The sequence below is a fragment of the Bubalus kerabau genome, chromosome 14 (assembly GCF_029407905.1).
Source record: "Bubalus kerabau isolate K-KA32 ecotype Philippines breed swamp buffalo chromosome 14, PCC_UOA_SB_1v2, whole genome shotgun sequence".
Classification (NCBI taxonomy): Eukaryota; Metazoa; Chordata; class Mammalia; order Artiodactyla; family Bovidae; genus Bubalus; species Bubalus kerabau.
The window spans coordinates 66,365,241-66,477,204 of NC_073637.1; the positions used below are offsets into that span (position 1 = coordinate 66,365,241).

Below are 111,964 nucleotides of genomic sequence, written 5' to 3' on the forward strand. Positions count from 1 at the left end.
TTAACTTGTAAGAGATCCTACTCTGGCAACATTAGGTTATGAAATTACAGTCAGTTAAATTCAAGCTAATAATTGTAGCAAAACACTTTGTATTACAACCTCTATAATATACATAGATGGTTTTTGTTTTCCTGTTACATAGTTAATACGTCATGAAAGTAACATGTATGAATACGTTGACTGCCTTCTTGACATTTCATAAAAAACTAAAGATTAAATGGAAAGCTAAAGGATCTCAGGAGGGATACGGCAACAGCGGTGCCGCGTCAGGAGGCCTGTGTGTGCCGCTCGCCCCGTCCCCTCCTGGTTGTACCCAACCAGTACCACCTCAGTTTCACTTTAAAAATGGTCTAAACCTTTCAGTTGACTTCAGAAGTTCCTTCAAACTTGGGTTAATTAAGGACCAAATCAGATTCCTGTGGAGCTCAACCTTGGGCTACCATAGCATGAGAGAATACTCCAGAATTAAGACAGGCCTTAACTCATCACCTCCAGTATTCTTGCCTGGAGAATTCCATGGATAGAGGACCCTGGTGGGCTACAGTCAATGGGGTCATAAAGAGTGGGACACGACTGAGTGACTAATACTTTCAGTTTTTCACTTAATTCATTAGACTCTTTTAAAGACCCTTTATACTTCACTTTCTTTAAAGTCTGTGGGGAAGATCACATCGTAGTGAGAGAATACCCTGATTATGATCATAAACCCTACTGGTCATTGTCTGTGCTACCAGTTTACCTGAATTCTCTTACATGTACAAATTAGCTTTTTATATTAAATTTACACAATTCATTCTTTTGCTAGAAATGAGGTTAATTTGTAAATATGAAAGATTTTCCATAGCATATTCTCTAGTTAAATATAAATTTTGGAAAGGTTCGTCATGGTGATGGAGAAGATAGACTCCGAGCTCACCTCCTCCCACAGGTACCCCACAATTACAATTGTTTACAGAGTAACTATCTATGGCAACCACCCAAAGACTAGCAGAAAAGAGTCTCGACAGCTAAAGATACAAAGAAGGAGCCACAACAAGATGCATAGGAGGGGGAGAGACTGGTATAGTCCAGACTCACACCCCCAAGTCCTTGACCCCAAGTGGGAAGAATATCACACATGCAGAGGTCTCCCCAAGGAGCGAGGGGGGCCTGAGCCCATGGTGGGCTCCTAGTCTGGGAGTTCTGCACTGGAAAGATGAGCGCCCAGGACATCTGGTCAGGGATTTAAAAACAGTCTAAAAAACTGAGCTTACCTTTCTGAAAAACTGGGCTTACCTTTGAGAGCTGGGGGGGTGGGGTGGGACGGGGTGCTCCTACAGGGCACATGCAAAATCTCAGCATGCTCCAAGTCCCAGAGCAGAGGGAGAAATTCTAAAGGAGCCCGGTCAAACCCACTCGCTTTTGCACAGTGAACGAAATCATCTGCCATGTGAAAAGGCAGCCTACTGAATGTCAAATACCAAATCAGATTTCTTACCAATATAAAAAAAATCCCATTTAAAAGATTGGCAGAGGACCTGAATGAACATTTTTCCAGAAAACACATACCGATGGCCAAAAAGAAAAGATGCTTAATGTCACTAATAATTAAGGAAATGCAAATTAAAAACAGACGGAGATACCACCTCACACCTATCAGAATGGTTGTTATCAGAAAACAAGTATTGGCAAGGATGTGGATAAAAGGGAACCTTCCTGTACTGTTGGTAAGGATATAAATTGGTAGAACCGCAATGGAAAACAATGGAGGCCCCTCAAAAAATTGGAAATGTAATTACCAGATGATCCAGCAATTCCACTTCTGGGTATTTTTCTGAAGAAACGAAAAACCCTTTTCAGATGTATGCACCCCTGTGTTCATAGCAGCAGCATTTACAATAGCCAAGATGTGGAAGCAACCTAAGTGTCCATTAGTAGGAAAATGGATAGAGAAGAGGTGATATGTGGACATGTGTCCGTGCATATTTTGGTATAGATACCTATATATATGTGTGTGTGTGTGTGTGTGTGTATGGAATATTAGCCATAAAAATGAAATTGTGCCATTTGCAACAACTTGATATACAGAGTATTATGCTAAGTGAAATAAGTCAAAGACAAGTACGATCTCATTTGTATGTGAAAACTAAGAAAACAGACCATCGATACAGAGAACAAATGGGTGGTTGCCAGATTTGGAGGAAGAAGGGTGCTTTGGGCAAAACCGGTGATGAGGATTAAGAGAGACAAACTTCCAGTTGTAAAATAAATAAACCCCAGAGATGTAATATACATCATAAAGAATATGGTCAATACTATTAGAATAACTATGGAGAGAGGTCGTTACTAGGTTCATCATAGTGATGACTTTGTAGTGTATGTAAATGTCAAATCACTGTACAATACACCTGAAACAATACTGTATGTAGATTATATTTCAATTAGAAAATTTTTAAAAAACTTAGATTACCAAAGGATAAGATATATGTTGAAAACCATCAGAACTATTAATTCATACATAACATGAGCAAAATACCTAAACTACTACTATCATTTTGCCAATTTTAGAGCCAGTTAAGATGATCAGAGTTACGTTTTATATGGCTCTTTTAATGGACTTGTTTCATTTATTTCCCTTAATTAAGTATAAAGCCATTATTTACATATTGGTTGTTTCTGGAAGCCCAAAATAGTATTCTAAATCTGGGGAGAGTTATAGTACTTCAGTAGCCATCATTTAGCAGATAAATAGTGAAGGGGAGTTTGCAGTTTATACATTTAGTTCAAATTGAGTCACGACATTTCCTATGCCAGTCAGAATGTTTGTGACTTCAATTTATTTATTCATTCAACGAAGAAAGTAACTCTGGAGATACAGCATTATACCAAATAACCATATTCTCTGATTTCAGCAAGCTTACAGTCAGGAGAGTGGCATAAATAATAAACATATACACATACATTAAAATATTGTCAGATAATGGATGTTATGAAAATACGAAGTTGGGGAAAAGTGACTGGAAGTATTGGGCATGCCATTTTATACAGGGCAAATTGGAAAGAAGTGGTCTTCGGTGACACTGGTGCAAAGATTTTTTTAAAAATGAGGGACAGACTATGAAGACAGACCTATTGGATGAGCATTCTAGAAAGAAATCTTTCCCCGCCGTGAGTTAATGGACAATTTAGACATCAGTGTTGGAATCTGTTTGATATCTGGAAATACGTTAGCCACCTTGTTTTCCTTGGAGAGTGCCTTGACTGTTTTTAGCACTTTGCTAAGCCACTTCAGTCGTGTCCGACTCTGTGTGACCCTATAGATGGCAGCCCACCAGGCTCCCCCATCCCTGGGATTCTCCAGGCAAGAACACTGGAGTGGGCTGCCATTTCCTTCTCCAATGCATGAAAGTGAAAAGTGAAAGTGAAGTCTCTCAGTCGTGTCCGACTCTTAGCGACTGCAGCCTAACGGGCTCCTCCGTCCATGGGATTTTCCAAGCAAGAGTACTGGAGTGGGGTGCCATTGCCTTCTCTGTTTTAGCACTTTACATTTCCATAAACATTTCAGAATAAGCATGTTGCATTCTACTAGTTTTGTTTGGGATTGCACTGAATCTATAATTATCCCTCTAGAGATCTTTCACATCTTTTCTTAAATCTTATCCCCAGGTACTTAATTTTTTTAGATACCATATTCTGTTTGTTTCAGTTCAGTTCAGTCACAGTCATGTCCAACACTTTGCAACCCCATAGACTGCAGCACACCAGGCTTCCCTGTCCATCACCAACTCCCAGAGCCTACTCAAACTCATGTCCATCACATCGGTGATGCCATCCAACCATCTCAGCCTCTCTTGTCCCTTTCTCCTCCCGCCTTCAATCTTTCCCAGCATCAGGGTCTTTTCCAATGAGTCAGTTCTCCTCATCAGGTGGCCAAAGTATTGGAGTTTCAGCTTCAGCATCAGTCCTTCCAGTGAATATCCAGGACTGATTTCCTTTAGGATTGACTGGTTGGATCTCCTTGCAGTCTGTTAGTGTATAGAACCACAACTAATTTTTATGTAATGGTTTTGCTTCTTTTATCTCTAGAGTCTTTATCTGTGAATTTTTTTTTTATTTGAAAAACACTTTTACAGTGCTTTAAAGTGTCAAACAGTTTCTATGTACTTCTAAAATATTCTTCCTTACTCTTTGGAACAACCCTGTGAAGGAGATGTTAATTATCCCCATTTTACAGAAGAGGAAACTGAGATACAGGGTTATTAAATGCTTTGCGCAGAATTACATAGCTTGTAAGTGGCAGAACAAGGATTCAGATCTTTCTCTTTGATCATCACATCATATATTTCTCTTTCTGGCCATCTCAAAGGGAACCTCTTCAATATTTCAATCATTATGATATTTATGTTTCAGTAACATTTGTAAATATATAGATATATATATTATAGATATATAAATATCTATAATATCTATTACAGATACCTATTATAGATATTATAGATATCATTGATCAAATTTATTAAATTCTTCCTTAACTCTTAGTTGCCAAGAGTTTTTACCTTGGGAAATATGTTATTGGCTGCTATTTTGGGGGGAGAGCCACCTATCATATAATTGTGCTTTATTCCTTTAATGTTTTTAACATAGTGAATTTGACTCCAAGTATTTAACTTCCTGGGATAAACTTCAATATCAGAGTATGTAAGACTGAAATTCTGTCTTCTGTGAATGTTTGGTAGAAATTACTATTAAACCTGGCTGGACCTTCTGAGTTGTTTTTCAATACCATGGAGACCCATGGTATGTTTTTAGGGTTAGTAAGCAGTTCCTTGGAGAAGGCAATGGCACCCCACTCCAGCACTCTTGCCTGGAAAATCCCATGGGCAGAGGACCCTGGTAGGCTGCACTACATGGGGTCGCAAAGAGTCAGGCACGACTGAGCGACTTCACTTTCACTTTTCACTTTCATGCATTGGACAAAGAAATGGCAACCCACTCCAGTGTTCTTGCCTGGAGAATCCCAGGGATGGGGGAGCCTGATGGGCTGCCGTCTATGGGGTCGCACAGAGTGGGACACGACTGAAGTGACTTAGCAGCAGCAGCAGCAGCAGCAAGCAGTTCCTTTTCATTTATATATGAGCAGCATGGCATGGCATGGCATGTTCGTTCCTCTTTGAGAGTTTACTAATCCTGGAGCATGCAGATTAGCAGTTGTCTGGTGCCAATGTAGTCCTTATTTTATTGTTTTTCTTCCTACTTCTTGCCTAATAATACTGGGGCACCTGTTTCTGCTACCTTTTATCCTGCATAGAGAAGGTAAAACTTAGATATTTCACAACCCCATGTGTACCAGGTGCCTCCAAATTCTGAATTCAGGATACTAAGGAAACAGAAACCTTTAAAAGAAAGAAACTGTAGGCTCTCGAGGGCAAGAATCCTGTCTTTACTTTTTCCTATGTGTACTTAGTAAGTACTCCATCTATGAAGAGGGCATTGAGGCTGCTACAACGGGACAGAACAGCAGTAAAGGCATGAGAGTGTGGACCGAAACCTCAGAGTTGGTGGCTCACTTCATGAAGTTGACCACTAGAGTAAATTTTGAAACAAGACAGTGGCAGTCACTTTTAACAAGGTTAACCAAAGAGGTTCATGGGGTTCTCAAGGCAACAAAGGTCTGTATAGTCAAAGCTATGGTTTTTCCAGCAGTCTTGTCATGGATGTGAGAATTGGGCCATCAAGAAGGCTGAGTGCCAAAGAATTGATGCTTTCAAATTGTGGTGCTGGAGAACACTCTTGAGAGTCCCTTGGACTGCAAGGAGATCAAACTAGTCAATGCTAAAGGAATTCAACCGTAAATATTCATTGGAAGTACTGATGCTGAAGCTGAAGCTCCAGTACTTTGGCCACTTGATGAGAAGAGCTGACTCATTATGAAAGACCCTGATGCTGGGAAAGATTGGGAGCAGGAGGACAAGGGGGTGACAGAGCATGAGATGGTTGGATGGCATCACTGACTCAATGGGCGTGAGTTTGAGCAAACTCCGAGAGGTTGTGAAAGACAGGGAAGCCTGTTGTGCTGCAGTCCATGGGGTCGCAAAGAGTTGGACACAGCTTAGTGACTGAACAACCACCACCCCCACCAAATAGGTTAATTAATAAAAATTCTAGGATGTATGGCATCTAGAAAATCTTTTCTCAGGGTCAGTATAAACTGTATAAAAGTTAGTCACTTAGTCGTGTCCGACTCTTTGTGACCCCATGAACTGTACCCACCAGGCTCCCCTGTCCATGGAATTCTCCAGGCAAGAATACTGGAGTGGGTTGCCATTCCCTTCTCCCGGGACTCTTCACAACCCAGGGATTGAACCCAGGTCTCCCGCATTGCAGGCAGACTCTTTACCAATTGAGCCACCAGGGTCAGTATAGCCCAGACATTTTTATTTTCAGGGGCCTTTTGTTTTTCCGTTTAAGAAAAATGCAATACATTCAGCTAAATAAAGAGACCATTGTTGCTTTAGAGGTAAGGTGTGAACTGATGTTTTAGAGACAAGTGCTATTGAGAGTTTTGGGGTTTCCCACGTGGCACTAAGTGGTAAAGAGTCTGCCTGCCAATGCTGAAGATGCAAGATCCTCAGGTTCAATCCCTGGGTTGGAGAGATCGGTTGAAGAAGGAAATGGTAACCCACTCCGGTATTCTTGCTTGGAAAATTCCACGGGCAGAGAAGCCTGGCAGGCTACAATCCATGGGGTCCTAAAGAGTTGAAATAAAATATGCACAGAAGATTTTCTTTCCCCTTCTTCCCTTTTTCCCTTCTTTCTTTTTTCTTTCTCCCTCTTTGTCTTCTCTGCCCCTCTTCCCACATTACCTTTCACATCACCACTTCAATGACCAAATTATGTGTGATAGCATAGCTTTATCCACATTTATATAATCTCATATAGTGCATATATCTATGGATTATTGTGATTTTTCTCAGTATCTTATAGAAATCAGTCCAAGTCAAGGGGTAAAGCTCCAGCTCCTCCTTTCTGACGGCTTCATATTCATGGGTATTCACTGTGTGTCTCTTTTGTTTTCCTCTCTGCAAGAATCAGCCTCATCCATAAGCCCTTGTTTCCTGGTACTTTGGAATATGCAGATGGATTCATAGAAATCAAATAGCTATGTTAAAGGTATATGTATTTTTAATTTTAATAGGATTATCAGACTGCCTTCCCCAGAAGGCCATCACAATTTCCAGTTCCACTAACAATACATGAATCCCCTTTCTGCTGTATTTCACAATAGATATTAGGAGCTTCATGGTTTTGCAAGGATGTTTGGTATAAAGTAGTATCTATTACTTGGTTTTTCATATCCCTGACTATGAGTGAATTTGTACATCTTCTTATGTGTCCTTCTTTTTACTAGGGGAGGGGAATAGTGGTATTAAATTTGCTGCTGCTGCTGCTGCTATGTCTCTTCAGTCGTGTCCGACTCTGTGCGACCCCATAGATGGCAGCCCACCAGGCTCCCCCCTCCCTGGGATTCTCCAGTCAAGAACACTGGAGTGGGTTGCCATTTACTTCTCCAATGCATGAAAGGAAAGTGAAAGTGAAGTCGCTCAGTCGTGTCCGATCCTCAGCGACCCCATGGACTGCAGCCTTCCAGGCTCCTCCATCCATGGGATTTTCCAGGCAAGAGTATTAGAGTGGGGTGCCATTGCCTTCTCCGGGTATTAAATTGGTGGTTATCTAAACTTTAATGTTTTTTTGCCTTTTTTTGAGTTGTTTTCTCATTGTCAGTTTGAAAGATATCTTTATTGCAATAAAGATATATATATTATAGTTATCATAATAGCTATATATTACATATTGTAGCTATTAAGTTATATTTTTATTACATTTTTTTCCAATGCTAGTATTTGATTATTGACTTTAAATTTTCTTGCTGTGCATTTTTATTCTGAAATTTTATCTGGAATATTTTGAAAGTTACAGAAAAGTTGTAAAGATAACTCTTTACTCATATATATATATATATATATATATAAATATATTTGCCATATGATAGCTCTATTTTAAAATATGTCTAATAGTATATATTTCAGGCCTCTAGTTATGGGTAAGGTCTTCCCCTCCTCCTAAACGATACTTCAGTTCAATTCGGTCGCTCAGTCGTGTCGCTCTTTGCAACCCCATGGACTGCAGCATGCCAGGCCTCCCTGTCCATCACCAACCTCATGTCCATTGAGTCGCTGATGCCTCCAACCCTCTCGTCCTCTGTCATCCCCTTCTCCTCCCGCCTTCTAGCTTTCCCAGCATCAGAGTCTTTTCAAATGAGTCAGTTCTTCACATCAGGTGGCCAAAGTATTGGAGTTTCAGCTTCAGCATCAGTCCTTCCAAAAAATATTCAGGACTGATTTCCTTTAGGATGGACTGGTTGGATCTCCTTGCAGTCCAAAGGACTCTCAAGAGCCTCCTCCACAGTTCAAGAGCATCAATTCTTTGGTGCTCAGCTTTCTTACAGTCCTAATTTCTTGTGAGATTATTTAATTTTTAAAATTTTCTGTAATCACTGTTATTAATATATAGTCTATTGTTTCCTAGTGATCTGAATACTGTTTTTATGATGGAATTTCTAGATTTCCACCAAAAAGTCTGCTGGGATTTTTATTGTGATTCCATTGAATCTGTAGGTCAATTGGGGGGAAATTAGTATCTTAATGATATTGACTATTCTTACCCATGAACAACACATTTTATCTCTCCATTTATTTAGTTTTTAAAATTTCTTTAAACAGTGCTTTTTAGTTTTTAGAGTGATCTTTTTAAAAAAATCTCAATTTCTAGTTATTCTTTAATAATATATAGACATACTTTGTTTTATTGCACTTTGCTTTGTTGTGCTTTGAAGATATGGTGTTTTTACAACTTAGAAGTTTTGCGGCAGATAATGGTTAGCATCTTTTTTTTTGCAATGAAGTATTTTTCAAATTTATTTTTAATTGAAGGATAATTGCTTTACAGTATTGCATTGGTTTCTACCAGACATCAACATGAATCAGCCATAGGTATACACATGTCCCCTCCCACTTGAACATTCCCCCACCTCCCTTCCCATACCACCCCTCTGGGTTATTACCAAGCCCCAGTTTGAGTTCCCTGAGTCATATAGCAAATTCCCATTGGCTATCTATTTTACATATGGATGAAGTATTTTTTAATTAAGATATGTACACTTTTTTAAACATAATGATACCGCATACTTACTAGACTACAGTATATTATAAATGTAACTTTTGAGCAAACTCAGGGATATAGTGAGGACAGGGCAGCCTGGTGTGCTGCAGTTCATGGGGCACAAAGAGCTGGACATGACTGAGCAACTGAACAGCAACAACTTTCATATGCACTGAGAAACCCAAAAATTCATATAACTCACTTTATTATGATACTCACTTTATTGAAGTGGTCTGGAACAAAACCAACAATATCTCCAAAGTTGCTTGTATAGAATACAATAGATTTTTGTAGATTAATCTTGAATCCTACAAATTTGTAAGTCATTTGTTAATTCTAATAACTTTTTGGCAGATTCTGTAGGATTTTTCTACATAGATAATCATGTCTACAAATAAAGACAGTTTTATTTCTTCCTTGCCTCTTTTCCAATCTGGAAGCCTTTAGTAACTTTTATTTTTTGCCTTATTTCACTGGCTTCCACCTCAAATACAACATTAAATGGGAATGGTTAGGAGTAGACATCCTTACATTGTTTCCAGTTGCAGCACAGAAGTATGAAGTCTTTCACTTATCCTTAGCTTTCAGTCCTTCTGGTAAATTCTTTTTTTTTTTTAATTTATTTATTAATTTTAATTGGAGGCTAGTTACTTTACAATATTGTAGTGGTTTTTGCCATACACTGACATGAACCAGCCATGGGTGTACATGTGTCCCCCATCCTGAGCCTCCCTCCCACCTCCCTCCCCATCCCATCCCTCAGAGTCATCCCAGTGCATCAGCCCTGAGCACCCTGCCTCGTTCATCGAACCTGGACTGGCGACCTATTTCACATATGGTAATAGACATATTTCAATGCTATTCTCTCAAATCATCCCACCCTCACCTTCTCCCACAGAGTCCAAAAGTCTTTTCTTTACATCTGTGTCTCTTTTGCTGTCTTGCATATAGGGTCATCATTATCATCTTTCTAAACTCCATATATATGCATTAATATACTGTATTGCTGTTTTTCTTTTTGACTTACTTAACTCTAATAGACTCCAGTTTCATCCACCTCATTAGAACTAATTCAAATGCATTCTTTTTAACAGCTGAGTAATATTCCATTGTGTACATGTACTGTAGCTTTCTTATCCATTCATCTGCTGATGGACATCTAGGTTGCTTCCATGTCCTGGCTATTGTAAACAGTGCTGTGATGAACATTGGGGTACACGTGTCTTTTTCAATTCTGGTTTCCTTGGTGTGTATGCCCAGCAGTGGGATTGCTGGGTCATATGACAGTTCTATTTTCAGTTTTTTAAGGAATCTCCACACTGTTCTCCATAGTGGTTGTACTCATTTGCATTCCCACCAACAGTGTAAGAGGGTTCCCTTTTCTCCACACCCTCTCCAGCATTTATTACTTGTAGACTTTTGGATAGCAGCCATTCTGACTGGCTTGAGATGGTACCTCATTGTGGTTTTAATTTGCATTTCTCTGATAATGAGTGATGTTGAGCATCTTTTCATGTGTTTGTTAGTCATCTGTATGTCTTCTTTGAAGAAATGTCTGTTTAGTTCTTTTGGCCCACTTTTTGATTGGGTCGTTTGTTTTTCTGGAATTGAGCTGCATGAGCTGCTTTTATATTTTTAAGATTAATTCTTTGTCAGTTGCTTCGTTTGGTATTATTTTCTCCCATTCTGAAGGCTGTCTTTTCACCTTGCTTATAGTTTCCTTTGTTGTGTGAAAGCTTTGAAGTTTAAATAGATCCCATTTGTTTATTTTTGCTTTTATTTCCATTACCCTGGGAGGTGGGTCATAGAGGATCCTGCTATGATTTATGTCAGAGAGTGTTTTGCCCATGTTTTCCTCTAGGAGTTTTATAGTTTCTGGTCTTACATTTAGATCTTTAATCCATTTTGAGTTTGTTTTTGTGTATGGTGTTAGCTGGTAAATTCTTGATATGCTTAAAGGGGTGAGCTTAGTAAGTTAGTGTCTGAATTGGACGGTTTGTGCTCCCCCGCCCTCAATTTTTAAAATTGAGATATAGTTAGTTCACATATGAAATGGAAAAAATAGCAAACCAAATCAATTTGGTTTGTGTGTCTCCTGTCTGGTTCAGCCCACTATGCTGTGAAGCATGCCTGCAGTGGTCAAGTTTCTGTTTCCAGTGCCCTGTGCTTTGGGGACTTACAGTAAAGTAATTCAGTCAGACTGAGCTCTTCCTTCTCATCAACCCAATTCAATATGAAAACACAGCTTAGACTTGACCTCTTACTGAAAATGTTCTTGATTAACTTTGGCCCATTTAATAACTTTGACAGTGACTTGAACATTTTATCAATGCCTTTTTTTTTTTCCCTACCAGAGCCTCTTGAACTTGGTTTTATTTTCCGTTTCTTCCAAATTAGTCATAATCTCATTAAAAGCAGGAGCTATCATTTTTATGTAGCCCCTACAATACTTTATTCTGAGGGTCACAAGTAGTTTAGTTCACTCACAATGCTTATGTATCTCATATTAACTAGTTATAACACACTTGGCTTCTAGGACAGTGGGTAAATATTTCAACTTGCTGAGAATGACAAGAAATACTTTTAAATTTAGATTCCCAACCCCTTGAACTCTAAGATTCTGAAGCAAATATTCCAAGAACTCCTGTTTGAGGAATATTTAGAGTGTCATCATAAACTTCTCAGTAACAGGAGCTTCTCTAATCTGAATTTTGGAAACCAGGGCACCTTAAAACTCTGGGAGTAAACTCCAGGAGTTGGTGATAGACAGGGAGGCCAGGATGCTGCAGTCCATGGGGTCGCAACGAGTTGGACACAACTGAGCGACTGAACTGAACTGCGGGCACCTTTTAGGGCAGCATCTTCTAGGTTCATTCATTCAACATTTGCTAAGCTCCCACCAGCCTGTGCCAGACTCTGAATATCTATCAGTGTTGGCTCACTCTCAAAACAGTAAAGGTTAGAAAAGGCATGTGCTATTACAAATAGGTTGTTAACCTCAATCTGTGGAGTAATCTCTTGGCTGTTGTGACATGACTGATTTCCAGCAGACGGCACCAGACCGCTTCTCTGACTATCCTGTCTCTTTTGGCTGAGTCTTAATGTGTGTGACTTATCCAGTGAGTAAACAAAATGTGGTCTGTAAATATTTGAAAAGAGCTTTATTATCCTTTTCTAACAACATAGGTGAGATCATAATACTTATGGGAAGAAAGAAATTACACCATGAAAGGTAAGAGCAGGAACTGGTGAAGTAACACCGGGCATTTTACAAGAACTTTGTAATCCTACAGCTCCGAGTGGTCGGAAGGTATCCGTCCGCGTTTTTTGCACATGAGGAATCTAAAGTCTTCCTGAGGCCTTCTCAGCCTCTGTGTACAGGGAGAAGTCTGCGTGGAGGGCTGTGTGCCTGCTCCTGCATATTCTGGCCCGGAAGTGATGGACTGCTTCTACCCCTACCCTGTTGGCAGAAGTGGTCACCTGGCTCTAACCCGTTACACAGAGGCTGAACAGTACAGTGTTGTGTGTGCCCAGAGCAGGGAAGAAAACCAGGTACTGGTTAAGAGTGGTAATGCCTGACTAGGGAAGGAACTATTTGTATAATTAAAACTCTGGTATTTCTAACATTTCAAGTGCAGCTTCCTGCTGTATCCAGCTATCATTCCTTCAGGCTTATCACACAAAGCTTGTGCTCCACCGATACTAAGATGAGACGCAGTTCCCCGAGCAGGCTCAGTTAGTCCACCTTTTCATTCAACACACACCTTCAACATGCATCTTAAGGCCGTTGTGTCTCCTCTTTCCTCCGCCTGGTACATCGTTTTCTCTCATTCAAATGGGCAAACTTGAGCTGCAACATCAACTCCTTGAAACCTTTCCTAACCCTCTCACAGGCAGGCCTGGGCATTCCACTTGCTCTGAGTAGCCACCCTAAATACCTCAACTTGGGTACTGAAGTTGCTAATTTACATTCCTCTGCCTCCTCTAAGCTGTAACTCATAAAGGCCGGGTACCATACTCATTATTCTAGTCATATATTTAATACTTTCCATTACACAGCACAGTGCAAATGAATTCAAAAGAAAGCCTGTCCAGGTTTGAATCTTAGACTGTTTGCTACATTTGTAGTCCTTGTTAATTTACAAAGATTTAACTTAAATTTTCTGTCTTTAATTTTCTGTGTCGTGGTTTAGTCTGTAACACAGTTGTTATAAATATTAAACTAGACAACACGTGATAAACTAGGCACGGTGTCTGGCCAAAAAGTGAAGCTAAAAATAAATATATGCAATTATTTTTAATTGAAAATATATTTGGCATGTAACTGTATACATTTATACAATGTTACTTGATACATTTATATACTACAGTATGATGCCATTGTACTGCTAGTTCACACCTTTATTACATCACATCATTATCATTTCTCCTTTGTGGTAGGGCTAATTAAGCTCTGCTGCTGCTAAGTCACTTCAGTCGTGTCCGACTCTGTGCGACCCCATAGACGGCAGCCCACCAGGCTCCCCCGTCCCTGGGATTCTCCAGGCAAGAACACTGGAGTGGGTTGCCATTTCCTTCTCCAATGCATGAAAGTGAAAAAGTGAAAGTGAAGTTGCTCAGTCGTGTCCGACTCTTAGCAACCCCATGGACTGCAGCCTACCAGGCTCCTCCGTCCATGGGATTTTCCAGGCAAGAGTACTGGAGTGGGGTGCCATTGCCTTCTCCGAATTAAGCTCTAGCCTCTTAGCAAGTTTCATGTTTATAATATTGTTATCTAAAGTCACTATGCTGTGTTAGATCCAGGACTTATTTATCTACTAGTTGTTACCTAGTACCCTAAACAGCATGTCTTCTATTCCCCACCCCTAGTCCCCGGATATGCACCAATCTACACTGCTTTTATGAATTCAGCTTTAAGATTCCACACATAAGTGATATCATACAGTATGTCTCTGACTTATGTCACTTGGTATTTTAGAATACCCTAAGGTCCATCCATGTTGTTACAAATGGCAGAATAATATTCCTTTGTGTATGTATGTATGTATATATATATATATATATATATTCCATATCTTCTTTATCCATTCATCAGTTGATGAGCACTTTAAGAGTATCAGGTCTTATAAGCTTTTGATCTATTTTGAGTTAATTTTTCTGAGTGGAATAAGTGAAGTCTAATTTCTTTTTTCTGCATTTGTTTGTTCAGTTCTCCCAATACCCTTTGTTGAATAGCCTACCCTTTCCCCATTGGGTGTTTTTGGTTTCCTTGTCTAATATCAGTTGGCATATATGTAGAGGTTTAATTCTGGGGTCTGTATTCTATTCCAGTGGTCTATGTGTCTATTTTTATGCCAATACCATGCTGTTTTAATTACTATGGTTTATGGTATAGTTCGAAATCAAAAAGTACAATGCCTCAGTGCCGGGAGCCAGCACGGGAGTTCCCACCCATGACAAAGGTCATGTGGAGAGGCCTGATATGCAAAGGCGAGACAGGGCTCAAGGGGCCCCCCTGGACCTGCCCGAGCATCTACCCCAAAACCAAAATCTGTCTGTTTTACTATTTCACAACTTTCACTAACTCTTCTGACATTAATGGGGGGCTATCCCCGACCACCTTTCTTTGTAAGAAAATCAACATAAAACTCTAGTTAATAAGTCTCCTAGGCATAATAGGTGTGTTTCAATTCAAACCCCTCTGATGACTTTCTAGCTTGCCTGACAGGTTTGTTTGGACTCCTGCAGCTATGCATGTGATTGTTCACAGCCTCCCAACCACGAGAGGCACGGGAAGCTTAAGATATTCTAACAATGCAGAGCTTCTCAGAGAGTTAAAATTGTTAGAAGTAGTAGAGGATTTCTTTGTTGAGCTAATGCTTGCTGCCAAGTTTCCATATCCCTTATCTACTGTGTCCCTGGGAGTGTATTGATTAATATAGTTGGTATATAGAAATGTAAGTAGTAGCTTTAATGTTTATAACCTTGGACCCTTGAGTTAATTCTTTTCTTGTTATAGCCCACCACACTTTTGCCCTATAGGAATGCAACTTTATCTAATGCTTTCGGAGGGTGGCACCGGACTTTAGAATAATCACCTTTAGAGAAAAATAAGTTTTCTGAAGAAAGGGTCATAAAATGTTAACAGGCCTCCTGGCCAGAAGATGATGTAAATCACCTAAAGCTTTTGCATATGATAAGTTTGCAGAAAAAAAGCCTGGCTTCGATAAGGATCAAGGACTGCTGACCTTGCATGACTCTACCCCCCTCCACATTATCCTCTATGCACAACTTAAGGTATAAAAACTACTTTGGAAAATAAAGCGTGGGCCTTGCTCACCGAAGCTTGGTCTCCCCATGTCGTTCTTTCTCTTTCCTTTTCCTTTTCAGGCTGATTCCCTGGAGCGCAGGGGCCCTCTGTGTTCACTTTCCTGCCTGGGCTTCTAAGACCCACTCGAGAAGGTGCCCAGGGTGGGGCATCTTCTGTGATTCGAGAGGGAGCCTGCGGCCTACATGAACAGAGCAAGTCCCGTGCTGGGGCTTTATTGGCTTTCCTGCGTAAACCAAGGAATATCAGCCTCTTTTCTCTCCTCTCTTTTCTCAACTGCAAAATTCTTTCCTTATCTTTCTCCTTTTATCTATCCTTTTGCCGACGCTGTCCTCCAGAGGGAATCCCTGCATCCAACTGGGACTGGACCCTGCGGCACCTCAGCTTTCTCTTTTCTCTTGTAATTGTTTTAATTGTTGGGGCCTTTAGTGGTTCTAAACAAATTTGGGGCATTTTTTTTTCTATTTCTGTGAAAAATGCCATTTGAATTTTGATAAAGATTGCACTGAATCCCAGAAAGATGGCTTTGGGTAATATGGACATTTTAACACTATTAATTCTTCCAATTCATGAGTGAGAGGATATCTTCCCATTTGTTTGTGTCATCTTTGATTTTTTTCAACAAAGTCTTGTAGTTTTATATAGATCTTTCATTAAACTTATTTCTGGTATTTTGCTTTTGATGCTATTGTGCATGCATGTACATGCTCAGTCGTGTCTGGCTCTTTGTGACCCCATGGACTGTAGCCCACCAGGCTCCTCTGTCCATGGCATTCTCCAGGCAAGAATACTGGAGTGGGTTGCCATGCGTTCCTCTAGGGGATCTTCCCCACCCAGGGATCAAACCCACATCTCTCTTGTCTCCTGCATTAGCAGGCAGGTTACTATTAGCACCACCTGTGAAGCCCATTGTGAGTGGGATAGTTTTATTTTTCAGGTGTTTAATTATTAGTGTATAGAAATGCAACTGGTTTCTATAAGATGAGTTTGTATCCTGCAACTTTACTAAATTTGTTGATTAGTTCTAACGACATTATTGGTTGAGACTTTGGGATTTTCTAAACTGTCATCCCTTGGTGTCTATGGGGGACTGATTTCTGGAATCCCCACCAATACCAAAATTCATGGATGCATAAGTCCCTTATTAAAAAAAAAGGGTGTAGTACAGTTGGCCCTTTCATGGATTCTGAATCTGTAGATCCAGTCAACCCCAGATGTCAATCCATGGATAGCGAGGGCCAACTGGATAGACAATCATATCATCTATCTGCAAATAATGAAAATTTTACTCCTTTATTTCCAATTTGGATGCCTTTTCTTTCATTGTCTTGCCTAATTGCTCTAGTGAGGATTCCCAATACTAATATTGAATAAGAACAATTGTCTTGTTCCTAATCTCAGAGGAAGACTTTCAATTTTTTACCCTTGAGTATGTTTGCTGTGAGCTTGTCACATATGGCTTGTATTATTTTGAGGTATGTTTCTTCTGTATTTAATCTGTTGCAAGTTTTTATCACAAAGGGATGTTGCATTTTGTTATATGCTTTTTTCTGTACCTATTGAGATGATTGTGGGATTTTTTTTTTATTCTATTAATATGGTGGATAACATTTATTAGCTTGCATATGTTGAACCATTCTTGTAGCCCAAGGATAAATCCCACTTAGTCATATATTTAGATGCTCCCATGTTGAGTGCATATCCCCATCTGTATGATTGTTATATCTTCTTGCTTATTGACTCCTTTTATTATTACATAATGACTCTCTTCACTTTTTATTGTTTTTGGCTTAAGGTCTATTTTGTCTGATACAAGTTTGCTATCCCAGTTTTTGTGGTTTACACCTGTATTGGAATATCTTCTTCCATCCCTTCATTTTGGGTCTGTGTCTTTAAAGTTGAAGTGAAGGAACTTCCTTCTCTTGAAGGAAGCATATAGTTGGGTCTTGTTTTTTGTTTTTTGTTTTTGTTGGGGGGAGATGGGTCTTGTTTTTTAATCAATCCAGCCACTCTTTTTAATTGATGAACACATATGTAAGGACTTTCTATCTTACTGTTTTCTGGTGGTTTTTATTTCCATTGTTTCTTTTCCCTCTGCTTCTTTTTTCCGTTTCTTTTTCATTCATTTTCATCTTTGTAAAGTGGTTTTCCATGACAGTATGCTATTATCCTTTTTAAAAATCTTTCATGAATCTACTCTAGATTTTTGCTTTGTTGATTACCACAAGGCTTACCTAAAACAGCTCATAGATGACAGTCCATTTTACTGATAGCATCTTCATTTCCCCATGAAATTTCCACCCTCACTCCCCTCCCTTTTATATTTTTGATGTCACAGTTATCTTTTTATGTTGTATATTTGTTAACAAATTATAATAGCTATAGTTATTTTTAATACTCTTTTCCTTTAACCATTATCTATAATTAAAGTGGCTAATCCTATTATAGAATTTTCTAAATTTGAGTACATAGTTTTCATCTTTATAGGTATAAAGGTGTTTTCATGTCACTGATGAGCCTCTTTTCATTTCAGCTTGAAGAACTCCTTTTAACATTTCTTGCAAGGCAGGTCTAATGGTGATAAACTCCCTCAGCTTTTGTTTGTCTGAGAAGGTATTTTTCCTTCGTATTTGAAGAATAACTTTGCTATATGGAGTATTCTTGGTTGGCATTTTTTACCCTTCAACACTTTGAATATGTAATTCTGCTGTCTCCTAGACTGTTTTGGTGAGAAACCTATTGCTAGTCTAATGGATGTACCTTTGTAGGTTATACTCATACTCCGTCGCTCAGTTGTGTCCAACTCTTTGTGACCCATGGACTGTAGCCTGCCAGGCTTCTCTGTCCATGGGATTTTCTAGGCTAGAATACTCGAGTGGGTTACCATTTCCTTCTCCATTGTAGGTTACACTTTTTTTTAATCCCCTGGCTGCCTTTAAGATGTTTTGATTTTTAGTAATTTCATTACAGTGTGTCTTGAAGAAGGCATTTTCACATTTAGATAGTAGGGTGATCTATTAGCTTTGTGAATTTGGGTGTCCAAGACTCCCCAGGTTTGGGAAGTTTTCAGCTAATATTTAAGTAAATGTTATGTCCCCTTCCCCGTCTGGATTCCCAATTCTCCTAGCATATATCTTCTCTCAGATCCCATAGATCATACATGCTTTCTTTGCTTTTTAAATTGTGATTTATTTAAAAATTCTCATCCCCTAAGTCATTTACTGTTGGAAGAAATGCACTACTGCAGAGGCTCTCCAGTGCATTCTTTATCTCATGCACTGAAATTTTCAGCTCCAGAGTTTAATTCTTTTTGTGTGATTTTTTGGCAAAGAGTTAATTTTGTTCATGTATTTTCATTCTTATTATCATTAAGCTATCTTTGAGTTTTCCTGTAGCTTTCTTCAAAACAGCTATTTTGAAATTTTTATCAGCTACATCAGAGTATTTTGAGGCTTTGAGCTCAGTTGTTGCAGAATTATTGGTATCTTTTGGGGGTGATATATTTTCTTGATTTTTCATGTTCCTTGTATCTTTGTGTTGCTGTTTCTGTATTTGAAGTAGCAGACCTCTCCTTAAGTCTTTACTAGTTGCCTTTAGACGGTACTGGTACTGATCGCTGGTGTTGCTATATGAGGGGTTTCCTCGATTTCTGAATGGGTGGACCTCCTCCACTCTTCTTGTTCAGGCTTGTAGAGGAACTCTGGTGTTTCTTCTTGTTCCTAGAGTTCACCAGAGTGGCTGCTGGAAATCTCTCTTTTGTTTTCTAGAAGGTAGTATTATATACAGCTCCAACTGCAATTTCTCTCTTACCTGCACCCCCTGGTCCACTCTTCTGCGAATCCTCCAACTACTGGGCTTGCTCTCACTGCCTGCATGCTCAGGGGCATGCCACAGAATGGGAGGGGGTGTGGGGTTAGCACTTGGGGATGCCCACAGACCCAGCAGAGAGATCCCTGAGTGGTACTCCCAGAGACTCGTGGGCAGACTTCCTGCTGAAGTTCTGAAGCAGTCTGCAGAAACTGTGCTCCTTTCATGCCCTTGATATTCTTGCCTGCTTCCTTCACCTCCTCTTCCCTTCCTTCCGTCATGGAAGTCCCGCCTCTGGACTGCTGGTGCTGCTGCAGAGAAACAAGTGTCTCCAGGTGTGACCCCAACAGTTGGGACGGCCCACTGCTTCCCACGCCTCCATGTGGGAGGCTGTCCCCTGCAGCCAGTACTCGGTATGTACCTGTTTCCTTTTTATGTTTCTACTATACAGTTACTAACACGCTCCCTCATTTGCTTATACAAAAAAACTATCATGCAAAAGGAGAAAACTATTTTTTTTTCCTTGAAGACTAAATACCCATCACAGTAGATTTTCATTTATGAACTTAGGAAAGAATAGTTTAAAAAAATTGGGGGGTGGGCGCTTCCCTGGTGGCTCAGTGGTAAAGAATCTGCCCGCCCAATGCACAAGACGTGGATTGGATCCCTGGTCTGGGAAGATCCCATGTGCCAAGGAGCAACCAAGCCCATGTGCCACAAGTACTGAGCCGATGTTCTAAAGCCTGGGAGCCACAACTACTGAAGCCCGCATGCCCTACAGCCCCTGCTCCACAACAAGAGAAGCCACTGCAAGCTGAAGCCTGTGCACCTCAACTAGAGAAAAGCCCGCCCAGCAGTGAAGACCCAGCACAGCCGTAAATAAATAAACATTTTAAGGAAAAATGGCAGTTTGAAACCATTTCCCCACAACACTTTAAATATTCTTTAATTATTAAATATTAGATAAAATAATAATGGGTATGGTAATAATGAATGTGATAGTCTTCTTTCATCTGCTCTTCTGAAGAACAAGAAAATGCTCCAGAAAAAGAGAACTGACCAAAGACTGCAGGAATAAATGGCAGCACACTGAGAGACCTGAAGTTTTATTGTAAGAAACACCTTTACTTTGACCCAAGTAACAAGCCAGCTCTCAATACAAAGAGTTCTTCGTTTTCCCTTTTGCACTAAGGGAATAAATATGATCATGCTTAAAGGAGGAGGAGACAAAGGAGGCAGAAGTAATTTAAAATGTTTGGGGGAAATGTGCGAGTGACAATTCAAATAGAAATGCAGGCTTGGTTGATTTAATACAGTGCTGGTTCTGTTATTGCTTATATAAACAACACATAAGGGAAACCAGCCTTTAAAAATCTAGTAATAGAATTTTTGGCAATTTCTGCTCTTAATTAGTAGGCAATACTTCCATATGAGAAAAAAATAGGTTCCTCTTATAGCTCTAAATAACCACAGTTTATTTAATAATCATTTCATATTATAGACTTAAATGTTGTGTTTCATCTTAGAGGCCTGTCACCCACAAGTAATGTAAAATGGGATTTATATGTATCTTAGCAGAAAATAAGGGTGATGTAATTATCACCGTTAATGATTTTCACTTTTAAAAATGAACTATAAAGAAATGACATTTCTATCAAACTTAAGAGGACTGCTTCATAGCGCAAAGAAGTAGAATTTAACTCAAAACTTTAACAAGTCATTAAGAGAAAATGTATAATATAAATTAAAATGCATCTTAACAAGTTCCAAATATACTTATTATTAAATATAAAGATGTTAGTTCTGGTACATAAGAAAATATTTACAACTAATAAAAAGCAGATTGTAGAATATACGTGTTCTGTGTATAAAAATAAGTAAAATATTTTACAGTCCAGACCAAGGGATCTTTTCTAAGCCAGGTTTTATCCATGCAGCTCTATTACAATACCATCTCACTGGCATTACCGGAACACATACATACATGGAAGAAATCTAACCATTATCTTGATTTAAAGATCATAGTGCCTTTTGAGGGCCTGTACATCTTCTAAAGTAAAATGTTTGTTTGGTGCATCTGAGAGGTCATCAAAGAGCTGCTTAATCTGCTCCTTTTGGCCTTTGCTAATTAGTGTCAACATCATCTGCAATAAGGGAAAAAATTATATCAGCTTATAAATGAACATTTTAAAGTTATAAGAACCCTAAAAGAATCTATCTCCACGAATGAGATATTTTTGCCACTTACCTTAAACCGTTCTGCTTTGCTCAGATATAAAAGATGCTGATACACCAAGGAGGGATCTTTATCAATAAGATGACTTTTCAGAGACTGAAGGAGGAGGAGGAATGTGTCCCCTTCAAGTTTGTTACTTAACAACACTGGCAAATCTTTCGGTTCAGTGATGGCTAGCAGGTGTGCGCAGGCTCCTTGATCTTTTCTTGTGCTGATGGCGTTTATAACCTGACCAAATTCGTAGGCATTGTTAGGCTTGGAGATCAGCAGTTTCTCATAGAGCTCTTGTGGCCCGTTGCTGGTGTCCCCCTTCTCAGAAGCAAGGCCATCCATGGGGACCTCCTTCGAGGTCCTCTCAGGCTCTTCCTGATGGCCTTCACTCACCTGCAGGAGGAGAAGAATTACACCGTGACCCAGACAGCAGCGCGTGCACACACCCCCAGGTTACTTTCATTAAAACAGGAAGGAACTGAAAAACACCATGGGCTGTATTTTAGTCAAGTTCTAAGTGAAAAACATATAACTTGGAATAAATCATAAAATCTACTTATTTTTTAGGAAGAGAAGTTTTAAAGTCTAAGCATCCATTCATAAAAGTATTCTTTTTTTAAGGTTTAAAATTTTTTTTGACATTGAGAATATGACCATGAAATTTTTATAATTTTCCATGAGTAAAAGCTGCTGTGCAAAAGAAGACCTATAACAACTTTATATCTCTTCTTCATGACAGATTTTATATTTACTTATTTCCTTATATTTGATAGGGACGTGAACTTACATTTTTCAGTTCTCTTAAAAACAGTTTTTTTCTTCCCTCCTTAGTGGGGGAAAAACTCCCTTGCTTCTTTCAGATATTAGCCTCCTACTCTTAGTGGAAATGTAAGATGATAGACAGGTTGATATGAGCATTCATGAATACACAGGGATCCATGAGCTGCCATTCTTCACTAAAGACTACAACACAAGGCTCTGGGTTATCTGAAATCACAAAGGCAGGTTTGGTTCTAGGGTGGTCCAGGACCCCTGATGAGGCTGATCTTGTTTACAAATACTAAGAAAGGTCTGAACTGATCAGGAACCTCTCTGGGTGTGGTGTGCAGGACGCTGAAACTGAATCAGTCCTCTAGGGTTCTTCAGGTCAATCAGGAAGCAAAGCTCAGTGGTCACAGGCTCACAGGGCAACCTGGATGGAAGCAATAAAACCACAGGCCAGGTGGCATGGAGGGAGGGGAGCACAGAAAGAAAGAATGCAGACACCCAACAGGTTCTTAAATCCAAGGTGGAAATGCAATGGCCAGTTACCACAACAAAAGAAAAATTTTGTCATTATAATCTGTTAAAATGTCTTCCTTGATTACCAAGATAAAAACACAGAATTTTAAAAATTCATAGGAATATGACCTCAAAATCCCATATGAGTATAGGATCTCCAAAAGAGTACTTTCAGAGATAATCAAATACACGTACCTCTTGAATCTCAATTTTCCTTCTCTCCTTTTCTTTGTTGAATGATGCTGTATTATCCTTAATATTAAGGATTCTGGTTACCTCTTCCAGTTCCATTTTTGCCTCAACAATACTTGGGTCTAGTAGGAGAACTTTATTGAGATCGTTTAAACTTTTCTGATAATTCTGAAAGCAGGAGGGCAGAGAAAAGAATTCTCATAAATAAAAGGAGAAGGGGCACAGATGAGCCTGAAAGGAAGACTGGTGAGATAAGCACACAGAGCATGCGCAGTAGGTTCCCATTAGTACCACAGTAATAAAGTCAGGCCTATGAGCTAAGTCTTGGGCTACGATACTATAATCCATAACACAACAGGGGCTTCCCAGATGGCTCAGTGATAAAGAATTCACCTGCCAATTCACGAGACTCAAGTTTGATCCCTGGGTCGGCAAGATGCCCTGGAGGAGGGCATGGCAACCCACTCCAGTCTTCTTGCCTGGAGAATCCCATGGACAGAGGAGCCTGGTGGGCTACAGTCCACAGGGTGGCAAAGAGTCAGACACAACTGAGCAACTGAGCACGCGCACACACATAACACCGAAGAGTGAGCACAGAATCTGGAGTCAGAAGTTAAATTCTGTATCACCACAGCTTTCACTGTCCCTGACACACAGGCATTGTCTGCTAAATGAATGAATGAAAGAAGCAACAGCCTCGTATCAGCACCTACTAGCAGCAAAAACTTGAGCTAGACCCCACATCACCTTTCTGAGCTTCAGTTTTCTCATCTTTAAAATAGGAATAACAAAAGATTCTTTATTCTAGTTTTCACAGGGCTGTGCCAAGTAATAAATGAATTAATAAAACGTGAGTGGCTTACACCTACAAAGAGCTGGACAAATCTTAGTTGTTACCATAATATCCTATTCCATAAACTGTCCAGACAGGCTAGAGTCAATATTTATTCTCCCATAAAGAGTCAGGCAATACCTTGGAGAGGTGGAAGGACATGAAAAGTGTTGTGTTTAACCAAACACTGCACAGAATATGGTGACAGAGGACACCACAAAATCAGCCCGCTGGTGAGAGGCCATATTCGAGAACTATAGACCAGACTCATGTTCTGATTAAGCCAAAAGTAATTCTGTGAGGAGGTGAAGAATCCCAATGATGTGTAACCTCTCAAGTATTCGTGACATATAATAATAGCATGCACTGGACACGAAGCACAGGTAAAATGAGTTAGTGGTTATGTGACATTCCTGGGGGACTAGCTGTAAGGACACAGCCCTTCCCACTCCACCCAGCAATAGACCAGAGCAAGAGTGATGTGCTTAAAGGGATAGCCTTAAACTGCTCTAACTTATTGTTTAAAAAAGGTGAATTATTTACGAACTATATAGTACATCGGGCTTCCCTGGTGGCTCAGAGGGTGAAGCGTCTGCCTGCAGGTTCGATCCCTGGGTCAGGAAGATCCCCTGGAGAAGGAAATGGCAACCCACTCCAGTACTCTTGCCTGGAAAATCCCATGGACAGAGAAGCCTGGTAGACAACAGTCCATGGGATCACAAAGAGTCGGACACGACTGAGCGACTTCACTTATATAGTATATCGGTACTATTGACAACCCATCTGCACACAGCAATGTGTCACCAGAGCACAGTCAGAACCTGCTGCAAGAAAACAAGTGGCCCTGTGTCTCCATCCCGGGTGTTCAGGCAGGGAGGGAACCATGCGGAAAAGCACGGGGGTGGGGCGGCAGGGCAGGCGGAAGGGGGACTAGTCTTCCTTCTCCGCATTTTATTCCCACAACCACCGGATAAATACTAACTTTTACTGTCCCCATTTAAAGACGAGGAAACCAAGGCACAGAAAGATGATCTTTGAGATGATCAAGGCAGCAATGAGCAGAAGGCGGGTGTGAGGACGGTTGTGGAGCTCAAGGGAGAGGCCTGAAAATGGAGTCTTGGAAATGGAGGGTCACCACCGAGGTGTGGATGTGACTCTTTTTCCATCCATTCCAGGAAAGCTTGTGCCTAAAGAACCAATCTGTTTGGTTAGAAGAAAACCTAAGAAAGCAAGAAATACACTTTGATAAATGATAAACAGAGGCAGGTAGTGTGAAGAGAGGGCCAGAGAGCAGGAAGGGCCGGACGGCCATGGGGTGGGGGGTGCAGAGGAGGCCGCCGGGTCAACACAGCGTCAGACCAGACGGGTCACCGGTGCTCCGTGTGCTGTGGGCTGGGACACGGTGGCGGAGCAGACAGCGGGGCCTGGGCCCTCATGGAAAGTCATGTCTTATGAGGGAAAACAATAATAAGACGAGGGAATAGACGAATAAATAAAGTAAGCGTGCGTGCACCATCATTTACGCAAGTAAGAAAAGCAAGGGTTGAGATAGATACTAACAAGGGGCAGGAGTCTCCTTTGATACTGCCTGTCAGAACAAAGGAGACTGGAAGGGAAGCAAGCCCTTGGAGTGAAGGGCAGAGCTCACACACAGAGGAAAGTGGCTCCAGCAAAAAAGGAGTACAGGAAGAGATGCTAATGACCTTGCTGCTGCTGCTGCTGCTAAGTCGCTTCAGTCGTGTCCAACTCTGTGCGACCCCAGAGACGGCAGCCCACCAGGCTCCCCCGTCCCTGGGATTCTCCAGGCAAGAACACTGGAGTGAGTTGCCATTGCCTTCTCCAATGCATGAAAGTGAAAAGTGAAAGGGAAGTCGCTCAGTCGTGTCAGACCTTAGTAGGCCTTAAAAAAAAAAGATAAATCACATATGTTTGTGACAACATTTACTATTAATAAATGGGCTTAAACTACAATAACAACAATTACTTTAGATGATGTTACTGTTTTTGATACTTTGGGCCTGCTGGCGTCCCCGGATGGCTGTCAATTTCCAAGGGCAGGCTACATGTCTCACCACCTCTATGCTCCCACAGCCCAGCACACGTGTGGCACTTGAGAGAGTAAACAAACTGTAACTAAACCCAAGATGCTCAGTTATCTTTTCTTATGAAGAACAGCTGAACAGTAAGAAAAGCCCTGGGCTTCCCTGGTGGCCCAGTGGTTAAGAATCCGCCTGCCAATGCAAGGGACATGGGTTTGATCCCTGGTCCAGGAAGATCCCACATGTCATGAGGCGACTGAGCCCATTTGCCAATTACCAGGCCCGCGTGCCCTAAAGCCTGTGCTCTGCAACAAGAGAAGCCACAGGAGTGAGAAGCCAACGCACCACAATTAGAGAGAAGCCCCCGCTTTCTGCAATTAGAGAAAGCCAGCATATAGCAATGAAGACCCAGTGCAGCCAAAAATAAAACTATATAGGAAAAAAAAGAAGGAAAACTCCATAGTTTTCAAACCTGGCACACAAGGAAAAAAAATTTTAAGCCAGCTAGAAAACAAATAAAATATTTGAGAAAGCAGAGTTTAGCTCAGAAGCACAGGCAAGGCCCTGCTCCCTGTGGGCCCGTGGGCCACCTCCTTAGCAGTCATACAGAGGAAGCCAGTCCAAGTGTGAGTTCTGATGCATTTTATAAGCAGCCTTTGAAGATACTCAAATTAAATTCACTTGGCACGTAACTCAAACCACAGGGGATATAGATAAAGCTATGAGAGATCAAACCAGAAAAACAAGCTGCCAGTCTCATACTCTACCGGGGTAGGATTACTAAAAGTTGGGATTCTCTTTCTGCATCATAATGTAATTTCCAGAATTCATTCCAAGTAAGTACAAAATTCCAGTCTTTCAAACAGTGAGGCAGCCAGTATGGGATAAACCTGCTCTAAGAGTTTGGAATATTGATATAGAAGCTCATGAGTCACACAGATCATGACTGCCTCATGGACCCAATCCATTAAGTTCAAAAACAATTGAGTAAACTTTCAAGAAGCCTCTTTTAATTCATGGTGCCACACACCCCCTAGGAAATCTTTACGTGAGGTTTACAAATGAGTATGTTGTTAACAAAAAAAGAGGAGTTTGGGGGGTGGGCGTGGTGGTGGTGGTCAGGGGGCCTGGGCACTGGGGATAGGGCAAACACACTGGGAATCCAGGGCTGCTGCGGAGCCGCTGGGCCAGCGAATGGGGCAGTCACATCCTGGAGGGTAACACGGCCCACTTTCATCAGGGCGGAAGCTCCTACACTTGGGACACTTCTGGACCTTGCCCTCTGCACCTCTTCAATTGGCTGTTCATCTGTATCCTTTATAACAAAAGGAAGGGCCGGGGAGGGGAGGGAGGGCAGCAGCATGGCTGAGGGGTCGTGACGGGTCATCCTGCCTCAGTACAGGGGTCACTCCACTGCAACCTGAGGGGATCTAGGCTCTAGAAAAGCCTGAATGCTCAGAGCACACAAGCACACATCCTCATCTGATACAGGACACAAAAAACATGACCACCCTCTTTCAACAAAACCTAGCTTTTATGGAGTTAAAAGAATTCTCTCAAACTCAGTAAGGTCAACACTCTGCCCTCAAACCTCTCCCTCCTGCTGTACACCCTCCCTCATCACACTGCACCACACACATCACAGCCACCCGAGACAGAACACGGGACATGGCCCCAGTATTTATCCGAGGGAAGCAGAAACTCTAATTCAAAAAGACATTCCCATGCTCACTGCAGCATTATTCACAACACTGGTGTATCTACACAATGGAATACTATTCAGCCATTAAAAAGGGAAGTCTTACCATTTGTGACAACATGATGGACTTTGAAGGCATCATGCTAAATAAAATTGGTCATATAGAGAAAGACAATTATCATATGATCTCTTATATGTGGAGTCCAAAAAAAGAAAAAAATGAAAAAATGAAGTCGCTCAGTTGTGTCCGACTCTTTGCAACCCCATGGGCTTGTAGCCTGCAGGCTTCTCCGTTCATGGGATTTTCCAGGCAAGAGTACTGGAGTGGGTTGCCATTTCCTTCTCCAGGGGATCTTCCTGACCCAGGTATCGAACCCAGGTCTCAGGGACCAAACCCTGGTCTTCCACCTTGCAGACAGATGCTTTACCCTCTGAGCCAGTCCCCAGACCTGGCTTAAAAAAAAAAAAAAGTAAACCCAACACTGAAAAACAACCTGAACTCACAGAAACAGAGAACAAAACTAGTGGTTTCCAGAGGAAAGGTGGGGGTTGGGGAGTAGAGGATGGGCAGAATGGTCAAAGATGTTCAGAAGGTATGAAATTTCAGTTACGAAATAAGCCATGGAGATGTAATGTACAGCATGATGACAAGAGGCAATAATAGCATATTGTACATTTGAGAGTCTCTGAGAGAATAAATCTTGAAAGTTCTCATCACAAGAAAAAAATGTGTTAACTGTATGGTGAACTTGGAGAAGGAAATGGCAGCCCGCTCCAGCGTTCTTGCCTGGAGAATCCCATGGATGGAGGAGCCTGGCAGGCTGCACTCCATGGGGTCACTAAGAGTCAGGCACGACTAAGCTACTTTACTTTCACTTTTCACTTTCATGCATTGGAGAAGGAAACGGCAACCCACTCCAGTGTTCTTGCCTGGAGAATCCTAGGGACGGGGGAGCCTGGTGGGCTGCCGTCTATGGGGTCGGACAGGACTGAAGCGACTTAGCAGCAGCAGCAGCTGTATGGTGAACTAAACATACTGTGATCATCTGATCATTTCACAATACATACAAATATCAAATCACTATGCTGTACATCTGATACTAATATAAAATGTCAATTATATCTCGATTAAAAAAAAACTTTAAAGAAGAAAGAAAAGTCAATGACCTGTACACTTACAATGTGTGAACTTCATTGTATTAAACTTTAATCAGATTCCCTAAAAATACCATTGCAGGAAATGCCATTTCCCAGAATGTTCTGAGTTTTCCTTGTGTTGTTATTTTCTACAAATGAGAATGGTCACTTCGGTTTTCCACACAGAAGCAGCAGCATCAAGAAAAGTGTAATTATATAAACTTTATTTGAAAAGAATGGCGTGGTTTTCTTGGAGAAGAATGCTGTCCTATGGCCTCATAGGGACCACTTGCCAGTTTAAGGCTCAAATCACATGAACCTCCCAGCCTCTGCCGCGTCTCTGCCAGCGTCCATGGGTGAACAACCTCTTCTGTTCGGTTCCTTCCTCCCTGCCCCGCCACAGACAACCCCAGCCCTCTGCCCGAGGAATCCAGCAGCATTGCCAGTGGCCTTCAGTAACTCAGCCAACATTCCTGTCCCTTAAAGTGGACCTATTCTAACGAACGACACTCCTTAGAAAATCAGGAAGTAAATCATCATTCTTGAACTGGAAGGAATCTTAGACATCTGCGGCATCTTCCTAGATTTCAGGATTGGTGAGTACGGAACCAGGCTTAAACCCCAGGATACTGCCACACCCATTCCTCAAGCCCACAATTTATGTTCATCAAAAGCACGTGATTTGTTCAGAGATGACCCTGACATATGAAAACGAAGGTTTCCTCACCTTGAGCCCTTTGTGAGCAAGGGCTCGTCTATAGCAAGCTTTCACATTCCCGTGATCCATCTGAAGGGCCTGGTCACAGTCCTGCTTTGCCTCTTCAAATTGGCCCAGCTTCAAGTAACAGAGGGCTCTGGTGTAATGAAATGCAACTCAGCATTATCAAAGGTAAAAACAACATATCCATAAATTGGGGCAGCTAATAGAAATCAGAAAATAACTAAATAAGTCTGTTTCTATACCACAGCTGCTGCAATTGAAACCTAACATTTTTTTCTCCAGCGATGGCATTTTCTGGCAATACTTGGAATCAGGGACCCTGGGGATACCACTGCAATCAAAACAGTCCAGGCCCTCAAGGAGGCTGCAGTCCAGGGGAAGAGACAGTCTATCAAAAGAAGCAAATGCAATGAAATCTGTAAAGGATGCTCTGGGAACACAGAGCTGAGAATCTCTTCAGACTTGGTGAAGCTTAAGTGAAAAGATAGTCAGGGAAGACTTCCCAGAAGAAGGGACATTCAAGTGAAGCCCGGAGTAGTGCGCAGCGAGTATTATCCAATGGGAAGGCGCTGGGCTGAGACTTAAGATGGAGGGAGGGCGCAAAGCCGCGCAGAGTTCAACAGTGAGGGAGAACGTGGCGCTCCTGGCGCTACGGCGGGAGTGTAGGAGAGGTTTGGGGAAGGGGAGGCCAGACAGGAAGGGCCTGGCAGGAGGCTGAGCTTTATCCAGCACTTAATGGAGTCTGGTGATGGGTTTTTAAGGTTTTCCCAGGTGGTGCTAGTGGTAAAGAACCCACCTGCCAATGCAGGAGACGTGAGAGACACAGGTTCGATCCCTGGGTCAGGAAGATCCCCTGCAGGAGAGCATGGCCACCCACTCCAGTATTCTTGCCCGGAGAATCCCATGGACAGAGGAGCCTGGCGGGCTACAGTCCATGCAGTCTGAAGCGACTTAGTACGCAGGATGGGTTTTTAAACAGAGGCGGACCCATTCACTGTGTTTGGGGAAGGTCACTCTAGCTGCCAAGTGGAGAATCAGAGGGGACGAAGCTGTGCAGGCGGACACCGGGAGGGTGTGGCAGACGGTGAGGGGGAGTTGGTGACAGCCAGAGCGGGACTGATGGGGAGGGGGACAGAAAGGAGTTTAGAAGTCCTAGAAGAGTTTAGAAGTCAGGATACCTGTGCTGCATGGACTGACGAGGGAGGCGTGGGTCAGGGGTGAGAACCCATCATGAGCACAGAAGGCAGGGTGGCGGCGCTCAGGTCCAGGACTCAGAGACAGAGATCAGTCAGTTCAGTCGCTCAGTCGTGTCCGACTCTTTGTGACCCCATGTACTGCAGCTCGCCAGGCCTCCCTGTCCATCACCAACTCCCAGAGCTTGCTCAAACTCATGTCCACAGAGATGTGGAGCTCAGAACTGGAAGGTGGTAAATGGAGCTGGGGAGAATATGAAATGGGCCAGAGGATATTCGAGCGAAAAAGAGATCTACACCTTTAGAAACCCAAGAACAGCAGGGAAAGAAAAGCCTAAAAAAAAAAAAAAAAGAAAAACCTTAGAGAGGGAGCAGAGGAGTGCCAGGCACCCGAGCAGTCTGCAGGAGAGGGGAGGCAGTCTCTGGGGAAAATTAAGAGGCCACTGACGCCCAAGACCACAAAGGCCGAACAGGAGACGGGCAGAAAAATACCTGCTTGTTTAGTACGAGAACTTTTCACAAAAGAAGGTCGCCAAAAAGAGGAAAACATGGCCAAAACAAAACAGTGACAACTTAAGTTTAAAACATTTTCTGAAACAGCTACAAAACCCCACGCCGAGTCACTATTCTTTAGAAACCATACCTTATTCGTCCTTGTCACTGAAGACTCTCTACTACCTAAAAAATCCCCAATTACTGTATTCCAGGTAACTACCTTTTTCACCATAACGTGAGCAGCGTTCTGGAACACTCGGCTCATCCCGACTACACTCAAGAAGACACGGACCCTGCCCTCAGTACTTCAAGAGGAAAGGGGCACTGGAGACACTAGCGTGCAAGACAGCTGATTCCGGGTCCCACTCTGGAGGTTGAGGCCTCACACCAGAGAGGGAGGGGGGCAGGGAGGCCTCACACCAGGGAGGGAGGGGCAGGTAGACCTCACAAGGGAGGGGGGGAGGAACAGGGAGGCCTCACACCGGGGCGGGCGGGTGGGGGGGGTGGTGGGGGCAGGGAGGCCTCACACCAGGGAGGGAGGGGCAGCACCAGCCAAGCCAGCCATGGCTGAGCAGGAACCCTAACACAGCCCGTTGTCAGCCCTCCCAGCAACAAGACACCAAGACACCTCAGGCTTTCAATCTCTCCTATGGCCTTACTTCTTAAAAAAAAAAAAAAACAAAACTCACTTAGAACAATTTACTGTATATACCAAATTCTCAGAGTCATGGGAAAAAAATTTGGCAATTAATCAGTCTATAATTTTTTCATCAAAAATATCAACATAAGAAATAGAGCAAGTGGCAGAGAACTTGCCTGTTTGTATAAATGGCACATTCCTTGTTGTTAATCTTCAAGCATTCACTGTATTTACTAAGGGCATCTTTATAGTTTTTGTCTTTTACACATTGATTTCCTTCTTCTTTAAGGGTTTTAAATACTTTTTCATCTATGGGACACACAAAAAAAGTGGAATTATTCATACAAGCACCTCTACAAAACTTTAAGTATACTGTAAACTAAGTGACCACAAACCATACAGAGCTAAAGTCTAAATGGAACAAAATGTTGTATACAAATTAAAAAGATAAACTGGCTACAAGTAAAATTTTGATTACACAATGACGACAGTTTTTTCAAATTAGAAAATAAAATACAAGCGATTGTATCATTTTATCCATATTGGTATGCCTTCTCTCTGCTGGAGACGGTAACTATGTCGTGAAAAATGAATGAACAAACCCATTAAAGCCTTAATTCGACTTCTTCCAACAGTCCAAGTTTCCTTGGAAAAACCACACCTCCTCCCCTCTCTGCTCCTGTGGTTTCAGCAAAGCAAACCCCACCCCAGCCCTACCTTTTGGGGTAATCTGTGCTTTACTATGGAGAAGGAAATGGCAACCCTCTCCAGTGTTCTTGCCTGGAGAATCCCAGGGACGGGGGAGCCTGGTGGGCTGCCGTCTATGGGGTCGCACAGAGTCGGACACGACTGAAGCGACTTAGCAGCAGCAGCAGCAGTGCTTTACTAACCAGCACATTATACTCCCTTGGCCACAGTCAGCTAATTGGTCAGGGAAGGACCTATGAGAGCCAATAAGTGACAATAAGATTTTTGTGGCAGCTTCTGCTAAGGTAATTCTTGCTTTTCCCTGTGGAACATGAGGATAAAAGGCTATTTTGTCATTGTACAATACAAGGGGAGAATCTGTCTGAGAATGGGGTCAACAGAGCAAGAGAGATGCCAAGACAGAGAGCTCAAGAATAACCTCTGAGCCCTGAATCTAGCCGCCTGGGCAGCTATCCTACCTGTGGACTTTTCCACAAGGGGGGAGCCAATGAACAACCTTTTCTGCTTAAGACATTCATTGTTGGGTTTTCTGTTACTGGCAATCAGAGAGTCCTAACTATTACTGTTGCCTATTATCTTGCCGTGAGCATGACCCTCCACTCAGGATCCATTCCCTTCTTCCTAAGGGTACCTCGATATTCACGCAGCTCTTACTCCTCTCCTACTCAGCCCACGTGTCCAGGGGAAACTGACCCCACCAATCAGAACTTGGGTCTAAGTCAATCAGGGCATTTTTTCATCACTGAGGGAGTGGCTCAGGAAAGAGCATATGACTCATTAGAATAAATACCAAGACAGTTTAGCCTACAGAACAACAGGCTAAAAAAAGCTAGATCTTTAGGGCAATGTATTTCCTCATCCTTAAATTAATACCACCAAAAGCAGTGGTGTCTCTCTCTCTCTTTGGACACTGATCTGTGCAGTCATTAAGTCTAAAACTGTTACAGTTCTGTATTTCTGGCCATACCCTGAGCCCTGACAAATCATGCCTGATTTTGGAGCCTGCCCAGGCCCTTTCAGTTACTTTGAGCCAAAACTATCTCCTTACAGTTATAAGTCAACAGATTTTCTGTGACTTGCAACCAAGGTTGTCTACCATACATAAAATATTAAAATTTAAACTTTTAAATCTATGTATTAACTTTATAGAGTATCTAGATATAAAATGAAAATCCATAACTTAAATTTTAAAATATATCTTTAAATTCTGTGATCTAAAGATCCTGATAGATGCACTGAATTTATAGTATAAACTCAGAATATAAATGATAACCTTATTTGTCCCTCTGCACAAATGGCAAGAATATTAATTTTTCATCCCTTATTTCAAATCACAGAATATTTCTGCCTAATGTTTCATGTTTCAAAAAATCTCACACTATGCAGCCAAATGACACTCGCCATAAATCTTGGTGTCTATATAAGCTCTAAAACAGATTATTACAGAGGATTTTTTCCCTCTAATTTGCTGAAAATTTTTCCTCAAGCTTTTCTTCCCACACTGTTTTTAGGAATGTGGAATCCAGTCTCACTAATAAATATGAACAGAAAGAACTGATTATTCTTGTGCTCATGACTTGCTAGCACATATCTACAGCATGGTTAGTTTTTGCACGTTATTAAAAATGAAGAGCTACACTTTACTGACCAAATACTTTGTGCCAGTCCCCACTGATTACAGACTCTAGAAACTAGAGATCTCCACAGCTTCCCCAGGACTGCTGCCCATTTAAAAGCCTTGGCAGAAGTTCCCTGCCTCTTCTTTCTAGGCAAAGAAAAGGGTGAGGGTCTAACACCAGCCTTCGGGACATGCCAGTTCAGGAATCTCAGGGGCTTTGCAAGATGAAGCCCAACAAAGACACACATGGGTCCCTAAGCAGGCAGTAGAAACGGAGCCTCAGCTGGCTTTCAGGCAGAAGGCCAGTGTGAAGTCACACTGACTACACACTCTACACAAAGTGCTGAGGTGGGCACTGTGGGGATGCAGTTGTGGACCTGAATGACTACGATGTAAGGGAGAAGGAGGTCCTGCTAAGATACATGTTATAAGGCTTTATTCTTTCAAAAACATCAATTTCATTACACTAGCCTTGCCACCACATTCATGGTATGATGAGAACCACATGGCTACTTAATTCTTTTTCTTATTATTAATAATACTGCTGACTCAAACTTTATTAGGAGCTTCCCTGGTGGCTCAGTGGTAAAGATTTCACCTGCAATGCAGGAGATACAGGTTCAATGCTCAGATCAGGAAGATCCCCTGGAGGAAGAAGTGGCAAGCCACTCCAGTATTCTTACCTGGGAAATCCCATGGACAGAGGAGCCGGAGCTATAGTCCATGGGGTTGCAAAGAGTCGGACACAACTGAGCGATTAAACAATAACAACCTTTATGAAGAGGTTCAGTCAGTTCAGTTCAGTTCAGTCACTCAGTCATGTCCAACTCTTTGTGACCCCATGGACTGCAGCACGCCAGGCCTCCCTGTCCATCACCAACTTCCGGAGCTGACTCAAACTCATGACCATTGAGTTGGTGATGCCATCCAACCATCTCATCCTCCATTGTCCCCTTCTCCTCCCACCTTCAATCTTTCCCAGCATCAGGGTCTTTTCCAAGGAGTCACTTCTTTGCATCAGGTGGCCAAAGTATTGGAGTTTCAGCTTCAACATCAGTCCTTCCAATGAACATTCAGGACTGATTTCCTTTAGAATGGACTGGTTGGATCTCCTTGCAGTCCAAGGGACTCTCAAGAGTCTTCTCTAACACCACAGTTCAAAAGCATCAATTCTTCAGTGCTCAGCTTTCTTTATAGTCCAACTCTATGAAGAGGTTACTGTGCGCTTACACAGGCAGCACGTTGTACTGAGTATGCTATATGCATATCTCCACTTATTCCTGAGCATAACTCTGTGAGACAGTTACTCACATCTCCCCTTTTCATATACATGAAGACACTGGAGGTGGGCAGCAACTCCTTAAGACTCTGCAGTTAGACAGAGGGAGAGCAGGGTCTTGAACTTAAACCCAGGTCTGAAGCCTGATATCACGCACTTATCCTCCCGCTGTACTGAGAAAATAATACACACAGCTCACAATAACCCTCAGAAGAAATGAGTGCAGGCTTCCCCTACCTGGCATGCCTGGCTGGGGATGGCAACAGGAATCTCCCACTTGGTCTGGGGGCGTCTCTGCCGCAGGCCGCCAAGCCCGCACTTGTGCGGAGGTGGGCACAGCAGGAATGGGCGGCAGCTTCTCCCGCCAGTTTGGGCCATCCAGAGCGATCAAAATCTTTGTTATCCTAAAAAGAAAATCAGTTTTCTCTGTTGATCATGCAGTTTGCTTTTTTATATTGCTGAAGGGCACATTAAGGTAAAACTTACAAATGCTACACAGTTCACGGGGTCACAGAGAGTTGGACACGACTTGGCGACTGAACAACAACATGCATTTGTATACTTCCCTGTAGAAAACACAGCAACTTGAGCTATATGCTGTCCACATAAACTGTCTTTGAAAGGACTTTTAAAAGTTGCTCCAAACTATGTAACTTTAGATCTTTTTTGTATCAAAAAAATGAAGACATTTCTAATTGGTTTAAGAAATTTTTAAATGTATATGCAATAAAATTTTAATTTTTTAAAAAAGTAAAGTATAAAACTAAAATTTAGGAAGCCTAGAAGAAATGTGCCCCACATAACATTTCATATAATTGCTAAAGTGATTATTACTCTTGAGACTTAACAGAAGTACTTTAGAATGTCTATGCCCAAACTGTATACTAAAAATAGGCATACAGGACTGGCTGCTGAAACTGATGAGGGCGTGTACATGTGTGTGCTTAGTTGCTCAGTCATGTCTGACTCTTTGCAACGCCACGGACTGTAGCCCACCAGGCTCCTCTGTCCATGAGATTTCCCAGGCAAGAGTGGGTTGCCATTCCCTTCTCCAGGGGATCTTCCCAATCCAGGAATCGAATCTGTGTCTCCTGCACTGGCAGGATTCTTTACCACTCAGCCACTTGGGAAGCCCAAAACTGATGAGGAGTGGCTGTCAAATGGAATAGTGCTTCTTCTTGAAACATTAACATATGGTTGATACTCTTACCTTGCATTTTTTCATCTCTAAAACGATCCACTCATTGTGTTTTCATATGCATAAAGATGAAAGAATTTGATAATGGAGTCTACTACAAGGACCCTTGTATTAATGACATTTGCTAATGGCTATAAATAATATTCAGATTACCACCCCTGATTATCACTTTCGCATTTTAAACACACAAAGTATCATACTTAGATTTTAAAACAAAACTAAATTATGTCTGGGATAAATCTGGTTTTAAAAAAAGGTGCTCCCCAAGACTGAGAAAGTCACTGGTAATTAGTAGAATGCATTCAAATTAGTTAACTCAGTAGTACTTTTTATGTGAAAAAAATATATTTATATACAGCCAAATATAATACATACATTCTCCCTACAGTTTCATAAACTTAAATTTCAACAGTGATCTTTGGTTATGATAGCCACATCTCATATTTTAGTGCAAAAAAAAATTTTTTTTAAATAACGCATAACCACCCACCATAGCAGAAGAAAAAGACGCTTTAGAAAAAAGAATTTTCAAGCAAAACTTGTATTACCAGCAGAAAGGAAGGAAGAAGCAGCTTAAAAGAGATGATGTGTTGCCAGGGAGTAAATAAGTATATGCAGGGAAATGTAACATATGAGATTCCTGGAGAGGAAAAGAGGAATATGGTTAATGGAAGAAACAAATAAGCATAGATGTTTAAATTTTTTTTTTTCCAAAAAAAAGCTGCTTAGATGGAAAAGCAAGCATAAATATAGGGTTCATGAAAAGGAATAGTGAAATTTTTTAATGACTATTTTACAGAAAATATATATGCCAAAACCAGACAAAGCCTCACCTTCTCATAAAATGATACATAAGCAATTACCATTCCATTAAAAAAAATGAATGAGTCTTAAAAGTCAATCTGTGTAAAAGCACCTTCTTGAGTACATCTAAAAATTACAATACAATTCTCAAAAAACTGAACAGAATTACCGTATGATCCAGCAATTCCATGCCTAGGAATACCCCAAAAGGAACTGAAAACAGGTATGCAAACAAAACCTCGCACATGATGTTCACAGCAGCACTATTCACCATAGCCAAAAGGTGGGAACAGCCGAAACGTCCTTCAGCAGATTAACGGGTGGGACACATCCATACCGTGGAATATTACTCAGTCACAAAAAGAAATGACATCGTCACACATGCCACACCGTGGACCAACCTTGAAAACATAAGCTATGTGAGTCAGGCACAAAAGCTACACACGGCATGTTTCTATTTATATGAACTCTCCAGAATAAGTAAATCCACAGAGACAGAAGGCAAATCGGGGCGTAATGGGGCCCCTTCAGGGGGTGAAGTATTTCGGAACTATTACAGGCGGCAGCTGTCCAATACTGTGAGTGTACGAAAGGCCACTAAATTGTACACTTAAAAATAGTCAATTCAGTTGTTATGTGAATTTTACTTCAATTTTTTTTAAGTGTAAAAAATGTAGAAGGTTCAGAAATATGAGTGATCCCAGTCTCTCAGACATAAATTTCTCCCTTCAGACCCATTCAGTCTATCACTATGAACCCGAGTTCCTAACACACCTCTTCACAGGCCCCTGGTCTCTGGCAGACACTTCAGGTGTCTGCCCACTTTTTTTCACAAGAACTTATAACCCTGGGAGAAGACACTACTTTCCCAACCATCTCGGAGACTCCCAGGCAGAGGATGGGCGAATTAACAGCAGAAACCCACAGCACAGGGTCTGCTGGAGAATGCATTCACTCCACACAGTTTTACTGAGGATGCCTGCTGTACAAGGTACCGCAGCAGCACAGCTGGATAAAACACAACCCTGACTTCCCAGAACTCTTAGTGGAATGAATCTAAAAGAACTTTATGGAAAGAGATAATACGGAAAGAAGGCACAGCTTGGAGGGAGAGGAGCCTGAGGGGCACGTGTGCCAGGGGAGATGGGTGGATCAGGGGACGTCCTCTCCTAAAGGTAAGAAGGGACTTAGCCGGACAAAAGCGGGGAAGAAGAGCCTTCAGGAGCCCATGTGGAGGCAGCAAGTGATGTGCAACCAGGCGGCTGTGCAGCAGCAGAAAAGGCTTGGAGGGCTCCCAGGGACACCCCTGATTTTACAGGATGGAGACCATGCCCTGAATGCCCATGGTTCCATCGGATTCCGCTCTAGATCCAATAACCAGTATCTTTTCTTTTCTTCCCAACAGGTGGGTCCCTAGCGACCACGGAGAAGAGGCACCAGAGAAAAGCTGCCCACTCAACATGCAGATCTTTCCAACAGTTTTCTCCAAAGTGCAGTAGGACCAGGTGGGGAGGTAAGGCAGGACTGTAAGACACAAGTTCTCATCTTCTTCAGCTTTGTTCAAGGTCCCCTCCGTGGTCAATCAATGCCCTTCACTGACCACCTCCAGTGCTCGTTCCCTGAAGCTGCAGCCCACAGACCAGGACAGCCTGACCCCTCTGTGATCCCCCCACTCATCAACTAACATTCCTGCTTGGGGATAACGCATCTTATGTTAAGTTCTTCCCCCCCAGCTACATTCTACTTTGCTTAACAACAGAGACTATGTCATTTTCCCCCTTCCTCTCTTTCTGCGGGGTGAGTGGGACATTGTACACTAGATCAACACAAGGCACAGTGTGACGCACAAAAATCCTTGAAAGAGATTACACTCTGGACAGATGGAATTAGAAAATATCATACATAACTGGAAATGTTAGCCAAGTAGTAACTTTCCAAAGTTCACGAAAGCAGTTTATGACATCTGGACGCTCTTACTTTCCCATTCTCACCTAGGGAGTGAATAGGTCATAACATAAATTGGATCCAAATTCTGTGCTATTTCACCATCCTGTGCTGTGCTTAGTCGCTCAGTCGTGTCTGACTCTTTGTGACCCCATGAACTGTAGCCGGCCAGGCTCCTCCGTCCATAGGGATTCTCCAGGCAAGAATACTGGAGTGGATGGCCATGCCCTCCTCCAGGGGATCTTCCCCACCCAGGGATCAAACCCAGGTCTCCCACTTTGCAGGCAGGCTCTTCACTGACTGAGCCACAAGGGAAGCCATCACCATCCTAGGTGAGTGTCTGTCTAAAGGGCACAGAACACAAACATCTAGCAGGCTCATGAAACATCCACCCTCCTGAGAAGAAAATAAAATATGTTCCCACTGACAGATGTGGTGCCAGTGAACACCTGCAGATCCTGCAGAAGAAGACTCAAATGGCAGGCAGGCTTCGCTGCATTTTTGGATCTCGTCCTGTAATCAGTACTGACGTATGACATCACTGAAAACACCCTTCTAGCCCCACAGATATTAACAAATACTAAAATCAAATTCTGTACATCTTGAGTTGCACAGAAGAGCCATACCCTGTGCTGTTTTTAAAATTAATATATAATATTCACTGAACAGTAATAAGTGGACCAGGAAACAAATATAAAGGTGTCAGAGGACAACTCAAAACATATCACAGGACAGTTAGAAAGTTAGAGTGAGAACCATTTGGTTTGGAAGGGGTGAAAAAAGGCACGCATCCATGTAATGCCAATAAGGAAGAACATGTCCACACCTTGACCTGGTTCTGAAAGGAGGGGAAGAAACGAAATCTCATTCCATTAGAAAACAACTCGCCCTCGGGCAGCGGCCTCGATTAGGTTACCTGTTAATACTGTCATTTGCTATCTGGATTCCACAGTCTATTTGCAACACTGTTTTATAATCCACGTAAGCTTTCTGATACTGCTCTACAGTTTCATAGGCCATTGCTCGTCGAAGAAGAGGCTTGATAGAGAATGGATGAAGTTCCAGGGCCCTAAAGGAGACAGAAATATTACATGTCATTTGTTATGAAGATCACTCCTTAACTTATACTAACCTGACATATCTGTTAGGACTGAACTCTCACATACATGCATATCTGATATTTCACCTTGAGGACCTGGCAACATACCAGAAAGGCAAACCCGGAGCAATCAATCTGTGGTTACTTCCTTTCTTTTAAACCAGTCCCCTTTGGCACTTGCTCTTCCCCAAGTGAGACTGAGCTCCCAGGCAGCAGGCACTGCCTACCCCTCCAAGCCCCCCTCCCAGGGTCGCCCCCCACCCCATGGGCTAACAGAGCCCGCATGGCACCAGCTCAGAGTAGGCTTTGTACCAGGTTCTTGTTACTGACAGATCCAAGGGAAAATTTTATTTGCACCTATGTACTTACTAAGGCACTTAGCACAGGACCACAAAAACCTACAATACCTTTTGAATATCAGACTTCTAAAGCTTAACACAGTTGATTATGATTTACTTGCTGCCGGTCAAAAATAGATGGGATGAAATCGAGGAAGTTAGTATACAATGATTTCTGTAAGTCATGAATTTTCTAGTGTACTTTCTATTCTGTGAAGTACTTCCAGGATCACTAGAGATGTATTTCAAGGTTATGTTCCTTGGTTTTGTTTGAAATAACTGCTTAAGGCTACGTCACTAACTTAATGCACTTCACTATACTCTGAAATAAAGCATACAATCAAAAGATGGTATTTGAGTGAAAACTATTGTACTCTTAGTTTTAACAAAATCAGTTGAAACTGTAAAAGAGTATTATGGGTCGATACCAACATTTATTAATATTCCACGCAGAGATCCCATGAAGAGCCTACTTCTCTGATCCACTAACATGAATCTGCGCCAGACTGTCCACAGTGGGGATAAAGGTTTGCTGGTGATTCTTTACGCACAAGCAGTTTCCATGTATCAGACATTTGACCTGCTTCAGGAAAAGCATGATTTCTTCCCCAGTAGATCTGTTTATCCCTGTCTACACTGATCTGGAAGGAGGAAGCCCTGACAACACCTGCAGGTGTGAGTCACTGCAGATGACAGCTAATGTCACAACAGGCCTGGAAGGTAAATATTCATATGTTCAGGTCACAGATGAGGGAGCAATCTGCCCACATGCCTGATCTTCTGAACTTAAGCCACGGGAGACCAAGGGCATTGCTGGTCTTGATCATTACTATATCCCAGCACCTAGATCACAGAGGGCCACCGGAGGCGCTCAGCAAAGCCCTCCCAAGTGAACCTTCAGGACCCACACTCTTGCCACCACAAGCACAGAGAAAAGCACCACAGATTAAGAAAGCGCAGCCACCTGCCACCCAGAGCCCTTGGTAATTCTTCTCATTGTACGGATACTTAACCGCACGTGTGGGAGTGCTCCTGAGCTGTATACCACTCACTCTGTTCCAGAAATGTCATTAAACCTAATTAGCATCATTTCTTTGAAAAAGAATCATTTTTGCTCTGCCTAGGTACTAGGATTGGGGATGATTTTAACAATTTCTTTTGCATTGTACTGGATTTAAAATTCTTTTTTTCCATAATAGGTATGTGTTACTCTTGTAACCAGTAAAAGTTTTTTTAAAAATAAAAGTCTATTAAAAACACTCAAACACTAGAAAACAGGTTTTTGGGTATCAGGATCTATCACCTGTACCCCTGTCTTAAATCTACCTTAGTTTAATGCTTAGGAGATAGTAACTACATGAACACTCATTATAAATATAGGTCACAGACACAAGACAACCCCCATTTTACCAAAGACTTCCAATGCCCAAGGAGCTATTTATCCACAAGATGGACCTGAGATAGGCGTGGAATCTAAAACTGAATGAGATGATGCATTTAATTTATAGCACTTCCCAGCTGAGTAAATGCAAATTTTTCTTTTTAACCACAATCCTGAAAATGAATGTGAGCTTATGAATGGGAATTCCACTAAAGGAAAAAAAGAAAAGTACATCTATTCATAAACACACAGAGAACTTTTAAATCAGGGTTTACAAGAGCTTAACTATTCAAGTTAACACAGTTAAGAATCTAAAAGAGCCTTCTAATTTCAAGTCCATCAGAAAGAAGCAAAGATGAGCAGAAACAGAATTACGAGACAGCATTCATTTGAGTCTGTCGAAATACTCTCCATGAAAAGTCCAGGAAAGAGTTTTGATGTATTTAGATAACTCAAAAAGGTTCTCTGACAGATTGGGAGCAGTGAAGATGTTTTTTAACATCTTCTGATAAACAATTATGAATTGTTTTATGGTTTTTCCAGTAGTCATGTACCAACATGAAAGTTGGACCATAAAGAAGGCTGAGTGCTGAAGAATTGATGCTTTTGAATTGTGGTGCTGGAGAAGACTCTTGCGAGTCCTTTGGACTGCAAGGAGATCAAATCAGTCAATTCTAAAGGAGACCAACCCTGAATATTCACTGAAAGGACTGATGCTGAAGCTGCAATACTTTGGCTACCAGATGCGAAGAGGTGACTCATTGGAAGAGACCCTGATGTTGGGGAACACTGAAGGCAGGAGGAGAAGGGGATAGCAGAGGATGTGAATTTGAGCAAACTAAATACTTCTAGTGCCCTTCAATTATTATTTTAAAAATAAGCCAAATTAACTGATATTTAATTTGCTTAATTCCTGAAAAACAAGTTAATCTTGTCATGTAGGGAAAAAATAGGGCACAACATAGTAATCGTAGGGGAAAATATTCATGTTAACCTCTGTAACCTGAAAGGATGGAGTTGCGTTTGCTTTCCTGCGCGTGTACTTGGTGCAGACAGGGGCTGGCACGTCACCACTGTCATCCTCAGAGCTCTAACATTTCTGGAACAATCACTGTATGTCTAGTAACTATGCTGAATGCTTCTTTTGCAATATCTGCTTAATGTTTGCCTAAGTTCAGTCAAGATGTGCTAGTGTTCTCTCTCTCTCTCTTTTTCCCCACAAAAATGCATCAAGTTATTTCACAAGTAAATCTATGAAAGTTATTTCATAGGTTCCCCCTTATTTTAAATTTTGCCCCCAGGGAATTTTTCTTTTTCACTGTTTGAAACCTGCTACCACTTGTAATAAAAGTCTGTGCAAACAACTCTCCAAGGAGCAAAGATAATTAACTGAAAAACTAAAACACAGGCTTTCTCTAAAAGGTATGAAACCTTTTGAGGTGAAGAGAAAAGAGTCATATTCCTGCTAATAACTGGTTTTCAATACAGCCATACTTCAACATGTCCCCCGAGTCAAATCATGGTTTCCCTGGCATTAAAATGAGTTTGAGAATCATTGCTTTTGAGTAAAATCACCCCAATCACCGAATCACTTTATGCTGAGACTCATATATCAGGTATCAAAGGAAACATCTAAGTAGGTCGTTTTCTAGAAAGGTCGATACTGACCAGCAGAGCCAGATTCCTTGGCCGAAAACACAGCCCTTCACTAAGGACCCCTCACCTAAACCACCACCCATTTCCCCTCTGCCTCCTCCCTCCCCGGCAGGCAATCCTCCTGCCCTCCTTCAACATAAAACTCCACTCCAGTCTCAACAGTGTCCTCTGTGACTTCCTCCTGGGTCTCCACTGAAACACAACACATTTTAGCAAGAAAATGTCTTACACCATGTCTCACTTACACCATCTCACTTAAGGAGAAAGTAAGTCCACTGTTTTTTAACCCGAGTACTGAACTCACTGAAGGAAGACCTGAGATGTGTCTGAAGGGTAATGTATTTAGGCAACAGACACTTGAACTGAAAGGTTCTCAACTGCAAATCACAAGGTGCCTGATACTATGCAAATCTACTTGGTCTTGTTGTTAGTTATGGGCAGTGGCAAACGTTTGACAGCTGGCTCTCCTGAGAAAAAGACCCAGATTTATGGCATTTGCCAATTTTTATAGTATTAGTAGTACTCCAATCATGTCAGATTTCAACTACCAACTTGACTTCAACCAACTCCCCAAATCCTGAACACGTTGTGAGCTAGCACAACCGTTGATGATGTCGAGACAGACCAAAGTGAATATAAATATTATTTATTTTAAATTTGAATATGTAAAATTGGCAAAAAATACAAGCAGCTCACGGTTTTCTTTTTAAACTGCAGGCATAGATACCAGCAAGTTTTTACCCACATATGTAAACTGATACTGTCAATGAAAAAAAAAATTGTTCACCTTATAATCAAGGTGTCCATGTATGCCACTGTCCAAACTAGGGCTTCTAAGAGTGAAAGGGAGTAATACTAATAATTATACCACACAACGGTGGTAAATCAAGACTGTGAAGGTTACACCAGTACATGCAGCTTCTTATTTTTTAGATGCACTAACAGTAACACATTGATGGCAGAAAGCGAAGAGGAACTAAAGAGCTTTTTGACGAAGGTGGAAGAAGAGAGTGAAAAAGCTGGCTTAAAACTCAACATTCAAAAAAAGTAAGATCATGGCATCTGGCTCCATCACTTCATGGCAAACAGATGGAGAAAAAATGGGAACAGTGACAGATTTCATTTTCTTGGGCTCCAAAATCACTGCGGATAGTGACTGTTGCCATGAAACTAAAAGATGCTTGCTCCTTGGAAGAAACACTATGACAAACCTAGACAACGTATTAAAAAGCAGGGACATCACTTTGCCCACAGAGGTCCATATAGTCAAAGCTATGGTTTTTCCAGTAGTCATGTACGGATGTGACAGCTGGACCATAGAGAAGGCTGAGTGCTGAAGAATTGATGCTTTCAAACTGTGGTGCTAGAGAAGGCTCTTGAGAGGCCCTTGGACAGTACAGACATCAAACCAGTCAATCCTAAAGGAAATCAACCCTGGATATTCACTGGAAGGACTGATGCTGAAGCTCTAATACTTTAGCCACCTGATGCAAAGAGCCAACTCCTGGAAAAGATCCTGATGCTGGGAAAGACTGAGGGCAAGAGGAGAAGGGGGCAACAGAAGATGAAATGACTGGATGACATCATCGACTCAATGGACATGAGTTTGAGCAGACTCTGGGAGATAGTGAAGGACAGGAAAGCCTGGAGTGCTGCAGTTCATGGGGTCTCAAGGAGTCGGACATGACTTAGTGACCGAACAACAATAAATAGTAACTTCTTTCCAAAGGGCTCCTCAAGCAGGCTTAATATTTAATGGTTAAAAAAATTTAAAAAGATACTTTTTATTTATGTAAATATATTCATCCATCTCAGTATGTAACTTGTTGAGTACCATGGGTGACTACTGTGCGTGAGGGATGCACACGCAATTCCTGACCTCAGAGAGTTTAAATTCCTCTGCAGAGGGTGACATAAGTGCCTACAGGTGTGCGAGTGACAGTCAAGTGTTCCAGCCATGCAGAAGACCATGAAGTCTGAGGTGACAAGGAAAGTGGAGAGGAGCGGGGAGCTGAGGAAAGATTCCTGAAGCAAAGTTTGCAGAGGGCATTACACATACAGACCAAGGGACAGCAGAAAGCTTGTTGGGGGGAGGGGGAGGGGCGAGGGGTGCAGTGTCGTGACAAAGTGTTAGTCACTCAGTAGTGTCTGACTCTTTGCGAACCCATGGACTGTAGCCTGCCAGTATATTCTGTCCCTGGAATTCTTCAGGCAAGAATTCTGGAGTGGGTGGCTTTCCCTTCTCCAGGGGATCTTCCCGACTCAGGGATCCAACCCGGGTCTCCTGCATTGCTGGCAGATTCTTCACCACCTGAGCCACCAGGGAAGCAAAGATTATAATGATCTGCAACAGCATACTGGGCAACTGAACACAGGCTGAAACAGTCTGCACAAAATAATGCTTCAGGAAAAGTCATCCTGATGCCACGGTGGATTGGAGGAGGCAGAGACACCAGTCAGAAGGCTTCTCCAAAACTCTGGGATCGATGTGGAAAGAGTATGATTAAGGTGGTAGCTAAGAAATGAAAGAAGTTTGCACAAACATCTTCTACAATTGTCTTCATATATGTACAAGGATGTATGAGCTTTATGTGTTAACCAATTAACGCACCTTCAATGTCTTAAAAAATCAGATTTACGCAGAAATGTTAGAAGGGTATTAAATACTGCATTCATCCCACTGAAATGATAATCTGTTGACAAAGCTGAAAAACGGGCAGTTTACCTGTTACAATCCTGAATACAGCCACTGCAGTTTCCGTCTTTGAGGTAACATGCTGCTCTATTTGAATATAAGATACTTAGATCGGCTGCACTTCCACTTCCTAAAAATCACATTTAATTAAATGGTTACAATCCATTGGCGAATCACAGTTCAGCAGAAAACTGAGGTCTCCGGCGGCACCGCGGTCCTGCACCCGCGGCTAACGCGGCTGCGAGCAGCTGCCCGTGTCCGCGCTGGCCGGAGGCCAAGCCCGTGACCGGCAGCTGCCCACGCGCCCCGCCCCGGGCACACGCGGCGCGCCCCGAGGTTCGGCCGCATCCGCCCTGCCCTCGGTTCCCGGGAAGGGAACGGACGCAGCGGGCGCCTGTCATTCGCAAGGGGCCAGGGAGACCGCCGGGCGCAGCTCACTCACCTGCGGGCTCCAGCTGCGCGATCGCCGCCGAGTACTTGAGCGCCGCCTCGGAGAACTGCCCATTTTGAAAGAGCTCGTTGCCCTGGCTCTTCAGGACGGCGGGACCCATCGGGGCGGCGGGCACCGGCGGGGGCGCGTCGGGTCCCGGGGACGCGCCGGCCGCGGGCTCCCCGGCGCCCCGCCCGCCGCCCGGCTGCCCGTTGGCGCCGCCCGCCGGGGCCGGGGCCCGCAGTCGGTCCCGCTTGTCCGCGCCGGCCCCTGGCGCCCGGCCCCGCCGCGGCGCACCCCTCTCCGGCCGCTTGCCGCCCTCGCTCCTGCGCGTCAGCTTCTTCTGGATGTTGCCCATGGCGCGCGGCTCGGCGGCGCTCCCGGCTCCCGCCGGCTCCGCGGCCTCTGTGGGGAGTGGATGCGGGAAGTGACTGTTTGCATCATCCGGAGCAGCTACCGCCGAGGCCGCGGCAGTGCCGGCGCGGGGGCGGGGTCCCGGGCGAAGCCGGGAGGAGCCGGCCCGCCCCTCGCCGGGAGCCGGGCAGTTCCGGCGCCGCTGGGGGCCGGTCAGCCCCGAGGGTTGAGCGCGAGAGGCAGCGCTCCTGTGGACCCCGGGGGTTTCCCGGGCTGAGGACTCAAGTCAAGCCCGGATTTAACTCTGCGAACGCCGAAGAGCTTGGGATGTGAAAACCGGCATTTCAAACATCATTCCCTTCATCACAGCGTACGTGTCGAGGTAGACCTTACAAAATTTGTACTTTTCTTCCGCTTAACAATTTACAAATGAATGAATGAAGTTACTAAGACTTGAATACAACTGCACTCCCAAGTTAGGGTACCCTTTCCTTCTGTTAAAGAACTGGGAGAAGATAATTTTTTCAAATTATCTATTTCAAATAATCAAAAAATTATCAATTTTTTCAAATTATCAAGTCCAAGTGATTTTTAAGGCATTTAAAAATGATTTTAGCAAAGAACTCACATAAAACAGGCACCTAGTTTTTAAAGTGAACCTTAAAAAGTCAGTAAAATTTCCATTACAATACCTTACTCCAAGTTAAAAATTCATCTGATCTTGATTGAAAGATTTCAAGTATTCATCAGAGCTTTAATAATTGATTATTGAACTGATTTTTAACTATGAAAATAATATAAATATTTCATTGATGGGTGTCTAAATAGTTAAAACAAAGCAATTCATCATTTCAAAGCACTAACTGTAGAGACTTCCCAACTTTCTCTTGTAATAAATTCTCATCTAATTTTTAATGAATGTATTTCCCATTCTGTTTCATGAATGTTAAAGCCAGAATCTGAAGCACAGATGAAATAGAAAGCCACAAGTACATAAATGAAAATCAGTGGATAGATGATGGTCACCTTAAGGCAAGCAATGAGTTTATCAGTTCAGTTCAGTTCATTTGCTCAGTTGTGTCCGACTCTTTGCCACCCCATGAATCGCAGCACGCCAGGCCTCCCTGTCCATCACCAACTCCCGGAGTCTACTCAAACTCATGTCCATGGAGTTGGTGATGCCATCCAGCCGTCTCATAGCATATTGGGCACCTACCAACCTGGGGGGTTCCTCTTTCAGTATCCTATCATTTTGCCTTGTGAGAGGGCATCAGAGGGCAGACACACTGAAACCATAATCACAGAAAGCTAACCAATCTGATCACATGGACCACAGCCTGTCTAACTCAATGAAACTAAGCCATGCCGTGTGGGGCCACCCAGGACGGACGGGTCATGGTGGAGAGGGCTGACAGAATGTGGTCCACTGGAGAAGGGAATGGCACACCACTTCAGTATTCTTGCCTTGAGAACCCCATGAACACTATGAAAAGGCAAAATGAGTGTATAAAAAGCACACTAATTAATAGAGTTTTCTATACAGCAGAATGACATTCAATTTTGGATCACTAACCAAAAGAGGCTTAATTATTAAAACAAAAGATGATCTTGTAATAGTGATAAACCCCTAGATTGAACCCAGTAGAATTATTACAGCAAGGCTCTATTACTCTTCATCTGGTATTTGCTGCTCAGGTTCCACCCAGAATAAAAATGGACGGAAGCATAAATCAGTGTCAGCAGAAATGATGAGCAGCTAGTATTGTTTTCGGTTCCCTTGTGTGTCATCATGTCTGACCAATACTGTTACTAAATAGCTGCTATTTATTTAAAACTTACTATGAGTCAGGACCTTTACTTACATAATCATTCCTCATTATCATTAATCTTCATACCAAGTATTATCCCCACATTACAAATGAAGAAAGAGAGACACAAGGAAAAGACTAAGGAATTCGCTCAAGCATGAAGATCTGGAAACCAACATAACTGGGATTCAGGATCCAGAGGAAATGAAATGAATGCTGTACCTCTTTCCTTAAGATTGAAATGCCCCTGAAATTTTCCTGCACAGGTAAGCAGAGGCCCAAACACGGAAAGACCTGTGAGACCTGGGGGCTATTTAGCTCCCTGGAAGGCATTCCAGAGGAGTCGTTCAGAAGATGGCTCCAAATATAGATCAGAGGAGGCCTTATCTGGAAGACACTGACTTGGGAATTTCGAGCATAAAAACAATCATTGAAGTTTGCTGGGTGTGGAGGGAGTCACTGAGATCTTCCAAAGGATTCCTGAGAAATAAAACACTTAAAAAGATGATCAGAATTGCCAGTGAAAGTGGAGTACCACCTAGAAACGAGAGGAAAAAACCGGGAAGGTGTACTGCTTCAGAAACCAAGAGGAAAGAGCATTTCAGGGACAAGGGAGTCAATGATTAACAACTGTCAAAGGAAGGAATGACCAACAGTTCTCACTGCATAAAGACTGAAGGAAACCATCAGATCTAAAAACCACAAAGACTTCAGTAGCCTCGGGTGGTGTGGTGGTTTAGGGTAGCTGGTAGATACAAAAATTCTTAATGAAATACTAACAAACTGAATCCAATAGCATATTAAAAGCATTATACATCTTGACCAATGGGATTTATCTCAGGAATGGAAGAGTATTTCAACAGTAGAAAAATCAATCTATTCAATACCTGCCATTAATAGAACATGGGGGAAAAACCATATAACCATAGCTGACACTGAAAAGGAACTTGACAAAATCCAATAGTCTTTCATGATTTAAAAAAAAAAAAAACTCAAAAAATGAAGAAGTAAAACTTCCAACATGATTAAGTATATTAAGTACATTTATGAAAAACTCACAGCTAAGATCATATTCAGTAGTGAAACCCTAAAAGCTTTCCCCTGAAGATAGTTTTCACTGTAGCTACTCAACATTATACTGGAAGTTGTAACCTGGTCAGTTGAGACAAGAAAAAGAAAGAAAAGACATCCATACTGGAAAGGAAAAAGTAAAACTATCTCTATTCAAAGATAACATGATTATCTTCAGATAGATTCTTTAGGATTATATATTTACATAATACACGCACACACACAAACCACCAGAGTTAATAAGAAAATTCAGCAATTTCAGGGTACAAGTTGTTGTTCAGTTGCTCAGTAGTGTTTGACTCTTTTTCACCCCATGGGCTACAGCACACCAGGCTTCCCTGTCCTCTATCCCCTGGAGTTTTCTGAATGTTGAGTTTTCTGATCGTTTTCTGAAATGAACCGGAATCGTTTTTTGAATGCTGAGTTTCAAGCCAGCTTTTTCACTCTCCTCTCTCACCTTCATCAAGAGGCTCTTCACTTTCTGCCGTAAGGGTGGTGTCATCTGCATATCTGAGGTTATTATTATTTCTCCAGGCAGTCTTGATTCCACCTTGAGCTTCATCCAGCCCAGCATTTTGCATGATGTACTCGGCATATAAATTACATAAGTAGGGTGACAATATACAGCCTTGTAGTACTCCTTTCCCAATTCTGAAACAAATCCGTTGTTCCATGTCCAGTTCGAACTATTGCTTCTTGACCTGTATACAAGTTTCTCAGGAGACAGGTATTCCCATCTTTTTCAGAATTTTCTACATTTTGTTGTGATCCACATAGTCAAAGGCTTTCGCATAGTCAATGAAGCAGAAGTAGATATTTTGGAATTTCCTTACTTTTTCAATGATCCAACGGATCTTGGCAATTTGATCTCTGGTTCCTCTGCCTTTTCTAAATCCAGCTTGAACATCTGGAAATTCTTGGTTCGCATACTACTAATGCCAAGCTTGAAGGATTTTGAGCATAATATTGCTAGTATGTGAAATGAGCGCAACTGTACAGTAATTTCAACATTCTTTGGCATTGCCTTTCTTTGGGATTGGAATGAAATCTGACCTTTTCCAATCCTGTTGCCACTGCTGAGTTTTCCAAACTTGCTAGCACTTGAGTGCCGCACTTTCACAGCATCATCTTTTAGGATTTGAAAAAGCTCAACTGGAATTCTGTCACCTCCACTAGCTTTATTCATAATAATGCTTCCTAAGGCCCACTTGACTTCACACTCCAGGATGTCTGGCTCTGGGTGTGTGATCACACCATCGTGGTTGTCCAGGTCATTAGAATCTTTTTTTGTACAGTTCTTCTGTGTATTCTTGCCACCTCTTCTTAATATTCTCTGCTTCTGTTAGGTCCATACTGTTTCTGTCCTTTTTTGTGCCCATCTTTGCAAGAAATGTTCCCTTGGTATCTCTAATTTTCTTGAAGAGGTCTCTAGTCTTTCCCATTCTACTGTTTTCCTCTATTTCTTTGCCTTGTTCACTTAAGAAGGCTTTCTTATCTCTTCTTGGATCAACATATAAAAATCTGTGATTTTTATAAACTAGCAATGAAAACTTCTGAAAAGAAATTACAAAAACAATTCCATTTACAATAGTATTCAAAGAAGTAAAATATTAAGGCAATTTTAACCAAGGCAATGGGACTTGTGGGATAAATATTGCTGAAAGACATTAAATGGAAAAATATCTCTTCATCATGGATAGGAAGACTGTCTTTTGTTAAAATATCAATACTATACAAAGCAGTCTACAGATTCAACATAATCCCTATCAAAAATCCATAACTTTTTTGGCACAAATGGAAAAGCTGATCCTTCACTTTGTATGGAATTTCAAGAGGCCTAGAATAGCCAAAACAATCTTGAAAAAGAACAGAATCAAACGACTTACACTTCAGATTTAAAAACTTATGGAAAGCTACAGTAATCAAAACAGTATGATACTGATATAACGATAGACATGTAGATCAATGAAATAGAGAGCTCAGAAATAAGCTCACGTATCTATGGCCAAGTGATTTTTTTTAGGGTAACATATGTTTTAATTTTTATCAAATGGAAATCAATGTGATAGTACAATGAAACCTCTGAAAACCACAGCTTTGGACCACATCAGTCAGTCCATCAATCAGGTGGGGTTTTTTGTTGTTGTTTTTTTGTGTGTGTGGTATAGTTGATTTACAGTATTACATAAGTTTTAGGTATACAAAATAGTGATTCGCAGTTTTTAAAGGTTAGACTCTATAGTTACTATAAAACATTGACTATATTCCCTGTGCTGTATAATAAATCCTTGTATCTTATTTGTTTTATACATAATAGTCTGTACCACTTAATTTGACCCCCCTAGCATGCCCCTCCCCCTCCCTTTCCCCTCTGGTAACCACTAGTTTGTTCTCTGTCTCTTTCTTTTTTGTTGTATCCACTAGCTTATTTTATTTTTTAGATTCCACATATAAGTTTTATCATACAGTATTTGTCTTTCTCTGACTTATTTCACTAAGCATAATCCCCTTCATCCACATGATGCTGCAAATGACAAAATTTCACTCTTTTTTAAGATGGAGTAGTATTCCAGTGTGTGTGTGAATATCATATTTTCTGTAGCCATTCATCTGCCGATGGACACAGGCTGCTGGCATATCTTGGCTATTGTAAATAATGCTGCTATGAACATTGGGGTGCATGCATCTTTTCGAATTAGTGCTTTTGTTTTATTTGAATATATACCCTGGATTAGAGCTGCTGGATCATATGGTAGTTCTACTTTAGTTCATTGAGAAACTGCCATGCTTCGTGCACCAATCTGTTCCCACCAACAGTGCACAAGGGTTACAGTTTCTCCACATCCTTGCCAACATTTGTTATTTGTGGTCTTTTTGATGTTAGCCACTCTGACAGATGTGAGGTGATATCTCACTGTGGTTTTGATTTGTATTTCTCTGATGATTAATGATGTTGAGCATCTTTTCCTGTGCCTGTTGGCTATTTATATATCTTCTTTGGAAAAATGTCTATTCAGATGTTCTGCCCATTTTCTAATTGAGTGGTTTGTTTTGACAGAGCAAGTTAGCACTGTTTATATATGTGGGATATTAATCTCTATTGATCATATCATTTGCAAATATATTCTCCCATTCAGTAGATTGTCTTTTTGTTTTGCTGGTGATTTCCTTTGCTGTACTTTTTAGTTCAATTAGGTCTCATCTGTTTATTTTTGCCTTTGTTTCCTTTGACTTAGGAGACAGATCCCCCTCCCCCCCCCAAATACAACTTATGTCAAAGAATGTTTGTCCTAAGTTTTCTTCAGGAGTTTTATGGTTTCTGGTCCTAGATTTAGGTCTTTAATCCATTTTGAGTTTACTTGTGTATATGGTGGTAGAAAATGTTCTAATTTCATTCTTTTACTTGGAACTGTTTAGTCTTCCCAGTACCACTTATTGGAGAGACTGTTTTTTCTCCATTATATATTCTTGCTTGCTTTGTTGTAGATTAATTGACCATAAGTGTGTGGGTATGGCCAACTAACTTCTGACAAAGATGCCAAGTCCATTCAATAAGGAAAGAATAGTTTTGTTTTTTTAACAAATGATGTTAGGATAACTAGATTTCTACATGTCAAACAATAACAAAAAACCCAAAAAACCAAAGCTAAGTTGGACTCCTTCTTATATGAATTAATCAAAATAAGTCAATGACCTAAAAATAAGAGGTAAAACCCTAGAACTCTTAGAAGAAAACATAGGAGTAAATCTACATGACCTTGGATTTAACAGTTGATTTTTGTATACGACACCAAACTTTTGTGCCTCAACTGATATTATCAAGAAAGTTTAAAAACCTGTGGAATGGAAGAAATATGCTAATCAAGTATCTGATAAGGGTCTAGTATTCAGAATATATAAATAACACTTAAAGTGAAACAATAACAATACAACCTTCAAAATGGGCAAATGACTCGAATAAACATTTCTCCAAAGAAGACACACAAATGGCTAATAAACACAAGGAAAATGATCAACATAATAAGTCAATGTTGTTGTTATTCAGTTGCTAAGTCATGTCCAACTCTTTTTGGCTCCTTGGACCACAGCATGCCAGGCTTCCCTGTCTTTCACTATCTCCTAGAGTTTGCTCAAACTCATGTCCACTGAGTCAGTGATGCCATCCGACCATCTCATCCTCTGTCGCCTCCTTCTCCTCCTGCCCTCAATCTTTTCCAGCATCAAGGTCTTTTCCAATGAGTTGGCTCTTCCCATCAGGTGGCCAAAGTATTGGAGCTTCAGCTTCAGCATCAGTCTTTGCAATGAATATTCAGGGTTGATTTTCTTTTGAATTGACTGGTTTGATCTCCACGCTGTCCAAGAGCATGTCCATGTCAAAAGTTTTCTCCAGCACCACAGTTGGAAAGCATCAATTCTTTGGCGCTTAGCCTTCTTTATGGTCCAACTCTCACATCTGTACATGACTACTGGAAAAACCGTGGCTTTAAGTATACAGACCATGGTCAGCAAAGTGATATCTCTGCTTTTTAATACTCTGTCTAGGTTTGTCATAACTTTTCTTCCAAGGAGCAGGTGTCTTTTAATTTCATGGCTGCAGTCACTGTCCACAGTGATTCTGGAGCCCCCCCCCCCAAAATAGTATCTGTCACTGTTTCCACTTTTTCCCCATCTATTTGCCATGAAGTGATGGGATGATGTCATGATCTTAGCTTTTTTGAGGGAAATCCAAATCAAAACCATAAGGAATTAACACTTTACACCCCTTGGGATGGTTATACTGAAAGTGGTGAACTATAACAAGTGTTTGAAAGAATGTGGAGGAATTGGAATCTTTATATACTGCACTCCAGTTCTCTTGCCTGGAAAATCCCATGGATGGAGGAGCCTAGTAGGGGTCTCCATAGGGTCGCTAAGAGTCAGACACGACTGAGAGACTTCACTTTCACTTTTCACCTTCATGCATTGGAGAAGGAAATGGCAACCCACTCCAGTGTTCTTGCCTGGAGAATCCCAGGGATGGGGAAGCCTGGTGGGCTGCCATCTATGGGGTTGCACAGAGTCGGACACAACTGAAGTGACTTAGCAGCAGTAGCAGCAGTGAGAATATAAAATGGTGTAGCCACTTTGGAAAACAGTCTTGCAGTTCCTTTAGAAGGTAAACATACAGTTTCCATATAAACCAGTATTCTACTCTTAAGTTTGCTGCTGCTACTGCTGCTAATTTGCTTCAGTTGTGTCCGACTCTGTGCGGCCCCATAGACGGCAGCCCACCAGGCTCCCCTGTCCCTGGGATTCTCCATTTCCTCCTCCAATGCATGAAAGTGAAAAGTGAAAGTGAAGTCGCTCAGTCGTGTCTGATTCTTTGTGACCCCTTGGACTGCAGTCCACCAGGCTCCTCCGTCCATGGGATTCTCCAGGCAAGAGTACTGGAGTAGGGTGCCATCGCCTTCTCTGACTCTTAAGTTTATACCTCCCCAAATTATAAACATATTTACATACACAGACACAAACCAAAAATTCCTGTACATGAATGTTCATGGAAGCATTATTCATTATAGCCACAAATGGAAAAACCTAAATGTCCATCAACTGGTTAATGAAAAAAGAAAATGTGATACTATCCATGCAATGGAATATTTGTCCATAAAAAGGAGTGAAGTACTAAAACATTGGTCTTAGTAATATTTTTTTGGATATGTATACTCAGACAAGAGAAATAAAAGTAAAAACAAACAAATGGGACTACATCAAGCTAAAGAACTTTTGCACAGCAAACTATGAAAAACTGAAAAGGCCACCTATTGAATGGAAGAAGATATTTGTAAACAATATATCTGATAAGGAGTTAGTATCCAACATATATAAACAACTCATATAACTCAATAGCAAAAAAACAAACAGCTTGGTTTAAAAATGGACATAGGATATGAATAAACATTTCTCCCAAGAAAACATACAGATGGCCAATAGGTACATGAAAAGATGCTCAACACTACTGATCATCAGAGATTAAAACAACAATGATCTATCAGCTCACACCTGTCAGAATGGCTATTATCAAAAAGACAACGATTAAGTGTTAGCAAAGATGTGGAGAAAGTGTAATCCTTGTGCACTCTTGGTATAAATGTGAATTGGTATAGCAAGTTTGGAGAACAATACGGAAGTTCCTCAAAAAATTAAAAATAGAACTATCATACTAACAATTCCACTCCTGGGTATTTGTCTGAAGAAAACAAAAGCACTAATCAGAAAAGATAAATACACCTCTCAGCGTTATTTACAACAGCCAAGATATGGAAGCAACCTAAGTGCCCAGTAATAGATGAACGGATAAAGAAGATGTAATTTATTTATATATAAACACACACTCCAGTATTCTTGCCAGGAGAATCCCTTGGACAGAGAAGCCTGGCAAGCTATGGTCCATAGGGTCACAAAGAGTCGGACACAACTGAAGCAACTTGGCACACACTTAGCGTATGTGTGTGTGTGTGTGTGTGTGTGTATATATATATTTATGTATATTTATAATGAAATATTATATTACTTGGTCATAAAAAATGAAATCTTGCCATTTGTGACAACATAGATAAATGTACAGGGTATTATGCTAGGTGAAATAAGTCAGAGAAAAACAAATAATGTATGATTTCACTTACATGTGGAATATAAAAACAAAGCAAATGAACAAACATAACAAAACAATCACAGATACAGGTGGTTGCTGGAGGCAAAAGGGCTGAAGGGAGGAGGTTTTCTGAGGAAGATTAAGAGACGCAGACTCCAGTTACAAAAATAAATGAGTCACAGTTATGAAATGTATAGTATGGGGAATATAGTCAACAATTGTGTAATACCTTTACATGGTGACAGATCATAGCTAGACTTACTGTGGGGATCATTTTGAAATGTATAGAGATATGAACTCACAAAGAGTCGGACACGACTGAGCAACTGAACTGAACTGACTGATGAACTCACTAAGTTGTATAACATGTTGTCGGTCAATTATACTTCAAAACCAAACAAACAAATGCACATTAAATAGAAAAAAGATCAGATCTGTGGTTACCAGAGGTGGGGAACGAGGGGAGGGGGAACTGAATGAAGGCAGTCAGACGTCCAGTTATGAGATAAGCACTAGGGATGTAATGTGCAACATGATAAACATAATTAACAGTTTTATATGAAAGCTGTTAAAAGAGAACAACAGTTCTAGAGTTCTCATCATAAGGAATAAGATTTTCTATTAAAAAAATTCATTACCATGTGAGATGATGGATGCTTTCTAAGCTTATTGTGCTAATCATTTCATGGTTTATGTGTCAAATCATTATGCTGTACACCTTAAACTTGATACAGTGCTGATGTCAATTATATCTCAATAAAACTGAAAGGGGAAAAACAAAGGATGAAGTACTGATACATATTGCAACATGGATGAACCCTGAAAACATCATGCTATCGTGAGAGAAGCCAGACACAAAAGACCACATATTGCATGATCCCATTACATGAGATATTCAGGACAGACAAATCCATAGAGACAGAAAGTTGATTAGTAGTTGCCAGGGGGAAAGGGAGACAGGACTTACTGCTAATGGGTATGGGATTTCTTTTTGTGATGATGAAATGTTTTAAAATTAGACAATCGGGATGGTTGTACAACCTTGTGAGTATACTAAAATCCAGTGAATTTGTAAAGGATGAATTTTATGATACAGGAATTATATCTCAATTTTTTAAAAATTTGAGATATAAATTTTACCTTACCCTTATTTTAAGGGTAAAATAAAATTATTTTATCTTAACCTTGACAACAAAGAATACTTTTTTCCTATCCTGGTTAATTGGATGGGAGAGGAAAAAAGAATCTAATTTTCACCTTTTTATTAGCAATAAAAAATATATTGATCATTTAATTTCTTCAATAGTGATTTATCTACTTATATGCTTTGTGGACAGAGGAGCCTGGCGGGCTACAGTCCATGGGGTCACAAACAGTTGGACATGACTGAGCACGCACACACGCACACACACACACACACGCTTTGTTCATTTTGGTTCTAGGCTCTTTAACTTGGTCTTATTGCTTTGTAAAAGTTCTTCATATTTAATGTCATTAACCCCTTGTGCTTCTCTTATTTTGTCATTTGCCTTTTAATGTTTTTTGGTATCTATCTTATATAATTTTAAATTTTTACATAATCAAAATAATTCTTTTTCTTTATGATTTTGTGCCTTTTAACTCTTTGAAATCCCCACCTTGACACCCTCCTGATTCCAACAATTCTAGGACAATAAAAATATTTATATTTTATTCTTCTGTTTGTTATTGACTTTAATTATCTTATATTTCATTTTTAAGCAGGGAACAAGCAACAACACTACCAGGGAGTCTAGATGCTACTTTCCTCTGATGGCCATTTCTAAATGCTCTCTCCTAGGGACTTGTGTGCGTGCTCAGTCATGTCTGATTCTGCGGCCCCATGGATTGTAGCTCTCCAGGCTCCTCTGTCCATGGGATTCTCCAGGCAAAAATGCTGGAGTGGGTCACCATTTTCTTCTCCAAGGGATCTTCCCACCTCAAGGATCAAACATGCGTCTCCTGCATTGGCAGGCCGATGCTTTACCACTGGGACACCCCCTCTACTAGAGAAAGAAAATGAAAATAGGGAAGTTTCCGAGAAAGCCCAGGAATTCAAATCCCAGAACCAATCAGCTCTGGGAGTCCTTAGAAGGACAGGTGAAGAAAGCCTGTCAATTGTCTTATCTCAGAACCTGACACAGAGTCGGTGCTCAGTAGCTGTGAGCTGTTAGATTAAACCCACTGGTTACGTTGTACCTCAGTCTGGATGAATTGGGCCTGGCCAACCCAGGTGGAACCTGCAGGGGAGCAGCATTATCACCTGAGGTTAGAACACACTAATTGCTGCATTTTCCCATGGTATTCAGGGCTCCTTGCATCATACCCCATAATGACTGAGGGTTCTTTCTTGGAATGTGGTGGGAGGGGAACCACCAGCAAAGATTCCAACTTGATAACCTCTCTCTGGGCTTTCACATGATTTTCCTAAAAGTAACTTGGATTTCTCCTGTCTTGTCCAAGCCTTCAGGACCTCTCTGTCCATGTTATCTAACAATGGAACTTGGTAAAAATGAATATAAGATAGTTTTATTGTTCTTATTTCATCTTCAAAGCAATGCTACTGGGCTTCCAGCCATTTAATCTACTTAATCTTTTTTTTTTTAATATATCTTGGGATTTTTTATGAATATAGAAAAACCCCAAAATATAGGACTTGATAGGAAAACATACATTAAAATTTTATACACAGTTAAATCTTAACAGTAAAAAAAATTCATACAGACTCATGCATAAGGAGGATGGGGGTGGTGGGGGGGGAATCCAGCAAAAAACTGTAGTCGTTTCTTTGAGCTGTGAATTAAGGTTAATCTACCTAATCTTGATTTGCTTTCCTGAGAAAGGGGAATTTAAAATTTTCTATTCTTCCTATAAGACATTTTTGTTCTCTGAATCTTGTGTATTTGTATGCATTCCCTAATCTACAAATGATTATGGAGGGCCATGAATGCCAGGATCAGAAATGGTCCTCTTAAAGCTCTGATTGCTTGGAGATCTGAATACTGCTACTCTATGGGACTTGCCTTAGGGATAACCACCTAACTCAGACAGAAACATATCAATCTGATAAGCGATATTACACTACAACAATCCTGACTCAGATTTTTAATCATGGAACCATGTGTGTTACGGGCTTCCCCTGTACCTCAGTTGGTAAAGAATCTGCCGGCAATACAGGAAACCCAGTTTCGATTCCTAGGTTGGGAAGATCCCCTGGAGAAAGGAACAGCTATCCATTCCAGTACTCTTGCCTGGAGAATCCCATGGACAGAGGAGCCTGGCTGGCTACTGTCCATAGAGTAGCGCGAGTCGGACATGACTCAGCAACTAAACCACCACCATATTACAAATTTTTTGATTAGCCCTCTCTTGTTTATCTCTAATTGTGAAGAGGGCATTTTAGTATTTTGAGATGCAATTGACACAAAACATTGTATAAGTTTAAGTTGTACAATGTGGTGATTTGATACACATATGCTGCTGCTGCTGCTGCTGCTAAGTCGCTTCAGTCGTGTCCGACTCTGTGCGACTCCATAGACGGCAGCCCACCAGGCTCCCCCATCCCTGGGATTCTCCAAGCAAGAACACTGGAGTGGGTTGCCATTTCCTTCTCCAATGCATGAAAGTAAAAAGTGAAAGTGAAGTTGCTCAGTTGTGTCCGACTTTTAGCGACTCCATGGACTGCAGCCTACCAGGCTCCTCTGTCCATGGATTTTCCAATCAAGAGTACTAGAGTGGGGTGCCATTGCCTTCTCCATGGTACACATATATATATTGCAAAATGATTACCACAATAGGGTTACTTAACCCATCCTTCACCTGGCAAAACTACATTTTTTGTAATAAGAATATTTAAGATCTACTTTCTTAGCAACTTTCAAGTATATAATATGGTATTGTTAACTATAGACATCATGCTGTATACTGAATCCCCAGAACTTACTCATCTTATAACTGGAAGTTTATACCCTTTGACCAACTTCTCCCAATACCTCCAACCCTCAGCACCTAGCAACCACCATTCTAGTCTCTATTATTATGAATTTGGCTTTTTTAAGATTCCACACATAAGTGAGATCATACAATATTTATCTTTCTCTGACTTGCCTCACTTAGCATAGTATCCTCAAGTTCCATCCATGTTGTTAAAAATGGCAGGATTTTCCTTTATGTTATGGCAGGATAATATTCCTCTTGAGTGTGTTTGTGTATCTGTGTCTGTGTCTGTTTATATCACACTTTCTGTACTTATTCATCCGTTGGTAGACACTAAGATTGTTTCCATGTCTTGGCTATTGGGAATAATACTGCAATAAACAATGGATATCTCTTCAAGACAGTGATTTCATTTCTTTTGGACATACACCCAGAAGTGAGATGGCTGAATCATATTTAACATTTTTTAGTTAAAATGTAATTTTTAATTTTTTTACTTAGAAATTTGAAAATAGTTTTATTTTTAATATTTTGAGGAACCACCATACTCTTTTCCATAGTGGTTATATTCCCTCCAACAGTGTACACGAGTTCCCTTTACTCCATATCCTTGCTGACACTTGTGATCTCTTGTCTTCTTGATGATGGCCATTCACACAGGAGTGAGGTTTTCATTGTGTTTTGGCTTTCCATTTCCCTGATGATTAATGATATTGAGCACCTTTTCATGTACTTGTTGGCCAAATAAATGAAGGTCTTCTTTGGGAAAATGTCTATTCAGTTCCTCTGCCCATTTTTTAAATCAAAATCAATATTAGTCCTTAACTCACTTGTTTCTCAACATATGTTCAAACTCTGATAAGAGTTCTTGGTACAGCATCAGCACAAGAGTGGATAAACACCAAATTCTACCTGTTTCTTTCACAGGATAGCCCTGTGATGTTCAGCCTGGGTTTTATGGAACCTATACTTTCTTGTTGTTGTTTATTCGCTAAGTCATGTCTGACTCTTTGCAACCCCGTGAACTGCAGCAGGCCAGGCTTCCCTGTACTTCACTGTCTCCCAGAGTTTGCTCAAACTCATGTCCATTGAGTTGGTGATGCCATCCAATCATCTCATCTTCTTTCTCCCCCTTCTTCATTGGCCCTCAATCTTTCCCAGCATCAGGGTCTTTTTCTAATGAGTTGGCTCCTCGCATCAGGTAGCCAAAGTATTGCAGCTTCAGCATCAGTCCTTCCAATGAACATACAAGGACTGATTTCCTTTAGGACTGACTGGTTTGATCTCCATGCTGTCCAAGGAACGCTCAAGAGTCTTCTCCAGCACCACAATTCGAAAGCATCAATTCTTTGGCATTCAGCCTTCTTATGGTCCAATTCTCACATCCATACATGACTATTGGAAAAACTATACCTTTGACTATATGGACTTTCATCAGCAAAGTAATGTCTCTGGTTTTTAATATGCTCTCTGGGTTTGTGACAAGCTTTTCTTCCAAGGAGCAAGCATCTTTTAATTTCGTGGCTACAGTTACCCTCTGCAGTGATTTTGGAGCCAAAAAAAACAAAATCTGTCACTGTTTCTACTTTTTCCCCATCTATTTGCCAAGTGATAGGAATGGATGCCATGATCTTTGTTTTCTTGAATGTTGAGTTTTAAGCCAGCTTTTTCACTCTCGTCTTTTACCTTCATCAAGAGGCTTTTTAGTTCCTCTAAGTTTTCTGCCATTAGAGTGGTATCATTTGAATATCTGAGGTTGTTGATATTTCTCCCGGCAATCTTGGTTCCAGCTTTGAGTCATCCAGCCTGGCATTTTGCCGTTGTACTCTGCATATAAGTTAAATAAGCAGGATGACAGTATATAGCCTTGATGTACTCCTTTCCCAATTTTGAACCAGTCCGTTGTTCCATGTTGGCTACTAACTGTTGCTTCTTGTCCCGCATACAGGTTTCTCAGGAGACAGGTAAAGTGGTCTGGTATTCCCATCTCTTTCAGAATTTTCCAGTTTGCTGTGATCCACACAGTCAAAGGCTTTCGTGTAGTCAATGAAGCAGATGTTTTTCTGGAATTCCCTTGCTTTTTCTATAATCCAATAGATGGCAATTTGATCTCTGGTTCCTCTGCCTTTTCTAAATCCAGCTTGAACATCTGAAAGTTCTCAGTTCACGTACTGCTGAAGCCTAGCTGGAAGGATTTTAAGCATAATCTTGCTAGCATGTGAAATGAGTGCAATTATATGGTAATTTGAATATTCTTTGGCATTGCCTTTATTTGGGATTGGAATGAAAACTGACCTTTTCCAGTCCTAGAACATTGCTGAGTTTTCCAAATTTGCTGACATATTGAGTGCAGCACTTTCACAGAATCATCTTTTAGGATTTGAAATAGCTCAGCTGGAATTCTGTCACCTCCACTAGCTTTGTTCGTAGTAATGCTTCCTAAGGCCCACTTGACTTTACACTCCAGGATGTCTGGCTCTAGGTGGGTGACCACACCATCATGGTTATCTGGGTCATTAAGACCTTTTTTGTCTAGTTCTGTGTATTCTTGCCACCTCTTCTTACTCTCGTCTCCTTCTGTTAGGGCCTTGCTGTTTCTGTCCTTTATTGTGCCCATCTTTACATGAAATGTTCCCTTGGTATCTCCAATCTTCTTGAAGAGATCTTTAGTTTTTCCTATTCTATTGTTTTCCTCTATTTCTTTGCATTGTTCGCTTAAGAAAGCTTTCTTATCTTTCCTTGCTATTTTCTGGAACTCTGCATTCAGTTGGGTGTATCTTTCCCTTTCTCCTTTGCCTTTCACTTGTCTTCTTTTCTTAATTACTTGGAAGGCCTCCTCAGACAACCACTTAGCCTTCCTGCATTTCTTTTTCTTGGGATGGTTTTGGTCACTACCTCCTGTACAATGTTACAAACCTCCATCGATAGTTCTTCAGGCACTAATCCCTTGAGTCTATCCATCACTTCCACCACATAATCAAAAGGGATTTGATTAAGGGCATACCTGAATGGTCCAGTGGTTTTCCCTACATTCTTTAAGTCTGAATTTGGCAAAGAGTTCATGATCTGAGCCACAGTCAGTTCCAGGTCTTGTTTTTGCTGACTGTATAGAGCTTTCCCATCTTCAGGTACAAAGAATATAATCAATCTGATTTCAGTATTGACCATTTGGTGATGTCCATGTGTAGAGTTGTCTCTTTTGTGGCTGGAAGAGGGTGTCTGCTATGACCAGTGCATTCTGTTGGCAAAACTCTGTTAGCCTTTGCCCTGCCTCATTTTGTACTCCAAGGCTAAACTTGCCTGTTACTCCAGGTATCACCTGACTTTCTACTTTTGCATTCCAGCCCCCTATGATGAAAAGGATATCTTTTTTTTTTTTTTGGTGTTCTGGAAGGTCTTGTAGGTCTTCATATAACCAGTCAACTTCAGCTTCTTTGGCATCAGTGATTGGGACATAGATTTGGATTACTGTAATGTTGAATGGTTTGCCTTAGAGATGAACAGAGATCATTCTGTCATTTCTGAGACTGCATCCAAGTACTGTATTTCAGACTCTTTAGTTGACTATGAGGGCTACTCCATTTCTTCTAAGGGATTCTTGCCCATGGTAGTAGATATAATGGTCATCTGAATTAAATTTGCCCATTCCCATCCATTTTAGTTCACTGATACCTAAAATGTCAATGTTCACTCTTGCTATCTCCTGCTTGACAACATCCAATTTACCTTGATTCGTGGATCTCACATTCCAGGTTCCTACACAACATTCTTTACAGTACTGGACTTTACTTTCACCACCAGACACATCCACAACTGAGTGATATTTCCGCTTGAGCCCAGCCTCTCCATTCTTTCTGGAGCTGTTTCTCCACTTCTCCCCAGTAGTGTATTGGACACCTACCCACCTGGAGGGCTCATCGTCCAGTGTCATATCTTTTTGCCTTTTCATTGTGTTCATGGGGTTCTCGAGGCAAGAATACTGAAGTGGTTTGCCATTCCCTTCTCCAGTGAACCACGTTTTGTCTGGCCCTAAGTAGCAGGGACATGCCCTTCAGCTGCTCCACGTGGCCAGGCGACATGCCGACATGCCCAGTTCTCCCACCGTTGGTTCTCACGGAGCACACAAACCTTCTCTGGGCACCAGGCATCAGTCAGCACGCCACCCAAAGGCACTGCTGGAGTCCCCGGGCCTTAGCTGGCATCTAACAACCACCTTGAAGAGAGAGACTTTGGAATCTCACACATTTGAAGCCATATCCTATCCACATGACTTACAATCTGTGCAAATGTGGCAAACAACCTTTCTAAGCTTCCATTTCCTAATCTCTATGTGTGTGTTAGTCGCTCAGTCGTGTCCAACTCTTTGTGACCCCATGGACTGTAGCCCGCCAGGCTCCTCTGTCCATGGGATTCTCCAGGCAGGAACACTGTGGTGGGTTGCCACTTCCTTCTCCAGGGGATCTTCCCGACCCAGGGATCAAACCTGTGTCTCCTGCATTACAGGCAAATACTTTAAGTATGGATAGTTAATTGCTTCCTTGAGGATTAAGTGAAATACTATATGTAAAGCACTTTCATAGTTCTTCATGGGTGCTAATTGTTCAAAAAAAGTAATGAGAAGTGTGATTCCTGTCAATATGGAGTAAATAACTCCACCCTGTGTCTCACACTGAATACAACTAACAACCTTGGACAGAATTCATGGAGCAGTTATATGAGGACACTGAAAAGAAAATGGTAGCAGGCTGATGGGGGATGGAACTAGAATTGGAAATACCCCCCAAACAGTAGTCAGTTTCTCCATTTTCTTTTCTTTGATATTTCCTATCCTGGATCAATGGCAGTTCAAAACCCAGAACAGTCTGCTGGGTATGCAAAGAAATAGCTTTAGGAGATGCCCTCTATTATTTATCTTTTTTTTTTTTTAAAGATATTTAGCCCCTATGGGGAAATTCCCTATTTCCATTTGTTTTGTTTTTCCTTTCTCTCCAGTCCCAGTCCCCAAACAGTGCATTAGCAACTGCAGAGGCAGCGGCAGTCAAGTAGATACTTAAAACCTTGGGGGAGAGGAACTCTTATGCTGGTCAGAGAAACTGATCCCTAGGATACCCCCATTCTTTTTTTTTTTTTTTCCTCTTTCTCTCCTCTTGCTGCTCAGTCCTAGAGGCGCATAGTCATGGGATGTGTACAGTAGAATTGAATTGTTGTTTTCTAGCCAGAGGAAGAGGAAGAAAAACCTCTGAGAGCCACAAAGAGTAGGGAAGAATCACAGAGAGGAGGGAACTTAAAAAAACAATTTTATAATTGTATCTGAAATGAGCTTGCCCGCCAGGGGATCCATATGCATAAATCTAACCTCAAACATTCTACCAAAATTTTTGAGAAGTGATTTTACAGGGGAAACCACTGCCCAGACCCCAGGTGGTCATGGGGTGGCACACAAGTGGGACAGATTCAGATAACACTGCAAAAGTTTTGAAACTAAATTGACAATAGAACCATAGTTCACAGAATTAGGTAGGAAAACTGTTACCCAAAACTAACCAGATTTAAAAAGTTCCGCATCAGATTTGAACAAAACTGAAAATCACATATAATAATATTGCTGCTGCTAAGTCGCTTCAGTCGTGTCCGACTCTGTGCGACCCCATAGACGGCAGCCCACCAGGCTCCGCTGTCCTTGAGATTCTCCAGGCAAGAACACTGGAGTGGGTTGCCATTTCCTTCTCCAGTGCATGAAAGTGAAAAGTGAAAGTGAAGTCACTCAGTCGTGTCCGACTCTTAGTGACCCCATGGACTGCAGCCTACCAGGCTCCTCCGTCCATGGGGTTTTCCAGGCAAGAGTACTGGAGTGGGGTGCCATTGCCTTCTCCGATAATAATATTAAGAACTGCTAATATACAGTACAAAATTCCTTACAAGTGAGGAAGAAAGAAAATATTAACATTTAGCAAGGGAAAAGGCAATTAAGTAATACCAAACCCTGGGTAGGGCTTCCCTGGTGGCTCCGTGGTAAAGAATCCACCTGCCATTGCAGGAGATGTGGATTCAATCCTTGGGTAGGGAAGATCCCCTGGAGAAGGAAATGGCAACCCACTCCAGTATTCTTGCCTGGGAAACCCCATGGACAGACCCATAGAGTTGCAAGAGTCAGACATGACTTAGTAACTAAACAACAACCACAACAAAATGCAAATTAGAACCACAATGAGAAACCACCATCAGATCAGATCAGATCAGTCACTCAGTCATGTCTGACTCTTTGCGACCCCATGAATTGCAGCACGCCAGGCCTCCCTGTCCCTCACCGACTCCCGGAGTTCACTCAGACTTACGTCCATCGAGTCAGTAATGCCATCACCTAACCAAATGGCTAAAAATATTTTTAAACATAAAATGCCAAATGCTGGCAAGAATGTGAAGCAGCTAGAACTCTCACATGCTGCTTAGTTCAGGTCAGTTCAGTCGCCCAGTCATGTCCGACTCTTTGTGACCCCATGGACTGCAGCACACCAGGCTTCCCTGTCCATCACCAACTCCCAGAGCTTACTCAAACTCATGTCCATTGAGTCAGTGATGCCATTGAATCATTTCATCCTCTGTCATCCCCTTCTCCTCTCACCTTCAATCTTTCCCAGCATCAGGGTCTTTTCCAATGAGTCACTTCTTCAAATCAGGTGGCCAAAGTATTGGAGTTTCAGCTTCAGCATCAGTCCTTCCAATGAATATTCAGGACTGATTTCCTGTAGGATGGACTGGTTGAATCTCCTTGCAGTCCAAGGGACTCTCAAGAGTCTTCTCCAACACCACAGTTCAAAAGCATCAAATCTTCGGCACTCAGCTTTCTTTATAGTCCAACTCTCACATCCATACATGACTACTGGGAAAATCATAGCTTTGACTAGACAGACCTTTGTTGGCAAAGTAATGCCTCTGCTTTTTAATATGCTGTCTAGGTTGGTCATAACTTTTCTTCCAAGGAGCAAGCATCTTTTAATTTCATGGCTGCAGTCACCATCTGCAGTGACTTTGGAGCCCAAGAAAATAAAGTCTGTCACTCTTTCCATTGTTTCCCCATCTGTTTGCCATGAAGTGATGGGACCAGATGCCATGATCTTAGTTTTCTGAATGTTGAGCTTTAAGCCAACTTTTTTCACTTTCATCAAGAGGCTCTTTAGTTCTTTGCTTTCTGCCATAAGGGTGGTATCATTTGCATATCTGAGGTTATTGATATTTCTCCCAGCAATCTTGATTCCAGCTTGTGCTTCATCCAACCCAGCATTTCTCATGATGTACTCTGCATGTAAGTTAAATAAGCAGGGTGACAATATACAGCATTGATGTACTCCTTTTCCTATTTGGAACCAGTCTGTTGTTCCATGTCCAGTTCTAACTGTTGCTGTTATGAATCTGTTGTTCATACAGATTTCTCAAGAGGCAGGTCAAGTGGTCTGGTATTCCTATCTCTTTCAGAATTTTCCACAGTTTATTGTGATTCACACAGTCAAAGGCTTTGGCATAGTCAATAAAGCAGAAGTAGATGTTTTTCTGGAACTCTGTTGTTTTTTTCATGATCCAGAGGATGTTGGCAATGTCATCTCCATTCCTCTGCCTTTTCTAAATCCAGCTTGAACATCTGGAAGTTCACAGTTCATGTACTGTTGAAGCCAAATACTTCTCATGGGAATGCTTCTCATGGGAATGAAAAATGCTGCTTATGGGAATAAAATGAAAATGCTGCTCATGGGAATGAAAAATGGTACTTCCATTCTGGAAAAGCAGTTGGAAGATTTTAGTAAAGTTAAATATACACTTGCCCTATGACTCGCAGTTCACTCCTGATATTTACCCTAAAGAAATGAAAACATATGTTCACCCAAAAATCTGTGCATGAATCTTAATAGCATATTTTATGAATAGATAAATCTTAGTATTTATCTATTCATAAATACCAAATACTGGGAAAAAAAACCCAAATGCCCTTGAACAAATGAGGGGATAAGCAAGCAGTGATATACCCATGTAAAGGTGTACTACTCAGTAATAAAAAAAGAATGAATCAAAGATACATGCAGCTACATGAATGAATCTCAGTGACATTATGCTGAGTGAAGGAAGCTAGTCGCAAAAGGTTACATATTCTCTGCTTCCACTGATGTGACTTTCCGGGAAAAGTTAAACTGTAAGAACAGAGAATCGATCACCCAAGGCTTGGGGTGAGGGGAGGGTTTGGCTAAAAGGGAAGCAAAAGAGAAAGAACACTTTCTTTTGGCCAACAGTTTGTGATGAAATTGTTCTGTATCCTGACTGCAATGATGGTTATACGAAATTATACACATGTTAGAACTGCACACCAAAAAAGTCCATTTTTACTATTGTAGTTTTTGTTGTTTAGTTGCTAAGTAGTGTCCAACTCTTTTGTGACCTCATGGACTGTAGCTCCTCTGTCCATGCAATTCTCCAGACGAGAATACTGGAGTGGGTAGCCATTCCCTTCTCTGGGTGATCTTCCCGACCCAGAGATTGAACTTGTTCTCCTGATTGGCAAGCGGATTCTTTACCACTGAGCCACCAGGGAAGCCCATTTTTACTATATGTAAATTTTTAAAATAATTGTAAAATAATAGCAATTGATACAGTTTATATAGTTTCAGATAAGACTTTAAGTAACTTTTTAATTGCAAAATGCTAATTATCTTGTTACACATAAACCCTAAGAAAAACATTTGCTGCCAGAACTCACTTAAAAAGGTATGCCTTAGTCCTTGAAGAGCTGCCTACTTTAAAGTCTCCTTTCCTCCCTTTGGTGCCCTCACTTTCTTTCCTATCCCCTCTCAGTTGCTCTGCTCTGTCTCCGCTTCTCTCACTTCCTCCTTTTCTGTGCTTTTGTCTTCATCCTAGCTTAACTGGTCATATATTAACCTGAGGTATGTATTTTACATTATATTTTTTGCCACTTAAAAAGAAAAAAACCAAAAACTTATACTCCTTGTTTTTTTTGTTTTTAGTTGAATGACTTGAACAAAATTAAAATATTCTGTCAAATTACTTAAAGTTGATTTTTACCTGTGAATGATTTTCAACACTGACATTTCCCCCTTAGTTGCTCAGGAGTTCTCAAGAAAAAACAAAAACTTCCTCTTGCTCTGGTCAGGTGAAGAGGCAGATTTTTCTGCTTAAAGTTGATATAACTTTCATTGTCTTACATTATGAAGATGAAAGTTTATATAGTCTAGATCCTTTTTTTGAAAAACAATTACATCAAAAGTGAAATTGCATATTTTTAAAAAATTTCTTTGGAGAGAGGCACGTACAGCAATAGTGCATTCATTTTTAGGTATATAACCCTTCTGAAGTCAACATATTTGTTTGCAACTAAGCAGCTACCCATAAAACAATCATCTCAGAGATTGACTGAAGGTTAACTTACAAATGGTTGGTGACAAACAAGCAGCCATTTGTATGTAAAGGTGATAATCAGGAATTAAATTGAGTATTAGAAAAGATGTCAGACCATGAAGAAAAATAGGTTTGAGAGATTGTATTAAGGAAAAGATTTTACCTAGACTTATATGCTGATCATTTCATGATATATAAAATTATTGAAACATGTTGTACACCCAAGAGTAACATAATATTATAAGTCAATTATACTTCAATAATAAAAGAAATAAAGATGAGCTGTATTAAGAAAAAGAAGAAAAAACTTGCTTGTGGATTTACAAGGTAAAGGCTATAAAAAGTTTGGTAGACTAAGAATTTCTGTACGAATAGAAAATTTGAACCAGCTAATCATATAACAAGATAGCTCTTTTGCATAAACCAAAGAGAAAAGATGTCTTACTCTTATCTCCATTGCCATCTTCATGTTTTATTCCACTGTCCTTTTCATCTTCATCTTCTGAGTTTTCTACTTCCTGAATAGCCATCCTTTTCCCCTTGGTTTGAGTCTTAGATACAGGTTCAGAATTTTTCAGATCTCTTTCAACCTCTGACAAGGTTTTCTACAACATAATCACCATGTTAAAGAAAATTTTTTTTCTTTAGTAAAAAATACAACTATTCTTGCAGGTAATAATATGAAGATATTGAAAAGTGAATAAAGATAACTAAGATAAAGCTTTTTATGGTGGTCTTTATTTTTCTTTTCAAACAACTTCATTGATTTCTCTGATTATAATTATATATTTCTATTATAAAAAATTAAAGTATAACAAGCATAGAAAGGGAAAAAAAACTATCTGCAATCTCATCTCTCAGATAAACTACTGATATTCTGATGATCATCTTCCTAGATATGTTTGTATGCGTATAAACTTGCAGACATGTCCAAAAGTTTTATAAAAATTAAACCATACTGCTGCTGCTGCTAAGTCACTTCAGTCATGTCCGACTCTGTGCGACCCCATAGACGGCAGCCCACCAGGCTCCCCCGTCCCTGGGATTCTCCAGGCAAGAACACTGGAGTGGGTTGCCATTTCCTTCTCCAATGCATGAAAGTGAAAAGTGAAAGTGAAGTCGCTCAGTCGTGTCCAACTCTTAGCGACCCCATGGACTGCAGCCTACCAGGCTCCTCCATCCATGGGATTTTCCAGGCAAGACTACTAGAGTGGGGTGCCATTGCTTTCTCCAAAACCATACTACACATGCTTTTAAAGAGTAATATTTAAAGGTTCAGCAGATTTACTTGTATCCCATCATAAAGGAAATCAACCCTTAATATTCATTGGGAGGACCGATGGTGAAACTGAAGCTCCAATACTTTGTCCACCTGATGCAAACAACTGACTCATTTGAAAAGATCCTGGTGCTGGGAAAGACTGAAGGTGGGAGGAGAAGGGGATAACAGAGGATGAGACGGTTGGATGGCATTACTGACTTGACAGACATGAGCTTCAAGCTTATGCAGTTACCCTGGCCACCAAGTTCCATGGGGGCAGCAGAAGGCCCAGATAGGTACTACACACTCAGTGGGTTTGTATCACAGCTGAGGAATCTCACATTTAGAAAACTCAACACCCATATTTTATAATGTTGTTGTTGTTCAGTCGCCCAGTCATGTCCAACTCTCTGCGACCCCATGGACTGCAGCACTCCAGGCTTCCCTGTCCTTTACTATACCTCCTGGAGTTTGCTCAAACTCATGTCCATTGAGTTGATGCCATCCAACCATCTCAGCCTTCACATATGAAAAGCCAGCTCACTGGAAAAGACCCTGATGCTGGGAAGGACTGAGGGCAGGAGGTGAAGGGGGAAACAAAGGCTGAGATGGCTGGATGGCATTGACTCAATGGACATGAGTTTGAGTAAACTCCAGGAGCCAAACTGTTGCAAAGAGTTGGACATGACTGGGCGACTGAACAACAACAACATTATAAAATATGGGTGTTGGGACATGAGTTTGAGCAAGCTCCGGGAGTTGGTGATGAACAGGGAAGCCTTGGCTCATTGGCTTGCCATGCCATGAGTAACAAAGTCTTCTGTGCCTGACCCAGGAGTCCTGTATATTCTTCTAGGCCACCTTGCTAAGTTTTAAATAGGGTAAAGTCTCAGACCCTTCATAGTTTTTGACACTTACCTCCACTCTCTAGGTCTGAACACAGATCCCCTAAGTACATATCTGAGTCAGTTTACTGTCAATGATGCTATGCTTACCATACAAATTAAAGGAAGAAACACTCTTTCATGGCCATTAAGCTCATGCCTAATCCTACCTAGGAACTTCTACACCACTCTGCATAATAAACTGAAATTGGCTCAAAGAAAAGGATTGCCTACAACGCTGCAGGAAAGAGAAAATTATTTATCCTTTAGGAGTAGGTTAATGATTTTGGACAGTTTAAGAGCCTGCTTTCTTTCACTTCAAATACATGTTAACACCGCGGGGTGTCTGAGATGTATCTACAATTTAAAGTTGTGTCCTATTCATTCCTCAGTATCATTTATCCAGCAAGGCTGGTATCATCTTAACATAAACCCAGAAAAAGCAAACTATAGAATTAGGTGAGGGATTGCTTTCTGTACTTACTTTGGCCAACTCATTATCAGGTTCAACAGCCAGTACTTTATTCAAGTCTTCTATAGCTTCCTGGAGCTTGTTTTGATGCTTATATGTGGTGGCACGGCGCAGGAGAGCTGAAAATTTACCATAATAAAAGTTATATTTCTTAACATATGGCATTCTGATTATGACACATTCTTCAAGGGGAAGAATTTAGAATGCAATTGTGCAAACTAGACCCATTTTAAGATTCTTACAAATATAGAAAATGATCCTGAGGTCAAACAGAAGAGGCTGCAATAAAAAATTGTCCCTTCCAACAGCCTGGCCCTCTGACAGCTCCAGGCTCTGCCAGTTCCCCCAAGGCTGAGAGACTCCACATCTTAACCCTTTGAAGGCACCATGCTGTGCTACAATATTGGGAAGCTCTTCAGTAAATAATATGTTCCTCCTTATAATCATCATGACTATTATTTCTACTTTCTGAAAACTTAAAAAGCCTTTCACTTAAATGTGGTATTTATATTAATAACCAAGCACCTAACTCAGAATATGGGTCCTTAGTGAAGTCTTTATAGCAATCTAAAATGAATAGGAACAGAGAGAATCTTGGTGTTTAAGTCCAGCTAAGTTCAGAAATTGCACACTTTGGTAAACTGTATCAGAGAATTTTTGAAGGTTACAGCATCTAATTTGATAATTTTTAATACCAAAATGAATCATGATTAATTATGCCATAAGAGAACTTTGTGTAGTAAGCCATGATTTTGAAAAGAATCAGGCTTTGTAATTCTGGAATTTATATCTGATTCTGTAATTTAATTCTGTAATTTATATCTGATTTATTTTAATAACACTATTTTAAAACATAAATTTGGCTAGTTTGATTTTAGTCTTAGAATGAGCCAGGAAAATCTAGAGGATAAATCATTTCATCATTAATATAAAAAAATTATAGCATAAGTACAAATTGAGCTATTACTGTTCCTATTCAGATTTCAGAAGGCACTGTCCATAAAGAAATATTCATGATATAACAATTACCATTTTAAAAAACTCTTTATTTTTGGAGATAATTTCAGATTTACAGAAAGTTGCAAAGCTAATACAGACAGTTCTCATATACCCCAACCCAGCTTTAAGGCTAACATCTTACATAACTATGATATATTTGCCAAAACTAAGAAATATTGTTAACTAAACATTAGACTTTATGTGGATTTCACCAATTTTTCCACTAATGTCTGTTTTCTGCTTCAGGTTATAACCATATACTATGCTGCATTTAGAACAATTAATTTTTGAGTAAAAAATAGTTTCAAAGAGGATGATATTTATCCACTTAAGAAAATCTAAGAATTCTTAATGTTTTATGGCCATACTGATTACTAGATTTGGCTCTGTCAAACTTGTTTTTTTATATAGTGAAGATTCTGGTGCTTAAGAAATTATTCAAATGGGGAAAAATGAAAATGGAAGACCATTCTAGTGCAGAAGAGTAGCACAGTGGTTGAATGTGGACTCTGGAGTCTCATCCAGTGTCAAGTCCTGGCTGTCACTTGCCAGCTGGGTGATGTCAGGTGAGTTGTTCAGTCCCCCAGTGTGTCCATGTCCCTTTGTAAAATGAGTGTGCTAGTAACAGCTGTTGGTGTTTAGTTGCTAAATCATGTCTAACTCTTTTGTGAACCCATGGGCTGTGTAGTCTGCCAGTCTCCTCTGTCCTTGAGATTTCCCAGGCAAGAATACTGGAGTGGGTTGCCATTGCCTTCTCCCGGGGATCTTCCCAACCCAGGGATCAAACTCGTATCTCCTGCATTGGCATGTGAGTTCTTTATCACTAAGCCACCTGGCAAGTCCACTAAAAACAGTACCTGCACCTTTACTGAGCTGTTGTGAAAAGTAATGGAGTTAATATATGTACTGCATGGCACAGGGCCTGGCACAGTGGTGGTGTGGAGACTGTAAAACCTTTACTGGGCACCTGCCTAAAGCTAGGCCCCCACCCGTATGCTGTGATAGAGACAACATCCAAGCAAAGAAGAACTTTACTGGGGAGGGAGGGCATCCGTGACGATGACGGTTGGGCTGATGCACCAGGATCCATCCTCAGCGCACCCATGGTTTCCGCCCACCCATGTCTGTAGGCATGTGGAAAAAAAAGTAAGTGGTTGTATTTATCTGAATCCATAGTATTTAGAAATAGAATGAATCTATTATAATTTATGCCTCTCCCTTTTGGAATGACTCCTTGGTAACAGAAAAGGAGAGGAGAGTCTGACTTGCATACTTCAGGCTTGGACCGCAAGAAGGTAGTGTAGGAAATCAGAACAGAGGACGGGTGTTGGTGGAAAGATGTAGTCAGCTCTGGACACACTTAATTTAAAATGGTCTATGGACATCTAGGTGGAAAACCCAAAAAGCAGCTGGTGGAACGTTCTAGAGCTCTGGTGTGAGCTTATTAATAAATATTTAAAAAATCATATTTAAATTTATTTTTTAGATAAAAAGATACAGTTCAATAAGCCAGTCAGAAAAAGATAAATACTGTATGATTTAATTTGTATGAGGTACCTAGGATAATAAAATCACAGAGACAGAGAGTAGACTGGTGGTTGCCAGAGGCTGGGGTGGGTAGAGAGGATAAAGAGTTGCTGTTTCATGGGTACATTTTCAAGATTTAAAAAGTTCTGCAGGTGGACAGTAGAGCTGACTGCACAACAATATGAATGTACTTAAGACCACTGAACCCTGTACTTAAAAATGACTAAGATGGTAAAAGTTTGTGCTATGTCAATTTTACCACAATTTTTTAAAAATTGAAAGGAAACAAAACCCCCACAAACTACAGTTCAAATGCAAGCGTGAGATATTTGTTTAAAAACGCATGTAGGACTTCCCTGGTAGTCCAGTGGTTAAGAATCCAGCTGCCAATGCAGGGAACGTGGGTTTGATCCCTGGTTGGGGAAATAAGATCCAACAGACTGAGGGGAGCTAAACCCATGCACCACAACTACTGAAGCCCACGTGCTCTAGAGCCCTGCTGCACGACAAGAGAAGCCGCCGCGGTGAGAAGACTGCGCATCACAACGAAGAGTGGCCCCCACTCGCCACAGCTAGAGAAAGCTTGCGGGCAGCCATGAAGACCCAGTGCAGCCAAAAAGAATTAAAAACAAAAACATATACACTTTGTTCAATCATCTGGGATTACTAGCTACATCAGTGCAAGTAATTAAGAAGTTAAATCCCAAGTTAAACTTGAAATGCAAAGTAACTTGAGGAAGGTAATGATTCACATATAGAAATTTGAGTTTATTTGAATTTTTTTTAGTGTAAACATTGGAGAAGGCAATGGCACCCCACTCCAGTACTCTTGCCTGGAAAATCCCATGGATGGAGGAGCCTGGTAGGCTGCAGTCCATGGGGTCGCTGAGGGTTGGACACAACTGAGCAACTTCACTTTCACTTTTCATTTTCATGTATTGGAGAAGGAAATGGCAACCCACTCCAGTGTTCTTGCCTTGAGAGTCCCAGGGACAGGGGAGCCTGGTGGGCTGCTGTCTGTGGGGTCACACAGAGTTGGACACGACTGAAGTGACTTAGCAGCAGTGTAAACATAATGAGTGTCTACAGATGACCTTCAACAGATGGTGTGGCAAATTTAAAGGTATTCTATGAATATTTTTTACCCTTTAAGTTCCCAGGTTCTAACTCCAAGACTTTTTCACAGTCCTGAAAAGCACTGTTCCAGTTCTGCAGTTTGAGTTCTGCTTGAGCACGATTGTTGTAAGCTGCTACTGTGGGAAGCACGGATAAGCTCCTGTAAAAGAGACACTTTTTAAAAGTTTTTAATATTTTATTGTGGTAGAATGTATGAAAGAGACATTAATGTCAACAAGCGAATGACAGGAAAACATAAAATGGAGGAACTCAGCTAAAGTTAGAAGCTAAAACAATCACAGCTCGTGTTGTGGGTGGAATTGCGTCCCCTTAAATTGGTATGTTGAAGTCCCACCCCCCAGCACCTCAGGATATAACTACACTTGGAGATAGTCTTGAAAGAGATGATTAAGTTAAAGTGAGGTCATGAGGGTGTTTCCTAATCCAATATGACTAGTATCCTTATAAGAAGACACACCTAGAGGAAAGATCACTTGAGACACAGAGGGAAGATGGCCACAGACAAGCCAAGGAGAGAGGCCTTAGAAGAAACCAACCCTGCAGAGAGTCCTTGATGTCAGACTTCTAGCCTCCAGAGCTGTGAGACAATACATTTCTGTTGTTTAAGTCAATCAGTTTGTGGCAGTTTGCAGGGCTGCTGCTGCTGCTAAGTCACTTCAGTTGCGTCTGACTCTGTGCGACCCCTGAGATGGCAGCCCACCAGGCTCCTCCGCCCATGGGATTTTCCAGGCAAGAACATTGGAGTGGGTTGCCATTTCCTTCTCCAATGCATGAAAGTGAAAGTGAAGTCGCTCAGTCGTGTCCGACTCTGAGCGACCCCACTACCAGGCTCTTCCGTCCATGAGATTTTCCAGGCAAGAGTACTGGAGTGGGGTGCCATTGCCTTCTCCGAGTTTGCAGGGCAGCCCCAGCAAATTAACACAGCATGGGCTGTCAAAATTAATATCATAAAATTCTACAAACTACTAAATCAACGTTTAGACAGATGCTTAAGTTTCTAGTGAAAAGGTTTAAAATTGATTCTGGCTTTAGAAGTGACATGATCATTTAAATACCCATATTGTTGCTGCTAAGTCGCTTTAGTTGTGTCCGCCTCTTTGCAACCCTAGGGACCATAGCCCGCCAGGCTCTTCTGTCCATGGGATTCTCCAGGTAAGAATACTGGAATGGGTAGCCATTCCCTTCTCCAGGGGATCTTCCCAACCCAGGGATCAAACCCAAATCTTCCGCATTGCAGGCGGATTCTTTACCATCTGAGCCACCCTTAAATACCCACACAGATCTCCTCAAAAAAAGCCAGTTTAGTTAACATCAATTTTTTTTTTCTTTTTTTTACTCTTTGGGGACAATTTCCTAGTTTAAAAAAAAACAAAAAAAAAAACACAAGCAAATAGTGATCAACCACAACTAATACCCTTTGTTAGATTATTATTGTGTTAACAGACACAAATTAGTCTGCTATCTAAAAGTAGATTTAACTCTTAGGAAATAATCATAATCTTACCAAAGGATTTTAACTGAAGGAAACAGAAAAGAGCAGTAGTAGTTGAGGAATACAGACCTTAAGAGAGTAAGTTTTGCTACACTAAGGGTATGAATGCAATATAATTAATGAAAAGAAGAATTTTAAACCTACCTGGCTATTGCTTATAAAATTGATTTGAAATGTTGTAGAATAATGTATTTGCTAGGGACTTCCCAGGTAGTCCAGTGGCTAAAACTCTATGCTCCCAATCCAATGGGCCAGGGAGTTCAATCCCTGGTTGGGAAACTATATCCTGCATGCTGCAACTAAGAGCCTGCATACTGCAACTAAAAGATTCCACACGGCACAGTGGAGACCTACGACGCTGCCTTCCGCGACTGAGACCTAGTGCAGTCAAATAAATAAATACTCTCTATATAGTTTTAAAATAATGTACTCCTAAATATAGGAATGATAAGGGTATTGGTACACTGAATCTTCTAAATCCAGAGTTATAATATAAGATAAAAACAGAAAACTCACAGGGCGTCCATTTATTAAGATCATTAGTGGAGATTTCCCAGGCAAAAATACTGGAGTGGGTTGTCATTTCCTTCTCCAGGGGATCTTCCCAACCTAGGGATCGAACCTACATCTCCTGCATTGGCAAGCAGATACTTTATTGCTGAGTCACCTGGGAAGCCCCACAAGATCATTAAAGATGAACATAAATAAATCACTGGAGAAGGAAATGGCAACCCACTCCAGCGTTCTTGCCTGGAGAATCCCAAGGATGGCAGAGCCTGGTGGGCTGCCATCTATGGGGTCACACAGAGTCAGACATGACTGAAGTGACTTAGCATAGCATAGCATAAATAAATCACATGGTTGGGTAGCAATCAAACATAGAAAATACATGTAAGAATAAATAACACAAGAGCCTGACACTGAGTACCTCCCACATGCCAGACACTAAACATTAAACTCACTCAATCCTCATTATAATGCACAGAGGAGGAATTACTGCTTTCCCAGTCTTACAGATGAGAAAACAGATGGGGCAGGAAGGTTAAGTAACATGCCCAAGGCCACAGGCTTGAAAATGGTAGAGTTAAGGTTCAGACGTCTGTGGTTTACTCTAGCACCTGTTCTCTTTACCATCATGTTACCCTGCCTTTCAGCAACTTGTTTTATTTAATCCTCACAGCTGCTCTGAGGTTGGCACTATTATAGTCTCATCACATTGAGATGTCTGAGACAAAAGAGGTGAAAAATCTACCCAAGGTCTGAAAAGTGGCAGTGTGAGTTCCCTTAACCATTGTAATATGCTGCTTTAATTCTTCACCTCTATGATTTCTTCAAAGAGGAAAACAAGAAAAAGTTTGTTCCCTGTAATAGGCAAGAGATTCTCCACTGGTGGAAATCTATAAGAAGAGAGAAAACAATACCAGAGCTGACATCCACCTGCCCAAACAGGGGAGGTTGAACTGAATGAATGATACCTCAATATTCTCTTTACTTTGTATGTTCACTTCAACAGTTTAGAGACACAAACGTTAAAAAAAAAAAACAAAAAACACAAAACTTCTTCCAAAGGTGGAAGCACGATTTTACAGCATTTAGTTCTATTAATAAGATAGCATTCGTGGTTCCATAAGCACAGTTTGTCTATAACAGTATTTTAAGAAGTTAGTTTACTTTTCACAGACTATAAGAGCTTCATACATTCATACAAGCATACAACGAACGTGTACTGTGAACCAGGTGTTGGCTGGGCATTAGAGGTCCAGTGGTATTTTAAAAAATGACAAGTGGGCTCAATCTTACAGACTTTATAGTCCAGTTAGTGCCAGATCACACAAATTTGAATCATACCTCCAACAGACATTACAAAGATGTAAAATTACTATATGGGTTTGCAAATTTGGCAGTGGCGGGGGTGGGGGGCATTGGTGTGGTAATTGAGTCGGGTGGAGGTTTAACCTGGTCTGAGAAGTAAAGGAAAACTTCACAAAAGAAGTAAGGCATGGGCTGAGATCTGGATAATAAGTTAGAATTAACTAAATAACAAGTAGAGGAAAGAGTATTCTAGACAGAGGCTCAATATATGCAAAGGCCCTGTGGTTGGGAGGTAGTACCATAAAATACTAGAGCCAGGCAGTCTACTATAGAACCTGAGTTTTTAACCTCTATCCTGAATGAACTTTCTGTTGAGTTCCATCCAGACAGCTTCTATTTCCTCTGTAAAATAGTAAAGTTAGAAACTCTGTCAAACATGGGAGTGGAGTGGGAGCTTGGAGTTTTAAGAAAAGTATTGAGAAAACAAGGCAAGCACAAGTGAAAATGAAAGTGAAGTCACTCAGTTGTGTCCGACTCTTTGTGATCCCATGGACTGTAGCCTGCCAAACTCCTCCACCCATGGGATTTTCCAGGCAAGAATACTGGAGTGGGTCGCCATTTCCTTCTCCAGGGGATCTTCCTGACCCAGGGATCGAACCCTGGTCTCCTGCACCACAGGCAGACTCTTTACTGTCTGAGCTAAACACAAGTGAATATATGATAAATTGCAAGTACCATATACTGAGTGATTATGACACATTATTTAGCTTATTTATATCATTTCAACAATTAAACACTATCATTTTTTAAATGACAAGATTAAACCACATCAAAAATCTGCTCACCGAGTATAGTACTTTACAGCTTCTTCATAATCTCCTGACTTAAAAGCTTCATTTCCTTTTTCCTTTTCACGCGTAGCCAGAAAAACCTTTTCCTTTTCAGTTAGACCTATAAATAAATGTTATCTGCTGTAAGTAAAAATATAACTTAATAGAATTTTCCAAATTTAAATCCAAAAATGCTTATTTTAACAGAAGCAGAAAACTATAAAAACAAATAAAAGCAAATAAAAGGTTTCCTAAGTTTACGATATTTCTATTCTTTTTAATCATTCAGAATTTTTGAAGGTTTAGATTTCTCAATAATTGTTTTGCTTTACTTTAAACGTACTATGTACCTGTGGACTTCAAGTGAACAGAAAGTGCTCCATCTTTTTGTTTTGAGGAAAAGAAATTTGAAGGATTTGGACAAAAAAGATTTGAAAAAGAGAATGAAAACTGAATCATGGTAAAAACAATATAGGTTTACATATTCATATATTTTAAAGTCTTATTACACTTAAGTATCATAACTATTATTACTCATAAAATTAAGAAGTTTAAGGATAGAATGGAATTTGTTAGAGGTGATCAGCCCTAGGAGAAAATTCATAAACTTTTTATGGAAATACACAGCTCTTAAAGAGAATGTCTTTGGGTCAACAGCTTTTATTATCATTCAAAAAAGGTAAAGATTGCTGCTGCTGCTGCTGCTAAGTCGCTTCAGTTGTGTCCGACTCTGTGTGACTCCATAGATGGCAGCCCACCAGGCTCCCCCGTCCCTGGCATTCTCCAGGCAAGAACACTGGAGTGGGTTGCCATTTCCTCCTCCAATGCATGAAAGTGAAAAGTGAAAGTGAAGCCACTCAGTCGTGTCCAACCCTTAGCAACCCCATGGACTACAGCCTACCAGGCTCCCCTATCCATGGGATTTTCCAGGCAAGAGTACTGGAGCGGGGTGCCATTGCCTTCTCCAGTAAAGACTACTAAATCATTCCTATTTTCCCCCCATTACCTGCTGTATCTAGTCTTGTCTCAATTTTAGACAAATGTGATTTGTTGTTTATTACAGTTCTTTCTTTATCTTCATCAAGTTTTGCACATTCTTTTTCCACGTCAAATCTTAAATGAAAAATAATAAAAAACTAGAAAAAAGCTCAATACAAACAAGAGAATAAAACTTATTATTGATACGCTTGTATCTGTATCACTGTGCCTTTAGAAATAATATTCCAAAAATATATGGTAGGTTTGTATTAGATGTCACCTGTATTTTTTCCTAAAAAACAGAATTTAGCGAGGACTTAAATTTTAATCAGACCTAAATTGTGCAGAACTTTGTTATTACAGTAGTGACTAATTTATCTTAATTTAAAAATTTGTTATTTTGGATGGGTAAATATTGCATTAGTTATTTTTGGTTACTCATAAATAAAAGGATGCCGTAGTTTTTTATTTAATGAAGAAACAAAATCAAGAGTGCTTAATCCAAATACTCTTAGTACTCTACTGACATAACTTACATTTGATATGTTCAGGTTTAAAATAATTAAGGAGTTATTACAGTATTTTATGACAGTGAATTTTTACTGACAATTTTATATAAAGAAATATAAAACATACTTATCCCACTCTGCATAATCTCTCGGAATTTTCTTTTTAGCTGGTCTACTTTTAGAATTCTTTTCCTAAAAGAATAAAATTATATTTTATGAGATATTTAATATAAGATTAGCATATTTTCCTATAAAGGTGAAGCATTGGCTTAAGATACATGAATTGAATGGATAAGAATAAGTTACCCTTGAAGATAGGACAGTTTCAGGATTATAATTATTAACATAATAATACACAGCAGATTAATTATGAGAGTGATGAATAGGACTTTAGGTACATATGTAAAACTTTAAAACTTACATGTATGAAATGTGATTATTATTGATTTTCTTATAATGAAAAAATATGAAACTATCATTCATTCTTTTAAAACCTAGGCATTGAAGAAATAGCTAGTTTGCTGTATTAGAGCTGTTTTGCTTACAATGACAGATACCCAAGTTGGACTAATTTTGTTTAAAAAGAATAATTTACTGGCTTATGTAACCAAATGGATGAAAGGGCTGGGATACTGCTGGATAAAGGATTCATATACCCTCTCTCTATAGCTCTTCCTCTCTCCACCTGTCTTCTCTTCCCTAGAAGTCTCTGCTTCTCTCTGCCTGATTGCTTGCTTTCTCTATGCAGTAGGAAATGTGGCTACACTCAGTCTGGGATTATAACCTCACCGGCTTCCCAATCAGAAGGGAAAAGGAGACTGACTCTTCTCCCCATCTTTAGTTAGAGAAATCCCAGGGAAGGACTCTGATTAGCTAGTTTGTGTTATGGGCCCATCACTGACCAATCCCTAGCTTTGTGTCATTAAGTGGCTCAACCCAGGTCACATGCCCACTGCAAGCACCAGAAGGGAATGTTAAGCAAACAACAGCTTAAAAATAGTTTCTTAAAAATCATCATTTGAAATCATCTGAATGGATACACAAGCACAATTCTGTAATATTATACACTGGTCATTAGGGGTTAACACAGGTCTTCCAAATATTCCTATATTTCATTATACAATTAAAAATCATATCTGTTAAAATTTTCATGGTGACCACCAACAGGCACATGAAAAGATGTTCAACGTCACTAAACATCAGGGAAATGCAAATTAAAACCATGAGATATCACCTCACACCTGTCAGAATGGCTATCATCAAAAAGACCAGAAACAACAAATGTTGGAAAGGATGTGGAGAGAAGACAACTCTTGTACACTGTTGATAAGAACATAAATTGGTGCATCCACTGTGGGAAACGGTATGACGGTTTCTCAAAAAACTAAAAATAGAACTACCATATGATCCAGCAGTTCCACTCCAGGGTATATACCAAATATTGCTGCTGCTGCTAAGTTGCTTCAGTCGTGTCCGACTCTGTGCGATCTCATAGACAGCAGCCCACCAGGCTCCCCCTCCCTGGGATTCTCCAGGCAAGAACACTGGAGTGGGTTGCCATTTCCTTCTCCAACGCATGAAAGTGAAAAGTGAAAGCGGAAGTCGTTCAGTCATGTCCGACTCTGCGACCCCATGGACTGCAGCCTACCAGGCTCCTCCATCCATGGGATTTTTCAGGCAAGAGTACTGGAGTGGGGTGCCATTGCCTTCTCCTACCAAATATTAGGTTGGTACAAAAGTAATTGTGGTTTTGAATTGTGAATTTTAAATCATTACAACTAGGTTCAAACACATCTTTATTAATCAAAATAGGAAGTGTTACAATCAACACATTTTTTTTGCCAATGAGAAATAAGTTTGTTTATTCTTGTAGCATAAAAATCTGTGCTTCAGGATTTGATAAACTCTTGGAAAGCATTTTCTGCACCCTGCTGGTAGTGGAAGTGTTTTCCCTGCAAAAAGTTGTCTAGATGCTTGAAGGAGTGGTAGTCAGTTGGCAAGAGGTCAGGTGAATATTGCGGACGCTTCATTCAACTTCTGAAGCATCGGTTGTCATGGAGAAGAATTGGGCCCTTGCTGTTAACCAATGCCACCTGCAAGTATTGTAGTTTTTGGTGCATCTCATAGATAGGCTGAACATATACTTCTCACATGTAATGATTTTGCTGGGATTCAGAAAGCTGTAGTGGATCAGATAGGCAGCAGACCACCATGACCATGACCTATTTTTGGTGGAAGTTTGACTTTGGGTAGTGCTTTGGAGCTTCTTCTCAGTCCAGCCATTGAGCTGGTCATCTCCAGTTGTCATATAAAATCCAATTTTCATTGCACACCTCAATTTGATCAAGAAATGGTTCGTTGTGGTTGTGTAGAATAAGCAAAGACAACACTTCAAAAGAACAATTTTTTTGATTTGTGGTCAGCTCATGAGGCACCTACTTATCGAGCTTTTTCACCTTTCCAATTTGCTTCAAATGCCAAATGACGGTAGAATGGTTGACATTGAGTTCTTCATGTAGTTTTAAGAGGATCAGTTTCAAAGATTTCTCTCAATTGGTCATCATCAACTTCCAATGGCTGGCCACTATGCTCCTCATCTTTAAGGCTCTCCTTTCCTTTGCAAAAATTCTTGAACTACCATTGCATTGTACATTCATTAGCAGTTCCTGGGCCAAGTACATTGCTGATGTTGCCAGATGTCTCCGCTGCTTAACAACCATTTTGAACTTGAATGAAAAAGTCACTTGAATTTGCTCTTTGTCTAACAACATTTCTATGAAAAAGTGAAAGTTGCTCAGTTGTGTCCGACTCTTTGCAACCCTATGGACTACACAGTCCATGGAATTCTCCAGGCCAGAATACTGGAGTGGGTAGCCGTTCCCTTCTCCAGAGGATCTTCCCAACAAAGGGCTAGAACCCAGGTCTCCCACATTGCAGGCTTATTCTTTACCAGTTGAGCCACAAGGAAGCCCAAGAATATTGGAGTGGATACCCGATTTGAACCAGGGTCTCCTGCATTGCAGGTGGATTCTTTACCAACTGAGTAAAATAAACAGCAAATAACTACAGCCATGAAATTAGAAAATGATTGCTTCTTGGCAGGAAAGCTATGACAAGCCTAGATATTGTATTAAAAAGCAAAGACATCACTTTGCCAACAAAGGTCCATATAGTCAAGGCTATGGTCTTTCCATTAGTCATATATGGATATGAGAGATGGATCATGAAGAAGGCAGAACACTGAAGAGCTGATGCTTTTGAACTGTGGTGCTAGAGAAGACTCTTCAGAGTCTCTTGGACAGCAAGGAGATTAAACCAGTCAATCTTAAAGGAAATCAACCCTGAATACTCATTGGAAGGACTGATACTGAAGCTGAAGTTCCAATATGTTAGCCACCTGATGCAAAGAGCAGACTCACTGGAAAATACTCTGATGCAGGGAAAGACTGAAGGCAGAAGAAGAGGGTGACAGAGGATGAGATGGTTGGATAGGATCACTGATTCAATAGACATGAACTTGGGCAAATTCTGGGAGATGGTGAAGGACAAGGAGCCTGGCATGTTGCAGTCCATGGGGTCTCAAACAACAAAAACAAGTCATTAGCAAAAAAACATAAAGCAGGAAATTCAAATTAAGATGATGTATAATATAACCACATTTAAGAATGTATTCCAATATCAAACAGCAAAGTTCAACAATGCAAAACTGCAATTACCTTTGCACCAACCTAATAAAATGAAAACACTAATTTGAAAAGATAAATGCACCCCAATATTCACAGCAGCATTATTTACAATTACCAAGATCTGGAAGCAACCTAAGTGTCTATCAACAGATGAATGAATCAAGAAGAAGTAGCATATACATACAATAGAATACTACTAAGCCATAAAAAAGAATGAAATTTTGCCATGTGGAAAAACATTCGTGAATTTGAAGGCTATTATGCTAAGTGAAATAAGTCAGGCAGAGAAAGACAAATATTATATGATACCACTTGTATGTGGAATACAAAATATAAAACAAATTAATAAATATAACAAACAGGAAACAGACTCACAGACATAGAAAACTGGTGGTTACCAGTAGGGAGAGAGAAGGTGAAAGTGGGGATTAGGAGGTACAAACTATTATGTACAAGATAAATAAGGTACAAGGATATACTGTAAAATACAGGGAATACAGCCAATATATTATATTAACTATAAATGGAGTAAACCTTTAAAAATTGTGAATTACTATAAGACCTATAACTTGTATAATACCATACATCAACTATATCTCAATTTAAAAAAAAAAATTAAAACTACTCACAGAGCTCATCATAAAAGTCATTAAGTGTCTCCCCTAAGGGGAAATTTTTTTTTGTCACAAGCATCTATCTGAGAGCCCCCCAAGAATATGAAGTACTGTGAATTCCACCTGAAAGCTCAGATTTTACCACTGGCAACTAATACCATTCATTGTTTTCCTTGAAGTGACAGACCATTTCATTCATTTATAAGAAAATGTCTGCCAAAAACTGAACTCTGAACAACCATAGCCGGTCAGTCGTCTCTTAAAGTAAAAGTTGTTCCAGGAAAAAGTTGCTAATTCGGCTGACAGTCAGTCACACAAGTGGGTTTTCTTATGATGATCATCGTATTTCATTTCACAGTGAAGTGCTTTCTGTGAAGTCTGCATTTTGTCACACAGAATATTAAAAAGATATGTCTTCAAGGTATCATATATAACAAAAAGAATACATTTTTTGTTGTTTCATCAAAGACATTTTTAAGGTAAATAGGAATTTCTTACTATGAGTGCATAGCAGTGGAGCAAACAATGACCGCTAGTTCAGTTAGTGCCACTGCCTTACTTCACGGTAAGGCACCAGCAGTTTTGGGCATCCCTGGGGGTTCAGGGGTAAGGAATCTGCCTGCCAATGCAGGAGAAGTGGGTTTGATCCCTGGGTCAGGAAGATCCCCTGGAGAAGGAAATGGAAACCCACGCCATTATTTTTGTCTGGGAAATCCAATGGACACGGGAGCCTGGTGGCTACAGTCCATGACGTCACAAAGAGCTGGACATGACTTAATGACTAAACAGCAACCAGCAGTTTTACCCTTAGGGTAAAAGTCAATGAAGTGAAAGAGACAAAGCATTATTTTATAAAAGAGTTTTAAAAATAACATTGACTTTATGGATCCCCTAGAAGGATCTCAGGGATAACCAGCATCCTTGGACCATACTTTGAGAACCACATTAGTCTGTCTACTCCTACTGGACTACAGTAAGGACATGGAGGAAATATTATTCATTGTTATAGTTTCGGGATACAGTCTTAGCACACAATGAGGGTTCAATAAATACGAATTCATTGATCACAGATAGTGTTATCCTTACTATACTTATTTACTGTGTACCTCAGTTACCTGAGTAATTCCTAATGAGGAGTAAAAAGATCCAGGAAGGTAAATTACCAAAGAGCAGAGTGATGAAGGGCTATGGATATTCTTCAAATAAAACTGAGAGGTCAAAGAAAAAACGAGGAAAACAAAAATGACTCAACCCAAAATGAAGACAATTAGGTAACCATCCTCTTAGAGATGATAAGAATAAAAGGGAAAAAAAGCAGGGAAAAAAGGAGGGCAGAGGCAATGGAATGTACAATTCAAGCCAAAATCCCCTGGAGATAAGGGCTGGGATCTGTTATATCAGGGTCAGGTAAACACCAAGAAGCTCAGTTTTAACTGGAAGTTAAGTGAACCTGGAACTCCAACAGGCCCCTTCTCTATGGAAACCATGCATTAGAAAGGAGAGCCCTGCATGGCAAAATAGGGACCAGTCTCAGAGAAATAACTGGGGCTGGGGACGGGGGAGGGGGATGCGCTAAACAGAGAAATGCCATCTATAACTGCTTGAAATCCATGGATTTAATGGATTAATTAAACAGATTAATCCATCTGTTTAATGCTTTAAATCCATATTTAATTATACAAACAATTCCCACTGTACCTCTACTGCATACATAAAATTATCCCCTGAAACATTTACATACTCAATTGGATCTTAAGTACTCATCAAAACTTGTCAGAGTAGAAGAGACAGAACAATCAAAAAATAAAAATAAGGGAAGCGGTAAACCCAAGATGCAAGTTCTTCAAAGGAATATACTGTTTCGTTTTGATGTACAGGGGACACTTACTCAACAAGGTGAAAACACAGGATCACCATGAAAAAAATCTCCAGCTGCCCAGAGGACACCACACTTTGGCTACAATGATTAAACCAAGCTAATGTTCTTAATAAACAACAACTTTCTCCCCTACCACCTACCCCCCACACCAAAAAGGTATACCTTGGCAACATGAAGATGGCTGTTTGAACCACGAACTGGAGGCAAATTATCTTCCACGGCTGGAAATGTTTCAGTTTCATGGAAGTGTATTTTGTCATCTTCTTTTTTAATTTCTGATACCCAACTCTGAAAAGAGAGAAAAAAAGAAGGTAAATATACAATTTTAAATAATTAACCAGACATTAGAAAAGACTATATATATATATCATCATACTACGGGTCAATTTTTAGGTGACAATTTGATCATGACATTCTCTCTACCTGAAATGCCCTTCTTACTCTGTGTTTTGCAATTGTAGGGAAATACATAATAACGAAGCTAGTGGAGGTGATAGAATTCCAGTTGAGCTATTCCAAATCCTGAAAGATGATGCTGTGAAAGTGCTGCACTCAATATGCCAGCAAATTTGGAAAACTCAGCAGTGGCCACAGGACTGGAAAAGGTCAGTTTTCATTCCAATCCCAAAGAAAGGCAATGCCAAAGATGCTCAAACGACTGCACAATTGCACTCATCTCACACGCTAGTAAAGTAATGCTCAAAATTCTCCAAGCCAGGTTTCAGCAATATGTGAACCGTGAACTTCCTGATGTTCAAGCTGGTTTTAGAAAAGGCAGAGGAACAAGAGATCAAATTGCCAACATCCGCTGGATCATGGAAAAAGCAAGAGAGTTCCAGAAAAGCATCTATTTCTGCTTTATTGACTATGCCAAAGCCTTTGACTGTGTGGATCACAATCAACTGTGGAAAATTCTGAAACAGATGGGAATAACAGACCACCTGATCTGCCTCTTGAGAAATTTGTATGCAGGTCAGGAAGCAACAGTTAGAACTGGACATGGAACAACAGACTGGTTCCAAATAGGAAAAGGAGTACGTCAAGGCTGTATATCGTCACCCTGTTTATTTAACTTATATGCAGAGTACGTCATGAGAAACGCTGGACTGGAAGAAACACAAGCTGGAATCAAGATTGCCAGGAGAAATATCAATAACCTCAGATGTGCAGATGACACCACCCTTATGGCAGAAAGTGAAGAGGAACTAAAAAACCTCTTGATGAAGGTGAAAGTAGAGAGTGAAAAAGTTGGCTTAAAGCTCAACATTCAGAAAACGAAGATCATGGCATCCGGTCCCATCACTTCATGGGAAATAGATGGGGAAACAGTGGAAACAGTGTCAGACTTTATTTTTCTGGGCTCCAAAATCACTGCAGATGGTGACTGCAGCCATGAAATTAAAAGACGCTTACTCCTTGGAAGGAAAGTTATGACCAACCTAGATAGCATATTCAAAAGCAGAGACATTACTTTGCCAACAAAGGTTCGTCTAGTCAAGGCTATGGTTTTTCCTGTGGTCATGTATGGATGTGAGAGCTGGACTGTGAAGAAGGCTGAGCGCCGAAGAATTGATGCTTTTGGAGAAGACTCTTGAGAGTCCCTTGGTCTGCAAGGAGATCCAACCAGTCCATTCTGAAGGAGATCAGCCCTGGGATTTCTTTGGAAGGAATGATGCTAAAGCTGAAACTCAAGTACTTTGGCCACCTCATGCGAAGAGTTGACTCATTGGAAAAGACTCTGATGCTGGGGGATTGGGGGCAGGAGGAGAAGGGGACGACAGAGGATGAGATGGCTGGATGGCATCACTGACTGGATGGATGTGAGTCTGAGTGAACTCCGGGAGTTGGTGATGGACAGGGAGGCCTGGCATGCTGTGATTCATGGGGTCGCAAAGAGTCAGACATGACTGAGCGACTGATCTGATCTGATCTGACACAATAACATAAAATGTATCATCTTAACTATTCTTAAGTGTACAGTTCAGTATTGGTCAGTATATTCATTTCTGCCCTTTCTAATCTTGCAAGATCATATTCATCTCCCTTCCAGTGAGCCTTCTCTGAACTTCCTGGTTGGGACAAAAGCATTTAGCATGAATATTTAAAATCCTCTATTTATTGTTTGTCTCTCTTACCACACTGTAAGTTCCTTGACAGTAGAACCTATCTCAGAGTGAAAGTGAAGTTGCTCAGTCGTGTCCAACTCTTTGGGATCCCATGGACTGCAGCCCACCAGGCTCCTCCACCCATGGGATTTTCCAGGCAGGAGTACTGGAGTGGAGTGCCATTTCCTTCTCCAATGCATGAAAGTGAAAAGTGAAAGTGAAGTCACTCAGTCGTGTCCAACTCTTTGCGACCCCATAGACTGCAGCCCACCAGGCTCCTGTGTCCATGGGATTTTCCAGGCTAGAGCACTGGAGTGGGGTGCCATTGCCTTCTCCAACCTATCTCAAACACCCAAGCAAATCAGGTGCAAATTAACATACAGATTAGATTGACCACATTTTCCAACTTTAGCAGTTTGACAGAAAGGTAAATATTAATTACTTCTGATTTTTTTATACACAATGTGTTGTGCTGTGTTTAGTTGCTCAGTTGTGTCCAACTCTTTGCAACCCCATGGATTGCAACTGTAGCCCGCCAGGCTCCTCTGTCCATGGGATTCTCCAGGCAAGAACACTGGAGGGGGTAGTCATTCCCTTCTCCAGGGAATCTTTGTGACCTAGGGATCAAACCCGGGTATCCTGCATTGCAGGCAGATTCTTTACTATCTGAGCCACCAAGGAAGTCCTTTATATACAATGGACAGCATAAAATATAAAAAATGACAGTAAAGACAAAGAAGCAGCAAAATGCTACCCATAGCCAACAGAAGCAGACACAGAGAGTGAATGGATGTTGGAAATAACAAACAGAGACTTAAAAACAGCTGCAATAAATATATGAGAAGAGTGAACAACATGCAGGAACAATTGAGAAATTCAGGAGAAGACTGAAAACTTTAAAAAAGAATTAATGGAAATTCCAAAAATAAAATACTCAGTATCCAAAATGAATCTATTTGATGAAGAGTATGGACACAGGAAAATAGTGGACAAAAAATCAGTAACATTAGAGTAGATTTGAGCAACATTAACAAACTTGGCCTAATCAATATAGATTTCTATGTTATTTTCAAGAGCACATGGAGCATAGGCCAAAAAATTCTCAAGAAATCTCATAGGGTTGAAGTTATACAAAGTATGGAATCTGACCACAACAGACCTAAACTAGAATTCAGTAATAATAAGTATTTAGACCATCCCCAAGAAATTGGAATTTGAATTCACTTATAAGGAGTTCATGAGTTAAAAAGGAAATCAGATGGAAAATAATTTGAAATAAGAGATAATGAAAACATGACATATAATAATTTATATCATGCAGATAAAGTATTAGAGGAAATTTTACAACTTTAAACAAGAAGAAAGGTTCAAGATCAATTATTAATAGTTAAGCTTCTACCTTAAAAAACTAATAGAAAACACATTAAAGCCAAAGTGAGTAGGAGGAAATAAAAATAATTAAAAAATAAGAGTAGAAATCCATAAAACACAAAATAGAAAAATAAAATCAACATCCAAATATTGTTTTTTTTGGAAATAAACAATTGACAAACATAACAAGACTAGGCAAAAGAAAGTGAAAGAAAAAAAAAAGTGAAAGGAAAAAATACAAATTAGCAGGCATAAAAGAAGCACATCTCTAACAATCCTACAGATATTTTAAAAAAAAGATATTTTAGACAAATTTATACCAATAACTTTGCAATTTAGATAAACAAATTCCCTGCCCAAGGCAATTTACAGATACAATGCAATCTCTATCAAATTACCAATAGCATTTTTCACAGAACTAGAACAAAAATTTTAAAATTTTTGGAAACACAAAGGACCCTGAAGTGCCAAAGCAAGCTTGAGAAAGAAAAATAGAGCTAAGGATTCAGGCTTCCTGACTTCAGACTATACTGCTGCTGCTGCTGCTAAGTTACTTCAGTCGTGTCCGACTCTGTGCGACCCCATAGACGGCAGCCACCAGGCTCCCCCGTCCCTGGGATTCTCCAGGCAAGAACACTGGAGTGGGTTGCCATTTCCTTCTCCATCAGACTATACTACAAAGCTACAATAATCAAAATAGTATGGTACTGGCACAAAACCCATAAATACAGATCAATGGAACAGGATAAAGAGCCTCAAAATTATCCACAGGCCTGTGGTCAATTAATCTACAACAAAGGAGGCAAGAACATACAAGGACAAAAAGACAGTTTCTCCAATAAATAGTGCTGGAAAACTGGGCAGCTACATGTAAAAAAAGAAAATTAGAATATTCTCTAACACCATGCACAAAAATAAACTCAAAATGGATTAAAGACCTACATGTAAGACTGGATACCAAAACACTGCTAGAGGAAAACACTGGTAGAACATTCTTTGACATAAATTGCAGCAATACCTTTCCTGACCCATCTCTTAAGAGTCATGGAAATAAAATCAAAAATAAATGGGACCTAATTAAACATGAAAGCTTTTCTATAGCAAAAGAAACCATAAAGAAAATGAAAAAACAGTCTACAGAATGGGAGAAAATATTTGCAAATGGTGCAGCTAACAAGGGATTAAACTCCAAAATATACAAACAGTTCATATAACTCAGTATAAAAAAACTCCAAAGAACCCAATCAAAACAACAGGCAGAAGATCTAAATAGACATTTCTCCAAAGAAGATATCAGTTCAGTTCAGTTCAGTCGCTCAGTCGTGTCCAACTCTTTGCGACCCCATGAATCACAGCACACCAGGCCTCCCTGTCCATCACCAACTCCCGGAGTTCACCCAGACTCACGTCCATCGAGTCAGTGATGCCATCCAGCCATCTCATCCTCTGTCGTCCCCTTCTCCTGCCCCCAATCCCTCCCAGCATCAGGGTCTTTTCCAATGAGTTAACTCTTCGTATGAGGTGGCCAAAGTACTGGACTTTCAGCTTTAGCATCATTCCTTCCAAAGAAATTCCAGGGCTGATCTCCTTCAGAATGGACTGGTTGGATCTCCTTGCAGTCCAAGGGACTCTCAAGAGTCTTCTCCAACACCACAGTTCAAAAGCAACAATTCTTCGGTGCTTAGCCTTCTTCACAGTCCAACTCTCACATCTATACATGACCACAGGAAAAACCATAGCCTTGACTAGACGAACCTTTGTTGGCAAAGTAATGTCTCTGCTTTTGAATATGCTATCTAGGTTGGTCATAACTTTCCTTCCAAGGAGTAAGTGTCTTTTAATTTCATGGCTGCAGTCACCATCTGCAGTGATTTTGGAGCCCAGAAAAATAAAGTCTGACACTGTTTCCACTGTTTCCCCATCTATTTCCCATGAAGTGATGGGACCGGATGCCATGATCTTCGTTTTCTGAATGTTGAGCTTTAAGCCAACTTTTTCACTCTCCACTCTCACTTTCATCAAGAGGCTTTTTATTTCCTCTTCACTTTCTGCCATAAGGGTGGTGTCATCTGCATATCTGAGGTTATTGATATTTCTCCCAGCAGTCTTGATTCCAGCTTGTGTTTCTTCCAGTCCAGCGTTTCTCATGATGTACTCTGCATATAAGTTAAATAAACAGGGTGACGATATACAGCCTTGACGTACTCCTTTTCCTATTTGGAACCAGTCTGTTGTTCCATGTCCAGTTCTAACTGTTGCTTCCTGACTTGCATACAAATTTCTCAAGAGGCAGATCAGGTGGTCTGTTATTCCCATCTCTTTCAGAATTTTCCACAGTTTATTGTGATCCACAGGCACATGAAAAGATGCTCAACATCACTCATTACTAGAGAAATGCAAATCAATACCCCAATGAGGTATCACCTCATACTGTTAGAAGGGCCATCATCAAAAAGTCTACAAACAAAAAATGCTGGAGAGTGTGTGTAGAAAAAGGAACTCTCCTATACTATTAGTGGAAATGCAAACTGGAGCAGCCACTATGGAGAATGGTATGGAGGTTCCTTAACAAACTAAAAATAGAGTTAACATATGATCCTCCAATCCCACTGCTGGGCATATATTCAGAGAAAAGAAAATATACATGCACCCCAATATTCTTTGCAACACTACTTACAATAGGCAAGACATGGAAGAAACCTAAATGTTTATCAACAGATGAATGGATAAAGAGGATGTGGTATATTTATTCAATGAAATGTTACTCAGTCATAAAAAAGAATGGAATAATCCATTTGTAGTAACATGGATGGACCTAGAAATAAATCAAAGTGAAGAAACTATACTCAATACTTCACAATAACCTATATGGGAAAAGAATATGAAAAAAATAAGATACTAACATATATGTATGTATAACTGAATCACTATGCTGTACACCTGAAAGTAACACAACACCGTATATCATCTTCAATAAAAAAAAAATAAATAAAAAATGTAAACAGATCAGAAAAAAAAAAAAAAGATAGAATGATGGTTGCCAGGGGCTGGTGGTGGGGGTAGGATTGGAGAGTTATTGTTAAATGGTATGGAGTTTCAGTTTTGGAACATGAAAAAGTCCTTGAGATTGGTTGCATAATAATATGAATATACTTAACACTAATGAACTGTATACTTGAAAATGATAAAGATGATAAACTCTATATGATGTGTGTTTTATTACAATAAAAATAAAGAAATAAAATTTCATAATTGAAGTGACTTGGAATGAGCAAATTAAATTAAAAACATCAACTTTTATAATAGTATAAAATAAATACTTAGGAATAAATTTCATTAAAAATATATAAGAAGAATATATACACTGAAAACTACAAACACTGCTTCAAAAAATTAAATAAAGCTTATATGAACAGAAAAATACATGTTCATCAATCAGAAATCTCAGTAATATCAAGATATCAATTCTTCCAAAACTGATCAACAAATTCAAAACAATCCCAACACAAATAAATACAATTTCTATTTTATAGAAATTGGCAAGCAAAGGACCTGGAACAGCCAAAATAACTTTGAAAACAAAGAACAAAGTTGGAGGACTTGCACTACCTGATATGAGAAAGGAATCTAAAAAGAATAGATATATGTAAATGCATAACTGAATCACCTTGCTGTGCATGTGAAACGAACACAACACAACACAGCTATTGTAAATCAACTACTTTGTTGCTGTTCAGTCACTAAGTCATATCTGACTGTGACCCCATGGACTGTAGCATGTCAGGCTCCTCTGTCCTCTGCTATCTCCCAGAGTTTGCTCAAATTCATGTCCATTGAGTTGGTGATGCTATCTAACCATCTTATCCTCTGCCTCTCTCTTCTCCTTTTGCCTTCAATCTTTTCTAGCATCAGAGCCTTTTTCACTGAGTTGGTTCTTTGCATCAGATGACCAAGCTATTGGAGCTTCAGCACCAGTCCTTCCAATGAATATTCAGGGTTGATTTCCTTTAGGATTGACTAATTTGATCTCCTTGCACTCCAAGGGACTCTCAAGAGTCTTCTCTAGCACAACAATTCGGAAGCATTAATTCTTTGGCGCTCAACCTTCTTTATCTGACTCACATCCCTACATGACTACTGGAAAAAACATAGCTTTGACTTTACAGACCTTTGTCAGCAACATGATGTCTCTGCTTTTTAATATGTGTCTAGGTTTGTCATAGCTTTTCTTCCAAGGAGCAAGCATCTTTTAATTTCATGGCTGTAGTCACCATTAACAGGGATTTTGGAGTCTAAGAATATAAAATCTGTCATTGCTTCTTCCACTTTTTCCCCTTCTATATGCCATGAAGTGATGGGACTGGATGCCATGATCTTAGTTTTTTGAATGTTGTGTTTCAAGTCAGGTTTTTCACTCTCCTCTTTCATCTTCATCAAGAAGCTTTTTAGTTCCTCTTCACTTTCTGCCATTAGAGTGGTGTCATCTGCATATCTGAGGCTGTTGATATTTCTCCTGGAAATCTTGATTCGAGTTTGTGATTCACCCAGCCCAGCATTTCACATGATGTGAAATTTAACTTCTGCATAGAAGTTAAATAAGCAGGGTAACAATATACAGTCTTGTCATACTCCTCTCTCAATTTTGAACCAGTCAATTCCATGTCCGGTTCTAACTGTTGCTTCTTGACCTGAATACAGGTTTCTCAGGAGACAGGTAAGGTGGTCTGGTACTCCCATCTCTTTAGGAATTTTCCACAGTTTGTTATGATCCACACAGTCAAAGGTGTTAGCATAGTCAATGAAGCAGAAGTAGACGTTTTTCTGGAATTCCCTTGTTTTCTTCATGATCCAACAAATGTTGGCAATTTGACCTCTGGTTCCTCTGCCTCTTCGAAACCCAGCTTATACATCTAGAAGTTCCTGGTTCATGTACTGCTGAAGCCTAGCTTGAAGGATTTTGAGCATAATCTTGCTAGCATGTGAGTATATCCAATATAAAATTAAAAATGTTTAAAAAGACTTATTGTTATCAAGACAATGGACTACTGGTGTAAAGATAGATATTTAGATTAATGAACAGAATACAGAAACAGAGCTACACATACAAAGTCAACCTATTTTTGACATTCGCACCAAGAAGTTCAATGAAGAAAAGATAATAATTCATTAGATGCTTGAATATTTGGATATCCATATTGGTATATACAAATATATGCACTGTATGTATATATATTTATGTGTGTGTCCAAAAAATAAAACTGATCTTACACCTACATTTGAGAGTTAAAACGATAAACTTCCTAGACAAATCATAGGAGAAAATTTAGGGATCTTAAATTAGACAAAGTTTTCTTAAATAAGACACAAAAGCACAAACTGTAAGAAAAATTGACTCAGCCATTAAAAAGAATACATTTGAATCAGTTCCAATGAGGTGGATGACACTGGAGCCTATTATACAGAGTGAAGTAAGCCAGAAAGAAAAACACCAATACAGTATACTAACGCATATATATGGAATTTAGAAAGATGGTAATGACAACCCTGTATGCGAGACAGCAAAAGAGACACAGATGTATAGAACAGTCTTTTGGACTCTGTGGGAGAGGGTGGGGGATGATTTGGGAGAATGGCATTAAAACATATATAATATCATATAAGAAACGAATCGCCAGTCCAGGTTCGATGCAGGATATAGGAAGCTCGGGGCTAGTACACTGGGATGACCCAGAGGGATGGTATGGGGAGGGAGGTGGGGGGGGAGGTTCAGGATGGGGAACACGTGTACACCCATGGCGGATGCATGTTGATGTATGGCAAAACCAATACAATATTGTAAAGTAAAAAAATAAATTAAAAAAAAAGAAAAATTGGTTTTATCAAAAGTAAAAATTTTTGCTCTTCCAAAGATGCTATTTAAAAAAAAAAGGCAAGCCATACAACATCAGCAAATATTTGCAAAGATACATCTTCATGTGTAAAATACACAAAAGATATGTATTTTACAGTTCAATAAGAACATAAACAATCTAATTTTTTTAATGGGCAATGGATTTAAAGACAAAAGAAGATATATGGATGACAAGCAAATGAAAAGACATTCAACATCATTAGTAATTAGAGAAATACAAATAAAAAGCACAATGAGATACCATTATATACCCAACAGAAGAGCTAAAATTAACCAAACTGACAATCCTAATTATGGACCATGATGTAGAGCAACTGGAACTTTTATCCATTATTGGCAGGATTGATTGCCACTTTAGAAAATATTCTGGGGGACTTCCCTGGTGGTTCAGTGGCTAAGACTTGTAGTTCCTAATGCAGGGAGCCCAGATTCGATCCCTGGTCATGGAACTAGATTCCACATACCACAGTGAAGATTGAAGATGCGACACAGCCAAATAAATAAAAAGAAAGGAAAAAAAAATTTTGGCATTTGTTCATCAAGTAGTAAATGGTTAAACAAACTGTAAGATAGCCATACAAATCACTGTTGCTGCTGCTGCTGCTTCTAAGTCGCTTCAGTCGTGTTTGATTCTTTGCGACCCCATAGACAGCAGCCCACCAGGCTCCCCCGTCCCTGGGATTCTCCAGGCAAGAACACTGGAGTGGGTTGCCATTTCCTTCTCCAATGCATGAAAGTGGAAAGTGAAAGTGAAGTCGCTCAGTCGTGTCCGACTCTTAGCAATCCCATGGACTGCAGCCCACCAGGCTCCTCCATTCATGGGATTTTCCAGGCAAGAGTACTGGAGTGGGGTGCCATCGCCTTCTCCATACAAATCACTGCTATTCAGCAATTAAAAGGAATGAACTATGGACACATGCAACAACACAGATGAATCTCAGAAGCATCATGCTCAGTGGAAGAAGACATATGAAAGAAGATATGCTATATAATTATATTTATATGAAAGGCTAGAAAAGGCAAATCTGTAACGATAGAAAGCAGTTCAGTGGCTGCCAGGAACCAGGGTATATGGTCTGCACTGACTGCAAAGGGGCACAATGAAACTTGTAGGGGTAATGGAAATATTCTATAGTACATATGATTTGTCAAAACTCAGTGAAATAACCATAATACAGCTAATTTTTAAAAAATAGAAATACAGTTGATTTACAATATAATGTTAGTTTTAGGTGTATAACATAGTGGTTAAATATTTTTGTAGATTATATTCCATTTAAAGTTATGAAGTAATGGCTCTATTTCTCTATTTCATCCTTGCTGCTTATTTATTTTATACATAGTAGTTTGTATCTCTTAATCCCTTACTCCTATCCTGCCTCTCTTTCTTCTCCTCTCCCCACTGGTAACCACTAGTTTGTTCTCTATATCTGTGAGCCTGTTTCTGTTTTGTTGTATACATTCATTTGTTTTATAAAATGGCTAAGTTTTATTGAATGTAAACTATAACAATAATGCTGATTAAAAGAAATCAGTAAAGACACAAGCAGGTCATTAACAAAATAAAAAATTCAAGTGACAGACTTCTAAAGCTTTAACGTTATGGTAAACAAACAATACATTATGTACTGTCATTTTTAAATCATTTACTTGATTTTAAAATGTAAAAAATGATTAGAGTATCCAGGGAAGAGTAACCTGAAGTAGGCATTCCTACATTCTACTGTTGGGAGAGTACAAAGGTACAACTTTCTGAGACACAAAGAAACGTGTTTTAACAGAAATACATTCAGATCCTTTCAGATCAAGGCACTTGAATTCTAATAACTTACTCCTAGGAAATAACCAAGGTGTACAAAAAATTATGAACAAACATGTTTGGATAGCACTATTTATACGTGCTGACTGAATTATGGTTCTTTTGTAGGATGGGATATTACTTAGTCATTTAAAATACATACATGTACGTGAGCATGCTTCCCACCTCCATAAATATACAAATCTACAAAAACACAGTCACAATAGTCTCCTGGATGTAAGGAGCAACCAATACCACGTAAGTAATTAGCACAAAGTTCCCTTTACTGATTTCAGACAAGTAGATATATATCCCATGACAATGTCACCAAAAAAGTGATGTTATTCTATACCTTTATGTCACCGTCAATTTTTTCCCATTCTTCTGCTGTAAAACTGGATGCTGTTGCCGCAGGTTTATCTTTCCTCAAAGCTCTACTTCCAGGAGCCAAGCCTGAAAGGTGCTTTTCACAAAATTCAGTAAGTTCAGGATAGTATCCTTCCTCACCAGACCTTTTAAAGAATTCAGAATTTTAGAGTTACCACTTTATTTAGAGAGCACATAAACCTGTGGTTTGCAAGCTGGGTTCCACGGAGCCCAGGGGTTCCAAGGACATCTCATGACCTGCCTCTCTACAAGAATGAAGGCTGGGCTGCTGCTTTTCCCAAACCTTCCTCAATTTCAGCAGCCTCTACTTTCATCTGATCTATGGAGTGTTGCAATGAAGGGGAGAAACAGGAGCTCCAAAGACACCAATTTCCATCACACACTTTAAAAGTTGAATGCATAACATTTTCTCTCCTCTTCAATACTCACATGTTCATTTTGTACATAAGGTAATTTTAAACTTATAAATGGAAATTCATTATTAAAGACAGGCAGAGAGTAAGACTTCGGAGTTACTTTTCAATGAGGAATTACTATCCTAGCTCAATTTTTTCCCGCAAGGGGATAGGAAGATAATGGCAGAGGAAGAGTTTAGAACAACACACCTCTAAATTCAGCCACTCAAGGAACAGAATTCCTTCCTCACAGAGTCAGACGGAGACATCTGTTCCTTTTTGCTTGTTTATTTTTTTAAGGAAAATCAATCTTTTCCCTGTTTCTTGTGAATCTGCTTACTTTTAAATTTTTAGAGAAATAAAAATAAATCCCATTTTCAAATTAAATTTTAAAATATAATTCCAAGTCCATACCACTTAAAAAGGCTATTCATAAAAAGAAATCTTTCAAATTCTTTCATCCCATAAACTCTTATTTTCTTTACTAGTCATTGATTAAATACAATTGAAAATGTTCTCATATGTTGAGAAAAACAAAAGAGAAAACAATGATATGATGAGGCTATTACCTCAACTCTGGCTGGGGACAAGCAGGACTGCTTAGGAAGGGCAGGAGGCTAAAGGTGAAAGAAAAAGGGAAGGACATAGAGATAAAGAAGGGCATCAGAGGAAAGAAAAGAATCACTGCTGAGCAAAAGGAATACTATTGATGTCCTGGAAAGGGCAAGTTCATGCTCACAAGTGCTTCTGCAATATGAGGCTGCCCTCCAAACGAAAATCCCTCAAGAAACACCACACAGGTGGCACAGGTTGGTATGCAACGGGTCAGTGTTTCCCTTTTTAAAAAAATATTTGTTTACTTACTTCGGCTTCCCAGGTGACTCAGTGGTAAAGAATCTGCCTGTCAATGCAAGAGACTTGGGTTTGATCCTTGGGTTGGGAAGATCCCCTGGAGAAGGAAATGGCAACCTGCTTCAGGCAACCTGCGTCGAAAATTCCACAGACGGAGGAGCCTGGTGGGCTACAGTTCATGGCATCTCAAAGGGTCAAACACGACTGACCGACTGAGCACATTTGTTTATTTGGCTGCGTCAGGTCTCAGTTGCGGCACCTTGGGATCTTTGTTGCATGTGGGATCGTTCATTGTCATATACAGACTCTCTCTAGTTGCAGTACCAGGGCTTAGTTGCTCCGAGGGCTGTGAGATCCCAGTTCCTTGATCAGGGATCCAACTTGCGTCCCCTGTATTGAAAGGCACGCCCCTGGACCACTGGGAAGTCCCAGGTCAGTGTTTGTTGCAGAGTTCTCTTGACCACCTGCCTGTCCATCTTCCAAGGTGTTGTTAAAAACACATGTTCCTGGGCCCCGATCCCAATTTCCTGAAGCAGAATCTCTAGGAATGGGGCTCTCAAATTAGCAATTTTTTAACCACCATATTTGGTGAATATGAAAGTTTGACAATCACGGACACAGGGCTCTTACCCAGAAAAGGCCTTGATTCCCTGACTTTTGTTCCTACTTCCTGCTCCCACTCCACCGTCCATGTGACAGCTCCCAGTGAGTTACCCACCTTTGTTGACAGGTAGTGTGAAATGCGGAGAAGGCAATGGCACCCCACTCCAGTACTCTTGCCTGGAAAATCCATGGACGGAGGAGCCTGGTGGGTTGCAGTCCATGGGGTCTCGAAGAATTGGACACGACTGAGCGACTTCACTTTCACTTTTCACTTTGCATTGGAGAAGGAAATGGCAACCCACTCCAGTGTTCTTGCCTGGAGAATCCCAGGGACGGGGGAGCCTGGTGGGCTGCTGTCTATGGGGTCGCACAGAATCGAACACGACTGAAGCGACTTAGAAGCAGCAGCAGTGTGAAGTGAGACAGTGCCAAAGCGCTTTATCAGCAGAAGCAGATGCCTCCTAACAGCTGCTTTACCTTTTCCTAGAAAATGGGAGGAAGCAAGAAAAATGCTCTCCTTCTGGGATACCGATTAACCTAAGTCTGGTGCTGGAAAATGTGGTTGTCACTAAATCCTGCTTGACTCTGTGACCCCATGAACTGTAGCCTGCCAGGCTTCTCTGTCTATAGGATTCTCCAGGCAAGAATACTGGAGTGGATTGCCATTTCCTTCTCCAGGGGATCTTCCCAACCCAGCGATTGAACCTGTGTCTCCTGCATTTTCTTGCTGGAATTAAATCAGGCTAGAACCCTTCAAACTAACCACAGAATTAAAACCACTGTTTTGGAACCTAACATGGACAAAAACAACAATCTCAATATTTGAAAATTTGCTCCAAAATTTCTAATGAGGCTTTGAATTTCAGAAGTCAACAATATAATTAAAATTGGCAGACTGAAACAAGATTTTTTATCGCTTACCTGAGCACACAAAGAATTTTTTCCAAGTGTTTAACATCTGAACATTTTTCAATATACTTGAAATCCAAATGTTCGACAGGAATTTTAAATGTTTTTGTTGTCCCGAAGCCCCACAATGATGGATAATCTTTGGTGGCCATAGCTGAAATGTTGTGTAGGAAAACAGTTACAAATCTTATATAGTAAAACTCAATTTGGATAGTAGTAACCATCTAGGTACTTCTGCAATGTTTATTTTTCATTTCTACAGAAAAGGAGATGGAGTATTTCCTTTTTTTAATGTGAACCATTTTAAAAGCTTTTCATTTAATTTGTTACAACATTGCTTCTGTTTTGGTTCTTTGGTTTTAAGACATCTCAAGACCACTTTCATGAAAGATATTACTTCCTTTTTACAGATGAGGAAGGTGATGTTTCAAGTATATAAATTGCATATGGTCATATAACTATTAAGTAGTGAACTGAAGAGTTGAACCTCAGGCCACTACAGAGCCCACATACTTAACTGTCATACAACTCATGAAATCAACTTAGTCAGCTGCAATCAGCATTCTTTTATGAGGTAGAACAGGAATAAAATCAGACTACCTGACACAAACCATTAAATACTGTTTTACAGAAACTTTTATTTCATGCCTATATAAAGAAATGATAAATACAGGTATATATAAATGCACACACAAATGTGTATATAAATGTTGCAAAGTAAAATGTATACATTATGAGTTATATTGCCAAAGTTTTTTTTTTTTTTTTAAACACTGCACTAAAACACACTGGGTAATAAATTTGAAAACAAGTTAGCAATAAGTCTAATCCATAAGGAATATTCCCTTCAGCATGCCTGCCCTCTGAGTCTGGTCATACATCATACGTCTGCAGAAAAAGGATGCACTGTCAGCGTCTCCATATTCCTGCTGGCTCTGACTTGGGTACAGAATATAGATGACAGTTTGTCAGCTTTTGAATGAGGTCCAGCAAAGACGTGAGACTATGGCCTACCATACTAGCAGGGCCCAGTAGGACGGCCTCCTATCACAAGGGTAGCCTTAATGGTGGAAATTACATGAAACCAAGTGAAGAACTTTAAAATTATTGATGCTGCCCAGAATAGAATGAGTTGTCTGTACAAGAATTTTTTCCCAAGAGCTGGAGGATATTTGATGGGAGGAGTTAAGCATCTTACGGGATTAAAATAGATTACCTTCAATTAAAGGAATCTTGAAACCCCTGAGGTTTTATGATTTGAATAAAACATAGTGAAAAACGTTTGAAATGATAAAGACATCTCTTACCTAATTAAGAGATTTTCAACGTAAACCCTGTTTTAACGTTTCTGAGAATCTTTTTTGAAAACTACCACGTGGAGGACTGCGGTGGGGAGGATACACATTCTCAAGATCAATAAATGTTAACTCTCAAACTCCAAAACACAAGTTATACTTTATTTGCTCTTGTTAGAACTCTTCCACATCTGCTTGCAACTTGTCTCTGATTAGGAAAATTGTGGTCCTAGTTGGGGTTAACTTCTCCACCATCCTAACTCACATCCATTTCCCACATTTACTCATCAGTTTGTCAGTGATATCTCCAGCGCAAACTGCAATGCGCTAGTAACGGGAAGAACTGTTTTGACTTCCACCTTCGCACGTTCTTCCCAGCATCCACAAGGCTGGGAGCCACCTGCAGCCGGAGACCGAAAGGAAACGGCATCCTCCAGCCCGTAGCAACGGTTTCTATGTACAGCGCGACCGGAGAGGACAGCGGGCTCAGGGCCTGACCGAGATCCCGGAGCTTCTACAGCCAACCCTCAACGATCAGGGGGCACTTCAGGACTCTTATGAACAATTTCTCTCTAGTCCCCGGCGTTGTTCACAAGAACTAGTGGCCGCTACCAGAGACCTTGCAGCAACATCCGCCACCTTCAGCCCCGAGAAACAAAGGGCCCCAGTTTCTTTCCCCAACTGAGAAGGCGGTTCATCCCGCGCTCCCTCCCCACCGCCGAGTCCATCTTTCACCCCGCCCCCCCGGAGGGAGGGATTGCGATGGGGAGATGTAGTTTACTCCTGGCCGGCACATACTCACCTGGTTCAGACCCCAAGCCGTGCAGAGGACCCAGCCACACACCGTACCAGCCTCGCTCGGGCACCCGGGGAGGGGCGAGCCGCTCTGCCCCGCCCCGCCCCTGCCCACACTGCCCCTCCCCAGACCGAGAGCTTGAGGCGGACTGCTGCGGGCGGGGTTTAGGGCCTCTGCGTGACTACTGGCTAGTCCGGTTTGCATCCGCTGATTGGCTTTGCAGTCCCAGCTTCACTCAGACACAGATTATTAACGAGAAGTGAGTTGCAATTCTACCTGCTCTGGAATTTTCTTTTCATGCACACTTTATGGTTTTTTTCTGGTCATAATTGTGTACAGAAACAATCAAGCTGAATAAACAAGCAGGATAAACACTAACTCGAAAGTAAATAGACTGTTGGTAAATTAAAAACATCACTATCATCTTCATAAAGACATTCCATCCAAGAATATACAGATGGATTAGAAGTAAATGTGAAATCTTTCACAGAACAGATAAAGAAAAAGAGAGAAAAAAAGGATGAAAAAGTTAGGACAATGAGTTTAAACTAGATTTAAAAGATCTAGAGAGAGAATACAGAGATCAGTTCAGTTCAGTCGCTCAGTTGCTTCCGACTTTTTGCGACCCCATGAACTGCAGCACTCCAGGCCTCCCTCTCCGTCACCAACTCCCACTGTCCATTGAGTCCGTGATGTAATCCAACCATCTCATCCTCTGTCGTCCCCCTCTCATCCTGCCCTGAATCTTTCCCAACATCAGGGTCTTTTCAAATGAGTCAGCTCTTCGCATCAGGTGGCCAAAATACTGGAGTTTCAGCTTTAACATCAGTCCTTCCAATGAACAGTCAGGACTGATTTCCCATAGGATGGACTGGTTGAATCTCCTTGCAGTCCAAGGAACTCTCAAGAGTCTTCTCCAACACCAGAGTTCAAAAGCATCTATTCTGTGCTCAGCTTTCTTTATACTCCAACTCTCACATCCATACATGACTACTGGAAAAACCATAGCCTTGACTAGACAGACCTTTGTTGGCAAAATAATGTCTCTACTTTCTAATATGCTGTGTAGGATGGTCATAACTTTCCTTCCAAAGAGTAAGTGTCTTTTACTTTCATGGCTGCAGTCACCATCTGCAGTGATTTTGGAGCCCAAAAAAACTCAGCCACCATTTCCATTGTTTCCCCATCTATTTGCCATGAAGTGATGGGGCCGGATGCCATGATCTTAGTTTCCTGAATGTTGAGCTTTAAGCCAACTTTTCCCACTCTCCTCTTTCACTTTCATCAAGAGGCTCTTTAGTTCTTCTCTTTCTGCCATAAGCGTGGTGTCATCTGCATATCTGAGGTTACTGATATTTCTCCCTGATACTGATATTACTGATATGGACTCATCTCACACACTAGTAAAGTAATGCTCAAAATTCTCCAAGCCAGGCTTTAGCAATACGTGAACCATGAACTTCGAGATGTTCAAGCTGGTTTTAGAAAAGGCAGAGGAACCTGAGATCAAATTGCCAACATTCGCTGGATCATCGAAAAAGCCAGAGTTCCAGAAAAACATCTATCTGTGCTTTATTGACTATGCCAAAGCCTTTGTGTGGATCACAATAAACAGTGGAAAATTCTGAAAGAGATGGGAATACCAGACCACCTGACTTGCTATACAGGAGAAACTTGTATTCAGGTCAGGAAGCAACAGTTAGAACTGGACATGGAACAACAGACTGGGTCCAAATAGGAAAAGGAGTACGTCAAGGCTGTATATTGTCACCCTGCTTATTCAACTTACATGCAGAGTACATCATGAGAAACATGAGCTGGAAGAAGCACAAGCTGGAATCAAGATTGCCAGGAGAAATATCAGTAACCTCAGATACGTAAATGACACCACGCTTATGGCAGAAAGTGAAGAACTAAAGAGGCTCTTGATGAAAGTGAAAGAGGAGAGTGGGAAAAGTTGGCTTAAAGCTCAACATTCAGGAAACTAAGATCATGGCATCCGGCCCCATCACTTCATGGCAAATAGATGGGGAAACAGTGGAAATGGTGGCTGAGTTTTTTTGGGCTCCAAAATCACTGCAGATGGTGACCGCAGCCATGAAAGTAAAAGTGCTTACTCCTTGGAAGGAAAGTTACGACCATCCTACACAGCATATTAGAAAGTAGAGACATTATTTTGCCAACAAAGGTCCGTCTAGTCAAGGCTATGGTTTTTCCAGTAGTTAGGTATGGATGTGAGAGTGGGGCTATAAAGAAAGCTGAGTGCAGAAAAATTGATGCTTTTGAACTGTGGTGTTGGAGAAGACTCTTGAGAGTCCCTTGGACTGCAAGGAGATCCAACTAGTCTATCCTAAAGGAAATCAGTCCTGACTGTTCATTGGAAGGACTGATGCTGAAGCCGAAACTCCAATACTTTGGCCACCTGATGTGAAGAGCTGACTCATTTGAAAAGACCCTGATGCTGGGAAAAGACTGAGAGCAGGAGAAGGGGACGACAGAGGATGAGATGGTTGGATGCCATCACCGACTCAATAGACATGAGTTTGAGTACACTCTAGGAGTTGGTGACGGAGAGGGAGGCCTGGAGTGCTGCAGTCCATGGGGTTGCAAAGAGTCAGACACAACATAGCGACTGTACTGAACTGAACTGAATACAATCATCTGTGCAGAAACTGTAATGGTGTGAATAGCTAACATTTATTACTTAAAGAGTTTTTATGGAGTATTTCATTTCATCTTGCAGCAAATGTTTGGGGAAGGTGCTACAGTGTAGTTTTTCATGCTCATCTTACAAATAAGGAAAGTGAATCCTGGTGAAGTCACTGCCATCTAACAAGGGACTCTGCAGGTGTATGTAGGTGTAGGTGTATTAATTTCTTGACTTCAACAATTAAGCTGAAGTTAAATAAACTGGCCAGTAAATGAGAAGTGCTGGATTTGAACCAATTTCCACATATTTTTGATGAACCTTTGTGTCTGATAAGCAGTTTAAGTAGGGAACAAGTTACGTGTTAGCTTCAAGCTCAGATTTACTGATTTTTATATTTATAGACCACTATTCAAAAGGATTTTTTTTAAAGCTATTTTATATCTATTTTACCTTTTCTATAACTGTCCAGGTAGGCAAGAAGTAAAATTACTTCCATTTTATAGATGAAGGGGACACAAGGAGGTAACTGATTGAAACGAATTCCAGGAGTAATACTCTACCCATTAAACCACAATCTAGTTAACCAAATAACAATACTCAAACTACTAATGCACAAATGACCTATCATGAAATTAGAATAGTTAAGAGCAACATTATCAGTAGTTGGGGTTTAGGCAGCTGTCATTTATCGGGACTCTTCCATACAGAAAGGACAAGCTCAAGAAGGAATATGGCAGAATCACAGAATTATGAAAGCCATGGTCTAGGAAAAACTGGACCAAGGAAGCACCCTTTAAAAATCTTGAGTATGGTAGTGCTATATAGCACATAATGAATTTATAGAACTTAGTATATAAGGATGGCAGTAGAAATAACAGGTGCTTCTTTTAAATGGCACAGATAATTCTCTGAATGTCAGAGACACACAAAGCTATCAATGAAGTTTATATAATCGAATCCTGGAACAGATGAAGTATCTGAGTATCCATATTCCTAGTTATCAAAGCAAAAGCTTTAAACATTCATCCAATAATTGAGTGTAAACCAACTTTTTTTTAAAATATGCTGAAAGCAGAATTTTTTGTTTACTTTAATGAATAATTACAACTGGGAAACCACACCTGCCTTAACAGTCTGCTTCATCCACTTTACTTGGGATTGATTTTGTCTTACGGAAAGCAACCATCAAAGTTTCTTTTCCCTTGCCCAAGATTTTAAAAAGTCAACCATTACATATAAATACAGAAAGGCCTATGCCAAGTTAACAAATGAAAACTGTAACTCAAAAAGAGGTATGCACATTGACAGTAAGTGCACTGGTATACTCCATACAAAAGCTGGAGAGTTTACCAACAACTGGTGATGTAAAACAGAGGTTTCCTAAGAACTTAGTTAATCAGACCTTTAAAAAGCCCTAGAAAACTTCATTTTTAACAAGGGTCCCAGATGATTCCAGGTTTTGCTTAAAGTGTAGTTTGGGAAACATTTTTAACCTCCACTGAGTGTCAGATTACATACACAATAAAATTAAAATACAAATCATGTAACTGAAAAATATTATCTTTATATAAGCTATTAATAGATATCTAAATACAATATGGTTTTTTAAAATGAAATGTGTACATAATTGTATTCATAAAGTACACTAATCAAAATCTATACAACATTAACAACAAATCCAAATAAAAATGAAGATATTCCTCTGAATTTCATGTTTCACCGAGCATCAAAAACCACCACTGTAATATACCAAGTTAAGGACATAAAAAGGTACATTAAAATTAAAATTTTAGTACTTTCAAGTCACTTTCTCTTTGCAATAATCTATTTATTTAATCTAAAATGTTAGTTATTTTAGATTTATTTAAGTTAATCTAAAATGCACAAAAGAATAAAATTCACTATTTACTATGATGAGAAGTGAATTAAAAAATAAACTATTTTAATTATTAGCCCCCTTTCCATGATAGAGACCAATGCACCAAGAAACTAAAGCAGTGTTAAAAGCGATAACTTACTGTTCTAAAAAATACTGTCAGTTATTACATAACAATTTACTCTGACTTTCAGCTAATTCCTAAGTCTCACTTTTTCCATAAGGTAGCATAAAAACTCACTATTTGTAGTTCCCCTTGTATAATTTAGTTTGTTCATAAACTGAAGCTCAGGAATGAGTACTTATATAGAATTGCTGAAAAATACACTTATAAAAGCCAAAATCAACTAGTATTTAGATTACTTGGTATACGTCTACACACCGAAGTACTGTGATAAAAAAGAAAATGATAAACATTTTTTTTTTTTGGTAAGTAATCCAAGTTGTTACCATTTTCACAAGTAATTAGTCTTTGACTATCAAACCAGGTGTTATTCTTCACTTGCTCCCAACTCATACCTAAGAAGCACAATTTAAAGGATACATCTTTTAGTCCTTTTCTTGTACATTATTCTGTATCCACATTCTCTGCATCGGATGGGATCCCTTGATTTTATTTCATTTTCTGTGTGACATTCTAGAAATGAAAACACATTCATTTATTCAATGCCTAAAAGAGAAATTACTACAGACAAGCAAATTATCTTGAACATATTTTTCATCCAACACACTAAAATACAAATACTCAACCTCAAGGATGAGGATCCTCAAGGATAGTATTACTATTACCAGTAAGCTAAAGGAGAGAGAAAAAAAGAGTGGTGGGCAAGGCACTTTTCCTAGAATAGGAAATGAAAAGTTAATGAGAGTATTTTTTTTTTTAAAGACTGTTAAAGCTGTTCGGCTTTCTAACTTTAAAGATGAACGACTCACTGAAGTCAAAGACAAATGCACAATTCTTTTTTTTTAACCGAGTTTAAATACTCTTACTTTGTGTTACTCTTACCTCCACAGATATATATCATTGGCTGCTGCTTTGGGGGTTGAACGTCCTTCTGGGTGTCCATTGTTGTCCCTGAAATCGGAGACTCAAATATTTAATATCTCAAAGCGGGGCCCTCACAAATCCAACCAGGAATCATTTTTCCGAGGGAAAGCTAAAAAGGTCTCAATTCCTAGTCAGTACTTTGTTTCATGGCTGGGTCTAAAGGACGAAACAAACAAACAAAAAACGTGTTGCGCATTTACCCCCAAATTGGACTCTTATTTTACATATGAAGGAACTCAGGTTTGCTGCTGCTGCTGCTGCTGCTAAGTCGCTTCAGTCGTGTCCGACTCTGTGCGACCCCATAGACGGAAGCCCACCAGGCTCCCCTGTCCCTGGGATTCTCCAGGCAAGAACATTGGAATGGGTTGCCATTTCCCTCTCCAATGCATTAAAGTGAAAAGTGAAAGTGAAGTCGCTCAGTCGTGTCCGACTCTTAGCGACCCCATGGACTGCAGCGTACCAGGCTCCTCTGTCCATGGGATTTTCCAGGCAAGAGTACTGGAGTGGAGTGCCATTGCCTTCTCCAACTCAGGTTTAAGCAAGTTCATTTGGGCAGGATTACTCAGCAGCAATGCAGGAGGCCCGGGTTCGATCACTGGGTAGGGAAGATCCCCTGGCGTAGAGAATGGCAACCCACTCCAGTATTCTTGCCTGGAGAATTCCATGGACAGAGAAGTCTGGCGGCTACAGTCCATGGGGTCGCGAAGAGTGGGACACGACTGAGCGACTAACACACTCAGCTGCAGAGTCAGAGAGATTTAGATCTGATTGCAAAGCCCGTGTCTTCATTTAACACGTTATATTTTTCCAAACTTTAGCAGGAGATTGTAAAAGAAAAAAAACAAAAACAAAAACAAACTTCTCTCAACAGTAGAACACGAGAACCGAAAATAAGAGAAGAATAAATAACTCCCCAAAGCCAGTCAACAGTTAAACAGGGAAACAACCCAAAAGCTAAACCGGCAAAGGACTAAAAGTATCGACTCTTCCCCAGCCTCTCCTGACTCTAACCCTTACACTAGACCTCTTTAGACCTTATTGTCTTTTCAGTTTGGGCCCAAATTCCCACCCTCAAATCCCAAACCTCCAATTCCCTACTCACGTAACACGGAGAAATCTTTAGGCCTCTCCAAACAGATTTCGACTCGCCTCTGAGCCGCGGGCAACTTCCGGCGCTCGCTTCTGACGTGTCGGAGTCTCCGCCCCTTCCGTTTCGGCTGTGGCTGAGGAACCTGGATTGAGTAGAGGCGGAAGAAACGGGTCTTTTGGTGTTTTCGAGTCTAGTCGAAAGTGCTTGTTTCGTTCCTAGCTGTTTTCGTTTGTCAGGGAAGCAAAGCACTTTAGCAGCCTTTCATGTCCTAGGAGGTTTGTTTTTCTGGCAAATGAAGTCTGCAGAAAGGAACATTTTTCTAGGCGGGCAGAGGGTTAGAAGAGAAACCCCAGTGAAGTGCTCGTGGAATACTAGGCTGACCGTTTTTACTCCGAGGAACGTAGAAGAATCGGCTCCACCGCGGATATCCACATCCAAAAGCCCTTTTCAGACTACGTGTTTCGAATAGTTTGCTATTTGTGCCGGGGCAGTGGAGCACCCCCTCGGTCGCTATCTTTCATATAATTTCGTTTTTGCTTTTCGACCCTTTCTCCCCTAGGCGCTCGTTCTCTCTCTGACTCACACATTTTACTTGTGGGCAGCTACGTCAGTTACTCCCACTTAAAGCTAAGGGATTTAGGT

General features: G+C 40.5%; 2 protein-coding genes across 2 annotated transcripts; both read right to left on the reverse strand.

Moving 5' to 3' along the window:
* Positions 1-20,422: 20,422 nt before the first annotated feature.
* SPAG1 (sperm associated antigen 1) lies at positions 20,423-104,766 on the reverse strand. The gene is made up of 19 exons (XM_055546523.1): positions 104,665-104,766; positions 102,580-102,721; positions 99,774-99,933; positions 88,399-88,524; positions 82,185-82,249; positions 81,577-81,683; positions 80,586-80,691; positions 76,445-76,575; positions 72,786-72,892; positions 70,602-70,761; positions 46,952-47,344; positions 46,540-46,639; positions 40,257-40,409; positions 35,632-35,798; positions 31,966-32,098; positions 29,468-29,594; positions 23,037-23,201; positions 21,582-21,953; positions 20,423-21,477 (listed from the first exon to the last, which is right to left on the reverse strand). Exons 2-19 carry the CDS (start codon positions 102,717-102,719, stop codon positions 21,346-21,348), a joined length of 2,844 nt encoding a protein of 947 aa, XP_055402498.1. The 5' UTR covers positions 102,720-102,721; positions 104,665-104,766; the 3' UTR covers positions 20,423-21,345.
* Positions 104,767-108,852: 4,086 nt separating this feature from the next.
* POLR2K (RNA polymerase II, I and III subunit K) lies at positions 108,853-111,458 on the reverse strand. The gene is made up of 4 exons (XM_055546531.1): positions 111,335-111,458; positions 110,191-110,259; positions 109,729-109,821; positions 108,853-109,047 (listed from the first exon to the last, which is right to left on the reverse strand). The coding sequence occupies exons 2-4, from the start codon at positions 110,249-110,251 to the stop codon at positions 109,025-109,027; spliced, it is 177 nt and encodes a 58-aa protein (XP_055402506.1). The 5' UTR covers positions 110,252-110,259; positions 111,335-111,458; the 3' UTR covers positions 108,853-109,024.
* Positions 111,459-111,964: the final 506 nt, after the last annotated feature.

Bases quoted from the DNA above. Each gene is read 5' to 3' on its own strand.
- POLR2K (XM_055546531.1), bottom strand. From the start codon at position 110,251: ATGGACACCCAGAAGGACGTTCAACCCCCAAAGCAGCAGCCAATGATA. The intron at 109,822-110,190 runs GTAAGAGTAACA...TTTCATTTCTAG, and splicing joins AATGATATATATCTGTGGAG to AATGTCACACAGAAAATGAA. The intron at 109,048-109,728 runs GTATCCTTTAAA...GGTATATTACAG, and splicing joins CAAGAAAAGGACTAAAAGAT to TGGTGGTTTTTGATGCTCGG.
- SPAG1 (XM_055546523.1), bottom strand. From the start codon at position 102,719: ATGGCCACCAAAGATTATCCATCATTGTGGGGCTTCGGGACAACAAAA. The intron at 23,202-29,467 runs GTGAGGAAACCT...TCCTGCTTTCAG, and splicing joins TTGCTCACAAAGGGCTCAAG to AATTATCAGAAAAGTTTAAA. The intron at 21,954-23,036 runs GTACGTGTATTT...CTCCTCCTGCAG, and splicing joins GGAAAATTGAGATTCAAGAG to GTGAGTGAAGGCCATCAGGA.